Raw genomic sequence first — 141741 nt, 5'->3', positions numbered from 1 at the left:
TTAACAAGGAAACAATAAACGCTTTGACAACAAGCAGCCATCTTGACGAATGGGAGACGTCTGCCACCACTTTTCCTCAGGATTAGTCTTATCTGCCTCAGACGACATGTGCACAACACCCCCCACCCCCGCCCCCCCAAACATCTGCCTGAACATACAGCACACACATGTAGAGTCAGAGGAAAGTCTGTTCACACACAGCCTCGGCCCGGCCCCCAGTCAGGGGCCCGAGGAAGCTCTGGCTCCGAGTGCTAACTGGATCCAGCTGTTGGAAATACCAGGACAACACTCACACACAGTCAGAGTCTATTACTGAGGGGAGCATAAAATCACCGTGTGAGTACAGGGGAAAGTTATTAGGCTCTCTGCTGTTTACGACACACAGCTCGTATTCAACACAAAGGCCTGAGGATTCAACCACAGCAGCTCCAACGCTAGGAACCCAACGCTTGGGTTCTAATGTGAAACGGGTGGAACTATTAGCCTAGCTTAGCACATACCCTGAAAACTGGAGAAACTATTAGCCTAGCTTAGCATATACCCTGAAAACTGGAGAAACTATTAGCCTAGCTTAGCCCAAATGCTAGAAACTGGACAAACAGTTAACCTAGCTTAGCATATACCCTGAAAACTGATGAAACTGTTAGCCTAGTTTGCACAAAGGCTGATTTAAGAGTCACTGAGACAGATGGACACGCTGAGACTAAACACAGACACACATGTAAATCAACAAACCACGCAAATAAAGCAAGCATTCACCAGAAACCTCACCACACGTGTTCTGCAACCAGAAAACTAAAGAAACACACAATAAAGAAATAAAAACCACATTTGATCATTGGCAGATAACAAACTTTCTGGAAACAGGCCAAACAACAAAAAACAAAACATTCTCTGTTTGGTTCATGTGTTTTTTAGGAACTTAAAACCAGTTAAAAGAATCAGGAAGGTGTTTCCATCTAACAAACTTCTCATAGCTGAACAGGACAGGTTGACGAGGGGGGAGGGACGGACGGACGGACGGGGGGAGTAAGCAGAGAGGTTGTCTGTACGTGTTGCCTCCTGCTTCCTGCCTGCATACATCAGTACAATAAACAGCCTGTGTTATGGTTCAGGTAGCGTCCAGCTAACGATAGCTTGTTTACCCTGACTTCAGACTGGCAGGAACATTTCCTCATCCTCTCATAAACAAACCCGAGGTCAGCTGTGTGAAGACAAACGAGAGGGAGGACCAGAGCAGGACTGTACTTAAAATAAGTCAACGCAGACAAGTTGAGAGACGGTTCTTAACTTGTCAGAGTTTAGATCAGGTTCAGTTCACGTTAGCTTGTTTAGGCTAAAGTAACAGCTAATGTTAGCTGTTAGTTGTTTAAGTCCTACTTGTTCAATCTCACCTTCCTCACCGTTTTAATAGCAGCTGAATAATAGAAAGACGTAACCATGGCAACGGTCCAACGCTTCCATTCAGACGTAGCTAATGACAACAATGAGCCCCTGACAGGACGGAGGGCGCTACAACGCTGAGGAATGCAGGTGTTTGTTTGACTGGTGTGTGTGTGTGCGTGTGTGTGTGTGTGTGTGGGGGGGGGGGGGGGGGGGGGTTAATCCGCCACAGGAAAGACTCTCAAAACAAACCAGAGGAGGACAAGAAACCACAAACCTGAGCCCCAACTCATCACCGATGACGCCGAGGCGTCTGAGTGGATCCTGAGAAAACGTCTGAAGTGATGAAATTCATTAAACAGAAACCTGACACCTGCAGTGAAACGACCTGTAGCTCTAAACCACAACAGAATAAACTAGAGGCAGCGCAAACAGCGATGCTAATGGAGATGCTAACAGCTAGCATGTGTCTCTGCTCATATAGAGCTCTGGACTAAACCAGGTAGATCTCCATCAGCGCTCTCTCTGAGGACGTCGTCAGTTCTGATGGCTGGTTGCAGCTGTTTGTTAGATATTTAGACATCCTGGAGTTTACTGGACAATATGAACGTCCTCAGTTATTTACATAAAATTCTCACACAGAATGAAATAAATCCTGACACGACAATCAGACAACATTAGCTCCTGTCTGAGGTCACCACCTCTCCTGTAAAGACTCTTAATCTCGTCGCTCTGCCAGATAAGAGCATGAAACCATCAGCCGGTATCCCTGTAATCCCAGCTGAGCTTCCACAAAGCTGCAGGCTCTGGGAAGTTGGGCAACACGCTGCCAATCCTGCTGCGCAACTCGCCGCCGAAGCTGCTAATCTGCAGCGACCAGAGTGATTCCTGCTGCAGGTGGGCGGGCGGGACGGGCGGGCGGGACAGGCGGGCGGGCGGACTGTGTCCAGGCCTGTCTCACCCTGAACTCATCACAACAGACTGCTGGCAGAGGATCGTATGTAAGAGCACAAAGAACAACTTGCAGGCAGGTCGTGGTATCTAGGTCTGGATTTGCAAAACAATATCCACGCTGCCGCTTCCCAGGACGAGGCGGGGTTTCAGTTCCCTGGAGAACGACTCAACCTGCAGGATGTCAGCAGCCAAACTCTGCACAAAGCTTCAGGGCATCTGAAAATATCTCAGTAAATACGTCACCAGGCTGACCTCTGAGCTCCGGTTAGATCCACAAGATCAATTTATAATCCCTTCCACGTATAAAGTGGTGAAAATGGCAAAAATCTGACTCCCTACGCCCAGGAAGAAAGTTGTTCATTTTGTTTGACTCACAGCTGAAGAGATTCAGACACTGGTTCCCAAGCTGGGGGTCAGGACCCCAGAATGAGTCCCAAGATGGCTGCGGTGATAAGGAAGCAGAGGAAACAAACATATTCTAGCTCATTTAGTCTCTGATAATTCATTATTAGTAGGGCTGGGTTTAAAGAGAGAGACTTTCTGGTTCAAATCAATCTTAACGTGAAGGATCTGATGTCGATTCATAAAACATTCTGATTGATTTTTTAAATGCATCCTCTGGTTAGAAATCAGAAGCTCCACCTCTGAGAGCAGCGTCAGGATTGTTTCTAAGTCTGAATGAATCAGTAGCAACACCGAGGCCTGATCATTCCTCCGGTGACCGTGTTTGTGTGTCGGCCATCTTACCGTCCGGGCGCTCTGTGTGAGCGCTCCGTTGGCGAGGTAGGGGCTGCAGAGGTTCCCCAGGTCGGGGATCATGAAGAACGGGTACCCGACGTAAGGCGACGGCTGGAACAGACCTCCATCCTGCTGCTTCCTCAGCGCTGAGAAACAAGATGGACGTCAGAAACACTGGAGCAGCTTTCAGACCTGCAGCTGTTACTGAACCAGAACCGGACCAAGGAACACGGAACACGAAATAAACTATTTAAATGGAGCAAGAACGTCTCCATCGCCCCCTGGTGGCCGGCTGCAGGACGACTCAGACATCCCATAGCATCCTTGCTGGCATGATTGGACTTGAGCCAAGATGGCGGCAGCAGGGGAAGGTCGGAGGGTGTGTGGTGCAGGAGGCGGGACTTTGAAACCACGTCTCAACTGGGGCAGCATTATATTAACTACCTAAACTTTATTTGACGTATACTTTAGTGTTTTAGTTTGGCCCAAGCCGTGTCCATTTTAGTGGGCGGGGCTTGTATGACCTATACTGCAGCCAGCCACCAGGGGGGGCTCCTCAAGCTTCGGCTTCACTTTAGAGGAGCTGTCGTGGCGTCTAGTTTTCTACCGTCCATCCCCTCAACGTGCACACGCTGTGTTCTTATGAATGTTAAAATGGTAGCGCCCAGATCTGATCCTGGATGTCGCTCAGAAGCTACAGGTTTGACGACTGACACAACGACTGAAAACTGGTCGTAGAGCCGGGTGGCGTAGCGGACTTTTCGTCCGTACCGATGGAAAATCTTCACATTAACGTCTTAAAAAGCAGCAGCAGCAGCAGCTTCACATATTCCACGTCTGGAAAAAAAGACTGATTTAACACATCATGCAGAGCAGCTTGTAAAAACAGCGGTAGGATGTGTTGTAGCCTGCAGCTCTGCAGGGGACTCAGGTCTGAGTAAATAACTTTAACAACAGCAGCAGCAGCTCGGGTTCTGGGAAAATCAGGGTCTGCAATAAGTTTAAGGCCTTTATAAAAATACACCCTGAACAGTTTAATACGGTCTGCTCAATCAAAGCAAGATGTCTCTGTGACTCTACGCTCCAACAAACGTTTCTGCAGTCGATCAGCGCCGGCCGATCTCAGAATACATCACGTTCTGATGTGTCCACGTTTTAAAACAGTTTAAGCCTTAACTATTCATTTCAAAAGTCATTTTCAGGTTAATCAATAATAAAATATGTGTAATTTACAGTTCTGATCAGTGAGTTATTATCATGAATCATGACAGTAAATAACAGTTGTGTCGTCAAATGTCTTGTTTTGTTCGAGCAAATGTTAAAATACCTCAAAACATTTAATTAACAGCAGAAAACCTCCTTAAACCGCGTTCACATCAGTCAATAACAACTATTTAAGTCTGAATGATCACTGACTGTAAATAACAGTGATTTGAAAATGAAACTAAATCTATTTTACTGCATGAGAAGTCAAAGACATGGACACGAGACAACGTGATGCCTTCACGTGTCTGGTTTTCAGTCATTAAAATCAATAACTAAAGTCTGACCAGGACTGTAAATGATAATAAATTAGTTTTAAATTAGTTTTTAGTGTAAGAGAAGTCAGAAAAAGTTTAAAACATGAAGACTACATAAAGTGATGCCTTCAAGGGTCTTGTTTTGACCAAATGTCCAAATCTCAGTTTGACTAATAGATTAGAGACAAGAACTAAAGTCTGATTGATCAGGACTTTAGATAATAATAAATAAAAGCTCTTTTATAAATGCTTTGTCTTAACAACTGTTTTTAAATTATATTTGTAATGTTTGTAAAGTCCAACTAAAGTCAGAAACTCGCCCACAGCAGAAAGTGATGCCTTCAGGTGTCTTGTTTTGTTTAGAACAAACGTCCAGATCCCAGTTCGGTTAATCGACCACTGACAATAACAACTTAAAAGCTTTGTGTTCGTACCTTCCTCAAACAGCTGGTTGTGTCTGGCCCTGCTCTCCACATCTGGACGGGCTCTGGGTCTCCGGTCCGCCTGCACAACAACAACAACGACAACAAACGGCGGCGTCAACACAAACCGAGGAGGACGCGGAACTTAACGGAGGGAGCCTCCGCCGCGGCCCCCGGGTCCCGGAGCTCACCTCCGAGTCCGAGCTGCTCTCCGACTCGTTGACCAGGGAGGACTTGACGTCGTCCAGGTCCCGCTCGGCGGACACGTTCCTCTTGCCCTCCTCCTGCTCCCCCTCGTCTTTGAAGGCGATCAGCTCGTCGTTGGCCCCCAGGTCGTCCCCGTCCCCCCGGTTCAGCTGCGGCATGTCTGGACGTTAGCTGCAACGGCTAACGTTCAGAGTTTAAAGCTAACTTACAGTTTGGTGGAAAAAACACCAGAAAAACCTTGAATAAACTATTTAGCTAGTGTTAAACGCGCGTTGAACTCCTCGCAGTCGGAGTTAACACTAATCTGAGAGACTTTTTTTGTCTTTTAACTCGTTAAATAAACAAGAAAAACCTTTAGAGAAAAAAACTAGCTAACAAGCTAGCAGGCTAGCTAGCTATCTGCGGCGTTCACGGACGCGGACGTTTCAGTTTGGCGTCGAATTCCTGAGGTGTGGAAGAGTCCGATTCCACCGAGAAAACCGTTGAGTAACGGCGGCGGGGCGACAAGAAGCTCCAAGAAACGGCTTTAGAAAAACATGACAAGTAAAAATGTGTCATAAAAACCCGCTTTGTGCCTCTGGCATGATTTAAAACAACCCGAGAGAGAAGTCCGGCTGAAAAAAGTTCACGTCCCCTTCTGTGCAGTTACTCCAGCGGAAAAAGTAGAGGCCCTTTTTGATTTAATCCGTGCATCGTTAGTCCACTTTGAAACGTGCATACTTCCCCACAAACGGTTCTTTTATCTCTTCTTTTTTTGAAGTGGTCGTTTCCGCATATCGCAGGCGCGTTATTTAGCTTTTTGTGGAGGCTGGCGCTGCGGAGGCGTGGGAACCCGACGGGCTGGATGGTGCTCCTGAAGTGGAGTGGAAGGAAAAGGCAGCGGGGCTGTGGGAGCTCGGGGAGCGGGATGGGGGGGCCGGGGCTGGGGCTGGGGCAGGGGGGCGGAGGGGGGCTGATCCGAGCCGGGATCAGCTCAGCGGAGCAGCGGGGCGGCGTGCAGCCAGCTGAACTGATCCTGGATCAGGAACAACAGGTTGATCCGATTTGTTTGCAGCCAGAGAGAGAGGAGGAGTTGTTAGAGTTTAAAGGAGCAGTTAGACACTTTACTGACCTCATGACCCAGAACCACTACAGGGTTCAGGTCTAGAACCAGAAATAAAGAGGAACTGAACGTAGGAGAGACTTTACAGCTTCCTTCTTTCCTTCCTCCTCTTCTTTCCTTATTTCCTTTCTTCCTTTCTTCCCTCCTTCTCTCCCATCTATCTTCCCAATTTCCTTCCTTCCTTCTTCCCTTCCTCTCACCCTTCTTTCCTTCCACCCTTCCTTACTTCCTTCCTTCCTTTCTTACTACGTCCCTTCATTCCTTCAGGTCCTGGCTGGGGACACATGTGGAGACACATTTAACACCAGGTGTGAACACACCTGAGTCCTGTTTTTAAAACTTCCCAGCATGCATTGTGAGACGTTTCAAACTCTCCAGTTTATGACGTAAATCTGCTTAAATTAAGTTTTTCTCTCCATAAAAACAAAACAGATCAAATAAGAAGCGAGCTTTAACTTAGCAGTGCACAGTTTTAAAGTTTCCTTCCTTCCTGAATAAATGAATGAATAAATGAATGAATAAATGAATGAATGAATGAATAAATGAATGAATGAATGAATGAATGAATGATGGATTCAAAGTTCACTCAACTCACATTTTCATGGCGGAAAAAAAAAAAGCCCCAAAACAAACCAGATCTGATTATACTCGTTATCAAACCGTAATCTCATTAACAAATGTAATCTGTAGGAGGCCGATGTGAACAAAGAGAGCGCACACCGAGCCTGAAAAAAGAGAACGGCAACAAAAAGACGCAGAGGGAGGCTTACAGCTGCAGCTTGGGTTAGAAAAGCTGGCTCCTGCATTATCAATTCATTATCTGCTTAGTTTAAATAAAACTGATTATAAGGATCATAGTCACAGACTTTGGACCCACAGAGGCCCCTTAAAGAACCCGAATGCTTCTAATAACGTTGTTCCGTACGCTACAGGTGCTGCAGGAGTCTTCATAGCTCTTTACCTCCAGAGTTTGTACCAGAAACACAACGTCGTCTTCCTCAGAGGCCCCTGAACAGATTTATCTGCCCATGCACGACCTGAGGAGGAAGATAAACGAGCCGGTGTTGACTTCATGTTTTGTTTTCAGCCGAGGAAGTGTTCAGATTTGATAAAGCCCAGATCCCAGAGGCTGTAATCTGATTAGCTCTTAACTCTTATCAGAATCAGAGCCTGGTAACATCTGGATCTCATTCTGGGGCGTGTTTCAACCCACACAGAGAAAATAAATACCTCTGCATCAACGGGACAGTCCTCCCACCAGTCAGAGACATTTAAGATAACTCAGATGACACGTACGACCACTCTCCTGTCCTTCACCACATTAAGCCACGCCCCCCAGCAGATCCTTGCAGGAGCAGAATCAGTTCCCAACGGAGAGACTCCACAACAAGCTGGGGACACATGAGGACCCCCAGACTATTTATTTTTGTAAAACAATTTTGTAAAAATAATTAATCCCTGCAGGAGGTCACATGACAGAAAATCAGTGAGTGATGATCTTAAATATTGAACTTTACTGTAAACTACTGTAAAGGTTAATTTCAGAATAAAAAAGGATCATTTCTGACATTTTATAGACTAAATAAATTAATGCAACAGTTGGTTGCTGCCTTGAAGACAAATGTTCTGCAGGAGCTAGCTCTTTTAGATTTTAAAACGTCAGAATTTATCCTTCTTTTATTCTTAAATGAACCATCAAACTGTTAAGATCTGGACTTAACTGAAGTTTTACACCTAAATCCAGCATCAAGATTAGTTTTCTGTCTAATCTCATCATCAGTAATGTCCCGTGATCCCCTGCAGGGATTGAACCATCATGTTTTGACAACCCCTGTTCTACAAAACCGTGTTAAAAATAACCAAAATATATATAATGAAAGATTCTCTCCAGACAGATGTTTAATGCTCGTTACCGCTCATTTAAATCTGCAGATTTGATTTAGAATATTTTAGGCCAGAAAATCCAAATTTAATTACACGCCTCCTGACGTCTGACCCGAGCGGCGCTGACGTGGTGAGAGGGGCGTGTCCCGTCTGAGCACAAAGAAACACATAAACATAGTCATTACTTCTCCCACTCGCAACTCAATTGTGGTCCCCTGCAGAGAGCAGCCTGGTGGTAATTAGGATCAATTGCCCCGCGAGCCTCCCTCTGTGTCTCTCTGCTGGCGTCCTCTGGTTTTTCAGGCTTGTTCTGTGCTCTCTTTGTTCAGACCGGCCTCCTACAGATCACATTTGTTAATGAGATTACAGTTTGATAACGTGTGAACACAGGTATGGTTTGTGTTTGTGTTTTTTCTACCATGGAAATGTGAGACTTTCAGTCCGTCTCTGGTTGAGCTTCGTTTTATGACACAGACTTTTACTACGAACTAGACTCAACTGTTCTTGATCTGACCTGCAGCTGTTAAGATGTTATTCATCACTCTTAAACTTCAACTAAAGACAAACAGCAAGTTTCCACCATAAACAGATGCTGGAACGTTTGTAGTGCATGCTGGGAAGTTTTGCTTATATTATTATCATTATTATTATTATTATAGAGCCTCAGTCAGGGGAACGTTTAGCAGAACGCTGAAAAACTGCAGGAAGTTTCCCCCAAAATATGTTTACAAGGGTCAGTGATGAGGATGACATTCATAATCCTCAAAGTGTCTTATAAAACTTATTTTATTAAACTGAGATTACTGAGATTATTTCCCACAGAATTATTCGGTCGTTTACACCTGAACCATGTTGGGATCGAACATTTTAAGGGATTCGTGAACAAAAGCAATATCGGTAAATATTCTCACTTCCACAGGTCAGACAAGATGAAACAAGATATGAACAAATGAGATGACATGAGAAAAAATGTGACAAGATAAGATGAGATGAGGCAAGATGAGGAGGTATGAGATGAGATGAGAAAAACGAGATGAGAAAAAAAGGTGAAAACATGAGATGAGACAAGACATGAGATGAGAAAAATATGAAAAGATGAGGTGAGATAAGAGATGAGATGAAGCAAGATGAGGAGGTATGAGATGAGATGAGATGAGGCAAGAAGTGATGACATGACATGAGACCGGAAGAGATGAGATGAGGTGAGAAAAAATGTGAATACATGAGATGAGATCAGGCAAGATGAGGAGGTATGAGATGAGATGAGAAAAATATGAAAAGATGAGATGAGATGAGATGAGATGAGATGAGATGAGAAAAAAAAGGTGAAAAGATGAGATGAGATGAAGCAAGATGAGGAGGTATGAGATGAGATGAGAAAAATCTCAAACAAAGGTAACTAGAGGAGTTTGGAGATGAATGATCTTGAGTTCGGCTGCATTTGTTTGTGCAACAAGAGGAATGATTTATTTTTCTTTTAAATGCTAATTGGGTTTACTTTGCTAAAGCTAACCGCACTCAGGACTCAAGGCGTCCATGTCTGACCACACACAGACGTTACATGGCTGTAACCTGTGGACCATGAGGAGTTGATATTCGTCCGTCCTCTCACATCGTCTTCAGGTTTCCTCCATTAAACACTCAGAGCTCTCACTGGGCTTCCTTGGAAACAAAAGAGGGATTTCCTCTGAACTGACAGACTCTGAAAGCTCCACACACACACACCCAGCTACATACACAAACCAGACGTACAGTAGGAGGTAGATGTGGTGGTTACGACTGAGCGGAGGTATGCCGCCCTCCCCATCTCTGAACCCCCAACTCTTCCCCTCGGGTCCTGCAGAGCTCAGAGGGAGAGGATCTTCACCGTCTGGATCTGGGCCAGAGACTGAGCCCTCTCTGTAATCCCCTCCTGCTGATGCACACAGCTGCACCGCTGCACAATGGCTGCTTCAGTGTCTCGCCAAAGTTTATGTTTTTTTTTTTCATGTTTCCCCTCCAGCAGACCGGTCACATCTCAATCTGCCTGACAGGGCTGCAGGGGCCCGTCAGGAATGTGACGGACTTCTTTTTTAGCTGCAGAGGCCGAGGAACCTGAAGTCACAAAATCAGCCGTGAACGCTGGCAGGTTTCAGGTCCGTAACCCCGTTTCCTGCTCGTAATGGTGGAAATGAAACTGGAGACCTGGGCGTGCTCCCGGCTCCAGATGTGCTGATTCTCTCCCTCACTCAGGTCTTTACTTTCTGCTGACAAGAGCACAAAGAGGATTTTAAGAAGGCGCCAAGGCTGCAAATGACCAGAATAACAACCAGACCTGCAGGACGATTAAAGTACGAACTAGGAGCTGAGAGAACTTCACTGTGTGGACAAAAGACTGTGACTCAAACACAAACATAGATAGATGGAAAAACTATTGATTGCACAAGGTGGAATATTGCAAAAACCATTTCACTGGAACTTGGTTCAGATCCTGGTGTCTGCCTTGAAACACATCCTGGTCTCTGGGGAAAGTTCAGTATCAGTTCCACCGTCTGCATCCAGTCCACTTGTTGGATCCACTAAGCTTAGTCTCATGCTGTAGCTGCAGTTTGTACTTCGTGTTTAACTCATACAGCATTTCAAATAAGACGTCACATGATGTCAGCAGACAGAGAGATCACGGCAGGAAACCACAGGACTAACTAGAAGAACTTTTATTAATGTTTTATACTTTTACATTTACTGCACGGTCTTTCTGAGTCTGGATTCATTCTTCATGTGAAGCCCAGTAACGGTCTGGTTCCCTCTGAGCGTGTCGTGAGTCATGCAGGCGTGTTGATGGACGTAACACATGTTTTCCTTTCACGCTTGTTACAGCTGGTCATGGCTGTGACCCGTGGCTGACCTTTATTGTCCTCTGCAGCCAGAACATGTGAGAATGAGTCTCACTGATTAACAGGGTGCTGCTGCTGCTGCTGGAACAGCTGGAAACATGTGCTCGCTGCACATTTTATTTAATAATCTTTATTTGGACCCAAAACGTCCAGGAACTTTAATGAGCTCTGGGAACATTTCACCAAAGATCTGAGCTAAACGTCACCGTTCAGTCTCAGTCATAATCAGACTGTCAGTAGTCCTTCACACACTTCATCTTAAGAACTGAGATGAGATGAGATGAGAAAAAGTGAGAAGGGATGACATGAGATAAGATGAGACAAGATGCAATGAGATGAGATACAATGAGAAGAGATGAGATGAGAAAAAGTGAGATGAGATGAGATTAGATGAGATGAGATGAGGCAAGATATAATGAGATGAGATGAGATAAGATGAGGCAAGATACAATGAGATGAGATGACATGAGATGAGATGAGAAGAGATGAGATGAAAAAAAGTGAGATGAGATGACATGAGATAAGATGAGACAAGATGCAATGAGATGAGATGAAGTGAGGTGAGATGAGATTAGATGAGATGCAAAAAATAGATGAGATTAGATGAGATGAGATGAGGCGAGATGCAATGAGATGAGATGACATGAGATGAGGTTAGATACAATGAGATGAGATGAGTGAGGTGAGATGCAAAAAAGTGAGATGAGATGAGATAAGATACAATGAGATGAGATGAGATACAAAAAATAGATGAGATGAGATGAGAAAAAGTGAGATGACAGAGGTGAGATGCAAAAATAGATGAGAAGAGAAGAGAGACGATGAAGTCTGAGCTTTGTTGACGTCCTGAAGGAATGTAACACGGTGAGTCACAGTTAGCGTCTGGTTTTAGCTCGACCTTTTGTTCTGTTGCAAACATGACGCAAGAAACCAAATGATTCTTTGTGGGCTATCAGCTGACCGGTTCTCCTGACCTCCGTGGCCGAAACTAAAGGTCTTGTGGTAAAAAAAAAAGAGTCTTTCATCCACAAGCTACAAGAAGACGCTGTGGTGGAGGAGTGCTGGTGAAGCTTCAGACAATGAACTGCTGCTGAAGACAAAGTCAAACAAACACATCTAAAACAGAAAGTTATACTTTCTAATCAAATCCAGGCAGACGTGTTGTCAGTTTTAGTTTTTGTCATGAGCTTCAAAGAAGAAGTTAGTCAGAAACCACCCAGAGCTTCACACACTGACATTTCTGTTGATCCACCTCCAGGTCTACGGTCCAGTCATGGTCAGGTTCTGAAGGTCATGTGTAATTTGAGAAGTTTCAGTTGGCATGAAAAAATACAGAAGCGAAAACAGAAGCTTTAAAAAGGTCAGAGACGTGGAATTTGAAGTTGGAGCAGTTATTTCATTGAGCTCAGGTTGAACAGCTGTTAGAGGTTGATCCAAGAACCAGGTTCATCTGGTCGAGAGAAGGGAGCAGATCTCCAGAGATGGAGACGAGATTTTAAAGCTGTTAGTCACGAGAATGTCCAAACACACTTTATTTTTATCTTTCTCTTGATTATCAGAATAATTGTTGCTACGGTCTCTCTGTTGCCGTGGGAACGTTCAAACATCCATAGCTGTTTGTCTCACTTCTAATTTCCACGTGTCTTAGTGACATTCTCGTTGATCTGCAGTGCCTCACGTATGATCATGACCTTTGTGACCGATGCACAGAACAGGAACATTTGACTTTTTTTTTTAAACCAGTCAATCTGTGTTTCAAGCATAGACTGTATATAAACATGGACACCACGTCTCCTCCTCCTCTCATTGGTCAAACTGACTCTATGTTCCCGGGGATATGGGCGGCGCCATCTTGTGAGTCTGGATCCAGAGTCTGATCAGTACGGTCTGAGGGCGGAGCCACGTGGAGCCGTGATATTGATGCCCCGCCCACACTTCCTCCAGACTCACTCATGTTTTAGTTTAATTAATACTACGCTCTGCTCTACCTCCACCTGCTACAAGGACATGATGGATTATACTCTGGACTAGTTTATTACAGAGAGGTTGGCATGGCAACTGGTAGTTGCCATTATGTCACATCCTGTTTCTATAGCGTCAAATAATGAATGAAATAATGAAACTTATCTTAAAGTTTGACACTTGAACATTCATCAACATTATATTAACTACCTGAAATGACAGAAACCATCCTTTGATATATATATTTGACGTGTATTTTAGTGTTTTAGTTTGGCCCAAGCCCCACCCACTAACATGGAGGGGGTGGAGCCTATGACCTGTACTGCAGCCAGCCACCAGGGGGAGCTCTACTTGAATAAGATTCGGTCATTATCTGTTTTTAATTTGTTTAGATGCTTGAAATGAGAAACTCTAACTCAGACAGAGTAGTTGTGTTTCTCTTAAACCTTTAAAATTGTGGTACATGATATTTATACATTTTATATTACCACATATTTAGTGCGTTTATATATATAATGTATAAAATGTATATCTTTGTGTATTTTATGGACACTTTAGTATGTTTTATATTCACTTTGTATTTATATGTACCCATCTTATTATATATACTCTCCCAGAAGTTGTGGGGGTCCAGAAAAAACATGGCCGCCGACCTGTATGAGCTGTGGGGGTGTGAGTGAATGAAATGCTCCAGCGCTGAGCTCATGGACAGCTGGAGACAGAGGAGGACGACAGCTGCTCTCTGAGTTTGTTTGACTTCACGGACTCTTCTACAGATTTCCAGGATTATAAATTCATAGAGAGAGAGAGAGAGAGACGACTGTCCTGGAAAACCCTGGACTATGACGAGGATGACCACAGATTGGGTCGGATTAGAGGAAGGCTCCTGGTCCTGATCAGCCTCAGGTGAGGAGGTGCAGGAGACTCTACCTGTCGTCTTTTACTTCATGAAATCAACTTTTTATTTCTGTAACTCTGTCGTCATGTCTTCACTTTACATTGCAGGACGGGGGGTGGAGGGGTGGGGGTGACTCTCTGCTGAGGATGGGGGGGTTGTTGATGAGGTTAATGATGGGGGAGGATGGACGGGGGAGCTTGTTGCCTCAGGGGGTAATTTACTGTTGCTCTTCAGTCCATCAATCACTCATTCATTTACTAACGGGATCGTCTGCCAGCACCGTGGGATTCAATTAATGGATGAATGGAGGAGAGTAACGAGGTGTTTGTTCAGCTTGGAGTTGATTTATTTATTTATTTATCAGGAACACGATGGAAACGTATCCTCACTACACTGATCCTCACCACAAACAAAACCTTCAACCTGACGCTCAGTCACTGGCTCCTCTGTTGGTGGAGAAATATCAAGAAGAAGTGAAGAAGAGGTGAAGAAGAGGTGAAGAAGAGGTGAGGGGTTCAGGACTCATCTTCTGTGACTCCTAGACCTCGATCACACCTTCATCAACATCCTGGTCTCACCTGGTCTCACCTGTCCATCTACCTGGTCTTAATATAAATGTGGAAGGAAGGAAGGAAGGACGGAAGGGAGGAAGGAAGGAAGGAAGGATGGAAATCTTTAAGTTCTAATTTATTTCAGAGACAGATGTCTTCTTCTGTCCTCAGAGCTTAAAGTCTTTATGTCTCTTGTATCAACGTCTCAACATGGACGCGTTAGAGAGGACACGTGGAGTCAGTCATCTGTTGACGGAGGTCAAAGGTCAGGCTGGCAGGTCCTCACATGTAGAACCTCATGTGACAAGAAAGAAAGAAAGAAAGAAAGGAAGGAAGGAAGGAAGGGAAGAAGGAAGGGAAGAAGGAAGGAAGGAAGGACGGTGTAGGACGACAGCTATGAGTTAATAATGAGTTGACACTGAAGGAGGTTCATGGTGACTTTATTTTCTCTTAGTTTACGTCTATGAGCTGATTCATCATAAAGTTTGTTCCTTCATCTCCCTCTAGTGGTCAACACTCACACACACATGCTCTGTGATCAGTTAAAGGAGAAAATGATTCTTTAAGTTTGTAAAATGTCAAATGTCAATCAAAGCTGACTCCGTTTCTACAGAACAAAACTGACGACATCAAACCTTAAACATTTTAGTTTTGTTCTAACGTGAGAAAAAGAGAAATGATTCATTAATGAACAGGTTCCAACAACGTTAGCGTCCTGTGAGAGCTGGGTCCCCACAACTTAACAAAAACAACAACATGAATGGTTTTAGTTTAAAAAGCATGAAAATATCATGTATGTGTGTTTGTTCATATTTAGTTGTTAGTTGTTAAGAACTTAAGTAAAAAACTAGTAAAATGAAACAAGACAGTGTGTAAGCAATGTACAGAATCAGCATATGAACAAATGTACAAGAAATAGAGACTGAAGTAAATGAATGTTATATACACAGGAAGGATTAATAAGCTGCAATAGCGTCTATTAACATGAATAACATGGAGTTATCTGTTACAGACAGGTGAGTTGTTGTACAGCTGATACGAATGACATTATTATTATTATTATTATCATTATTATTAATAATTCTATCCAGGTTTTAACCTTCACAAAGTTGTACGACCCAAACAAACCGTCCCATAACCCCGTTAGTATTCTGCAAGACTTTGGTCCCCACATCTTAATAAAAACAGAAACACACACACTAACTTCATTTCTATCTTTGAGAGGACCATCACTGTAGATAAAGCATCACTAACCCTGACCTGACTGCATCCTTCACCCTGAGACCAAGTCTGAACAGACGTCCCCTCAGCGTTGGTGTCCTGCAGGAGTCTGGCTCCCACTGCTGGAGGACACCATCGTCTGGAGCCTCCTCTTGAATCTCTGAGAACATGAACAGGTAGAAACGTGTCTCCTGACTCACGTTCATTTGTCTCCTGTTGGTGTGAATGAAGGAGTGGAAGTGAGAGGGCAGTGTCTTCTGGAGGAATGTGGCCCGTCAGGTCTGGGTTCTCTAACCCGACCGGTTGAGCTGATGGGAGAGGAGCCGGATCTGCTCTGGAAAGCACAATAAATCCGTCCTCGCCTCTGAAACTCTGCAGCTTTCCCTCTGCATCGTGGAGGACGATGGCCGTCAACCTGAGTAAGAACGGTGCCGCGCTGCTGGACGCCTACAAACAGGTGGTGGACGGCAAGTCGGACACGAACTGGTGAGACAACGAGATTCACGGGACAACTTCCTGTGTTGAGCAGAGTCTGATCGGCTGTTGGTGTGGTTTCAGGGCGCTGTTTACGTACGAGGGAAACAGTAATGACATCCGCCTGGCACAAACTGGAGGTAAGACTTCTTCTTCTTCTCTGGCTTCACCTGAACAGAGACCTCACGGCATGTAGGCAACGTAAAGTGTGTCTCTGCAGGAATCCATTCAGCCAATCAGATTCAAGTTAACGTCAAATAAAATTCAAAAGAAATAAAAAGCATCCAGTGACAGGACTAGATAGTGGTTCCATGACTGAGGCTCCTTGAACAAGCACCTGATGGTTAATGAATGGGGCTGGGTTTAACCTGAGGACCGCTGGTTGTTAATGTCAGAGGTCATAATTAGTCAAATAAAAATCAAAGCACTACTTACCAACCACATCTACCCTGACACAGACGCCCTGAGATCAAACTAAACCAGAGTTTTATCCAGAATGATGAAGGTTGTGTGATCAGATGTTAGACGTCCACACGTCTCTGATCCACTCACAGAAAAAACAAACAGCGTCAGTAAAGGTGGAGCTGAGTGAAACACTGACAGGTAGGAGGTCAATGGATCCCTGGGGTCATCAGCTTGTTGTATTTTTAACAAACATACACTTTTTATTATTAACAGGAACCTGAAAGAGTAAAATCAGCTGTTGGAAGGTGTAGAGGTGTTACAGGTAGAATACTGACTGTGACATGTGGAGGAGAGGAATCAGGAAGTAGCAGAGATAACGTCAGTAAATGACAGTAAAAGCAGAGTTTATTTATCCTGGAGTCACGGTAGACACAGACAGGTGGTTTCTGAGTCACATGACGTCTCCAGGTAAGTGAACGCATCACAGTCCACTCAACACGTCTGAGTTTAGCTTTGAAGAGACAAAGATATGTGTGTGTGTGTGTGTGTAGATCGCAGGTGTCAAACATACGGCCTGCGGGCCAAAACCGGCCCACCAGAGGGTCTAATCTGGCCCATGGGATGAACTGTTATATTACCTGGTGTCACACAGATTTAGTCAGAGTAAAACTGAGACCTAGAACTAAACAGAAATCAAACTTCTGTTTCTTAAGAAATGTCCGTTTGTTCGTTACATGAACACGTGTAGATGGTGGACTAGAGGAGATGGTGGAGGAGCTGAGCAGTGGGAAGGTGATGTACGCCTTCTGTCGAGTCCAGGACCCCAACTCTGGTCTGCCCAAATATGTCCTCGTTAACTGGGTGAGACACATGAACACATGTCCCACTATGTCCTCACTCTGCTGGTCTCTGTTTGGACATGATCTCACCTGTGTCCCTCTACCTGGTGTTAATTAAAATGTTTGGTTCCTCTGAGGATGGAAGAAGATCCAGGGTTCAGATCTAATCTGAGATCTGTCTCTGACATAAAGAAGAACTGGACATGGGAGAGACTTCCTTCCTTCCTTCCTTCCTTCCTTCCTTCCTTCTTTCTTTCCTTCCTTCCTTCCTTCCTTCCTTCCTTCCTTCCTTCCTTCCTTCTTTCTTTCCTTCCTTCCTTCTCTAAATAACTACCATCATAAATCAATCAGATCTTAACATGTGAGAGTCTTTCCATCTTGTTCCAACATCTGGATCATGTCTCCAAGTCAACAAGCAGCTGTTGATGGTTCTGATCCAGTGGTAGGTAGAGATCCATTAGAGACAGCAGCTGCTACAATATTCTACTGACCACATGATGGCGCTGCTGATTTACAGACACACAAACTGAGATCAGATCTCAAGTGCTGGCTGGGGACGCATGTGGAGACACATTTAGATTAAGACCAGGTAGATGGACAGGAGCTTTAAACCTGTTGAGACCTCGTTTTAGGGTAAAGGTGTGTGTGTGCTTGCAGACAGGTGAAGGTGTGAAGGACTCCCGTAAAGGAATGTGTGCCAACCACGTGAGCGCCATAGCTAATTTCCTGAAGGTGAGTCTTGAGTTTCTGTTATTCTGAAAATAAAACAGCTGATGTCTTCTCTCCTCAGCTGAGTCTCTGTTTGTTCTCAGGGAGCACATGTGACCATAAACGCCCGAGCGGAGGACGACGTGGAGCCAGAGACCATCCTGGAGAAAGTGGCCAAAGCGTCCGGAGCCAACTTTAACTTCCACAAACAAACAGAATACAGAGACGCCCCCAGAGGACCCGTGGTGAGAGGACGTCCCGTCATCCTGTTTATATTCTGACATTTAAAACAACTAGACTGAGAAAATATAACCTCCAGATTTCTGTAACACACACAGAGAGGTGATGTGGGACATAATTTAACACCTGTACCATCGATAACTTAGATGTTTCATAGCTTTTATCAAAAGAATTGAGTTTTATAGAGCTGAACTTGTATCATGTCCTCACAAGGCTAAGTGTAGAAAATCAGCTCATTAGACACATTCAGCCAGTATCAGGTGAAGAAGATCTGCAGACCTGAAAGCGACTGTTCACACGTTCACACGTTCATACGTTCACTCTGAGTGATCTGATCACGAGTGTCCATCTTAAAGAACAGATGAGGACGCACCCAGAGACGTCCTAGCTCATCATGTTCAAAAGTTTGTATAATATCCCCATGCACACAGCAAAGATCACTGTTCTTGGTTCTGAAACAACAATAGATGATTAGATGATTTGTTGTTTAGAGAAAGCAAAAAGGGTTAAATGTTCTACAGATTATTTAAAATAGACTGATCTACCGCCTAAAAACTAAGGGACTGTTCAGACCTGCTGCTGTTCTTGGTTCTGAAACAACAGTAGGAGGTGATTTGTTGCTTAGAGACAGCTGCTTTTTCACGGTACAGATCTCAAAGATAAACTGTGATCAGATCCCAGCTGGAGGCTCGGGTCACATGGTCTGAACGAGGCCTAACATCTGTTTAACATGACGTCCTGTCCCTCTGCTCGTCCACCAGGGCTCTGTGTACCAGAAAACCAACGCCGTGGAGGAAATACAACAAACCAAGAAGGACGACTTCTGGGCCAAAGCTCAGGTTTCTCCTCGTGTTTATCTCACCTTCACTTCACTGTGAGATCCAGGTCAAGGCTAAAACAAAGGCAGCTGGACTCGTTTGGTAAACGTGGAGTAAACGACCAGATACTACACCTGTAATTAGAGGAACTGAATGAACGTTTCTCTAGAAACTGAGATTTACAACACATCCATCTCTAGAAACTTTCACATCTGTTCACACCTTCAGTTCAGAGTTTCTGGTCATTAATGGTTCGTTAGGGAACAGGGTCCAGGTCCAGATGAGTACCAGGTCATTATCAGACTCTGATCATGTGACTTCCAGGTGATTAAAAACCTAAATTCCCCACCAGACATTTACACCTGAACACCTGACGTCCAGCTGCCTTAGTTTCAGCTTCGTCCTCGGTTTTTATCAACATGCAAAAAACCAACTCTCTTCCTCAGAGAGACGAAGAAGTGCGTCGCAGGGAGGACGTCAAACAGGCCGAGCTGGAGAGACAGAAGGTGGAGAGGGAGAAGAGGGAGATGGAGGAGAGGCAGGCGAAGGAGAGGGAGAGGAAAGCCAAGGAGAGAGCTCAGCAGATCGAACAGGAGAAGTGAGTCTGAAAACAGAAAGAGGAGGTGAAGACGGTGAAGAAGGAAAGAAAGAAACTCATCCTCATGTGTTCATGGCAGGATTCTCCAGAAGAAGAGAGAGGAGGAGGAGGAGAGAGAGAGGGAGCAGCAGAGACTGGTGAGAGATTCTGGTTTATTTCAGCTTTAATAAGAGTCTGTTTATCACATAGACTGTATATAAATATGGAGTTTGGATCCAGAGTCTGATCAGTACGGTCTGAGGGCAGGGCCACATGGAGCCGTGATATTGATGCCCCGCCCACAGGTGGCATGGCAACTGGTGGTCACCATTATGTCACATCCTGTTTCTATAGATAAAAAATAAATAAAAACTAAAACATTCATCAACATTATATTAACTACCTAAAATGACAGAAACCATCCATAAAAATTTGTATTTGACGTGTATTTTAGTGTTTTAGTTTGGCCCAAGTCCCGCCCACTAACATGGAGGGGGTGGAGCTTATGACCTATACTGTAGCCAGACACCAGGGGGAGCTCTAAATGATTTGGCTTCACTGTAGAGGAGCTGTTCAGCCGTCCATCTTTATACTATCTATATGTTAGACACAAAATGAAATGACTCGAGCTCCCTGCAGCTTTAAAACAGATCTTTACATCCTTTGTTTGGTCGACTCTGACCCGAGGACTCAGTCAGGATCGTCCTGTTTCAGACTGATAATGTGTTTCGTTTCAGAAGCAGCAGGAAACCCCCAACAAGATGACAGGAATCAACTCTGCTGCATCCGTGCAGAAAGCTAACGTGAGTCTGATACATTAGAATAAAGGCTTATTTAATATTTTAATTTAAATCACATCTTGTTCATATATTGATTTAACTTCCTGACGTATGGAATAGAAATTCAGTCAGACACAATTTATTTTATTTTAGAACAAAACAAACGCTCATGTTGTGTGGATTATGTCGATGGAGCAGAGGTCTCAGACACTCATGAATCAATCTTACTATATTTGAGGGTTTATTCCGGGTATTTGTCTAAAAACAACATTACCCAGAAGCCTCAGCTGCCTTTCCTTTAGTGTCAAATCCAAATTTAGGTTAAAAATAATTTAAACTCTACACTATAAAAGTATTTTTTCACACATGCGGCTAAATAAACTCAGGGATTGGATGCCCCTAAACCAAAAGGCATCATGGGAGTTGTAGTCCGCTCTTGGTTTCTTCAACTTTGAGCTTTTTTATTTATCAGAGTTATTTATTACAAACTGAGATTGTGGAGTTTAACTGAAGAAGCTACACAGTTGCATCATGGGAAATGTAGGCCTGCCTTGAGTCTGTTTTAATTGACACACTTTAAACTGGTGTCTTTCTCTGACAGGAGGCCAAGTCACTGATTTCCCAGAGATCATTTAACCCCAGAGACATCTTCAAGCAGAAGGAGCAGAGCTTTGAGGTCGACGACCATCCGTCTCCCGCTGCTTCGAGGCCTGGTAAACAACACAGCAATGAACACGGCAACAAAGACAGCAATAAACACAGCAACAAAGACAACAACAAACACGGGAGGAGGTGAACCTTCATGTTTGTGTTCTCTCCTCCAGGGAAGCTGCAGAGTCCGTTTCTGTCTCAGAAATCGATGGAGAGAGAATCTCCGCCTCAGCCTCATTACCCACAGTCCTCTGCTCCGGCCATGCGCCCCCTGTCTCCGGTCTCACCTGTCGCACCAGTGATACATGACTCGGTCGCTGATGACTTCACCCATGATGACTTCACCCAGACCCCCCGAGAGCCTGCAGCAGACTCACCCGTCCAGGCTGCAGGTCAGACGTCGTATATATGAGGATTCACATGCAAAAAAGAAATGATGTCTGTGTCCGTCCGTCCTCCAGGGGGCGCTGCAGGGAGGGGACGATTATTAATGTTAAGAAAAAGAGATTATTTGAAAGTATTTTTGTATCTGATTGCTATATTATTTATTATTTGACTTGTTTTATCTTCTCTGATGTCTCTCGTTCAGATGCCGCTTACACAGAGGAAGAGGAGTGGTCAGATGAGTTTGAGGAAGATGAAGCTCCTCAGGGTATGAACCACAACAACACACTGAGAACCTTTCTTATTAGTACATTTAACTGCAGTCCTTTTACTCTGGGTGGAGGGTTTTCACAGTGTTGCATTGGTAGTTTACATCCAGGAACTAATCCAGCGTCAATAATTAATCCACAGAGGAAACTCAAGAGGCTCAGGAGGATCTGTACGAGGCACCACAGGCAGACGAGACCAACGAGGACCTGTATGAAAACGTTCACGAGTACACGTCTACAGTGAGTCCTCTTTACAGCTATATTTATAAAAACAACATACTGAACGCCTCCTTCAACATCTTTCATTTCTTACATTTGTCACATTTTATTTAAACGTTAACATTTTTTGATTTGTTTGTGAATATCAGGATGAAGATCATGGACAGGGAATCTGTGCCAGAGCTCTGTACGACTACCAAGCTGGTAGGTACACCTGTATGTGAGAGCTGTAGAGATGACAGGAACCATTGTTTGAATAATTAGTTTAATTAAATAAGAAAAAGGTAAACGAGCATATATAGCAGCTGTATCATATTTGATCCAGAATGATTTTACTCTAACATAATGTATAAAGGATGAAGTATTGAAATATCAGTAACAACATAAATGATATTCTTAACGTAACCTTTTCAAAATTAGCAAAAAAATAGAACGTTCATGAGGGCGGCCATTTTGGAAACGGCTGCCAAAAGCTAGTGACTGCAGAGTCTGTATAAATCCACCAGGGGGCAGATGAGCAGGATCAGATTGTTTGAGGTTTTTAAGTGTTGATGATGTTATATTTTACTCTCATACCTGTCGTCATCATCTCGGCTCCACAGCGGACGACTCCGAGATCACCTTTGACCCCGACGACATCATAACCCAGATAGAGAAGCTGGATGACGGTTGGTGGAGAGGTTACGGGCCTGACGGACACTACGGCATGTTCCCCGCCAATTATGTGGAGCTGCTTTAGACTTGTTCATTGTCACATCGAACTGAAATTATTACTCCTGCATTTATGTCATGATTTAATTTGTCACATTACTTGTTTGTCTCTGTTTACGATCACTGAACTGAGAGGCTGTTGGATGATCAATCAACAATAAACACTGCTGTTCTCTAAGACTGTCTGGGTGTTGACGGTGACATTGTACGGTGGATGATGTGGTGTGTTACCCACCTGAAGACTGGAGGGATCGCTGGGTGGATGCAGACACAGGCCAGCTGCTAGCTGCACGCTCCTGCTCACTGACTGATCCTGACGCTGCATCAAGACATGCTGCGTTCATGTGCTGTGGGGAAGTTCAGGATGGATGCTGCTGAAACACTGTCAGTATAGACAAAGATTAAGACGTTAAGACTTTGGTTTGAACAAAGTTGTGATTACATTCAAACGAGAACTGAGATAAAAGATGAAGATTTATTTTATTTTCATTTCATGTCAATCCTCAGACTGTTTGTCTTTGTTCACTGACTCTTTTTACAATGTCGATTATTTCTGTATTTTATTTCAAATATTTGATTTGGTCTCAAAAATAGACTCTTAACTTTAATACCACCTTAATATATTAATACCACCTTAAAACTGTAGACATTTAATATGACCTTGAACCTTTAAAGACCTGCAGGGCTCAGATAGGCTGATATTAGCAGAGTGGAACTGATCATCTTGTTCAAACTGAACTGACTTTATTTGTAGAAAGAGATGAAGAGATTCCAAAGTGGATGAGGAAACAGCACCGTCTGGTGGCCTCTAGAGGAACTGCAGCTCATCAACATCTCTATCAGAGTCCATTCAGAGAATCACTGGGAAGCTTCCAGGAGATAGACGGATCCACTGAGGAGCTGCTTCTCCCAGTAAATACACAGATCCAGTGGGTAGTTCAGGGGTTTACCAGATAAATCAGTTAATGGGTACTTCAGGGACCTCTTAACGTTTCTAGGAAATACACACATCCTGACCAACTGTCTGCTGGGAGAGCTGTTTGAGGATAGCAGTCTGTGGTGAGTTCACTGACTGAGATAAAGGTAGGATATACCAGTGTCTGTGGTGAGTTCACTGACTGTGATAAAGGTAGGATATACCTGTGTCTGTGGTGAGTTCACTGACTGTGATAAAGGTAGGATATACCTGTGTCTGTGGTGCGTTCACTGACTAAAAAAACGGTGGTACAGCAGCATTCTACTTCCTGTTCTTGGAGCAGATGATGCTGAAGCTGGTTTCTGTCTTTCTTTGTAGAAACTGATCAATGAATGTGACAGAGACATAAAGGACAGAAAGACATTCACCGACCACACTGAGACCTGGTGGCAGAGACGGTCCTGGCTACATTCACGTCCTACTCCATGTTCATGTGTTTTGCTTGTGCAGAAAGACTGACGTCTATTCAGCTGTGAATGATGAGGAGTTGGACCGTTTAATAAGTGACGTCCACAGAAGACGTCCAGACACCGGCTACAAGCTAATGCCTGGTCATCTGAATGGAAGAGGTGCGCGTGTTCCAAGTGAGTATCATATGGGCATTATTTCAGTTTATTGTTAATGTATTTATTATTTAAATCTGAATTCTAAAGGAGTTAGCCTAGCTCAGTGTCACATCATGTTCCTGGATGTGTCCATTTGCATCAGTCATTTTATTTGCAGTTTTCTTGAAGCCACTAGCATCAAAATATCCTCTTCTAAAGTTTGGTGAAGAAACAAAGAAGGAACACTTTGTCAGAAAATGAAGTGAACTCTGGTTATTGTTGAGGCTGTGCTGATTCTGCAGTGTAGTACTTCTACACACTTCACTCTATTGTCTTTTATTATGACACCACTGTTTCCTCCCAGTATGTGACTCCTGAAGTATTTGTTTCCAGTACTGGTCCAGTAGATTGAACAGGTGTTTCTAATGAAGTTGCCAGTGAGTGGATGGTTATTTCTTTTCTTGTCCTCCCCTCAGTCTCAAGACTGCAAGAGTCTTTATGCAGAGTGAGTCTCCATGAGACGTCTAAGGCTGCGTGGATTCAGGCCACGGCAGTATTCTGTTCCTGGCCCAAACTCTTTATGGCGTATAGATGGAAACCATGAGCTCATCAGGTCAGAGACAGACAATAAACACAGCATCTTTCTACAGACGTCATTACAATTGTTGTAGAATCACATTGTGCTGTTGTTGTGTGTTGACAGTTGCCTGACAGGTGGAGACTGGTTGTCCATGGTGGGATGGATGGATTCAGTGGTTTAGTGGTCTACCTGACTGTGGCTGGCAACAACAGAGCTAGTACGGTCTGACAGAGCTGTATCACTGCTGCTGAGCAGTATGGGCTGCCATCAAGGCTCCGGTCAGATAAAGGGGGAGAGGATTCATGATCAGGAGCAGAGCTACTGACAGGACTTCACACATCACAGGCAGAAGCGTCCACAATCAGCGCTGAAGAAATGTTACAGCAACGACGCTCACACAACAAACGTACCAGCTGAATGTACTTCTTTAGCACATGTCACACATCAATGAACACCTGTCAGTTGTGTCCTAAACACAGAACAGAGAGGATGTGGAGAGATGTTTCTGAACATGCCCTGGACCTCTTCTATCAGATCTTCACTTCATTGGAAGATCAGGGAACACTGAATCCAGACAATCAAGTCCATCTTTCAGCACTGCACCGGATCTTCCTTCCACAAATCCAGCAAAGCCTCAACTCTTTCAGAGACGCTTGGAACGTTCATGGTCTTAGAACCGAAAGGAACCAGTCACCACAGCAACTCTGGAGAAGATCCAGAGAGCAAGGCCCTATGGAGGATCCTACTGAGGTTAAGATCCATTTAACACTGTTTTCAACTGTTTGTTTCCCCAAAGGAATTCTGGGAGAAAATAATGTGCTCCTTTAAATGAAGCATAGGTTCTAGTCCCTTCAAAGTCTCCTGAGCTTTCAAAGATCAACCTCTGAGCTGTAGTTTCTACGCTGCATCATATGCATAACTGGACTATTTTATAAAAGTGAATAGGCAACATATAGTAGAAGATTCATGAAGACTATGGGATGGACTGGAACGGACCTCCCAGACTTCATGGAGGCACTGTGTCAGTCCCCGAGGTTCAGCTGAGCCGCCAGCTCTCACATGAGGACGTTGCCATTTTGCCAGCTCCAGGAGTTTCTGTGCAGGTTTGATCAAGAATCATAGCAGACTGGTGTCCAAGCCATGCTTTGATTAAGCATCTTAGAACAAGCAAGCAGAACCTGAAAAAGTCTGCTTTCCTTAAAAAGAAGAACAAGAAGCTGTTTGACTTTGAAGCTCTACAATAAACACTGTTATGAGCTCAGAAATGGAGTTCATGCACAGCTCAACTACGTCCTGAACTTTAACACACTCCTTTTCTTCCTGTCTCATGATTGGCCACAGAATGAACAGCATGAATGTCATTGTGTTGACACAGAAAGCTGAAGATGCAGAACTGTTTGGTTTCAGTTAATGGAAAAAGAAATCAATTGTAAACTACTGCACAGTATGTTAAATGTTTCCAAAGACACTGAACTTGTGTCAGTTGACCTCAGCTACTGAACGGTGCATTCAATGACATCTGTCTGAGAAACAAGTTCAACAAGCCCAGATCCAGGCTGTGCACTAGAGACAAGTGCTTCCTCAAAGTCCATGTAGGCTTTGAAATGAGCTGGCAGCTTTAGTGTTTCAAAGCATGTGGAGGACGTAGGAAGGGTTCCACCAGAAACCTCCACTCAGTTCAGGAGGAAGCTCCTCCCAGCCAAGCCAGAATGTCAGCAGCTGGGCCAGTGTGCCTGATGAAGCTACAAGTCACAACATTTAGTTCACTTTAGTTGATCAGATCTATCCAGGAGACATAGAAGCATTTGTAAAGAGAGCAACACATCAGCCAAATAAGGTGTTGATACCTGTTTCAATGAACATCCTTAGAAAGCCAGTGATGCAGCACGTGGACTCTATGTCAAAGTCTTCATCATCACTGTCCTCAACTGGTCATGTGACTTTTTCATGGAACATCTTAAAGAACACGTCAATGTAATGATTTTAAAAAAGGAGAAAGAATATTCAGATCACATTCTTGGTAAATGGACAAATAATCAGCGTAGTCATTGAGAATCCATGAAATAAAGCCACAAATATAACGACATTACTGACTGACCTGTGGGGTGAACTGCATTTCAGCCATTTTGGGCCAAATAAGTGGGACGACATGTGGCCTAGATGTCAGCAGGGGCCACACCATCACATCTTTCAGTCCCTTTCTCAACTGTCTCATTTGGCGCATGGTCCTCCCAATGACCTAAGAGACAGACCAGACCCATATTACAAACCAGATCCTCAACCCCAGTTATACAAAAGTTGGCACAGCAGGAGAAATGTTGAGAAAGTACAACAAAGTGCTTTATAAAATCCATTCAAACTCTAGTAGAGAATATATCAACCCTTAAGACATGGATCCATTTTAGAATAATGTATGCTGCTGTTCACATGTGTCTTTTCCTGGGACGTCCCTTCATTTTACAACAAATCACATTTTACAGAGATGACAAGTTAAAGAGAAGAGTCTGCTTCAGACATAACTGATGGATGAACGGGGAAATTCCTCTTTCTAAATGTCACCAGTTGGAAGTTGCAGTGGATAATTGTCTCACCTTTTTAAAGCATATTATCAAAAGGCAAATGAACCAAACCAAATGTGTGTTGTTGATCTGCTCTCAGTGTACTGTAGTGGGATTCTTTAGAAGATTTTTTTCCTACTGTGTCAACATTTGTGAAACTGGGCTTTTGTTAAATGTGCCACTGTTCTATCAACACTAGCAGGAGTGAGAACTATTGGAGAACTTCAACTGTATATGCATTAAACACTGGTCTGAAGAACCTGAACATGACTATGGGCAAAGACTAAATATCATTTTGAATGTTCTCCATCTCTGTCAGTGTTGACATAACAAGCCAGGCTTCATAACATTTCTATAATTTCATCAATTACAGCAATGAATTGTGTCACTTAACGAGCAGGAACTCAGTGCATGGAGGAGAAGTTGGTTATGTAGCCATCTCTGGTTTGTTTTGGTGACTGCTGGGAGATCCCAAGACATGCAAAGATCTGAAACTGTGTCCTTCTCTTCTGGTGGAAGCTCTTCATGTTCAAGCTAAAATCAAGACCAGCAAAGTTAGTACATTTGCCCAAACAATACTTTAGCAAGGGAAAGTTTTTTTATGTTCCATAGCAGTTTGATGATCCTCTTGATGTGCAGATCAGGACAGTCTTCTGGAACAACCGTTGCCGTTTCAGGGTCCCCATTGACCAGTACATGTATTACAGCAGGACTTGATCCTGTGACACGGGGGCCGTCGTGCAGAAAGCTGTGGGCCAACATCCTCCCTGCAACCTGGAAGAGGTGGCTTTCAATAAGCACCTGTGATGCTGCTGGGACAAGATGGTCAGGTTGACCCTCAAATAGCAGAGTTCAGCCCATTCCTCCTGTAAAGCACCAAGAGAGCAGGGGATAAAGTCACAACAATGAAATACATTTAAAACTCACATCATATTAACCTTCAAAATGGTCAAAGACTGACCAAGATCCAGACTGAATCCAGACTGGAGTCTGGATATTACAGTTGTCATAAAGTACCGCATCACCCCCTCTCCAACTGCAACATCACCTGAAATAAAATACTGATAAGAACAGTGGAACAATGGCAGCTGACTAACACAGATAGCTGGATTAGGTAACATTTAACAAGCAAGGGGAAAATAAATATTAATATCAAGTCAATATTCTATCGGCTGTAATTGTAGAATATCATCCTTAATATTGACTATTCCAGATAACAGGAGAACATTGTGCATTTCATTTGTGGACATTCTATATTCTTTTGGATCCCATTCTTTACTGACACATTAATATGTATATTACTTACCAACAAGGGTCCAATGAAGTGGACATGTCCATTCTTGCTGCTGCTGCTTCTAGAAGAAGACAAGTTCCCGTTCTCTGTCCTCTTCAGAGTCCCTTCCATCCATCTTCATCCTCAGTGGTTTCCCAGATGCATGCTCCCTCAGCAGACTCTCTCTGAAACCTTTGGCTGCTTGAGCTGGGTCTTTAAGAACCTTCCATTCTAGACAACAACAATATAATAAAGTTGTGTGTTCCAGAGAGACGTGTTGTTGGCGTGTTACCTGCAGATATCCTCTCAGTCTACAGAAGAGGAGCAAAGTTCTGTCCATGTCACTGACAAACATGAGACCCAACATCTTCAGGATCTTTGACATGAAAACAGCCAAACAGCATTCTGAACAACAACTAAATGTTTTCCACAGTTAGAATATAGAACCCAGCTGCATGTTATTGTGTGTAATGATCTGATCTTATCTAATTATATCTTGCAGGTGTTATTGTTCTACTGACTGAGTTGATGTTCCACACCATCTTCTAGCAGCCCTATTGTGACAAACCATTGTGTGTTTGTTTGTGATCCAGCTCCTGGCTGTCAATCACTGCTGCTACTGGTGCTCTCTCAGCTGATCACTGGAACACTGTCACTAACTTGGGCTGTCTCTCTATCACCTTCTTGTTCTCTGTCTGATTCCTGCATGGGTGTCCTTCAAGTGAACACAACTGAAATGATGGTCATACTCCTTTATGTGTCTGCACAATGTCCCCAAAAGAACAATGAATCTGCTCCACTTGCATTTCTCTAGGAAGTCCATAGCCATCGCAGCTTAATGTGTGAAAAGGGAACTTCCTTGTGACAAGTGATGCAGGGGATGAGTGGAGCAGAGGCATGATGTGAGCAGTCTAAGGGTAAATCCTGCTGAAGTGGACGTATGTAGACTGTAGCCTGTCCAATCATCACTGATGGATCCTTCACATAGGCAGCAAGGCTATATCCAGCGCTGGGACATGGAAGCAACGCAACATTTCCACTGAGAGTAGATCCTACAATGTTTAGAAATTCAAAGCCTCCCCCTTCTTGGAGCTTCAGAAACACTTCATCAGTTTATCTGTTAGAACCATGAGATCGTTTTCATTCCCTGAATAAAAAGAAGAAAAGAACAAACAGAACTCACATTGACTCACCTGAAACTAAGAAGAGTCACAGTCTGAGTCACATATAAGGAGGAGGAGGAGGAGGAGAGGGAGGAGAGGGAGGAGGAGGAGAAGGAGGAGGAGGAGGGGGAGAGGGAGGAGGAGAGGGAGAGAGAGGAGGAGGACAGGGAGGAGGAGGAGGAGGAGAGGGAGAGAGAGGAGGAGGAGGGGGAGGAGGAGAGGGAGGAGGAGGAGGAGAGGGAGGAGGAGAGGGAGAGAGAGGAGGAGGAGTAGGAGGAGAGGGAGGAGGAGCAAGAGGAGGAGAGGGAGAAGTAGGAGGAGAGGGAGGAGGGGGAGGAGGAGGAGGAGGTGGAGGGGGTGGAGAGGGAGAAGGAGGAGGAGAGGAAGAGGAAGAGGAGGAGGAGGGGGAGGAGGAGGAGGAGGAGGAGGAGAGGGAGGAGGAGGAGGAGCAGGAGGAGGAGCAAGAGGAGGATGAGGAGGATGAGGATAGAAACAGGTGAAATGCTTGTGCATCTAGGGACGGTGATGACAGTAGTTGTACTAAATGCTTGTGAAACTGCTTCAGAGATTTTTATTAAAACCAGATCATTTCAGCTGAGTCAGGCTTTAGTCTGCTCCTCTTCTATGTATGTATACAGGGATGGAAATCAATGGATAGTGTGTGAATGTCTATGTGAGGATGCAAGTTCATCTAATGTTCTACTCATTTAATTCAATTCAGCATTAACCAATCAGCAGTGAGTCTAGAGGGAGAGTGGGCGGGGCATCAATAACATGGATCCACTCTCAGACAGAACTGATCTGACTCTGGATCAGAAGTCACCAGATGGCGCCGCATGTAGCCCTGGGACACTAGCATCAGTTTGACCAATGAGAGGAAGTGGAGACGTGTGCTCCATGTTTTCTACAGTCTATGGATTCAAGCCCTAACTGGGACTACTGCCACCGTCATAGTTCAGCCATGAACCGTGCATCAGCTGCAGTACAACCTCATCTTGTTTGGATCTACAGTGAAGCTGCTTCTTCATGCTGGAACTTGTCCTAGTGTTTCACGTCTTGTCCCAACAATCAAACTTCACTTCATCCCAAGCAGCTGGGCGGCGCCACAACATCATTAGAGGAGGATTTGGTTTGAATGGAAGGACGTCAGGAAACATTTAGTTATTTATTCTTTGTTCATTTACAAATCATTTACAGTTTAAAAAGAACAAGAGGCAAACATAACAATATAATGTGCAGAGCAGGAAGAGGCTTAGACCCAAGGGGGGTTACTGGAAGCTTCCAGCTTCATCATCTACGGTGGCCTGGAGGTGACAACCAACATTACAACATGTCAAACCCTTTTACAGCTGGAGACACATTTACATTTTAGAAAACATTTCTACATATCATAAAACACAATGACATCACCATAAGACATTTACAAGTCCTGAACCAGATTTACAAGCATCAACCATCAACCAGGAAGAGAATGGACCAACTCTGGGCTTGAACAGGAAGTGATGACGGGAGCAGCCAATAGGAGCTGCTGTTGTCGTTGTCATGGTGACACTTGTCCACTGCCATCATTGAGTCCATCAGCACCTGGTCTGCTGCAGCCTCTGCTGAGGACAAGACCAGACTCTCTGCAGAGAAGGTGATTGGCTGCAGTCTGACGTCTCTAGACCAGCTGGACGCTTCCAGGACTCTGAAGCAGCTAAGATTGTGTCTGATCCCTCTCACCCTGGACACAGACTATTTAACAGACGGCTGAGATCCATCCAGTCCAGGACCACTCACATGGTCAACAGTTGTATGAACAAACATACTTGACAATAAAGTCTTTTCTGATTCAGACACAGCTCATCCTCTCACCTCACACACCGTCCTGTTCACTGTTACCCCATCCACCTGTAGAGAGGAGGAGAAAGAAGAGAGGAGGTGATGACTCTGCTCATGGTTACTAAATGTAATGCTGGTTCTGTGATGTGCAGGCTTCAGTCAGACTGATCTCAGAGCTGTGATCAGTTGTTGATCAGATCTGATGAATGACCACCACTGTCTCTATACATCTTGGAAGGCTGTCAGCTGGAATCCAGCTTTATTTCCTGGACACATCAACACAACAACAACAGTCGTCTTCACATCAACTCAAACACATGATCACAACAAGCTTCTGGCTCATCTGATTGGCTGACTGTTGTCTCTCTCTCTGTCTTTCTGTCCAATCCTGAAGCCTGTCTCCATTCTCCTCTCACAGCTTCACTGAGAAGCTGCAGGTTTACAGGAAACACTGGATCTTTGATACTAACTGTGTTTAGGACAATAATGATGGAAGCAGCATGGACTGACTGGAACCCTCTACTCACTCCAGAGTCTCCAGTTTATAGTCTGGACTCTCCTTAAGATCAAGAAGCTGCTTCACATCTGAATGCTTCAGGTTGTTGTCACTCAGGTCCAGATGTTTCAGATGGGAGGGGTTGGACTTCAGAGCTGAGACCAGAGAATCACAGCTGATCTCTGACAAACTGCACCACCACAATCTGAATAAAGAATAAAAGATGTAGATTAAATGATGAATAATTCAATCAGATGTGTTCAGGTTTTAAATGTGCAGCTCAACATTACTGCAGCGTTTCCCAAACTGTTTTGGCTGTGCCCCCCCTTCTATGTCCCAACCAGGTTGACACCCCCCCAATCCCCCACACCTTTAAAAACACAACCATCTTTTTTATAGCCATATTAAAGGCAGCATGTTTAATCTGCTCAAATGACCAGAACACACATAGAACAAAATAATCAGCATCACAACAATGAGCTCTCACATTTGAATTAAAGTCAAACACTAACATTTTCAATAGAATGGAACAAATTTAGCACAAGCTTCCACTTTAAAGAGCAAAGAGGATGATGACAGGCTCAGGATCAGAGGCAGAAAGCAGATCAGTTGGAGGAAATGTTAGAAGATTTTCAGACGCCTTCAACTAAAATTGCAGCAACTTTAAATGAGCGTGGAGCTAACACAACCCGTCATCATAGCACAGCGCTTATGGAGATAAAATGACAACGCCAGTCATTTGAATGAAACTGTAATAAAGTTCCACACGAGCCACAACATCAATAACAAAGAGCATAGGCTCAGGAAGAGATAAAACAAGAGGATCCATGTGAGGATGTTAAAGAGCAGAGCAGGTGGCTCAGCTTGGTGTGCACCAGTAACGTACGCTGAGGTTGGTGGCTCAGATTTACTGGAGTGTGACTATCAGGACTAAGTTAGTCACTGAGAGGAGAAAGTGGAGCTCTGTCTGACACGCTGAGTCCAAGGAGGAAACATGAAACCATTACTGCTATTTAAGGGCCTTTATTTTGATCCTTCTGATAACACATACTTCTTGTTATATTATTATGCAGATGGACTTGCAGGACTAAACTATGATGAACAATAGCTTAAGAGGTCAACAGTAAAACCCCTCCCCTACCTCCCCCTCTCTCTGTATCAGACAGAACAGATTGACAGGTAGGTGCAGGTGATATTCATGAGGCAATCATTCAACCCCAGTCACACCCACTGCCCCTGGTGACCAGCAGGGCTTGAGCTTAGCATTGTCCCAAGTAGCACGTGTTCTCCTAAGTTGAAAAATCTAGTAGCACACAAATAATTTTAGGGGCACGATGAAAAGTTACCAAATAATGTGTTTGTCTTTAATAAAGTGATATGAGGTCAATGAGGAGGCATTTATAAGCAAAACTATTAAATTCATAGCTTTTTAAGTTTTACAAGTACTGCACAGACTGAAGCTGATCTGGCCTGTGTTATAACATAGAACATTCATACAACAGGCAGGTTCATAATGTGATTTACTGTGTTTCACTAAATTATCTCGTCTGAAGTTCACGTTGCCTGTGACATAAACAGACTTTCCAGCTGCTTCTGAGCTTTGCAGTACTTACATTAATTGGTTTTGGTAAAGGAGCCACGGGAATGTTTTCTGCCAGTCAGCATTAAACCTGTACTTTCACATTAACTGTCATATTAATTGTTGCTACAGTGTTAAAAGCTCTATCCAGCTTTGCTTTTATTTTTATAAGAACAATTGGTGCACTGCACCTTTAGAACAATAGTGCTGTCTCTTTCAGAAAGACGGTAGTCTTGATTGTTGATTGTTGTTGAAGTTGTGCGTGGCTGTGGATTTATGCCGCTGAACTGAGGGCATGTTGTAAATATAAAGTAAAATAAATAAAGATGAACGTTTGTCTTGCTGTTTGGTTTGGAGGTGCAACAGATGAATGTTTTAGACTAAAATATCAATGGCACGTGATCTACCCGCACTACCTTTGAGATCTACCGGTTGATGCGATCGACTCAATGAGCCCCCTGCCCAGGGCCGTAGCTAGGAATTCTGGGCCCCCTGAAAGAATATCTAATTTTTTTTTACAACTGTGTATTATGATGTTTTTCTTTGTTTTTCTGGTGATGCCTGGTGTATAATCACTCAACAATGAGTTAGAGTATTATTATCTAAATTGTCTTTTTGTTATTGTCAGCCATTATGGTTTATTTTATTTTATATCGCTGTGAAAACAACAACAAATCTTGTTGGAACATTTAACTTTGTATTTTCAAATGTCCCACCAATAGCGAACACATTTTTACAAGACCACACTTGAACACATCATGATAACGTTATTGACCTTCGCCTAATGCTCATAATTACTGAGTAGAACTTGAATGCGTCATAATACAATTCAGTGTAGCCTGGTAAGTGAGCGGGTGCTTGGTGCTGACTGGAGCACTGTCCGACAGTAATATGTGTGAAACACACAGTCCGCTGTAGATAGCCTCCACATTAGTAACGTTCAGTTATCTACACTAGGAATCGCTGCTCTACAATCAACTGGCCACTTCCCGCCTCTCACCCGATGATTGACAGCTAACGTAAGCTACAGCCCCGCCCCGTCAGCTACGCGTTACAGACAATGAATGAATGAATGAATGAACAAGAGACGCCCTCGGTAGTTTTACTGTCACCATTCTTATAAAATGTTGATGTCCTGGGCCCCTGCTCTGTTGCTCCTAGCCCTGGCCTCCCTCTCTAGTCTCTTCTAGTCTCCAGATCTGTGTTTTTTGTTCCATCATCTTCATCTTCCTCACTCCCTGCTGGAGTTCGCTCGCGCTCAAGTCGAACCCGCGGTGTGGACCAAACCATTTTTTAAGAAGGGGCCAAGAGGGTTATTGAAATTATTAAAATTAAAATATGGCGTGACTTTGTGTCTTTATTTTAGTTCGGATTCATTACTATGAATATAATTTAGTCGTAGAGGCTACTGGGGGCTGTGTGTGGCCCTGATGGGCTGTGGGCCCTTAGAACTGTCATCACCTTTCCCCCCTAAACGACGGCGCTGACCCTGCCATAGATTCTCCCTCTGCCTTTAACCGCCTTCCGCAGCACGTCACCAACCACGCTCACTACGTGTCAATCACGTATTATTATTTTTTCAGCTGAAGCTGCATTCAAGAGCACAACCGGCCTCAACCTCCAAACGTCAGCAACACATCATGAAACATTTATTGAACGGTAAACTTCGGTAGTCGCACACGTGCTACTAATTGCATTTCACAATTCGCACTGAACTATTTTTTACCAGCATTTGCGACGAGGTGCTCGCACTGTGGAGCCCTGGTGACAAGTGACAAACACATCCCTGCCTCTACATTTACAATCATGAAGCCAATGAAACAGCTTCAATTCTCCATCAGTTGGCTGCTTTCACACTAACTGGTTACGTTTCATATCTCAGTGAGGATTCTTTACACAGGTATAAGGTTCATATCTGGACAAAGGACCAATGTCAATCTATAGCAGTTAAGAGACAGAATGAGACAGAGAGAGCGTTGGCCGTCACAACTCCACAGTTCATTCATTCAACATGAGAGTAGCCAGTGAGAAAAATAAAGACAAATGGAAATATGGATTAGAATTGAAACTAAATCATCACCTTAATCAAATTATAATATTGAGCTGTTAAATCTTCTGATGATCTGATCCATTTTTAATTCAGACTGTTTAACAGAATATCTTCCATCATTTACCACTTCCTGTTTTGACTGAAGGTTTAGATTTACAATCTTCTATTTTTATCTTTCACACAAAGAATAGATCCCAATAAATGGACCTGGACAGTAGAGTTGACTCAGAGTAGAAGAAGAGCAACAGCATGAAGCAGTGGCTCACTAGCGCCCTCTTCCATGAGGCAGAAGTACTGGCTGCCTCATCTCCTTGTTTTTCAGTGCGGTTTAATGTCAGATCAACAAGACTAAATATGTTCCACTCATACATGAAATACATTAACTAGACTATGGAAGATTAGGACACATGATAAAAATGGACACAACCAATATATTGATGCCATACAGACAGTTAGCCACAGGCATATGACCATATATGGTCGCTCCCTGTATTCACATTAGAAATACTTAAATTCAGAGATTCTGACAATAAAAATGATTGAAATGACTGGAATCATACAGAAAATGTATTTATATCACAGACCAATGGATAAATAGTAGAAGTTATTTTATGCATTCATTCATTCATCTTCTGTTCCTGATTATTCCTGTTAAGGGTCGCGGGGTCTGCTGGAGTCTACCCCAGCTGTGCTAACATACAGACACACTGAAAGTGACGTTAGCCAAATAACAGCAGCATGTTTAACGGAATTAGCATTAGCATGCTAACTTAGGACACCACGAAAAAAATGTTCTGTCTGGATGATCTGTGGAGAACAAATGAGAACAAACCAGCTTTACGTGGGCCGGTCAAAGTCAGCCAAAGGGCCGTATACGGTCCACGGGTCGTGTCATGTCCAGGTCTGTTCTACACCATTACATGTTTCATCTGGTGCCCCCCCTAGAGGCAGCTCCCCTGCATTACTGTGTCCTAACAGCCTTTAAGCTTCATTGACTTTAACAACTAACAGTGGACATTTTCTACAGTTTCTGATACAAACACTCGTCTTGAACTAAAGGACATTTACAGATTTATGGAGGAAAGTTCTGGATGAACATGAATTAGATTCAGTTGGTGATTAAACATATCAGATCTACAACAGTAACAGACAGTGAACTTACTCTAGTTTCTCCAGTCTACAGTCTGGACTCTCCAGAAAACCACACAGCTGCTTCACATCTGAATCCTTCAGGTTGTTTCTACTCAGGTCCAGATGTTTCAGATGGGAGGGGTTGGACTTCAGAGCTGGTCCCAGAGAATCACAGCTGATCTCTGACAAACTGCATTCACTCAATCTGAATAAAGAATAAAAGATGTAGATTAAATGATGAATAATTCAATCAGATGTGTTCAGGTTTTAAATGTGCAGCTCAACATTACTGCAGCGTTTCCCAAACTGTTTTGGCTGTGCCCCCCCCTTCTATGTCCCAACCAGGTTGACACCCCCCCAATCCCCCACACCTTTAAAAACACAACCATCTTTTTTATAGCCATATTAAAGGCAGCATGTTTAATCTGCTCAAATGACCAGAACACACATAGAACAAAATAATCAGCATCACAACAATGAGCTCTCACATTTGAATTAAAGTCAAACACTAACATTTTCAATAGAATGGAACAAATTTAGCACAAGCTTCCACTTTAAAGAGCAAAGAGGATGATGACAGGCTCAGGATCAGAGGCAGAAAGCAGATCAGTTGGAGGAAATGTTAGAAGATTTTCAGACGCCTTCAACTAAAATTGCAGCAACTTTAAATGAGCGTGGAGCTAACACAACCCGTCATCATAGCACAGCGCTTATGGAGATAAAATGACAACGCCAGTCATTTGAATGAAACTGTAATAAAGTTCCACACGAGCCACAACATCAATAACAAAGAGCATAGGCTCAGGAAGAGATAAAACAAGAGGATCCATCTGAGGATGTTAAAGAGCAGAGCAGGTGGCTCAGCTTGGTGTGCACCAGTAACGTACGCTGAGGTTGGTGGCTCAGATTTACTGGAGTGTGACTATCAGGACTAAGTTAGTCACTGAGAGGAGAAAGTGGAGCTCTGTCTGACACGCTGAGTCCAAGGAGGAAACATGAAACCATTACTGCTATTTAAGGGCCTTTATTTTGATCCTTCTGATAACACATACTTCTTGTTATATTATTATGCAGATGGACTTGCAGGACTAAACTATGATGAACAATAGCTTAAGAGGTCAACAGTAAAATCCCTCCCCTACCTCCCCCTCTCTCTGTATCAGACAGAACAGATTGACAGGTAGGTGCAGGTGATATTCATGAGCCAATCATTCAACCCCAGTCACACCCACTGCCCCTGGTGACCAGCAGGGCTTGAGCTTAGCATTGTCCCAAGTAGCACGTGTTCTCCTAAGTTGAAAAATCTAGTAGCACACAAATCATTTTAGGGGCACGATGAAAAGTTACCAAATAATGTGTTTGTCTTTAATAAAGTGATATGAGGTCAACGAGGAGGCATTTATAAGCAAAACTATTAAATTCATAGCTTTTTAAGTTTTACAAGTACTGCACAGACTGAAGCTGATCTGGCCTGTGTTGTAACATAGAACATTCATACAACAGGCAGGTTCATAATGTGATTTACTGTGTTTCACTAAATTATCTCGTTTGAAGTTCACGTTGCCTGTGACATAAACGGACTTTCCAGCTGCTTCTGAGCTTTGCAGTTGTACTCGTACTCGTCGTCTTCCGCTTATCCGGGTCTGGGTCGCGGGGGCAGCAGCTTCAGCAGGGAAACCCAGACAGCCCTCTCCCCAGCCTCTTCAGCCAGCTCCTCCAGAGGAACCCCCAGGCGTTCCCAGGCCAGACGAGAGATATAATCCCTCCATCGTGTCCTGGGTCGGCCTCGAGGTCTCCTACCGGTGGGACATGCCCGAAACACCTCTCCCGGGAGGCGTCCGAGAGGCATCCTTACCAGATGCCCTAGCCACCTCAGCTGACTCCTCTCGACGTGGAGGCGGCTCTACTCTGAGCTCCTCCCGTATGTCCGAGCTCCTAACCCTATCTCTAAGGCTGAGCCCGGCCACCCTACGAAGGAAACTCATTTCGGCCGCCTGTATTCGCGATCTTGTTATTTCGGTCATTACCCAAAGTTCATGACCATAGGTGAGGATTGGAACGTAGATCGACCGGTAAATTGAGAGCTTTGCCTTTCGGCTTAGCTCTCTCTTCACCACGACCGACCGGTTAAGCATCCGCATCACTGCCGATGCTGCTCCAATCCGCCTGTCGATCTCTCGCTCCCTTTTACCCTCACTCGTGAACAAGACCCCGAGATACTTAAACTCCTCCACTTGAGGCAGGACCTCCTCCCCGACCCGGAGTGGGCAATCCACTCTTTTCCGACTGAGGACCATGGCCTCAGACTTGGAGGTGCTGATCTTCATCCCAGCCGCTTCACACTCGGCTGCGAACCGACCCAGCAGGAGCTGAAGGTCGGAGGAGCTTTGCAGTACTTACATTAATTGGTTTTGGTAAAGGAGCCACGGGAATGTTTTCTGCCAGTCAGCATTAAACCTGTACTTTCACATTAATTGTCATATTAATTGTTGCTACAGTGTTAAAAGCTCTATCCATCTTTGCTTTTATTTTTACAAGAACAATTGGTTCACTGCACCTTTAGAACAACAGCGCTGTCTCTTTCAGAAAGACGGTAGTCTTGATTGTTGATTGTTGTTGAAGTTGTGCGTGGCTGTGGATTTATGCCGCTGAACTGAGGGTATGTTGTAAATATAAAGTAAAATAAATAAAGATGAACGTTTGTCTTGCTGTTTGGTTTGGAGGTGCAACGGATGAATGTTTTAGACTAAAATATCAATGGCACGTGATCTACCCGCACTACCTTAGAGATCTACCGGTTGATGCGATCGACTCAATGAGCCCCCTGCCCAGGGCCGTAGCTAGGAATTCTGGGCCCCCTGAAAGAATATCTAATTTTTTTTTACAACTGTGTATTATGATGTTTTTCTTTGTTTTTCTGGTGATGCCTGGTGTATAATCACTCAACAATGAGTTAGAGTATTATTATCTAAATTGTCTTTTTGTTATTGTCAGCCATTATGGTGTATTTTATTTTATATCGCTGTGAAAACAACAACAAATCTTGTTGGAACATTTAACTTCTTTGTATTTTCAAATGTCCCACCAATAGCGAACACATTTTTACAAGACCACACTTGAACACATCATGATAACGTTATTGACCTTCGCCTAATGCTCATAATTACTGAGTAGAACTTGAATGCGTCATAATACAATTCAGTGTAGCCTGGTAAAGGTTAGATTATGCTTCCGCGTAGTGATCACGCAATGGCCACGCAATGGCCACGCAGTTGCTTGGACGCAGTCGTGAGACCGTGATGGTTCTGCGTGGGGTTTATGTGTCGAAATGCATGCCACACCGGTAGAGGGCGCTATGATTTTTTGTGACCGACCGACCGAGACTCTTGTGACTATCTCGCCTCGTTATTTACCTTCCGGCTTTTGCCGTAGTCACAGTGTACGATGGACACCGAGACAGAGAGACTGGCGTTGGAGCTCCAAATTATTCAAGCAGAGGAAGAAATACTTCTATTGCAAATTAGGGCACGACAAAGGAGACAATGATGTTTATGAGTGGAAACCGGAAAAGCGGTCTCCAGCGGATGTAGTTAGCGGACCAATCACAGCCAATGCCGCTGCGTTGCTGCTGCGTTGCTGCTGCGTTGCTGTTGCGTCGCCTCGACGCGTGTCGAGGATTTTTGGGAGGTGCGCGTCTGGCCCTTGCGTAGGACGCACGGGGGTCCGCAAGGACGTAATAGGTCCGTACGCACGGACGCGCTGTGTCAACGCGGAAGCATAATTTGGGCTTAAGTGAGCGGGTGCTTGGTGCTGACTGGAGCACTGTCCGACAGTAATATGTGTGAAACACACAGTCCGCTGTAGATAGCCTCCACATTAGTAACGTTCAGTTATCTACACTAGGAATCGCTGCTCTACAATCAACTGGCCACTTCCCGCCTCTCACCCGATGATTGACAGCTAACGTAAGCTACAGCCCCGCCCCGTCAGCTACGCGTTACAGACAATGAATGAATGAATGAATGAACAAGAGACGCCCTCGGTAGTTTTACTGTCACCATTCTTATAAAATGTTGATGTCCTGGGCCCCTGCTCTGTTGCTCCTAGCCCTGGCCTCCCTCTCTAGTCTTCTCTAGTCCAGATTTGTGTTTTTTGTTCCATCATCTTCATCTTCCTCACTCCCTGCTGGAGTTCGCTCGCGCTCATGTCGAACCCGCGGTGTGGACCAAACCATTTTTTAAGAAGGGGCCAAGAGGGTTATTGAAATTATTAAAATTAAAATATGGCGTGACTTTGTGTCTTTATTTTAGTTCGGATTCATTACTATGAATATAATTTAGTCGTAGAGGCTACTGGGGGCTGTGTGTGGCCCTGATGGGCTGTGGGCCCTTAGAACTGTCATCACCTTTCCCCCCTAAACGACGGCGCTGACCCTGCCATAGATTCTCCCTCTGCCTTTAACCGCCTTCCGCAGCACGTCACCAACCACGCTCACTACGTGTAAATCACCTATTATTATTTTTTCAGCTGAAGCTGCATTCAAGAGCACAACCGGCCTCAACCTCCAAACGTCAGCAACACATCATAAAACATTTATTGAACGGTAAACTTCGGTAGTCGCACACGTGCTACTAATTACATTTCACAATTGGCACTGAACTATTTTTTACCAGCATTTGCGACGAGGTGCTCGCACTGTGGAGCCCTGGTGACAAGTGACAAACACATCCCTGCCTCTACATTTACAATCATGAACCCAATGAAACAGCTTCAGTTCTCCATCAGTTGGCTGCTTTCACACTAACTGGTTACGTTTCATATCTCAGTGAGGATTCTTTACACAGGTATAAGGTTCATATCTGGACAAAGGACCAATGTCAATCTATAGCAGTGTTACAGGCACAGCCTGAGACAGCTGGGGGCCTTGGACGTAAGGACGTAACCTATGTTTATGTGAAAACAGGGAATTGTGGGAAGAAGGAAGTGCTAGAATGGTGTGTGCAAGAGGGCCATCACTACAGACAGTCGAAACAGTGTCAAGATAGGTTCAGGGCTACCGTATCCAAAATTGTTAAGGCCGCTGTTCATGTCATTCAAAATAAATTCGTTGTGACCGGCAGTCCACTGAGCCCTCCTTCTTCTTCAAGCGGTGCCCGGACATTGTTACCAGCTGATTTACGAGCCACAAAGCGGAACGCTAAGTAGAGGCCGGTGCGCTCCCAACTACGGTTCGGAGCCGACTAGATCGGATCATGTAACACTGGGGGCTCGTCCGGGATTCCCCTCTGAAGAAGTTTTCGGTGGGCAAAGAGAGAGAATGGCTGCGCGTAAAGATAACGCCGTGGCAAGCCGAAACGCCGGGACTAACCCATTTCTGATGGATATAACGGAGACTGTTGGAGCGAATATGGACTTTGTAAATCACACTGATGGAGGATACGCCGGTGAGCGGAATAGAACTAACCCGTTCCTGACCGACATGGAGCTTACGGCAGCCGCGAGTGGCATGACGGAGCATGCTCGGACACCGCGATGCAGGGGTGCATGCCCGCTCACCCCGCCACCCTCAGCATCCACCAACCCATTCATAGCGTCGGTTAAGCAACAAAAGGCAACAAGTGGTGAGTGCGGAAGTTTTCAACAAGACTGTGACTGCACTAGGAGCAGTGTGGGATGCGGGATGAGACGAAGCTTAACTCAAAATACGGTGCTGGACGTCGGTGGCCAATTAATTAACCCTTTCACCCCCGTGAACTGTGACTGTGGTATAACCACGAGCCCAACTGTCGTGGCCCATGCATTATTTCCCCAGTGGGCTGTGTCAATCTCCACCCCACGTATGTTTCAGTCTGTGGAAGATATAAAAGGAGTACAAGCTAAATGTAATGCCTTACTCTACAACACCCAGCAGCAATGGGGCGACTTGCGTGAACGTGACCAGTTTCGCATGTCAGCAACACACCATCCATCTCACATGCATTGTGAGGACTTTATGGACAGTAGTGATGATGAACATTATGGACAGAGAGAAAGAATACCCATACTGAAACCAGGCCATTTTGATGGTTCAGGCTCTTGGAAAGACTTTCTTTATCAGTTTGAAAACTGTGTCAGGGCTAACCGCTGGTCGGAGAAAACCAAGGCTGTTCAGCTTAGATGTAGCCTGACTGGTGCAGCTGGTGCCATTGTCCATAAAAACCCCAGATCTGCTCGATGGAGCTACCAGCGGATCATTGATGAAATGGAAGCTGCTTATGGACCATGCTCAGAGTATGCAGCAGCTATTGGCATTGAACTGAGGCAGAGAGTGAGGGCGCCAGGTGAAGCTCTTCACAGCCTGAGAGATGACATCTATGAAAAGGTCTCTATTGTGTATGCTGATCGTACAGAGCGGGAGCAGGATGCCATCAGCGTGGAGATTTTCATCAATGCCATAGCCGATGCTGATGTGGTGCAAAAGCTGTTGGAGGAGCAACCACGCACCCTGGCCAAAGCCTATGAAATAGCCCACAGATATGAGACAACTAGAAGAGCCGCTAGAGCAGTCACACAGCTTATGCAGCCAGGCCAGCGGACTTCAGCGGAACGAAGGGTCAGAGCAGCTACGGTACGTGAAAGTGCTCATGTGATGGTGTGTGGGGAGCCAGAGCAGGCAGCTGTGGTACCAGATAACCCATTAGAGAGGGCGCCACAACCCCGCCCACAGTGGCAGCCCAAGAAAAGCAAAAATGTGAAGATGGACTGGGAGAAAGTTGTTTGCCACAACTGCAGTGGTATTGGACATTTACAGAGAGCCTGCCCTTCCCCTCGTCGACCCAAGCAGCATACCCCAAATGCCAGTTTGACTCCAGTACAAGCTCCAGGTACAGTAGTCACCTGCACCACAGACCAAGAGGAGGAGATGAGTATCCCAATACTGATATATGGAGTGGAAATGTGTGCTCTGCTAGACTCTGGTGCTCGGAGAAATGTGCTGCCTCATCACCTTTTTGAATCCATACCCCCTGAATCCAGACCCCCAATACAGCCATCTATTGCACAGGTCTTGCAGGGCATCTGCCCTGGAGGTTTGACAGTCCTGGGCGAAATTAATCTACCTGTGCAGATTGGAAGAAAGATAAATAATGTGAACTTTATCATGGCCAACACTGCAGAGAGTACTGGGGCTATCCTGGGGCAGCCTTTCCTCCACCAGGCGCATGCCCAATTGGACTATGGCCGCAAAGAGGTAACTCTTTTCGGCGAAAAACTGCCACACTTCAATTCCAGCCATCACACTCGAGTTCACATTGTTAGAGTAGCCCGCACCACAGTGTTGGAGTCAGGATATGAGTATGTGGTGCCCGGTGCCGCCCGTCTCCGTGATGTTGCTGATGGAGACCTGATGCTAACCCCAACTAAAGGCTTCATTGAAAGGCACCATGTTCGACTTCCGGGGCGGCGCAGAGCAAGATGGCAGCATAGAGCAGAGCTCCCGAGTCGATTAGACAATATTTTCCCCCAAACTACGAAAATATCGAGAACACGAATTCCAAACTGATAAATAATGAGTGGGGGACGAGGACAGAGAAGTTTGAGGAAAAAAACAATGTCCAAAGACCAAGAAGAACACGAGTTTGAAGACGAGGCGGCAAGCGGGGAAAATGACGACTACATACAGGCCCACACGTTACTCGAGGGACTCGCTGATATTACGAGAGAGATACGCGACCTAAAAAGGGAGATGAAACAAGATCTCGCAACATTCAAAGACGAATTTAAAGAAGAGGTGAGGCGAGAGTTTGCCGGCTTTAAGGATGAAACTAACCGAAAATTGGCACAAAATGTCGCGGAAATACAAGAGCAGCGGAAGGACATCACTGAGGCACAGGAACGAGTGGCGGAGTTGGAGGAGTGGAACATCGAGGCGAAGGAAGCCATCCTCACTCTATTGAAACAGCAAACAAAACTTCAAGAAAAGTTGACCGAAGTGGAGGGACACGGAAGACGTTGTAATTTGAGGATTTACAATGTGGCTGAACGGGACAATGAGTCTGTGACAGAACTGGTGGAGGGACTACTCCGCCGAGAACTCGCGTTACCGGTGGGAACCGAACTCCATATTCAACGCGCGCACAGAAGTCTCGGTAAGAAACCGCCACCGGGAGCATCCCCGAGGTCTATTGTGGTCAATTTTCTTAAATATGAGACTAAAGAGAGCATTCTTGCTAAAGCCTGGAAAGAGAAAATAATAGTCGAGGGGAGGCAGATATTTTTCGACCACGACTACCCCACCGAGGTGTTGAAGAAACGTAAATCCTACTCCGAAATTAAAAAGACTCTGAAAGACAAAAAGATACGCTTCCAGACACCTCTGAGTAGGATAAGGATTCACTGGTCAGACGGGCCCAAGATCTACAACAACGCTGAAGACGCAGCGCGGGACATGCGGGAAAGGGGTCTGGAGATGGGTGAGCAGCATGTCAACGAACCCTCACTGGAGGAACGCCTCCAGAGAGCTTCACCATGGCAACGCATCGGAGAGAGGCAGGTGATAAACCAAGGGCCCGGTGCAACTGAGGATGCCGGTCATGACGCGGCGAACCGAGCGAGAACAAAGCTGCAAGAATTTAGAAGATGAGGAGACAATGAAGACGGAGAATGAGAGAGGGGGGAGGTAACCCAGACCAGTTAAATGCCTCCTGTTTTTAAGTTAAAGACTTCACGTTGGCTGGGTAAGCAAATAGAGCCAGAAAAATTGTAGGCTATAGATAATAAGTGCCCCATCTTCCTTTGTTTTTTCTATTTTTTGTTTTGTTTGGTTGTTTGTTTTGATGGGCAAACTGGAGGTTTTTTTTATTTTTGTTAGGCTACAACAGGAAGGGTACCACTAAGGAAGACTTGAATTGAGTCATTTTAGGGTCACCCCCTCCCCCCTACAAATGAGACTTCTCTAATGTTTATGTTTACATGTGAATCGACGGAGAGAGCTATTAAGTTAGTGACTGTTGGACTTATCTAGTAGTATGGGAAGGCCTATCTTAGGTACACCCCAGGCCACTAGGGGGGGCCTTCTGTTCAGAAAAAGTTACCCCCCATTCCCACCAACAGGGAGACAGGGCCCATGGGGAGTGAGGTCCTTTTTTGCTGGGGAGTTCAGTTTTTGTGTTCGTTCATACTTTGTTCATGAGAAAACGTTCGTTGACAACTTTACAGTGGAGGGACGAGGGACTATTTCAAGGGATATAAACAATGCAACATAATGATATAATGGTGGTGTCACTGAATATTAACGGCTTAAACAATATAAAAAAAAGAAATAAAACTTTATCTAAATTTAGGAGAGAGAAAATGCAGGTTATCTTTCTTCAAGAAACTCACCTATCACAGGAGGAACATGTAAAGTTTAAAAAGTTGGGCTACAGGAACTCATTCTCCAGTTCCTTTGGGCATAATCACAAGAGGGGCGTGATGATACTGATCTCTAACACAGTAAACTTTGAACTGATCAAAGAAATCAGTGACAAGAAAGGAAGATATATCATGATAAAGGGTAAATTAGAAAACCAATTGGTGACACTGCTCAATGTGTATGCTCCTCCAGAAAGTGGAAAAGCATTTTATGAAAAAGTTTTTGATCTTATAAATTTGGAAACAGATGGGACATTAGTGTGTGGTGGGGATTTTAATGTGGTACTGAATTATGGGTTAGACACTACAAGTATGAGGAGAAACAAAAAACAAATTAACAGGTACATGAATACAATGATGCCAGAAATGGATATACAGGATGTATGGCGAGAACTTCATCCACTTGACCGGGATTATACCCACTATTCAGCGCCACATGCCATGTACTCCAGAATTGATTATTTCTTAATGAGTAAAGGAGATATACACAAAGTGAGGGAATGTAAAATAGGAGTGGCCGATGTGTCAGATCACAGTGCAATTTATTTAAAAATTCATTTGAATGACAGGAGGAAAAATACAGTATGGAGACTCAACGAAGGCATACTGAATAATGAGAGATTAGTTAAAGAAATAAAAGGGGAAATAATTAGATACCGGGAGGAAAATGACAATGGGGAAGTTGATCCGGCAATCTTATGGGATGCCCTGAAGGCAGTGATTAGGGGGAGGCTGATTTCTCACACAGCATTTTTAAAGAAGGTCAGACTAGAAACATATCAGAAACAAATTGAAAAATTAAAGGAACTGGAACAGCGACACAAGCAATCAAAAGATTCAGACATACTGAATCAGATTAAAGAAGTTAGGAAAAAAATAGATGATATATTGTTGGAAGAGGTGGAAAGGAAAGCAAGGTTTACAAAACAGACTTACTATGAGGGAGGATCTAAAGCCACTAAAGTCATGGCTAGACGCATTAGGAAACAACAAGCAATAACTAATATACATAAAATAAGGGACGTTGCGACTAATAAAATTCTGTATGAACCAGAAGAAATAGAAAAGGTATTTGAGAAATATTACTATAACTTATATTCACAACCCACTTCTGTAGGTGAAGAACATCCGACAGAGATTCTAGACAACTTGGATTTGCCAACAATAGGCACAAAACAGAATGCAATATTGACTTCAGAGATTACAGTAGAAGAGATTAAAGAGGCAATTAGTCGGGCAAAATCAGGAAAGTCACCAGGAGCTGATGGAATGGGAGCTTCCTTCTATAAAACATTCAAGGAAGAGTTAGTCCCACTACTCCAGGACTCATTTAATTATAGTCTCAGATCAGGCAAGATCCCTCCCTCATGGAAGGAAGCCATTATTTCCATTATTCCAAAGGTAGGTAAAGACAAAGAATATTGCTGTAACTACAGACCCATATCGCTTTTAAATGTGGATTATAAACTTTACACCTCAATTATAGCTAAAAGATTGGAGACATTTATGCAGGATTTGATTGACGAGGACCAGACTGGTTTTGTTAAAGAAAGACAAACACAAGATAACATAAGAAGGAGTTTACATGTTATAGAAAATATACAGAGCAAGGGGGAAAGTGCAGTTTTGGTAAGCATAGATGCCGAAAAGGCTTTCGATAGTGTGAGTTGGGTATTTCTATACAAGGTATTGGAAAAATTTGGTTTTAATAAGGATTCTGTGAATTGCATTAAGTCGTTATATCAGGAACCTATGGCAAGGATTAGAATAAATGGTAGTTTGACAAAAAGTTTCACTCTGGAAAGGGGGACAAGACAGGGGTGCAGCCTCTCTCCGAGTCTATTCGCGTTATTTATTGAACCGCTAGCCCAAATGATCAGGCAGGAGGAAGAAATTAAAGGGGTGAAAATAGGAAGGGAGGAACATAAGATAGGATTATTTGCGGATGACATATTGATTTTTTTAAAGCAACCCAACGAAAGTTTCCCAAAACTCATTAGGCTACTGGAGAATTATGGGAAATATTCGGGTTACAAGATCAATGTTACAAAAACACAGATCTTGTCAATAAACTACTCCCCGGCCCAAGAGATAAAGGATACATATAAACTCAATTGGAATGCCAAATCAATAAAGTACTTGGGAGTAAACGTTACAAAAGGAATAGACAAGCTATATGATGCAAATTACACTAAAATAAATCAAGAAATTCGGAGGGACTTGGAGAGATGGTCTGCTATTTTTTTTGACTTCAGCTCAAGGATAGAAATAATTAAGATAAATGTCTTACCGAGACTCTTATACTTATTTCAGTCTCTGCCAGTAAAGATTCCACCGAAGCAGTTTACTGAATGGGACAGGTGGATATCAAGGTTTATATGGGGAGGAAAGAAACCTAGGACCAGGTACAAAACTCTGCAGCTCCCCAAAGATAAGGGAGGACTGGCTCTGCCAAACCTCGAGGAGTACTTCTATGCCGCACAAATCAGACCCTTGATATGTTGGTGTAACAATGAGTATTTTTCAAGATGGAAAAGTATAGAAATAGAGCAGGCGGGCGTTGAAGTACGAAACTTGATAGCATATAAAGGCCTACTGGGAAAAATAGGTAACCAATTGAATGTAATAACCAAAAATACAATTGAAATATGGAATACCGTTGTTGAAAGGTATAAACTAGAGAAAGAGGTAAAGAATTTGAGCTGGTTTGCATTTGACGATAGGTTTATGCCTGGGATAAACGACAAAGGGTTTAAACAATGGGCAGAAAAAGGGATCACAGCAATATGTACAATGGTTGAACGGGGTAAGCTGCAGAGTTTTGAGAAGTTGAGGGATAGATTTGGATTAGATGAACATGAACAATATCGCTACCTGCAAATAAAGGATTATTATGAGAAAGAGATAAAAACTGACACTGATAATGAGGTTGTTGAGGTATTTCGGAGAGCTTATGAAGGTAAAAAATGCAGAGTGATCTCAGTCCTTTATAAAAGTTTGATGTCACGTAGAAAGTCTTCCTCCCTTTATATCAAAGAAAAATGGGAAAAGGAATTAAAAGAACAAATAACAGAGGAAGAGTGGTTTAATATTTGTAAAACACAGTGCACGTCCACTAGCTCCAGGATCTGGAGAGAATTCAACTGGAAGAATATGGTCAGATTTTTTATAACACCCAAGATTAAAAAAGGGGCGGTGTCTATTCCGCAGCCATGCTGGAGAGCGTGTGGCCACATGGATGCTGACCATACACATATATTCTGGTCCTGCCAAAAGTTAAAAGGATACTGGGACAAAATATGGAGGGGTTTAAGAAAAATAATAGGATATGAGATACCAAAAATATGTAAGATACTCTACTTGGGGAATCTAACACAAGATACAATACAAAAGGAGGATGAGTATCTGGTTAAAGTATTGTTGTCAGCCAGTAAAAAAACAATTACCAGAATGTGGTACAAAGTAGACCCCCCGACGGAGGAGCAGTGGATATGCACTGTGAAAGAGATTTTTGTAATGGAGAGAATCACACATAAACTGAGACTACAAGAGACACAATTTGAGGATAAATGTAAAAAATGGACTGATTACAGAAGACGAGAAGAGGACACCATCATTGCCATTGAACAATAAGGACTTTGATATAAGAATGAATGTTTAACTATATATGTATGATGTGCCCTGATACTGTAATTGTTGAAAGAAAATTGGAATAAAAAAATAAGTTACAAAAAAAGAAAGGCACCATGTTCTAGTGGCCCGAGCAGTTGTGCAGGCATGGCGATCTACCACCATTCCCATCAGAGTCTTCAACCCTGGTGCTACACCTGTCACCCTGAAAAGAGGGGCTGTAGCCGGGGTTCTGCAACCAGTGAGAGTGTTGGAGAAGGTGGAACCCCAGCCGCCAGGAGCCCCTGCAATGCTTGTACCTATTAACCCTGTCTCTGCTTCTGTGCCTAATCATCTGCTGACCCTATATGCTGAGAGCTGCGCCAACCTCACGGAGCAGGATCGTGCCGGGCTGGCCCATCTGCTACAGTCCTATGGTGATGTTTTCTCCACGGGGTCCTCTGATCTAGGACGCACTAATCTTGTGCAGCATGACATCTTGACAACCCCGGGTTCCCCTGTGAAACAGCCACCACGCAGAATGTCCAGAGAGAAACAGGTGGCAGCAGACCAGCAAGTGCAGCAGAGTCTGGAAGCAGGGCTAGCTCAACCTAGCAATAGCAGCTGGGCTGCACCCATTGTGATGGTGAAGAAGAAAGATGGGAACCCACGACTATGCGTGGATTACAGACCTTTGAATGAACGGACCATTAAAGACGCTTATCCTCTGCCCCGCATCCAGGACACTCTGGACACACTGTCCACCGCCAAGTATTTCAGCACACTGGATTTAACATCAGGGTATTGGCAGGTGGAAATGACACCAAGAGCCCGCAAGGCTGCTGCTTTCTGCACACGTAAGGGATTGTTTGAATGGAATGTGATGCCCTTTGGACTTTGTAATGCCCCGGCCACATTTCAGAGACTTATGGACCGTGTGCTGGCTGGGTTACAGTGGGAGACATGCTTGGTGTATCTCGATGATATCATAGTCCTGGGGCGGGATGGCGCTGAAATGTTGGAACGGTTGGGCCAAGTTTTCACCAGACTTCGGCAAGCCAACCTCAAGTTAAAACCCTCCAAGTGCTGCCTGTTTCGGGAGCAAGTGGCTTACCTGGGGCATATCGTCTCCTCTGAAGGCATTGCTACCGACCCCCAGAAGATCCAGAAGGTGATAGAGTGGCCAACACCCCAAAACATCTCAGAGGTACGGCAGTTCGTTGGTTTGGCTTCGTACTACAGACGTTTTGTGGAGGATTTTGCCACAGTTGCTAGGCCACTTCATGAACTCACCAAAAAGTATGCACGCTTTGACTGGACGGACGAATGCCAGGAGGCATTTGAGGAACTAAAAAGACGACTGACATCTGCACCTGTTCTAGGCTATCCCCTTGACAGCGGCGAAATGTTCCTTGACACTGATGCTAGCGATTGGGGGATCGGAGCAGTCCTCTCCCAAGTACAAGGAGGGGAGGAGAGGGTCCTAGCCTATGGGAGCAGGCGGCTGTCAGCCACAGAGCAAAACTATTGCACCACCAGACGTGAGCTCCTAGCAATGGTGGAGTTCACTGCCCACTTTAGACAATATCTGCTAGGGAGACCATTCACCATCCGGACTGACCACAGCAGCCTGCGCTGGTTGACCAGGTTAAGGGAGCCAGAGGGCCAGCTAGCTCGATGGCTTGAGAAACTGGCAGAATACGACTTCCAGGTGCTCCATCCTCCAGGTAAACAGCATCAAAATGCAGACGCACTCTCGAGGAGGCCTTGCCGCTCATTGTGTCCCTGCACAGTTCCAGAGCCTAGTCTCAGTGACCAGCGTCAGCATAAGATGGTGCAGTGCAACCTGTCTGACAATACAACTGAAATGACACAGCACATTCCAGTGGGGGTAGATGGGGCCGATCGTCCTGGTGGGGGTTGCCTTACACTTAAGCCAGAGTCACCGCCAGTGGGGGTAGTGAGCTCTACCTGTGACAATGGCTGCGAACGTGCTATTTCTCATCCGAATGTATACCGAGTGAGTGAGCAGCCCAACACCAACCTTTTCTGTGGGTGGACCCAAGAACAGCTGGTTGACGCACAAATAACTGATACAGACATTGCACCGGTAAGGAAGTGGATGGAGGAGGGAAGAGGTCGGCCACCCTGGGCCGACATTGCACACTGCAGCCCTGCCACTAAAGCCTACTGAGCACAGTGGAAAAGACTTTACCAAAAAGATGGAGCTCTGGTAAGAAAGTTTTACTGCTCAGAAGGGAAAGAGTTCCATCCTCAGATTCTGTTGCCCAGGGTGTACCGCAATTCTGTAATGGAGCAGATGCACGACGGTCCAGTGGGTGGACATTTCGGGGTAGAAAGGACCTTTGCGCGACTTCAAACCAGATACTATTGGTACAACATGAAAGACGATGTCACTCTGTGGTGCCGCACCTGCACCAGCTGTGCTGCCAAGGCCCGACCTAAGAAAACACCTCGAGCTGCCATGGGCACTGTGCGAGTTGGTGCCCCTATGGAGAGGATTGCGGTCGATCTAATGGGACCATTAAATGAGACAGAGAGGTACAACCGCTACATCCTGGTAGTACAAGACTATTTTAGCAAGTGGGTGGAGGCTTATCCAGTACCAGACCAGCAAGCATCGACAGTGGCTGGAAAGCTTGCCTCTGAGTGGGTATGCAGGTATGGGGCTCCACACAGCCTACATAGCGACCAAGGCACCAACTTTGAATCAGCAGTTTTCCAAGGAATGTGTGAAATGCTAGGAATAGAAAAGACAAGAACCACTCCATTTCACCCGCAGTCTGATGGACAAGTGGAGCGTTTTAATGCCACCCTACAGAAAATCTTGGCTTCTACTGCAGAGCGATGCCACTGGGACTGGGACTTGATGATCCCATATGCAGTTATGGCATATCGGGCAACCAAACACAGCTCCACAGGTCTGACACCAAACATGATGCTCTTTGGACGAGAAATAACAGAGCCAATTGACCTGGTCGCCGGTTTGCCACCTGGTGCTGACAATGTAGACACCATTCCACACTATGTTCTACAGCTCAGGGAGCGGCTGGAGCTTTCCCACCAGCTGGCTAGAGAAGCCCTGGGAAAGTCCATTGAACGCGCCAAAAGACAATATGATAAAAATATTCGCCAAGCTCAATATCATGTTGGAGACGCAGTGTGGTACCTTGTTAAAGGCACTAAAAGAGTGAAAAACAAAGTACAGAAATTCCTGCCTTCCTACGAGGGCCCATACTTTATTGTGGGTCAACTGGACGACTTGATCTACAGGATTAAAAAGGGCCCGAGGTCAAAGGCCAAAGTAGTGCATCATGACAAGCTCAAGCCATACTATTCTCGCACCCAGCTGGACAACGCCTGGGTCTTCCAAGATGCGGATGCCTGGAAACCGGTGGAGGTGCTTCCTTCCCCACCAGATCTTGACCCTACAACCTTGGATATCGGTCCCCTCAACCTGTGGGACACACCTTCAGCTGCTGAGGATACTGCCACATTGGAGGCTTCCGGGAGCCCCCACCTTCACTCCTCATCACCAGCTATGGCCAGTAACCAGCCACTGGACAGCCTTGCTCAGTCTCAGATGGATAGGATTGGGGAGCTGGGCCATTTGAACCCCCTTCGGAGGTCCCGGAGGGTCCGCAGATCACCGGACCTGTTTGGTGACTGGGTCAGTCACTAGACACAAGGGAACAAGACTTTTAACCTGAGCCAGGGTGTAGGCGGATCGCTGCCCTGCTCAGAGGAAAAAAAGAAAAAAGAAAAAGAGTTCCAGAATTGTAACCTGACAAATTGTAACAGGATGTTAATGTTCTGAGATAAAAATGGTTGTGTGTTAAAAGGGCCCGTTTGAGTTGGGAAGTTGCCAGTGAGTAACCTAGACACTAATAAGCTGTTTACCACCTTGTGATGAGGAATAATGCAAGTAGCTTAACATTGGTTAGTCTATGCAATGCCCTGATCTTGCTGTTTAAAACATGGATATAACGAGTTAAGTTATTTATGGTTTACAGTGTTACACCCCTTAGGTATGGATGCCATGTTATGTTGTGGACTCTTATGTTGCATTTATGTCAGAAGGTATGCAGTGTGCTTTCATGAACATTTTATTTGCCTTTCCATCAATGGGAAACCCATTCAAGAACTGTGGGAATTTTGGACTCTTCCGGAAGGAATGTTTCAGCATAACAATGTTCTTATATGTCCTTCTTGAATGATGTAACTGTAGTAGTGCTGGAGTGATGTTAAGGGTTTAATCATCATCCAGAGTGGGGGTAGTGTTACAGGCACAGCCTGAGACAGCTGGGGGCCTTGGACGTAAGGACGTAACCTATGTTTATGTGAAAACAGGGAATTGTGGGAAGAAGGAAGTGCTAGAATGGTGTGTGCAAGAGGGCCATCACTACAGACAGTCGAAACAGTGTCAAGATAGGTTCAGGGCTACCGTATCCAAAATTGTTAAGGCCGCTGTTCATGTCATTCAAAATAAATTCGTTGTGACCGGCAGTCCACTGAGCCCTCCTTCTTCTTCAAGCGGTGCCCGGACATTGTTACCAGCTGATTTACGAGCCACAAAGCGGAACGCTAAGTAGAGGCCGGTGCGCTCCCAACTACGGTTCGGAGCCGACTAGATCGGATCAGGTAACAGCAGTTAAGAGACAGAATGAGACAGAGAGAGCGTTGGCCGTCACAACTCCACAGTTCATTCATTCAACATGAGAGTAGCCAGAGAGAAAAATAAAGACAAATGGAAATATGGATTAGAATTGAAACTAAATCATCACCTTAATCAGATTATAATATTGAGTTGTTAAATCTTCTGATGATCTGATCCATTTTTAATTCAGACTGTTTAACAGAATATCTTCCATCATTTACCACTTCCTGTTTTGACTGAAGGTTTAGATTTACAATCTTCTATTTTTATCTTTCACACAAAGAATAGATCCCAATAAATGGACCTGGACAGTAGAGTTGACTCAGAGTAGAAGAAGAGCAACAGCATGAAACAGTGGCTCACTAGCGCCCTCTTCCATGAGGCAGAAGTACTGGCTGCCTCATCTCCTTGTTTTTCAGTGCGGTTTAATGTCAGATCAACAAGACTAAATATGTTCCACTCATACATGAAATACATTAACTAGACTATGGAAGATTAGGACACATGATAAAAATGGACACAACCAATATATTGATGCCATACAGACAGTTAGCCACAGGCAGATTGCGCAATCCGAGGCTCGGCTTCCTGCTGCCTCAACTGGTGTCTCTCCCTATATGACCATATATGGTCGCTCCCTGTATTCACATTAGAAATACTTAAATCCAGAGATTCTGACAATAAAAATGATTGAAATGACTGGAATCATACAGAAAATGTATTTATATCACAGACCAATGGATAAATAGTAGAAGTTATTTTATTCATTCATTCATTCATCTTCTGTACCTGATTATTCCTGTTAAGGGTCGCGGGGTCTGCTGGAGTCTACCCCAGCTGTGCTAACATACAGACACACTGAAAGTCACCATTACATTCATGTGGGGCCCCCCCTAGAGGCAGCTCCCCTGCATTACTGTGTCCTAACAGCCTTTAAGCTTCATTGACTTTAACAACTAACCAGAGGTGTCAAAAGTATTCACATTCTGTACTTAAGTAAAAGTACGGATACTTGTGTAAAAAAATACTCTGGTAAAAGTAAAAGTACTGATTCAACTCCTTTACTCAAGTAAAAGTAAGAAAGTACAGACTCTGAAATGTACTTAAGTAAAAAGTAAAAATGGTTTTGCCATTAATGAAACAATTCATCCGTTAATTTTGCAAAATGAAAAAGTTCTAGCAGAATAATCTAGACTGAATTGACCAGATGTCCTGCATGAACATCTGAATCATTTTTAATAATAAATTGAGGGTTATTGGGTTGTTGTTTTTAGCTAGCTAGTGTTAGCTAACTATCAAAAGGTGTGTTTCCATAGCATTGCTAATGTTGTAAACTAGCTTCCAAAAAATCCTCAAAAAGCTAATGATAGCAACAGAAACCACACCATACATGAATTTGTTTGTTTCACATTAGACCAGTAGTTCTCAAATAGTGGGGTCAGGTGGACTTTCAGTATTACTGTCTTTATTGATGCTTGAACGATAAACACGCCTCCAGTCACTGGGTGGCAGCAGAGTTCAAACTAACCAACAGGCTGCCTGTTCAAAACAGTAGAAGAAGAACACAGGAAGCGCATCGTCGACTTTCCTTCTCTAGTCCAATGCTCTAGTCATGTCCGATCATGTCACGTCTTTTACGTGGAGGTTAAAAAAGTAACGAGCTTGTTTTTCAAATGTAAGAAGTAGAAAGTAGAGATATTTGTGTAGAAATGTAGGGAGTAAAAGTAAAAAGTCATCAGAAAAAGAAATAGTCAAGTAAAGTACAGATACCTGAAAAATCTACTTAAGTGCAGTAACGAAGTATTTGTACTTCGTTACTTGACACCTCTGCAACTAACAGTGGACATTTTCTACAGTTTCTGATACAAACACTCGTCTTGAACTAAAGAACATTTACAGATTTATGGAGGAAAGTTCTGGATGAAAATGAATTAGATTCAGTTAGTGATTAAACATATCAGATCTACAACAGTAACAGACAGTGAACTTACTGTAGTGTCTCCAGTCTACAGTCTGGACTCTCCAGAAAACCACACAGCTGCTTCACTCCTGAATCCTTCAGGTTGTTGTAACTCAGGTCCAGATGTTTCAGATGGGAGGGGTTGGACTTCAGAGCTGAGACCAGAGAATCACAGCTGATCTCTGACAAACTGCAGCCCCTCAATCTGAATAAAGAATAAAAGATGTAGATTAAATGATGAATAATTCAATCAGATGTGTTCAGGTTTTAAATGTGCAGCTCAACATTACTGCAGCGTTTCCCAAACTTTTTTGGCTGTGCCCCCCCTTCTATGTCCCAACCAGGTTGACACCCCCCCAATCCCCCACACCTTTAAAAACACAACCATCTTTTTTATAGCCATATTAAAGGCAGCATGTTTAATCTGCTCAAATGACCAGAACACACATAGAACAAAATAATCAGCATCACAACAATGAGCTCTCACATTTGAATTAAAGTCAAACACTAACATTTTCAATAGAATGGAACAAATTTAGCACAAGCTTCCACTTTAAAGAGCAAAGAGGATGATGACAGGCTCAGGATCAGAGGCAGAAAGCAGATCAGTTGGAGGAAATGTTAGAAGATTTTCAGACGCCTTCAACTAAAATTGCAGCAACTTTAAATGAGCGTGGAGCTAACACAACCCGTCATCATAGCACAGCGGTTATGGAGATAAAATGACAACGCCAGTCATTTGAATGAAACTGTAATAAAGTTCCACACGAGCCACAACATCAATAACAAAGAGCATAGGCTCAGGAAGAGATAAAACAAGAGGATCCATGTGAGGATGTTAAAGAGCAGAGCAGGTGGCTCAGCTTGGTGTGCACCAGTAACGTACGCTGAGGTTGGTGGCTCAGATTTACTGGAGTGTGACTATCAGGACTAAGTTAGTCACTGAGAGGAGAAAGTGGAGCTCTGTCTGACACGCTGAGTCCACTTTACCGTTACTTTACCGTTAGACTCCGCATTCTCGCTATATTTAGCTCTTGCCCTTTTTATTTTTCATAATGCTGGACTATTGTATTTTGCCCAATTTTTCACAGTAAACAACAAAAAGAAACGAAGGAATCTGTGGAGTTTTTTTTGTCGTTTAAGTGGATAACGAGGGAGGAGAGCGTCAAGCTCATGGCTTCGGTGTTTAGGAATTTACAGCGGCCAAGGGGAGGGCACTATGAAACGCATGTCCATGAGCAGTGATTGACACTCTGTTAGATACACCCTTGGACTTGATCGGTGCATCTGAATGTGGAGCGGTGGATGTCTTGCAAATCGCGCTACAGGCTCTAGGTGGGGCCAGAGGAGCCGAATGTTTTTAAATGACCTGCTTCATGCAATTATACTTGAACACAGGGTCAGTTTCAGCAAATATGACAGAAAGTTAGTTTTATAAGACTTTCCTACTGCACCTTTAAGCTTCATTGACTTTAACAACTAACAGTGGACATTTTCTACAGTTTCTGATACAAACACTCGTCTTGAACTAAAGGACATTTACAGATTTATGGAGGAAAGTTCTGGATGAAAATGAATTAGATTCAGTTGGTGATTAAACATATCAGATCTACAACAGTAACAGACAGTGAACTTACTCTAGTGTCTCCAGTCTACAGTCTGGACTCTCCAGAAAACCACACAGCTGCTTCACTCCTGAATCCTTCAGGTTGTTGGTACTCAGGTCCAGATGTTTCAGATGGGAGGGGTTGGACTTCAGAGCTGAGACCAGAGAATCACAGCTGATCTTTGACAACATGCAGCCCCTCAATCTGAATAAAGAATAAAAGATGTAGATTAAATGATGAATAATTCAATCAGATGTGTTCAGGTTTTAAATGTGCAGCTCAACATTACTGCAGCGTTTCCCAAACTGTTTTGGCTGTGCCCCCCCTTCTATGTCCCAACCAGGTTGACACCCCCCCAATCCCCCACACCTTTAAAAACACAACCATCTTTTTTATAGCCATATTAAAGGCAGCATGTTTAATCTGCTCAAATGACCAGAACACACATAGAACAAAATAATCAGCATCACAACAATGAGCTCTCACATTTGAATTAAAGTCAAACACTAACATTTTCAATAGAATGGAACAAATTTAGCACAAGCTTCCACTTTAAAGAGCAAAGAGGATGATGACAGGCTCAGGATCAGAGGCAGAAAGCAGATCAGTTGGAGGAAATGTTAGAAGATTTTCAGACGCCTTCAACTAAAATTGCAGCAACTTTAAATGAGCGTGGAGCTAACACAACCCGTCATCATAGCACAGCGCTTATGGAGATAAAATGACAACGCCAGTCATTTGAATGAAACTGTAATAAAGTTCCACACGAGCCACAACATCAATAACAAAGAGCATAGGCTCAGGAAGAGATAAAACAAGAGGATCCATCTGAGGATGTTAAAGAGCAGAGCAGGTGGCTCAGCTTGGTGTGCACCAGTAACGTACGCTGAGGTTGGTGGCTCAGATTTACTGGAGTGTGACTATCAGGACTAAGTTAGTCACTGAGAGGAGAAAGTGGAGCTCTGTCTGACACGCTGAGTCCAAGGAGGAAACATGAAACCATTACTGCTATTTAAGGGCCTTTATTTTGATCCTTCTGATAACACATACTTCTTGTTATATTATTATGCAGATGGACTTGCAGGACTAAACTATGATGAACAATAGCTTCAGAGGTCAACAGTAAAACCCCTCCCCTACCTCCCCCTCTCTCTGTATCAGACAGAACAGATTGACAGGTAGGTGCAGGTGATATTCATGAGCCAATCATTCAACCCCAGTCACACCCACTGCCCCTGGTGACCAGCAGGGCTTGAGCTTAGCATTGTCCCAAGTAGCACGTGTTCTCCTAAGTTGAAAAATCTAGTAGCACACAAATCATTTTAGGGGCACGATGAAAAGTTACCAAATAATGTGTTTGTCTTTAATAAAGTGACATGAGGTCAACGAGGAGGCATTTATAAGCAAAACTATTAAATTCATATCTTTTTAAGTTTTACAAGTACTGCACAGACTGAAGCTGATCTGGCCTGTGTTATAACATAGAACATTCATACAACAGGCAGGTTCATAATGTGATTTACTGTGTTTCACTAAATTATTTCGTCTGAAGTTCACGTTGCCTGTGACATAAACAGACTTTCCAGCTGCTTCTGAGCTTTGCAGTATTTACATTAATTGGTTTTGGTAAAGGAGCCACGGGAATGTTTTCTGCCAGTCAGCATTAAACCTGTACTTTCACATTAATTGTCATATTAATTGTTGCTACAGTGTTAAAAGCTCTATCCAGCTTTGCTTTTATTTTTATAAGAACAATTGGTGCACTGCACCTTTAGAACAACAGCGCTGTCTCTTTCAGAAAGACGGTAGTCTTGATTGTTGATTGTTGTTGAAGTTGTGCGTGGCTGTGGATTTATGCCGCTGAACTGAGGGTATGTTGTAAATATAAAGTAAAATAAATAAAGATGAACGTTTGTCTTGCTGTTTGGTTTGGAGGTGCAACAGATGAATGTTTTAGACTAAAATATCAATGGCACGTGATCTACCCGCACTACCTTTGAGATCTACCGGTTGATGCGATCGACTCAATGAGCCCCCTGCCCAGGGCCGTAGCTAGGAATTCTGGGCCCCCTGAAACAATATCTAATTTTTTTTTTACAACTGTGTATTATGATGTTTTTCTTTGTTTTTCTGGTGATGCCTGGTGTATAATCACTCAACAATGAGTTAGAGTATTATTATCTAAATTGTCTTTTTGTTATTGTCAGCCATTATGGTTTATTTTATTTTATATCGCTGTGAAAACAACAACAAATCTTGTTGGAACATTTAACTTCTTTGTATTTTCAAATGTCCCACCAATAGCGAACACATTTTTACAAGACCACACTTGAACACATCATGATAACGTTACTGACCTTCGCCTAATGCTCATAATTACTGAGTAGAACTTGAATGCGTCATAATACAGTTCAGTGTAGCCTGGTAAGTGAGCGGGTGCTTGGTGCTGACTGGAGCACTGTCCGACAGTAATATGTGTGAAACACACAGTCCGCTGTAGATAGCCTCCACATTAGTAACGTTCAGTTATCTACACTAGGAATCGCTGCTCTACAATCAACTGGCCACTTCCCGCCTCTCACCCGATGATTGACAGCTAACGTAAGCTACAGCCCCGCCCCGTCAGCTACGCGTTACAGACATTAGGCGCGTTCGACTTGATGCAGATCTGTCTGAGTCTGACTTGACGTGATGCATGCTGGGTTGTCATGCTCATAGATCTCGAATATGATTGGTTAAAATGAACTTGTTCTACCTAGCATGCATCACGTCAAGTCAGACTCAGACAGATCTGCATCAAGTCGAACGCGCCTATTGACTGTATATACTATGGACAAACCCTTCGTGACGTCACCCATTGGTTTCTGAATTCAAAAATGAAGCCTCTAGTGGGCGGAGACTTCGGTCGCCATGTTGGATTTTCTTTACTCCGCCCACACTCGGATACTCCAAATATGGACATGGGTGTCGTGCTGGGCCGGACCTAAGGCAGCCTGGACGCTGAAACCCGCCCACTCAACTCTCCGCTACCGTGTTAGCTCAGGCTACCGAGCTAGGCTAATCGCTATCCGCGGTGCTAGCAGCCGGCTAACAGGCAAAGCGGCCAACTCCCCCTTTTTCCTCACCCGTCCTCGCAGCACCCCACCTCACCTTGCTAGAGGTAAGTTCACCAGAAGATATATAACACTCGAAATAATCAGTTATGTCTTAATTTTAGTTATACACAACAAAATAAATAAAGGTAGTAACTTGGTTAAATTACAGCTGTAGGTTTTGTCGATTGCTGCAGAACTTTGTCAAGTTGTCATAAAACATTTACTTAAAACACCAACGAACCTGAATCAAATGACTTCACCGTTAAACTTTTAAGTTATATTTTTTATTAAATAATTAATATTTCGAACAACTTTAGTGGATTATGTTCCTTGAATATGTTTACTATCGTTAATAAACATTGTTGGTGCTGGCTGCTGTTTAAAGCTGCTGCTGTCTGGTTTAAAGCTCTTACCATAAATGACATTATGATCTGTAAAAGACAGGCACATTTATATTTATTACAAGATGATTCTCTTTCAGTAACTAGTTAATATACGTACTGGTATTCATCTTTTTACCCTTCAAATGTGACATAATTTTGTTAACTTATACTTTTTTCCCTTCCACAGATACAGTGATGATAACTGGTGACGGCGTGGGGCCTAGAGAGCTGTGACCACCATGGAAACAACCTCAGTCTGCAGGACGTCCTCATCTGTTGGTTTGTCTGGGTGGACTACAGTGGAAAGGCCTTATTCCCTTTTTTCCTTTTTTTTTTTTTCTATAGCAAATATTTTTAAATATTACATTAAAATCCTGTTTGTATTTGCACTCCTTTTGTCTTTCATGCTTACTGTAGATCTTTCACAAACGTCACTGTTAATCTGAAAGTTAAAAATAACAGGCAATGGTGTTCAACACATGAGATAGAATACAGAATGATAGTTTATGTAGAAAGGTAACAAACAAAAACTGTGCTAAAATGACCACAATATTAACACTGAAAACTGATGAATGTCAGCAAGTCCAACATTTGCTGTTAATTTAAATTATATTTAGTCTTTTCTATTTTAATAACAAAAATATTACTGTTATACAAGCAGTGGTTTAACAAGTTAGGATCAAGTCATGCATTCAGGGAAACATCAATATTATAGACAACACATTTCCAAGTTGTTTAGTATGCTTTAATATGTTAACAGATGTAACAGTAATTACAGATTCATATGTCTTGTGAAATAAGAAAGGTTTTCATTATTGTTGTTAGTGTTGTTTGTTCCAGATTTATCTCTCCCAGAGTGTCCTACAGAAGAAAAAGGTAACTGGTTAATAACAGTGGCAGAAAGAAATACCATGGTCTGTCTGGTGCAGGCCAGGAACACTGGACAAACATATAAGTAACTAAAAAGCACGAGGAGATAAAGATAAAAAAAATATAAATATGACAGATCCAAGACTGGAGAACCTGTGTATGACATCTGTAGCAACAAAGGCCTGTTCAGGTGTCATTAATCATTTTAGGTTATACAAATCATACTGTAATTGCACACAGGTCACCACTTCTTAATGATTTTAAGCTATTCGTTATATTGCCAAAATCAAGTTCAAAATTAACATTACATGCATGTTAGCTAATTTATGAGGTGAACTGTTTTTACCAACCTCATACAGAGGCATTAGGTTTAAAGGTATCATCAACACTTCTATATTATGTATTGATTTCTATACAAGTCGGTTTAATAACCGTAACAACCAACAATGTGCTCCCGTTAACATCGCAGCTAATGAAATACCTGAAGGCTAATTCATTAGCTGGCTAACGAGCTAGCTAACAAGCTGAGCTAACGCGCTTGTTTTGTTAAGCGCAAACACCAATGCTTGCTAATTAGTGCGAACTTATTTAGAATAAAACCAGTGTTTCACTCACCGAAAAAACTGAAGAGCAGATTTCTTTGAAGGTCTGTTAGAACAATTCACCGAACAACAAGCCATTGTTTATTCGGTATTTGTGTGTACTATTTTCCAAAACTGACTACAAGCACGGCCGGATAGCGGAGAGACCAAAGCTAGCAGCTAGCAGCTAGCAGCTACCGCCAAGGGACCGCGCCCATACGTCACCTGTCACTCAAGGCGGGAACGCCCTTAATAATGCAGAATTTTAAACCTTAATAAAAAATAAACGAACACGTTAGAAAAAATTTCACCCCCCGTACAGTTGTCATGAATAGTAAAATAAGGCATTGAGACTAAAACCGTTTTTTGTACCAGGCTGTAAACATGTTTAATATTGCTGTAAAGTTGGGCATTTTAACATGGCGGTCAATGGGGATTTGCTCCCTTTTGGAGCCTCAAGCGGTCACTCGATGAACTGCAGTTTTTTGCACTTCCGCATTGGCTTCAATTTTCAGACCCGGAGGTTGCCGCCTGGTTACAGACAATGAATAAATGAATGAATGAATGAACAAGAGGCGCCCTCGGTAGTTTTACTGTCACCATTCTTATAAAATGTTGATGTCCTGGGCCCCTGCTCTGTTGCTCCTAGCCCTGGCCTCCCTCTCTAGTCTTTTCTAGTCTCCAGATCTGTGTTTTTTGTTCCATCATCTTCATCTTCCTCACTCCCTGCTGGAGTTCGCTCGCGCTCAATTCGAACCCGCGGTGTGGACCAAACCATTTTTTAAGAAGGGGCCAAGAGGGTTATTGAAATTATTAAAATTAAAATATGGCGTGACTTTGTGTCTTTATTTTAGTTCGGATTCATTACTATGAATATAATTTAGTCGTAGAGGCTACTGGGGGCTGTGTGTGGCCCTGATGGGCTGTGGGCCCTTAGAACTGTCATCACCTTTCCCCCCTAAACGACGGCGCTGACCCTGCCATAGATTCTCCCTCTGCCTTTAACCGCCTTCCGCAGCACGTCACCAACCACGCTCACTAGCTGTAAATCACCTATTATTATTTTTTCAGCTGAAGCTGCATTCAAGAGCACAACCAACCACAACCTCCAAACGTCAGCAACACATCATGAAACATTTATTGAACGGTAAACTTCGGTAGTCGCACACGTGCTACTAATTGCATTTCACAATTCGCACTGAACTATTTTTTACCAGCATTTGCGACGAGGTGCTCGCACTGTGGAGCCCTGGTGACAAGTGACAAACACATCCCTGCCTCTACATTTACAATCATGAAGCCAATGAAACAGCTTCAATTCTCCATCAGTTGGCTGCTTTCACACTAACTGGTTACGTTTCATATCTCAGTGAGGATTCTTTACACAGGTATAAGGTTCATATCTGGACAAAGGACCAATGTCAATCTATAGCAGTTAAGAGACAGAATGAGACAGAGAGAGCGTTGGCCGTCACAACTCCACAGTTCATTCATTCAACATGAGAGTAGCCAGTGAGAAAAATAAAGACAAATGGAAATATGGATTAGAATTGAAACTAAATCATCACCTTAATCAGATTATAATATTGAGTTGTTAAATCTTCTGATGATCTGATCCATTTTTAATTCAGACTGTTTAACAGAATATCTTCCATCATTTACCACTTCCTGTTTTGACTGAAGGTTTAGATTTACAATCTTCTATTTTTATCTTTCACACAAAGAATAGATCCCAATAAATGGACCTGGACAGTAGAGTTGACTCAGAGTAGAAGAAGAGCAACAGCATGAAGCAGTGGCTCACTAGCGCCCTCTTCCATGAGGCAGAAGTACTGGCTGCCTCATCTCCTTGTTTTTCAGTGCGGTTTAATGTCACATCAACAAGACTAAATATGTTCCACTCATACATGAAATACATTAACTAGACTATGGAAGATTAGGACACATGATAAAAATGGACACAACCAATATATTGATGCCATACACACAGTTAGCCACAGGCAGATTGCGCAATCCGAGGCTCGGCTTCCTGCTGCCTCAACTGGTGTCTCTCCCTATATGACCATATATGGTCGCTCCCTGTATTCACATTAGAAATACTTAAATCCAGAGATTCTGACAATAAAAATGATTGAAATGACTGGAATCATACAGAAAATGTATTTATATCACAGACCAATGGATAAATAGTAGAAGTTATTTTATTCATTCATTCATTCATCTTCTGTTCCTGATTATTCCTGTTAAGGGTCGCGGGGTCTGCTGGAGTCTACCCCAGCTGTGCTAACATACAGACACACTGAAAGTGACGTTAGCCAAATAACAGCAGCATGTTTAACACGGTATTAGCATTAGCATGCTAACTTAGAACACCACGAAAAAAATGTTCCGTCTGGATGATCTGTGGAGAACAAATGAGAACAAACCAGCTTTACGTGGGCCGGTCAAAGTCAGCCAAAGGGCCGTATACGGTCCACGGGTTGTGTAATGTCCAGGTCTGTTCTACACCATTACATGTTTCATCTGGTGCCCCCCCTAGAGGCAGCTCCCCTTCATTACTGTGTCCTAACAGCCTTTAAAGGTGCAGTAGGCAGGATTGCGAAGATCCAGGACTTAGCCAAAAAATTTGAACATCGACAACTTCTCAGTCCCTCCCCACTTTCCGCTAAAGCCCAAAACGGTCTCCCAAGCCCCTCCCCCCACAAGGGAGAGCTGTGCACGATAGAGCGCGTGCATATTGGCCCTGGAATACTGTGCACGAGCAGAGAACCGAGAGAGAGCGAGTAAACAAACTAGCATGGAACACACCAACGTAGTTTTTATAATACCCTTCGTTATTGCTAAATAATTTGACCTAAAGTACAACGATACAGTCGTTATACTTTAGGTCAAAATATTTAGCAATAGTCAACTTTAGGACAAAACCAAGGTTAGGATGTTTCTGAAAGTAGCCTACATCGGTGATGTTTGCTATCAGTAACAGTTAGAAGCATTCATTGTGGCGTTTTATTCCACAGTTTAGATTTATCATGTTTGCTATGTGGTAGATATATGACCGCTACCTGTTGATGTGGTTAGACGTTTGAGAGTGAAGCTGAGGCACAGGCCTCAGACGAGGATTACATCCCGGCTCCTTCTACACGACCGCGGCTATAGGAGCCTAAATGCTATTGTTGTTTATTAGTGTTTGAATAATAATTTAAGTTGATATGTGGAAAAAGGTTGTGATAAAAATTATGATAAAAAAGAGGTTTTTACATTATTTACAAGTGAAAGGTTCATATTAATAAGTTAATATTTCATTTATTTCACTTAAAAATGTGTGGATGTTCTTAGGTTTAAAAATCGTGCATGTAAGTGTCACGGGGCAGAAGTGTGGGTTTTAGTATGATTTGAATATTTTGTTTTATTGAATTTTAACCTTTGCATGCTTTTACTTGTGTTGTTTTTAACCATTTTATTTATTATGTTTTTAATGCATGCGTGTGTTTTTAACTAACTACTGCCCGTGAACACACCACCATTTGCACCTGGGAGGCTCCGCCCTCTCCCCGTACCACGGAACCAATCGGTAGCGGGGGAGAGTGGCGGAGGGGTATATAGAAAGGTACGACCCGGAAAAGAAAAAAGGCACAATGGGAGAAAGACGCCAGAGGTCCGGCGATAAGATGTAAGAACACAAGGAGAACGTGATGGATGGATGGATGGATGGACGGACTGACTGACGGACTGGGAACTGAGAGGACACGAGTCACCACCATGGGAGAGGAACGCCAGAGGGACGTCGTGGCGGCGTGAGGGGAGGAGAATGAAGAGGAGGCCGTGATCGAGCCGAGAACGAGGCGAAGGCAGCGGGTGTCCCAGCAGCGGGTGTGCCGGCCGAACGTATGAAGAGACCGCGGAGCGTTACTACATGAAGTTCTCGCAGCGGCAGGGCAGTGCGCCCTGCCTGGCGGGTAAGTTTCGCCCTATGGGCCGTCAGTAACGCTCTCGTGTGTGGTTGTGCGGCGGCACCTGTACCCGTGCGATGTGTGGACACCCGTACTGGCCATGTTGTTTCTTATCTTCCAGGTGTCAGCCGGGCAGCCCACTGCTAAGGGCCAGAAGAGGCGCCTGCGGCACCTGGAGCGGTGGAAGGCCTCCGTCATCTCCCCTCTGAGCCGCCTCGTCCCCGGTCTGGCGGCCATGATTGACTCTCTTTTTATTTTGTTTTAGTAGTGGACAGTTTTTAATGTTTATTTGTATTCTTTTAACTTTTGGTTTTAAAACCTTTTTAAGGTTTTAACGTTTTGTTCTTTTATTGTTTTTTATTTATTTTAAGTTCTTTTAATAAACCTTTTGTTTTTAGTACACCGGCTCTCGTTGGTTTGCCGTCCTCTCTCTCCTCTGGTCGCTGTCAGCGTGCTCTCCCCCGATAAATCACCAGTACCTGTGCTTCCCCCCTTTCCCTTCAATAACAATAATAACCTTCTCTTCATCTCATCATATCCACTTCTCATCTCCCCCTCTTTCCCCTCGTGACATAAGCTTTAATGGGGAGTATACGTGTGTGCGTGGTTGACGTAAAGCAGTTAGTCAGGTGCAGTCATCATGGAGTGGAGCCACACAGTTTTTTGACCTCTTCTCTTCTCTTCCCTTCTTTTTGCTCTTTACCGTTAGACTCCGCATTCTCGCTATATTTAGCTCTTGCCCTTTTTATTTTTCATAATGCTGGACTATTGTATTTTGCCCAATTTTTCACAGTAAACAACAAAAAGAAACGAAGGAATCTGTGGAGTTTTTTTTGTCGTTTAAGTGGATAACGAGGGAGGAGAGCGTCAAGCTCATGGCTTCGGTGTTTAGGAATTTACAGCGGCCAAGGGGAGGGCACTATGAAACGCGTGTCCATGAGCAGTGATTGACACTCTGTTAGATACACCCTTGGACTTGATCGGTGCATCTGGATGTGGAGCGGTGGATGTCTTGCAAATCGCGCTACAGGCTCTAGGTGGGGCCAGAGGAGCCGAATGTTTTTAAATGACCTGCTTCATGCAATTATACTTGAACACAGGGTCAGTTTCAGCAAATATGACAGAAAGTTAGTTTTATAAGACTTTCCTACTGCACCTTTAAGCTTCATTGACTTTAACAACTAACAGTGGACATTTTCTACAGTTTCTGATACAAACACTCGTCTTGAACTAAAGGACATTTACAGATTTATGGAGGAAAGTTCTGGATGAACATGAATTAGATTCAGTTGGTGATTAAACATATCAGATCTACAACAGTAACAGACAGTGAACTTACTCTAGTTTCTCCAGTCTACAGTCTGGACTCTCCAGAAAACCACACAGCTGCTTCACTCCTGAATCCTTCAGGTTGTTTCTACTCAGGTCCAGATGTTTCAGATGGGAGGGGTTGGACTTCAGAGCTGGTCCCAGAGAATAGCAGCTGATCTTTGACAAACTGCAGCTCCTCAATCTGAATAAAGAATAAAAGATGTAGATTAAATGATGAATAATTCAATCAGATGTGTTCAGGTTTTAAATGTGCAGCTCAACATTACTGCAGCGTTTCCCAAACTGTTTTGGCTGTGCCCCCCCTTCTATGTCCCAACCAGGTTGACACCCCCCCAATCCCCCACACCTTTAAAAACACAACCATCTTTTTTATAGCCATATTAAAGGCAGCATGTTTAATCTGCTCAAATGACCAGAACACACGTAGAACAAAATAATCAGCATCACAACAATGAGCTCTCACATTTGAATTAAAGTCAAACACTAACATTTTCAATAGAATGGAACATTATATTATAACCATTCTTATAAAATGTTGATGTCCTGGGCCCCTGCTCTGTTGCTCCTAGCCCTGGCCTCCCTCTCTAGTCTTTTCTAGTCTCCAGATCTGTGTTTTTTGTTCCATCATCTTCATCTTCCTCACTCCCTGCTGGAGTTCGCTCGCGCTCAATTCGAACCCGCGGTGTGGACCAAACCATTTTTTAAGAAGGGGCCAAGAGGGTTATTGAAATTATTAAAATTAAAATATGGCGTGACTTTGTGTCTTTATTTTAGTTCGGATTCATTACTATGAATATAATTTAGTCGTAGAGGCTACTGGGGGCTGTGTGTGGCCCTGATGGGCTGTGGGCCCTTAGAACTGTCATCACCTTTCCCCCCTAAACGACGGCGCTGACCCTGCCATAGATTCTCCCTCTGCCTTTAACCGCCTTCCGCAGCACGTCACCAACCACGCTCACTAGCTGTAAATCACCTATTATTATTTTTTCAGCTGAAGCTGCATTCAAGAGCACAACCAACCACAACCTCCAAACGTCAGCAACACATCATGAAACATTTATTGAACGGTAAACTTCGGTAGTCGCACACGTGCTACTAATTGCATTTCACAATTCGCACTGAACTATTTTTTAGCAGCATTTGCGACGAGGTGCTCGCACTGTGGAGCCCTGGTGACAAGTGACAAACACATCCCTGCCTCTACATTTACAATCATGAACCCAATGAAACAGCTTCAATTCTCCATCAGTTGGCTGCTTTCACACTAACTGGTTACGTTTCATATCTCAGTGAGGATTCTTTACACAGGTATAAGGTTCATATCTGGACAAAGGACCAATGTCAATCTATAGCAGTTAAGAGACAGAATGAGACAGAGAGAGCGTTGGCCGTCACAACTCCACAGTTCATTCATTCAACATGAGAGTAGCCAGTGAGAAAAAATAAAGACAAATGGAAATATGGATTAGAATTGAAACTAAATCATCACCTTAATCAGATTATAATATTGAGTTGTTAAATCTTCTGATGATCTGATCCATTTTTAATTCAGACTGTTTAACAGAATATCTTCCATCATTTACCACTTCCTGTTTTGACTGAAGGTTTAGATTTACAATCTTCTATTTTTATCTTTCACACAAAGAATAGATCCCAATAAATGGACCTGGACAGTAGAGTTGACTCAGAGTAGAAGAAGAGCAACAGCATGAAGCAGTGGCTCACTAGCGCCCTCTTCCATGAGGCAGAAGTACTGGCTGCCTCATCTCCTTGTTTTTCAGTGCGGTTTAATGTCAGATCAACAAGACTAAATATGTTCCACTCATACATGAAATACATTAACTAGACTATGGAAGATTAGGACACATGATAAAAATGGACACAACCAATATATTGATGCCATACACACAGTTAGCCACAGGCAGATTGCGCAATCCAAGGCTCTGCTTCCTGCTGCCTCAACTGGTGTCTCTCCCTATATGACCATATATGGTCGCTCCCTGTATTCACATTAGAAATACTGACATTCAGAGATTCTGACAATAAAAATGATTGAAATGACTGGAATCATACAGAAAATGTATTTATATCACAGACCAATGGATAAATAGTAGAAGTTATTTTATTCATTCATTCATTCATCTTCTGTTCCTGATTATTCCTGTTAAGGGTCGCGGGGTCTGCTGGAGTCTACCCCAGCTGTGCTAACATACAGACACACTGAAAGTGACGTTAGCCAAATAACAGCAGCATGTTTAACACGGTATTAGCATTAGCATGCTAACTTAGAACACCACGAAAAAAATGTTCTGTCTGGATGATCTGTGGAGAACAAATGAGAACAAACCAGCTTTACGTGGGCCGGTCAGAGTCAGCCAAAGGGCCGTATACGGTCCACGGGTCGTGTAATGTCCAGGTCTGTTCTACACCATTACATGTTTCATCTGGTGCCCCCCCTAGAGGCAGCTCCCCTGCATTACTGTGTCCTAACAGCCTTTAAGCTTCATTGACTTTAACAACTAACAGTGGACATTTTCTACAGTTTCTGATACAAACACTCGTCTTGAACTAAAGGACATTTACAGATTTATGGAGGAAAGTTCTGGATGAACATGAATTAGATTCAGTTGGTGATTAAACATATCAGATCTACAACAGTAACAGACAGTGAACTTACTCTAGTGTCTCCAGTCTACAGTCTGGACTCTCCAGAAAACCACACAGCTGCTTCACTCCTGAATCCTCCAGGTCGTCGTTGTAACTCAGGTCCAGATGTTTCAGATGGGAGGGGTTGGACTTCAGAGCTGGTCCCAGAGAATCACAGCTGATCTCTGACAAACTGCAGGTCCTCAATCTGAATAAAGAATAAAAGATGTAGATTAAATGATGAATAATTCAATCAGATGTGTTCAGGTTTTAAATGTGCAGCTCAACATTACTGCAGCGTTTCCCAAACTGTTTTGGCTGTGCCCCCCCTTCTATGTCCCAACCAGGTTGACACCCCCCCAATCCCCCACACCTTTAAAAACACAACCATCTTTTTTATAGCCATATTAAAGGCAGCATGTTTAATCTGCTCAAATGACCAGAACACACATAGAACAAAATAATCAGCATCACAACAATGAGCTCTCACATTTGAATTAAAGTCAAACACTAACATTTTCAATAGAATGGAACAAATTTAGCACAAGCTTCCACTTTAAAGAGCAAAGAGGATGATGACAGGCTCAGGATCAGAGGCAGAAAGCAGATCAGTTGGAGGAAATGTTAGAAGATTTTCAGACGCCTTCAACTAAAATTGCAGCAACTTTAAATGAGCGTGGAGCTAACACAACCCGTCATCATAGCACAGCGCTTATGGAGATAAAATGACAACGCCAGTCATTTGAATGAAACTGTAATAAAGTTCCACACGAGCCACAACATCAATAACAAAGAGCATAGGCTCAGGAAGAGATAAAACAAGAGGATCCATGTGAGGATGTTAAAGAGCAGAGCAGGTGGCTCAGCTTGGTGTGCACCAGTAACGTACGCTGAGGTTGGTGGCTCAGATTTACTGTAGTGTGACTATCAGGACTAAGTTAGTCACTGAGAGGAGAAAGTGGAGCTCTGTCTGACACGCTGAGTCCAAGGAGGAAACATGAAACCATTACTGCTATTTAAGGGCCTTTATTTTGATCCTTCTGATAACACATACTTCTTGTTATATTATTATGCAGATGGACTTGCAGGACTAAACTATGATGAACAATAGCTTCAGAGGTCAACAGTAAAACCCCTCCCCTACCTCCCCCTCTCTCTGTATCAGACAGAACAGATTGACAGGTAGGTGCAGGTGATATTCATGAGCCAATCATTCAACCCCAGTCACACCCACTGCCCCTGGTGACCAGCAGGGCTTGAGCTTAGCATTGTCCCAAGTAGCACGTGTTCTCCTAAGTTGAAAAATCTAGTAGCACACAAATCATTTTAGGGGCACGATGAAAAGTTACCAAATAATGTGTTTGTCTTTAATAAAGTGATATGAGGTCAACGAGGAGGCATTTATAAGCAAAACTATTAAATTCATAGCTTTTTAAGTTTTACAAGTACTGCACAGACTGAAGCTTATCTGGCCTGTGTTATAACATAGAACATTCATACAACAGGCAGGTTCATAATGTGATTTACTGTGTTTCACTAAATTATCTCGTCTGAAGTTCACGTTGCCTGTGACATAAACGGACTTTCCAGCTGCTTCTGAGCTTTGCAGTACTTACATTAATTGGTTTTGGTAAAGGAGCCACGGGAATGTTTTCTGCCAGTCAGCATTAAACCTGTACTTTCACATTAATTGTCATATTAATTGTTGCTACAGTGTTAAAAGCTCTATCCATCTTTGCTTTTATTTTTATAAGAACAATTGGTGCAGTGCACCTTTAGAACAATAGCGCTGTCTCTTTCAGAAAGACGGTAGTCTTGATTGTTGATTGTTGTTGAAGTTGTGCGTGGCTGTGGATTTATGCCGCTGAACTGAGGGTATTGTGATGGTTGTGTTTCAGTGGTTTCCTGTGTTCACGTTTTGAGTTTCGTTTGTTTCTTGTCTTCCTGTTTCCTGTTTTATTTTGTTAAGTTTTTGATTTCCTGTGCTCTTACGCCCTGTGTTTCTGTGATTGTGTAATTGGTTCCACCTTGTGTCTCTTGATTTCTGTCACCTGTGTCTCGTCACCCCTTGGTTCCTTGTGTATGCATATATAGCCCTGGCTTCCCCTTTGTTCCTGTCGCGTCATTCCCTATGGTTTGCTACCCTGTGTGTCTCCATGTTTTTTTTACCCCTCTGCGTATCTTCAGTGTTCCTAGTGTTTTTTTGTGTCTAGTCTCCAGTTACCTTTTGTCTTTTGAAAGTTTGGATTTTTGTTTGCCGGAGATCCTGCCTTTTTCTGCAGCGCTTTTTGTTTCCTTTTTATTTTATTAAACACCAGTTTTTGCCTACTCCTGCCTCGCCGCTTTTTGTCCTGCGTTTGGGTCCTACCACCTCCTCTCCCCGGACTAACCGTAACAGAATGACGCGACCGCAGATGGACCCAGCAGACTATACTCCTTTCAATGAGGAGGATAAGAGGCGAGTACTTAATTATTATTATCAACAAAAGCTGGAGTACAAACCATGGCTCATCCCCGAGTTTTTGCCCTTGTTTTCGGGCACACGTTTGGCCATGAGGGCCCCAACAGGGAGGTCAGGCCCTCGTGGTCGCCATGGAGGCAGGCCTGCAGGCCGGCAGCCTCTGCTGCAACAGTCTGCTAGCCATGCAGTGGTGGTTCCCCGGCCTGCCAAGCTTCAGCGATCTTCTCCAGCTCTCAGGTCGGCCTCCCCTGTGTCTCCTGCACCAGCCCCAAGGGTCGGTCCAAGCCTTGCTCCGGCTCCCATACCGGCCTCGAGGGTCGGCCCATGCCCCGTTCCTGCCCCTGTACCGGCTCCGAGGATCCGCTCATGTCCTGCTCCAGCGCTGCTTCCTGTCCCTGTACCGGCTCCGAAGATCCGCTCATGTCCTGCTCCAGCGCTGCTTCCTGTCCCTGTCCCGGCTCTCAGGTCGGCCTCCCCTGCGTCTCCTGCCCCGGCTCTCATGTCGGCCTCCCCTGCGTCTCCTGCCCCGGCTCTCATGTCGGCCTCGCCTGCGTCTCCTGCCCCGGCTCTCATGTCGGCCTCGCCTGCGTCTCCTGCCCCGGCTCTCATGTCGGCCTCGCCTGCGTCTCCTGCCCCGGCTCTCAGGTCGGCCTCGCCTGCGTCTCCTGCCCCGGCTCTCAGGTCGGCCTCGCCTGCGTCTCCTGCTCCGGCTCCCAGGTCGGCCTCCCCTGTGTCTCCTGTCCCGGCTCCCAGGTCGGACTCCGCTGTGTCTCCTGTCCCGGCTCTCAGGTCGGCCTCGCCAGTGTCTCCTGTCCCGGCTCTCAGGTCGGCCTCGCCAGTGTCTCCTGTCCCGGCTCACAGGTCGGCCTCGCCAGTGTCTCCTGTCCCGGCTCTCAGGTCGGCCTCCCCTGTGTCTCCTGTCCCGGCTCTCAGGTCGGCCTCGCCAGTGTCTCCTGTCCCGGCTCTCAGGTCGGCCTCGCCAGTGTCTCCTGTCCCGGCTCTCAGGTCGGCCTCCGCTGCAGTTCCTGCTCCGGCTCTCATGTCGGCCTCCGCTGCAGTTCCTGCTCCGGCTCCCAGGTCGGACTCCGCTGCAGTTCCTGCTCCGGCTCCCAGGTCGGACTCTCCTGTGTCTCCTGTTCCGGCTCCCAGGTCGGACTCTCCTGTGTCTCCTGTTCCGGCTCCCAGGTCGGTCTCTCCTGTGTCTCCTGTTCCGGCTCCCAGGTCGGCCTCCTCTGTGTGTCCTGTTCCGGCTCCCACGTCGGCCTCCGCTCTGTCTTCAGCTCCGGCTCCCGTCCCGGCTCCGAGGGTCGCTTCAGCTCCGGCTCCCGTCCCGGCTCCGAGGGTCGCTTCAGCTCCGGCTCCCGTCCCGGCTCCGAGGGTCGCTTCAGCTCCGGCTCCCGTCCCGGCTCCGAGGGTCGCCTCTTCCCTGGTTCCCGTCCCGGCTCCGAGGGTCGCCTCTTCCCTGGTTCCCGTCCCGGCTCCGAGGGTTGCCTCATCTCTGGTTCTCGAGGTGACTCGGACCCCGGCTTCTGCTCCCGTTCCCGAGGTGGCTCGGACCCCGGCTTCTGCTCCCGTTCCCGAGGTGGCTCGGACCCCGGCTTCTGCTCCCGTTCCCGAGGTGGCTCGGACCCCGGCTTCTGCTCCCGTTCCCGAGGTGGCTCGGACCACGGTTCCTGCTCGCGTTCCCGAGGTGGATCCTGGACCGGCTCCTGCCCCCGTTCCCGAGGTGGTCCCTGGACCGGCTCCTGCTTCTGTTCCTGTGCTGGATCCTGATTCCGTTCCTGTGCTGGATCCTGATTCCGTTCCTGTGCTGGATCCTGATCCCGTTCCTGTGCTGGATCCTGTTCCCGTTCCTGTTCCCGTTCCTGTTCCCGTTCCTGTGCTGGATCCTGTTCCCGTTCCTGTTCCCGTTCCTGTGCTGGATCCGGTTCCTGCTCCTGTTCCCGTGCCTGTGCTGGATCCTGTTCCTGCTCCTGTTCCCCAGGCGGGACGGAATCCTGCTCCTGTTCCTGTGCCCGAGGTGGATCCAACTACGGCTCCTGCTCCCGAGGTTGGTTGGACTCCGGCTTCTGTTCCTGCTCCTGTTGCCGAGGTGGGTCCGCCGGTCTCTGCCGTGTCTGCCCGGCCTCCCGGTCGGCCCCCTGAACTCTCTGCCGTGTCTGCCCGGCCTCCCGGTCGGCCCCCAGAACTCTCTGTCCTGTCGTCTCGGCCTCCCGGTCGGCCCCCAGAACTCTCTGTCCTGTCGTCTCGGCCTCCCGGTCGGCCCCCAGAACTCTCTGTCCTGTCGTATCGGCCTCCCGGCCGCCCCCCAGAATTCTCTGTCCTGTCGTCCCGGCCTCCCGGCCGCCCCCCAGAACTCTCAGTCCTGTCGTCCCGGCCTCCCGGCAGCCCCCCAGAACTCTCAGCCCTGTCGGCTTGGCCTCTCTGGTTCCCGCCTTCCGCGCCCCCTCCACCCTCCCTGTTGAGTTTGGACTGTTTCAGGATTTTGTTTTGTTTTTTGTTGGGACGTCTGGAATCCGTCCCTTGAGGAGGGGGTACTGTGATGGTTGTGTTTCTGTGGTTTCCTGTGTTCACGTTTTGAGTTTCGTTTGTTTCTTGTCTTCCTGTTTCCTGTTTTATTTTGTTAAGTTTTTGATTTCCTGTGCTCTTACGCCCTGTGTTTCTGTGATTGTGTAATTGGTTCCACCTTGTGTCTCTTGATTTCTGTCACCTGTGTCTCGTCACCCCTTGGTTCCTTGTGTATGCATATATAGCCCTGGCTTCCCCTTTGTTCCTGTCGCGTCATTCCCTATGGTTTGCTACCCTGTGTGTCTCCATGTTTTTTTACCCCTCTGCGTATCTTCAGTGTTCCTAGTGTTTTTTTGTGTCTAGTCTCCAGTTACCTTTTGTCTTTTGAAAGTTTGGATTTTGTTTGTTGGATGTTCCTGCTGTTCCAGCAGCGCCTTTTGTTACTTTTATTTTATTAAACCAGTTTTGCCTACTCGTGCCTCGCCGTTTTTGTCCTGCGTTTGGGTCCTATCACCTCCCCCCTTGGACAAAACCGTAACAGGTATGTTGTAAATATAAAGTAAAATAAATGAAGATGAATGTTTGTCTTGCTGTTTGGTTTGGAGGTGCAACAGATGAATGTTTTAGACTAAAATATCAATGGCACGTGATCTACCCGCACTACCTTCGAGATCTACCGGTTGATCGTGATCGACTCAATGAGCCCCCTGCCCAGGGCTGTAGCTAGGAATTCTGGGACCCCTGAAAGAATATCTAATTTTTTTTTTTACAACTGTGTATTATGATGTTTTTCTTTGTTTTTCTGGTGATGCCTGGTGTATAATCACTCAACAATGAGTTAGAGTATTATCTAAATCGTCTTTTTGTTATTGTCAGCCATTATGGTGTATTTTATTTTATATCTCTGTGAAAACAACAACAAATCTTGTTGGAACATTTAACTTCTTTGTATTTTCAAATGTCCCACCAATAGCGAACACATTTTTACAAGACCACACTTGAACACATCATGATAACGTTATTGACCTTCACCTAATGCTCATAATTACTGAGTAGAACTTGAATGCGTCATAATACAGTTCAGTGTAGCCTGGTAAGTGAGCGGGTGCTTGGTGCTGACTGGAGCACTGTCCGACAGTAATATGTGTGAAACACACAGTCCGCTGTAGATAGCCTCCACATTAGTAACGTTCAGTTATCTACACTAGGAATCGCTGCTCTACAATCAACTGGCCACTTCCCGCCTCTCACCCGATGATTGACAGCTAACGTAAGCTACAGCCCCGCCCCGTCAGCTACGCGTTACAGACAATGAATGAATGAACAAGAGGCGCCCTCGGTAGTTTTACTCTCACCATTCTTATAAAATGTTGATGTCCTGGGCCCCTGCTCTGTTGCTCCTAGCCCTGGCCTCCCTCTCTAGTATTTTCTAGTCTCCAGATTTGTGTTTTGTTCCATCATCTTCATCTCCCTCTGTAGCGGTCCCCGGTCAATCAATGGTTTTACTTTACAGATATTGATGAGACATCGGTAGATTTTAGCTCATTTAATACCGTTCCATTCAACATCCACCAACACTGTAAGAGCTGTTCATTGAACAAAAATATATAAAAATCAATATAACTACATATATCACAGACACAATCACAATCACTACAACATCAGAATATTAAATAAAAGATACCTTGTTGCCATTTTGACAGGGCGCTCAAAAATATTTACATCAATTTATAAAGTACACTCCTTTCTTCCCTTTTTGTGTACTCTTATCCGTCCACCTTTCTCCGTCACCTCCGTAGCCATGACAACATACATGAACATTCGAAACAACACAGAACTATGAATATGTATTGCAAATAAAACCATATATTACTTCCAAGTCTTTTACACTCCCACCAAATTATAAGTGTTTTATATAATATGCAAAACATAAAACACTATTAATTTTTACGTGCAATTACTTCATATAAAATAAATAGTAAATACATTAATGCAACAGATTAGTTTTGTTTTGTTTTTTGCTCACTTAAGAGGCCTCTACTAGTAGAACTAATTTATGAGCTGGACGTTCTACCAAGGATACTTTGTTCAAGCATTGGCCTCTTCTGTTCAGTTGTCTATCTCCTAAACATATCTTGACCTTTCTTACAAGACCATCATCATCTCTCACTGTCTCTGAGACTCGGCCGAGTCTCCAGTCTGATCTTGGAAGCTGTTCCTCTGTATCCATTACAATGTCACCCACTTGAAGATTCCTCCTGGGCGCATGCCATCTTTGTCTGAGCATGATGTTGTGTAGATATTCCTTTTTCCACCTGCTCCAAAACTGTTCTGCTAAATATTGTACTTGTCTCCATCTTTTTCGGCCATATAAGTCTTCTCTGATGAACTTGCCTGGGGGAGGAGGTGTAGTGACAGCTTTCATGTTAATTAGATGGTGTGGAGTGAGTGGTTCTAAACTGTTTGGATCATTCAGGTTATCCGTTGTAAGAGGACGGCTGTTTACAATAGCAGAAGCCTCATATAATAGAGTTCTTAAGGAGGCATCATTGAGTCTTCCAGGTGAGAGAGAGAGTGTGGAGTTGAGCACATTTTTTACAGTTCTGATCTGTCGTTCCCACACTCCACCTGCGTGACTTGCATGAGGTGTATTGAACACAAAATCACACTGCTGTTCTGCAAGGAAGGTTGCCAGTCTTTCAACGTCCAGTTCTTGTAGAGCTGCTCTCAGTTCATTTTTGGCTCCTACAAAATTAGTGCCTTGATCACATTTAATTTGTCTCACTGAGCCTCGCAGTGCCACAAAGCAACGTAGACCGTTGATGAAAGCATCAGTTGACAAATCATCTATCATTTCGACATGGATAGCACGAGAGCTGAAACATGTAAAGAGTAAGCCATATCTTTTTTGCTCTTTTCGACATTGTTTAGTCAGGAGAGGGCCAAAACAGTCCATCCCGCAGTATGTGAATGGGGGAGAGGATTCCATCCGTTCTGTTGGGAGATCACTCATTTTTTGCCCTACTGCATGTCCTCTTAGTCTCCGACATGTTACACACTGACGAATGTAGGATGCGACTGCTTGACTTAAACCCGGGATCCAATAGCCACTGGCCCGGATTTCATTGATGGTAAAGCCTTTGCCCTGGTGTTTAACCTTTTCATGGCAGTGTGCAATTATCAGTTTTGTGGCATGATGCTGCCTGGGGATGACTGTTGGGTGCTTTACTGAGCTAGGAAGGGATGAGCAGCGCAGTCTTCCTCCCACCTTGAGCACAGCATCTCTGTCCAGGAAGAGATGAAGGGGATGTAACTTGTTATTCCTTGGTAATAGATTTCCATTTTTTAATGTCTTTATTTCTTCCGTGTATGCTTGTTTTTGTATGTCTTTGATGATCACAAGTTCTGCGTTCTGTCGTTCACTGACTGTAGAGTGAGTGTTTGATTTGTCTTTCAGGAGTCGGCGTTTGAGACGAGCCACAGCACTGACAGCCTTAGACCAGGATGAGAATTTCACGAGGCGGTCAGACAGACTCACTTTTGCAGTAGTCTTTGTTAAGAATGTTTGAACCCTTTTTACTTCTGGGTCTCCTATTGGAAGATCCAGAATCACCTTGGCTGGAGGATATATTTCCTTTTCCCACAGGAACTTGGGACCTGTGAGCCACTCAGATGACAGTAGTTCCTCCACTGTTGTCCCTCTGGACGCATGGGCTGCAGGATTTTCTTTGGTGGAAATGTACAACCACTGCTGGGGTGCTGTACTGTTGCGTATCTTTTGCACCCTATTTGCGACAAAGGTGTGGAACCGTCTTGCTTCATTATGTATGTACCCAAGAGTAACCTTTGAGTCTGTCCAAAAGAATTCATCTATAGTGTCCTGAGTTAGCTCTTCTTTAAGCATGTTACTCACTGTGACTGAGACCGTTGCTGCTGTGAGCTCTAACCTTGGAATAGTGGAGACTTTTGTGGGGGAGACGCGGGCTTTTCCCATGATGAAGGCACAGTGAACATCTCCATCCCCATTTACAAGTCTCAGATAAGAACATTGGGCCTCATTCACCAATATCTTCTTAAGAATCTTCTTAGATTCTCTCTTAAGCTGTTCGTAAGAAGATTCTTAAGAAAACTCTACGTTGCATTCATCAACGTGTTCTTAAGCCGCAGAATTGTTCGCAGCTGTGTTCTTAAATTGATGAATGCCATTTCCTCGTAAGTTGAGAGCGCGTGCCAGGTGAGTCTAATTAACATAGGATTAGCATATGTAACCGCCCATCAATGCCCATAAAAGGGACTGCAGGGCCGTGAGTTGACACAGATGTCGAACAGAGGAAACTACAATAAAAATGCCTAAAGCAAAACGGAACGGAACAAACTCGGTCCCGTGCCTCTCCACGCCTGATCACAGAAGCGGTGTTGAACAATCAACAAAGGACAGCGGACACTCTAGATAAAATTGCCTCAACGCTAACAACCATATCCAACACACTATAAGAAATGAATGAAAATTTAAAGAAATAAAGAATTAAAGAATTTAAAGAATTAAGTGAATCCGACTGGTGGATTCAAGCTGTAATTAATGTGACTTTATTTACAAACGGGCAATTAATTGCTCCCGAACTTGAATAGCGCGCCTGCAGTCTGGTCCCATCAATGCGTCAGGACGCACATCTTCACGGTGTGGTGGCTCAGGGGGGAGAGGCACACCACGCTTCATGGCGATGTTGTGTGTTTTAAAATAAAAAATGCTCTGTAAATTAACCAAAAAATAAAATGAATAAATTAATAAATAAATATGACAGAAATATCACTGTAGTATCGTATTTTAATGAACTGCACAAAAGAAGACAACACAACCATGCCAACATGTCGGCACTGAAATGTGCGTAAGAGTACTCCTGAGTGTTTAGGATTTGTTCTTACCTAAGAACAAAGGCAAGATAAGAAAACATTCATGAATGCCACAATCTTCGTAAAAACTTCGTAAGTAGGACTTAAGAACAAATTTGTTCTTAAGAACGGTTCGTGAATGAGGCCCATTGTCCATACCCAGTGGTGCTTGCATCTGAGAAATGATGCAGTTCTCTTTTCTCCACCTTTCCAAAGTCAGTAGGCACATAACATCTGGCTATCTGTACTTTCTCCAGATTGATGAGATCCCTTTTCCAGCGCTCCCACCGTGGTTTCAGACCTTCAGGCAGTGGATCGTCCCAGCTGGTACCCTGACGGCACATTTCTTGCAGGATCCTTTTGCCACTGAGGAGATAGGGAGCAACAAATCCCAGAGGATCATATACAGATGCGATGGTGGATAATATTCCACGGCGTGTAGGTGGCTGGTCTTTCAGTGTGATGTTGAAAGTGAAGCAGTCTCTTTCTACATTCCAGTGAATGCCTAGTGCTCTCTCTATTTGCATCTCACTGAAAGCAAGGTCCTTTGTTTTAATGTCAGTTGCATGCTCTGATGTTGGTATACTGTTTAGAACAGAGTCACTGTTTGATACAAACTTGTGTAGCCGGAGCCCACCATTTGCGCATATTTCTCGTGCCTCTTGTGCCAGCTGAATTCCTTCTTTCACTGTCTCTACACTTGTAACTCCATCATCCACATAAAAGTCTCTGGCAATGAACTGTGAAGCTAGAGGAAATGCAAGGTTGTGCTCTTTGGCCAGATGTTTTAATCCATAGTTTGCACATCCTGGTGAAGACACTGCACCAAAGAGATGTACAGTCATTCTATACTCTTGTGGTTGTGTGCTTAAGTCTCCATTTTTCCACCATAGGAAGCGGAAGTAGTTGCGATCAGTCTCTTGAACTTTGAACTGATGGAACATTTTTTCTATGTCACACATTAAAGCTATCTGATGCTGTCGAAAGCGTATGAGGATGCCTGTTAGATTGTTTATCATGTCTGGACCGGAAAGTAGGTGCTCATTCAGACTGGTTCCCTTGTGTTTGGCTGAGCAGTCAAATACAACTCGCAGCTTTTCTGGTTTCTTTGGGTGATAAATACCATGGTGTGGTATATACCATTTGTTGCCATTAAATCCATCATCTTTAGCTTCCTCAGCGTCACCTCTTTTGATTATGTCACTCATGTACTTAACATAATCTTCCTTGTATCTCTCATCCTTAGACAATCGCCTCTTGAGGTGGTTAAGACGAATCTCTGCAAGCTGTCTGTTGTTGGGCATGTATGGTCTTTCCTTAAAAGGCAACGGCATTTCATAATGTCCTTGTTCATCCCTTCTTATGCCTTCCTTAAGTTTGTCCAAGAAGATGAGATCCTCTTGAGACACTGTTTTCTCATTTTCCTTGCTTTCTCTGAAGTCTCTCTCTAATGCTCGAATTGCATCCATAGGAGTTACTGGGGGGATCTCTTTTACAGCCACACGGTGACAGAGACCGTTCATCATGTCTGTTTCATGGTGAGGTGTTTCACTGCCAACTATGCTCCACCCTAACTCTGTTTGCACTGCATAAGGCTCATCATCTTTGCCTAGTATTACTTGTATAGGTGCTAGTGCCTTTGGACAGTTATAACCTATCAAGAGTCCAATTTCACAACTGAGGAGTGGAGGAACTTCATCGATGATTGGTGATAGGTGACTCCAGCGTTTGGCAGTTTCACAGGTTGGTATGTGTTCTCGGTTCACAGGAATATGGTCCTTTGTGTATGCAGGAGGGAGGAGAATGTGTTTTTCAGAATTGTAACCTCTAACACGGAGACCAGATATTCTCACTGTTTGTAACTGCATTTTCTCCCATCATGGTGGTGAGTTTTAGTTTTACTGGACATCCATTTACTTGTCATTCACAACTCACTTCCTGATCAATGAATGCGGTGTCACTTTGAGTGTCCAACAAGGCATAGACAAGCCTTTCTCTGTATGGGTTAACAGTAGTTGACACCCATACTGGAACAATCATTGAGGTACTAGCTGATTGTCCCTCTCTGGCGACATTGAGTGATACAGCAGTTGTTGTCTCTGATGTGCTAATTTGCGTGGTGTCTGATGTATTCACTTGCCTTTCTCTTGTTATGTTTTTTAAGAAATTGTCATCATGAAGGCAGGTTGGGTGTTTTTTCGAGCAAGTGTCACATTTTAGGCAACGACGACACTCTTTTGCACTGTGGCCTTGTTTTAAACAGCCATAACAAAGTCTGTTCTCCTTGACATATGCTCTTTTTTCTTCCAGTGACTTTTCCATGAGGACAGGGCATTTATGGAGCTGATGTGTGCCTTTACATAATATGCATTGAGGCCCCATGTTTTCTCTCAATGATGTTCTGTCACTGTGCACAGCTGTTTCAGTACTGAATACACTTGCTTTATTTCTCCTAGTATCTTTCAGGTTATCTTTGTTACTGGATAACTCTGAAGAGCGAAGAGCATGGATGGAGGTGACTGGGTTGCAGGCAATTTCTGCTTCTAGCAACAGAAAATCAGCAAAATCCTTGAAACTTGGAAAGTCTTTGCCATCTAACTGGGCCTTTGTAACTTGACGGTTCCATCTAGAAGCTGCCCAGTCAGGCAATTTTTGGGTCAGTTTTTGGTTTTGCTCACAGTCATTTAATATTTCCAGGCCCTTTACATGGGGAATGGCTAGCTGACATGCATTAATGAAGTCTGCAAAACTCCTTAGTCCTTCAGCATCCTTAGTCTGTATCTTTGGCCAATTTGATAATTTCTCTCTAAATGCTCTTTGGACAACAAAAGCCTGGCCGTATCTCTGATTTAGTTTTTTCCACGCATCTTGATAAGCTTGCTCATCATTTCTAAAAAAGGTTCCTTCTAAGCATTTACGAGCTGGACCACTGACATACTTTTTTAAATAATACAGTTTATCACAGGCAGAAATGCCCCTTTGGTCTATTAGTGATATGAAAGAGGCTTTCCACTCAATAAAATGTATTGGTTCACCATGAAACACTGTAGGCTCAGGTATTGGAAGTCTGTTAAGTGTGATACTGTCCTGAACAGCTTGTGCTAGTTGAGCAGCATCAGGGGGCGCTGACAGCACTGTAGGTGAGTATGGCGCAGGGGGCTGGGGGGCTGAAAGTGGGTACATCTGCTCCCCTTTAAATGATTGTGCATCACTTAACTGTACCATTTCTCTGTTGTAGGATTCTAGTCTGGCCCGTGCTGCCTCCACATCTCTTTCAGCTTTTAGACGTTCCAGCTCAGACCTTTGAATTTCAAGTTCTTTCTGGTGTTGTTCTTCCAAAGCCTTGATCCTTTCCTTTTGTTTGCCTTCCTCTTGTACGATCCTATACTCAGCCTCCTTTGCTGCAAGGTCTGCAGCTGCCTCAGCTCGTCTCAAAGCGATGCATGAAGATGAGGAATGATGAGTGATTCCTGATGGTGCAGCAGTGGAACCATAGATGGAGATTGCATAATCACGATCTAGCAGCTCACGCAGACGATTTCTTTCAATTTCAGCATTAAAATCTCCATTAACGCCTGTTAGTCTTTCATATATGACTTTGGTAATGTCATGAGTTACTGCTTCACATGCATCAATTTTCCTCCTCAAATCGGCTGATGGTGCGATGTGAGTTCTTATTTCAGTGTAAAGTCTCAAAATGTCATCTCTTTCCTTTTCTAAAATGTCCACAAGTGATGACATGAGTGCATCACTTATATCTGATTTAAGTTTCTCTCTTGTTTCACGTGCTTGCATTTTCCACTGTTCATATAGGCTTATGAGTTTCTTTTCCTTTTTACTTAGTTCTTCTTTTTGATAAGCAAGCATTTTTTCTGTTGGGACTTTGGGACGCACAGAGCGGCGAGGATCCTCTGTGGCGTTCTGGACGTTACACTGTAGCGCAGCCAACGTCTTCTCTTTACACTGTATCGTTTGCCGGATATCCTGCCTCAAAATTTCACTCGCATTTTGAAGCAGTCCTTTATAGTCCTGAATTTCCTTTTGAAGAGTAACAATCTGTCCATTAATGTCCATAAGGCTCTCGGATGAAGCTTGAGTGTCTTCCATACTTCTTTAAAGTTTGTGAGATCAACTTTTGCTACTTGCTGTGTCCGTTATCCGTTGAGCCGTTGCTAAGACGCTGTGCAGCATGGCAACGGGGCCAAGCGTTGATATCCTCGGCGGTGATATCCTCCCGTAACAGCGGCCGGCAGCGGCGATTTCCTTCCTCAGCGGTGGCAAGCAGCAGCGTCAAACTCTTGCTCATCAAGCTCTTACTGTAGCGGTCCCCGGTCAATCAATGGTTTTACTTTACAGATATTGATGAGACGTCGGTAGATTTTAGCTCAGTTAATACCGTTCCATTCAACATCCACCAACACCGTAAGAGCTGTTCATTGAACAAAAATATATAAAAATCAATATAACTACATAAATCACAGACACAATCACTACAACATCAGAAGATTAAATAAAAGATACCTTGTTGCCATTTTGACAGGGCGCTCAAAATATTTACATCAATTTATAAAGTACATTCCTTTCTTCCCTTTTTTGTGTACTCTTATCCGTCCACCTTTCTCCGTCACCTCCGTAGCCATGACAACATACACGAACATTCGAAACAACACAGAACTATGATTATGTATTGCAAATAAAACCATATATTGCTTCCAAGTCTTTTACACCCTCACTCCCTGCTGGAGTTCGCTCACGCTCAAGTCGAACCCGCGGTGTGGACCAAACCATTTTTTAAGAAGGGGCCAAAGGGGTTACTGAAATTATTAAAATTAAAATATTGCGTGACTTTGTGGCTTTATTTTAGTTCTGATTCATTACTATGAATATAATTTAGTCGTAGAGGCTACTGGGGGCTGTGTGTGGCCCTGATGGGCTGTGGGCCCTTAGAACTGTCATCACCTTTCCCCCCTATACGACGGCGCTGACCCTGCCATAGATTCTCCCTCTGCCTTTAACCGCCTTCCGCAGCACGTCACCAACCACGCTCACTACCTGTAAATAGGCGCGTTCGACTTCATGCAGATCTGTGCAGATCTGACTTGACGTGATGCATGCTGGGTAGAACAAGTTCATTTTAACCAATCATATTCGAGATCTATGAGCAGAACAACCCAGCATGCATCACGTCAAGTCAGATCTGCACAGATCTGCATGAAGTCGAACGCGCCTATTAGGCGCCTGTCTGAGTCTGACTTGCTTACGTCAGCGTGATCTTACGCCGACTGTAGGGGTGGAGCATAAAACGGCTGCAGACAAGTCGGACACGGTCAACTTCGTGTAAACAATGGCGGATCTCGCGGCGTTTGCATTCGTTGTTGCCAACGAAATAGAAGCTTTGGAGTTACCAGAATTTATACCCGTGTTACAACAAGCATGCTGTATGCAAAGGATTGTGAATAGCAGCTACTGAATAAGGATTAAGTAGCATAGTGCTTTGGTCTCCAATCTTGGCGAAAATGAACTGCTGATTAGGCTACTTATTTGAATATTTACTTTTACACCCAAAGTCATAGTTTAGCACCTGTAACTCAACCATGAAACGAATTCACAGAAAGATATTGAGATGGAGATTAAATGCCATTTGTTTTCATTTTTGGACAGACAGGTGTGAAGAAGAACCCCAAAAATCTATTTACCCACTAAACCAATTTAGGATGATAGTGAAGAAGCAGTACTACGATATAAGTAAGGTATAATGGACGACACGCCATTCGGTTCTACAAATTTAATGCACGCGTTCTAGATGATAAAACGACCCGACGCGAAACCTTAGAATTTAACCAGCGTGATTCAGTCTCGAACCCGCGAAACAGCAGTACCTCGGATCGGGAGGCGAGCGTGCAATAGCCCAGGCTAATCAACCTCGTGATGCGTTTATTTTCTGATAGTCTAATGGAGTGAAGTCCATTATCACGCTTATTCTACTGTTACCAACATGTTAAAAATGCATTTTTACTGTTTAATCGAAGAAATGAACTCTGCATTGAACTGCAGTCAGATGTACAACGTTTTCAGTAGGCCAGCCTACCATTGTTGCAGAAATCGCATATAAGAAGGTATCCCTTCCATTTCTGTTCATTTTCGCATATTCCATAAGGATAAGGAAGCGAGAAACGTCAAAATCGTCATGAGGAGATTCCTCCCAAACTGCCCAATCACGTCTTTGACCTGACGTCATGAGGGCGGGTTTCCGGTCGTGCAGTTCGTTGGAGAGCAACTGCAAGATCTGTCTGCAGGCGAAGACTCCCGCGATATTTTAAGGTCATGTGACATGGTGACGTAGTGGTAAGTCCCTCCCCGTCTGACACAAGTCGGACAGAATTTCTAACCAGCATGCATTGCGTCCATCCCAACATGCATTGCGTTCATCCCAGAATGCATCACGTCAAGTCAGACTCAGACAGATCTGCATCAAGTCGAACGCGCCTACTGACTGTATATACTATGGACAAACCCTTCGTGACGTCACCCATTGGTTTCTGAATTCAAAAATGAAGCCTGTAGTGGGCGGAGACTTCGGTCGCCATGTTGGTTTTGCTTTACTCCGCCCACACTCGGATACTCCAAATATGGGCATGGGCGTCGTGTTGGGGCGGACCTAAGGCAGCCTGGCCGCTGAAACCCGCCCACTCAACTCTCCGCTACCGTGTTAGCTCAGGCTATCGAGCTAGGCTAATCGCTATCCGCGGTGCTAGCAGCCGGCTAACACGGCAAAGCGGCCATCTCCCCCTTTTGCCTCACCCGTCCTCCCAGCACCCCAGCTCACCTTGCTCGAGGTAAGTTCACCAGAAGATATATAACACTCGAAATAATCAGTTATGTCTTAATTTTAGTTATACTCTACAAAATAAATAAAGGTAGTAACTTGGTTAAATTACAGCTGTAGATTTTGTCGAGTGCTGCAGAACTTTGTCAAGTTGTCATAAAACATTTACTCAAAACACCAACGAACCTGAATCAAATGACTTCACCGTTAAACGTTTAAGTTATATTTTTATTAAATAATTAATATTTCGAACAACTTTAGTGGATTATGTTCCTTGAATATGTTTACTATAAACATTGTTGGTGCTGGCTGCTGTTTAAAGCTGCTGCTGTCTGGTTTAAAGCTCTTACCATAAATGACATGATCTGAAAAAGACAGGCACATTTATATTTATTATAAGATGATTCTCTTTCAGTAACTAGTTAATATACGTACTGGTATTCATTTTTTTACCCTTCAAATGTGACATCATAATTTTGTTAACTTATACTTTTTTCCCTTCCACACAGTGTGGATAATTGGTGACTGCGTGGGGCCTAGAGAGCTGTGACCACCATGGAAACAACCTCAGTCTGCAGGATGTCCTCATCTGTTGGTTTGTCTGGGTGGACTGCAGTGGAAAGGCCTTATTCCCTTTTTTCCTTTTTTTTTTTTTTCTATAGCAAATATTTTTAAATATTACATTAAAATCCTGTTTGTATTTGCACTCCTTTTGTCTTTCATGCTTACTGTAGATCTTTCACAAACGTCACTGTTAATCTGAAAGTTAAAAAATAACAGGCAATGATGTTCAACACATGAGATAGAATACAGAATTATAGTTTATGTAGAAAGGTAACAAACAAAAACTGTGCTAAAATGACCACAATATTAACACTGAAAACTGATGAATGTCAGCAAGTCCAACATTTGATGTTAATTTAAATTATATTTAGTCTTTTCTATTTTAATAACAAAAATATTACTGTTATACAAGCAGTGGTTTAACAAGTTAGGATCAAATGCATTCAGGGAAACATCAATATTATAGACAACACGTTTCCAAGTTGTTTAGTGTTCTTTAATATGTTAACAGATGTAACAGTAATTACAAATACTTGTGTCCTGTGAAATAAGTAACGTTTTCAACCTCTTTATTATTATTGTTGTTAGTGTAGTTTGTTCCAGATTTATCTCTCCCAAAGTGTCCTATAGAAGAAAAAGGTAACTGGTTAATAACAGTGGCAGAAAGAAATACCATGGTATGTCTGGTGCAGGCCAGGAACACTGGACAAACATATAAGAAACTAAAAAGCACGAGGAGATAAAGATAAAAAAATATAAATATGACAGATCCAACACTGGAGAACCTGTGTATGACATCTGTAGCAACAAAGGCCTGTTCAGGTGTCTTAGACTTAGACTTCTTTAATGTCCATAAAAACTTACATAAAATGGAAAATTGTCTTTGACAGTGGCATAAAAGCATACAAGCAACACACACACATCACAGACAGCACTATGCACAATAAATAATTGTGCATAGTGCTGTCTGTCATTAATCATTTTAAGTTATACAAATCTTATTGTAATTGCACACAGGTCGCCACTTCTTAATGATTTTAAGCTATTCGTTATATTGCCAAAAGCAAGTTCAAGATTAACATTACAAGTATGTTAGCTAATTTATGAGGTGAACTATTTTTACCAACCTCATACAGAGGCATTAGGTTTAAAAGTATCATCATCGTAAAGTCCAACACTTCTATATTATGTATTGATTTCTATACAAGTCGGTTTAATAACCGTAACAACCAACAATGTGCTCCCGTTAACATCGCAGCTAATGAAATACCTGAAGGCTAATTCATTAGCTGGCTAACTAGCTAGCTAACAAGCTGAGCTAACGCGCTTGTTTTGTTAAGCGCAAACACCAATGGTTGCTAATTAGTGCGAACATATTTAGATTAAAACCAGAGTTTCACTCACCGAAAAAACTGAAGAGCAGATTTCTTTGAAGGTCTGTTAGAACAATTAACCGAACAACAAGCCATTGTTTATTCGGTATTTGTGTGTACAATTTTCCAAAACTGACTAAAAGCACGGCTGGATGGTCGTGACACTAATTAGCTAACTGGAGACTAGCGGAGAGACCAAAGCTAGCAGCTACCGCCAAGGGACCGCGCCCATACGTCACCTGTCACTCAAGGCGGGAACGCCCTTAATTATGCAGAATTTTAAACCTTAATAAAAAATAAACAAACACGTTAGAAAAAAATTCACCCCCCGTACAGTTGTCATGAATAGTGAAGTAAGGCATTGAGACTAAAACCGTTTTTTGTACCAGGCTGTAAACATGTTTAATATTGCTGTAAAGTTGGGCATTTTAACATGGGGGTCAATGGGGATCTGCTCCCTTTTGGAGCCAGCCTCAAGCGGTCACTCGATGAACTGCAGTTTTTTGCACTTCCGCATTGGCTTCAATTTTCAGACCCGGAGGTTGCCGCCTGACTCAGACAGATCTGCATCAAGTCGAACGCGCCTATTATTTTTTCAGCTGAGGCTGCATTCAAGAGCACAACCGGCCTCAACCTCCAAACGTCAGCAACACATCATGAAACATTTATTGAACGGTAAACTTCGGTAGTCGCACACGTGCTACTAATTGCATTTCACAATTCGCACTGAACTATTTTTTACCATCATTTGCGACGAGGTGCTCGCACTGTGGAGCCCTGGTGACAAGTGACAAACACATCCCTGCCTCTACATTTACAATCATGAAGCCAATGAAACAGCTTCAATTCTCCATCAGTTGGCTGCTTTCACACTAACTGGTTACGTTTCACATCTCAGTGAGGATTCTTTACACAGGTATAAGGTTCATATCTGGACAAAGGACCAATGTCAATCTATAGCAGTTAAGAGACAGAATGAGACAGAGAGAGCGTTGGCCGTCACAACTCCACAGTTCATTCATTCAACATGAGAGTAGCCAGTGAGAAAAAATAAAGACGAATGGAAATATGGATTAGAATTGAAACTAAATCATCACCTTAATCAGATTATAATATTGAGTTGTTAAATCTTCTGATGATCTGATCCATTTTTAATTCAGACTGTTTAACAGAATATCTTCCATCATTTACCACTTCCTGTTTTGACTGAAGGTTTAGATTTACAATCTTCTATTTTTATCTTTCACACAAAGAATAGATCCCAATAAATGGACCTGGACAGTAGAGTTGACTCAGAGTAGAAGAAGAGCAACAGCATGAAGCAGTGGCTCACTAGCGCCCTCTTCCATGAGGCAGAAGTACTGGCTGCCTCATCTCCTTGTTTTTCAGTGCGGTTTAATGTCAGATCAACAAGACTAAATATGTTCCACTCATACATGAAATACATTAACTAGACTATGGAAGATTAGGACACATGATAAAAATGGACACAACCAATATATTGATGCCATACACACAGTTAGCCACAGGCAGATTGCGCAATCCGAGGCTCGGCTTCCTGCTGCCTCAACTGGTGTCTCTCCCTATATGACCATATATGGTCGCTCCCTGTATTCACATTAGAAATACTTAAATTCAGAGATTCTGACAATAAAAATGATTGAAATGACTGGAATCATACAGAAAATGTATTTATATCACAGACCAATGGATAAATAGTAGAAGTTATTTTATTCATTCATTCATTCATCTTCTGTACCTGATTATTCCTGTTAAGGGTCGCGGGGTCTGCTGGAGTCTACCCCAGCTGTGCTAACATACAGACACACTGAAAGTGACGTTAGCCAAATAACAGCAGCATGTTTAACACGGTATTAGCATTAGCATGCTAACTTAGGACACCACAAAAAAAAGTTCTGTCGGGGGGCGCAGCTGAGCAGCGACATGTGAAGACGTGTTCTTGCGAGCTCTGCTTAGATTGAACATTTATTTAATTTTCCCACTCTCCTTTTCGTACTTCCCGGTGCGAACCTGTCTCAAAAGTGCTGCCATCATGGCTGCCATAAAGCAAACGGAGCAGAATGTGCTAGCCAAGATCGACTCGTCTGTGATGGCAGCTGCAGGTGAACTACACAAGAAAATAGACAACTTAGCGAGTGATTTAAGGACAGAAATCCTGAATGTGCGCGCAGAGTTTGCAAAGGTTATTGAAGAAATACAGAAAGAAAGCGCCACATTCTCCACCCGCATTGGTGATCTCGAGGAGGAAGCTAATGGCCAGGCTAACCGTGTTGTAGCACTTGAAGCTAAAGTTGATACGCTATCTCAGTGGTTCCCAACCTTTTTTGGGTTGTGACCCCATTTTGACATCACTAATTTCTGGCGACCCCAGAGACATTTTTTCATAGAATTAGTTGTTGATCATGTTTGTTACTAGCCAGATTACTGCACAAAGTGACATTTTATTTTCCCTGATCACATGTACAGTTAGGCGAGCTTGTCTTTACAAGGCTGAAAATTAATACTGAACAAACAATCTCTCAAACAATGAATTATGAGAAAAGAGCTACTGAGCTTAAACTGGCCAAAGTGAAGATTTGGACGATGGAAAATATTACAGTGCTTCCTTGTCAGTTTGTCATGTCTTCTGTGTATTATTATTGTCTCAACTCACCACATTTAATAAAATAATCTTAATGGGATGGCTGAGCCTGCACACCTCGCTGCAGCATTTCAAAGTCAGGTGCTGTAGACAGAGCGCATCTCAAATCTGACGTAACATCCAGTCGGGAACGGTACTTTGATTTCATACACGCATTCCGTTATCCGGTAATTACCGGCCAAAGTCCGGTAACTGCTGATGTCCGGTATTTTTAACCCCGCCGGTCAAAATGTCCCTCCAAGCAAATTTTTAATTTTATTTAAATACGCAATTTTATTGGTCATTTTGGCAAAGAAATTTCAAGTAAGGACGAGTCGGCTCCTGCTACAGCTCCAAGTTAATTAGGATTCCATCAAGCCCGCAAGGAGACGCTGCCGCTGTAATGACAACGCTATGTGGTTATGGAGGCTTGAACAGCCAGTGAAGTTCTCATCGGAGATTTCAGCGAAATCTACCCGGAGTGGACTAAACTAGACAGTCTGCGTGATCCCCGTCTCCAGTGTGCCAGCAGAGAGAGGTTTCTGCAGAACCGAATCAAAACAGCGCTGCAGCAGAAATTCAGCTGCTGCACACTTAGCGAAAATGCGTAAAAAGTTAATAAAAACGTCACTTTCAATAAAACGATTATAAACTGACATGCTTTAAAACCATCCTTATATAGCCTGCATATCATTGAGCATTTTAAGCTCAATAAATTCAGATAATGACCGGAATTTCAAACATTTGTCCGGTAAATTGAAAACCTGCCTGTCACGTTGTCCGGTGCTATTTGTTTCTAACGGATACACTGAACTAGTCTAGATCCAGCTTCACACAGATATGTGTTTGCAAAAGGAACCGTTTTACAGCACACAGTGAGATCTCTGGTTAATTATCTCTTGCTCCAAACCAGAATTCTTCCAGAATGTAATCGCTGATGCGCTTTCGCCTGTGCAGTCACGTGATCGCAGCCGTCAATCAAGATGCGCCAGGTCGGATGTTTTCATATGCTTGATTTTATTTTAACTCGATTTATATTCATGAAAAGTAAAAGAATACAGTTGTTTAAGATTGTGTGTGTGGTGTTTTTAATTATAATTTTAAAAAGAATAATAATTAGTTGAAAAATATTTTTATCAGTAATTTTTTTTATCAGTTACTAGACATTTCAGGCGACCCCATTTGAATTCCAGGCGACCCCACGTGGGGTCGCGACCCCAAGGTTGAAAAACACTGCGCTATCTACTCAAGTCGCCCGGTTGGCAGATAAGACCGCAGGTCCCATCACCCACAATGGGAAGCGTTTTTACATCTACCCAGATTACTCGGCCGCCGTCAGAAAAAAGAGAGCAGCCTTTACCGAGGTGAGAGGATTGCTTCGCCGGTGTACGGGCATGAAATATGGTCTCCTGTATCCAGCTACATTGAAGATCACGGCCCCAGCTGGCGAGCAGATGTCTTTCGAAGACCCGATCAAGACAAAGCACTACATCGAGACCAATCTGCGCCCACGGGAGACGGAGGGAGAGTGACAGTTAATTCACGGGCCATAACAGGTATCATACGCTGCGTGTTAGCATTGCGATAGTCTGCACAGGCTGTGCTTTGACTGGTAAACGTCGCCACGCTACAGTTGGATGCATTTTATGTTTGGACAATGTATAGCTTACTACAATATGTTGAGGGTTTATGTGGACATCATGTGGCCTGGAGAATATTTTATTTAAGAATATCTTTAGTATCCTTATTGGTTTTCTCTTTTCTCTGCCACGTCAGTGTGGTTAACGTTGAGTCTCAACTTGACACTATAACCCTAATAGTTCTTTTACTTTGTTTTCTAATGTATTCTGTTTAATTAATCCCCTTATTACCACCAGTGTCATTAATTTTATTTGATTTTACTCTTTTCTTGTGGGATTATCTTCCAACTGTGAGTGTTTGGAACCGTACCTGCCTGTAAGCAGATAGGTGCCGGTATGCATGCAGCAATAATACTGTTTAGACAAGGGTCCTATTGCATTTTGTTCTGCCTTTGCTGAGTTCATGTAAGAGTTTAAGTTAGTGTAAACGTGTTATATGCCTAGGAGAGAGAGGAGAGTTTTCAGGGCAGTCTCAGGTTTAAGGAAGACCAGCCCAGGGGTCCAGGATGGTAAGAGGTTTATCTATGTTTATCTGTTTGTTTTTGTCAGTTTTGTTTTGGGTTTATTTGTGGTTTATGATTTGACTCAAACAGCCATTGCAGTACTGAGATATAGCCAACGTGTAGGACAGGTTTATTATCGATTGTGGCACTATGATTCTGGATAATGTAAATAATCAACAAGAAGCGGTTTCATTCATTACCTGGAACGTCAAAGGGCTGAATAATTTGGTTAAAAGGAGCAAAGTATTTAGTCATTTGAAATCATTCAAACCTGATGTAATGTTTCTACAGGAGACACATTTAAATATTAACTCCCAAAAAAGACTAAGTTGTAAGTGGATTGGACAAATATATCATTCACGTTTTAACTATAAAGCCAGGGGAACAGCAATTCTAATTAGGAAGGAGGTTCCATTTGAACACTCTGAAGTAATATCAGATCCTAATGGCAGATATATTGTTGTAGTGGGCAAGCTATTTAATACACCATTAATATTGGCTAATATCTATGGACCTAACTGGGACAATGCACAATTTTTTCTTAATTTTTTTTCGACTCTCCCAGACCTTAACTCCTACAAACTAATTCTAGGTGGAGACTTTAATTGTGTCCTTCATCCCCAGTTGGACAGGTCAAGCGTAAGGTCGAACAACACTCTCTCGTCAGCTGCAGTAGCTATAAATTCCCTCCTTCGTTCTTACGGCTTATCAGACCCTTGGCGTATAAAAAATCCAACTACGAAGCAATTTTCCTTTTTCTCCCCTGTTCATCATAGTTACTCCAGGATTGATTACTTTATTGTTGATAACCAGCTACTACCCTTAATTTCCAGCACCAAATATCACAGTATAGTGTTATCAGATCACAGCCCAGTGCAGATGGGTCTAGTTTTTCCAGGCAATGTAGCGCCCCAACGAACGTGGCGGCTAGACCCCCAATTACTTTTATGTAAACACTTTAGAATATTTCTCAACAATCAGATTGACTTCTTTTTGGAAATTAATGACACTCAGGATGTGTCAAGGGGAGTTTTGTGGGAGTCTATGAAAGCCTATATTAGGGGCCAAGTTATTTCGTATGTGGCACATAGAGATAAGGAGCGTTCTAATCAACTTAAAGAACTGGCTGACAAAATTGCAGATATTGACAAGCGCTATGCTCTTTCACCTACGCCAGATCTTTTTAAGGAGAAACTACTGTTGCAAACTGAATTTAACACGCTTATGACATGGAAAGCCGAAAAAAATATTTTTAAATCCAGACAGGTATACTATGAGCATGGAGATAAAGCGGGGAGGCTCCTTGCACTTCAGCTCAAACAGCAGTCAGCTGAACAGATGATTTCAGGAATTGAAATAGGTGCTGACTCGATATCCCGCAACCCCCGTGTCATTAATGACCAGTTTAAACTATTCTATTCTACCCTATATCAATCAGAGGTGGGTAGTAACTCACTTGAGATTTACTCGTTTCTTGATTCGCTGGATCTCCCCAAGCTTTCTCCAGATGCTCAGTCATCTTTAGAACAGCCATTGTCGCTTGAGGAGATAGCGAGTGCCATCAAGTTGTCTCAGACGGGAAGGGCGCCAGGTCCGGACGGTTTCCCCATGGAGTTTTACAAGGAATTCTCTTCAAAACTCACACCCATCCTAAAATCAGTCTATGATGAATCTTTGGCTACTGGAAATCTGCCGCAGACGCTTACCCAGGCCACGATTTCAGTCTTACTAAAGAAAGATAAGGATCCTGTACAGTGTAGTTCATACAGGCCAATAAGCCTTCTGTGCTGTGACTATAAGATTTTAACCAAAACTCTTGCACAACGGTTAGACCCTATTATTTCCACTATTATTAATGAGGACCAAACAGGTTTCATTCCTGGACGGCAATAATTTTTTAATGTGAGAAGACTATTTAATGTGATATTTTCCCCCCATTCAACAATACATCCGGAAGTTATTCTGAGCCTTGACGCTGAAAAGGCGTTTGATAGAATCGAATGGACCTATCTTTTCGCAGTTTTAGAAAAATTCGGCATGGGGCCTACTTTTTGTAGGTGGATCAAAGTCCTATATTCAACACCTATGGCTGCAGTCAGGACAAATGGTCTGATTTCGGAATATTTTCCGCTCTACAGAGGAACGAGGCAGGGTTGCTGCCTGTCGCCCTTCCTGTTTGACATTGTGATCGAACCACTGGCAATTGCTATCAGATCTGATGGAAGGATTAAGAGTATATCCAGGGGTGAAATAAACCATAAAACTTTGCTTTATGCTGATGATCTCCTTTTGCAGATATCAGACCCAATTGAGAGTATGCCCTACATCCTCCACTGGCTACAAGAGTTTAGTAACATATCGGGGTATAGAGTTAATTTGTCAAAATCTTTATTGTTTCCATTAAATAATCTGGCGAAGCAGATCACTTATGAAAATTTGCCTTTTAAAATTGAAAATGACAAATTTACATATCTGGGAATAGAAATAGCTCAATTAAGGCTATTTTCCAGTATAACTTCAGGTCTATCTTAGATCGTACCAAAACTGATCTGGATAGGTGGTCAAAAATTCCATTCTCACTGGCAGGACGGATAAATGCAGTGAAGATGACTGTAATGCCCAGGTTTCTTTATTTATTCCAAATGATTCCCATTTTTCTGCCCAAATCCTATTTTGCTCAGCTGGATCGCTTTATCTCTTTGTTCATATGGAACAAAAAACCTGCACGTATAAGGAAAGCAAGCCTGGAGAGAGCTAAATCTGATGGTGGTTTGGGTTTACCTAATTTCTTATTTTACTATTGGGCAGCTAATATTGTCAAGCTGACATATTGGATAACCATGTTTGCAGATAAGGAGGGTCCAGTCTGGACTGATATGGAACTGAGAGCTACACTCCCAGTTTCTCCGATCTCGATCTTAACTGCCCCTCTCCCACTAAATATCAAAGCACCTGAGCTGAACTCAAATTTGGTGGTTCAAAATTCGATTAAGATCTGGGGTCAATTCAGGAAACATTTTAATTTGACAAATACATGTAGCTTCTCTCCAATAATGTTTAATCATCTTTTTGCACCATCTCAAATAGATCATTCATTTGCAGCTTGGCACAGAAGTGGCTTGGTCTTCTTTCGTGATCTCTTCACTGAGGATGGCTTTGTTTCATTTAAATCATTTACCTAAGTCTCACTACTTCAGATACCTTCAGGCTCGGAGTTTTGCCTCTAAATTTTTCTCAGGGTACCCATCTCCACCCTCTAAAGACCTACTGTATTTAGTTCTTAATGTGAGTCAACCCACTAAAAGAGCAATATCAAAGATCTATGCATTAATTCTTGATAGCTGCCCTCATACATGGGACAAAATCAAGGCAGCATGGGAAGGAGAGGTCGGAGAAATGATACCAGAAGACACCTGGAAAAATACCATACAGCGTATACACACATCTTCTCTCTGTATTAGACATGGCTTGATTCAATTTAAGGTTGTCCACAGGTTGCATTATTCTAATGACAGACTGTCTAAATTATACCCTAATGTTGCACCAAACTGTCCTAGATGTCTTTATTCTCCTGTCTCTTTGGGGCACATGTTTTGGTCATGTCCATCTTTGTATGGTTTTTGGTCATCAGTTTTTCAGTCACTGTCAGCTATATCTGGCGAAATACTGCGGCCTGACCCTTTGATAGCTATCTTCGGTGTAGCTCGTGATGAGCTGAAGCTCTCCCACCTCCATAAAAATGCAATAGCCTTTGCCTCGTTGCATGCCTGCCGTCTGATACTGCTGAACTGGAAGGCGAAGAACCCTCCTTCCTATGTCCATTGGATTAGAGAGGTGATGTTGGGATTAGCTCTGGAAAAAATTAGGTATACAGTGCATGGCTTGGAGGGTAAATATGACAGGACCTGGTCACAGTTCATAACTCATATCAAGAGTCTGCCTTTTGCCTGACTCATTGTTTTTTATTTGTTGGTAATTTATTTTCTCGCTCTTTTCTCTGACTGCCGTCCCTAGTCTCCTCAATGCCCGTATTCTGACTGTTGGGATTTATTTATTTTTTTTACTTCTCTCATGTGCCAGAGGTCCGGATATTGGTGCTATAATGATCGACACAGATTGGTTTGAGTTTTTTTTTTTCTCTTTTTTTTTCTTTCTTTTTTTGTCTGTTTTTTTTGTATTGTGTATACCTGTTGTCTTATTTGTGGGGATGCCACCTGGATGGGGGTGGGGGGTTGGGTTCACAACTTTTGTAAGAAATGCTGAACTTATGTCAATGTTTTGTTGAAAATTATAAATAAAGTTGTAAAAAAAAAAAATGTTCTGTCTGGATGATCTGTGGAGAACAAATGAGAACAAACCAGCTTTACGTGGGCCGGTCAAAGTCAGCCAAAGGGCCGTATACGGTCCACGGGTCGTGTTATGTCCAGGTCTGTTCTACACCATTACATGTTTCATCTGGTGCCCCCCCTAGAGGCAGCTCCCCTGCATTACTGTGTCCTAACAGCCTTTAAGCTTCATTGACTTTAACAACTAACAGTGGACATTTTCTACAGTTTCTGATACAAACACTCATCTTGAACTAAAGGACATTTACAGATTTATGGAGAAAAGTTCTGGATGAAAATGAATTAGATTCAGTTGGTGATTAAACATATCAGATCTACAACAGTAACAGACAGTGAACTTACTCTAGTGTCTCCAGTCTACAGTCTGGACTCTCCAGAAAACCACACAGCTGCTTCACTCCTGAATCCTTCAGGTTGTTGTTGCCACTCAGGTCCAGATGTTTCAGATGGGAGGGGTTGGACTTCAGAGCTGGTCCCAGAGAATCACAGCTGATCTCTGACAACATGCAGCCCCACAATCTGAATAAAGAATAAAAGATGTAGATTAAATGATGAATAATTCAATCAGATGTGTTCAGGTTTTAAATGTGCAGCTCAACATTACTGCAGCGTTTCCCAAACTTTTTTGGCTGTGCCCCCCCTTCTATGTCCCAACCAGGTTGACACCCCCCCAATCCCCCACACCTTTAAAAACACAACCATCTTTTTTATAGCCATATTAAAGGCAGCATGTTTAATCTGCTCAAATGACCAGAACACACATAGAACAAAATAATCAGCATCACAACAATGAGCTCTCACATTTGAATTAAAGTCAAACACTAACATTTTCAATAGAATGGAACAAATTTAGCACAAGCTTCCACTTTAAAGAGCAAAGAGGATGATGACAGGCTCAGGATCAGAGGCAGAAAGCAGATCAGTTGGAGGAAATGTTAGAAGATTTTCAGACGCCTTCAACTAAAATTGCAGCAACTTTAAATGAGCGTGGAGCTAACACAACCCGTCATCATAGCACAGCGCTTATGGAGATAAAATGACAACGCCAGTCATTTGAATGAAACTGTAATAAAGTTCCACACGAGCCACAACATAAATAACAAAGAGCATAGGCTCAGGAAGAGATAAAACAAGAGGATCCATGTGAGGATGTTAAAGAGCAGAGCAGGTGGCTCAGCTTGGTGTGCACCAGTAACGTACGCTGAGGTTGGTGGCTCAGCTTGGTGTGCACCAGTAACGTACGCTGAGGTTGGTGGCTCAGCTTGGTGTGCATACACAGTAGTGGTGGGTGGTTGAAGAGAAAAATCCAGAAAGAAGTTCAATGAAGGGAGAGATTTACTTTATAATTGTATTGTAGTTTCTGAACACTCTGTCTGAAAAAGAATTTCTTTTCATTTGTTCTCAAGTGATAATTTTGTTTCTGAACAAAAACTTTTATTGTGATAATAAAGTATTTTCTACTTACTTTTCATTTTTCATTAACTTTGTACTAGATTTTAACTGATTAATAATCCAAAAGGCAAATCACAAAAACACTTAAAGGTCATGAAAATTCATTCATATTTAGATTGATTCAGATTGATGATGCATCCACCTTCATTATTAAAAAGTATCGGTATCAGTGATACTGGCCCTGTATTTACTTGGTATCAGATCGATACCAAATCTAGTGGTATCACACACCACTAATATACAGTGTGTAGAAGAAGATAACTTCTACTACACCATTACATGTTTCATCTGGTGCCCCCCCTAGAGGCAGCTCCCCTGCATTACTGTGTCCTAACAGCCTTTAAGCTTCATTGACTTTAACAACTAACAGTGGACATTTTCTACAGTTTCTGATACAAACACTCGTCTTGAACTAAAGGACATTTACAGATTTATGGAGAAAAGTTCTGGATGAACATGAATTAGATTCAGTTGGTGATTAAACATATCAGATCTACAACAGTAACAGACAGTGAACTTACTCTAGTTTCTCCAGTCTACAGTCTGGACTCTCCAGAAAACCACACAGCTGCTTCACTCCTGAATCCTTCAGGTTGTTGTCACTCAGGTCCAGATGTTTCAGATGGGAGGGGTTGGACTTCAGAGCTGAGACCAGAGAATCACAGCTGATCTCTGACAACCAGCATCTCTCCAATCTGAATAAAGAATAAAAATGATCTCCAATGAAATGTATGATGTGTTTCATCCTGACTCAGAGCAGCAGCCTTCTATCAGTCTGACTCAACAACATCAGTAACAGTCTGTGACTGTGTATTTAGTTTTTATGATCAGTGGAGAAGAGAATGGACGGTTGCACCAAAGCAGCATATTTACCAGGACTTGTTGTTTTAAGATTGGAGGCCAGTTATAGTTTGGGGAGTTTCAGTGATGTGTGAAATGTTCTGAGTAATAGTTGATGATGTATGATCGTAATAAATAAGACTGAGTCAATGTTCTTCATCCATCCATCTTCTATACCCGTTTTAATCCTGTTAAGGGTCACGGGGGTCTGCTGGAGCCTATCCCAGCTGTCATCGGGCGAGAGGCAGGGGTACACCCTGGACAGGACGCCAGTCCATCGCAGGGCCAACACAGAGACAGACAACCATTCACACTCACATGCACACCTACGGCCAATTTAGAATCACCAATTAACCTAATGAGCATGTCTTTGGAAAGTGGGAGGAAGCCGGAGTACCCGGAGAGAACCCACGCAGACACAGGGAGAACATGCAAACTCCACACAGAAAGGCCAGCCGGCCCATGGATTCGAACCGGTGACCTTCTTGCTGTGAGGCATCAGTGCTAACCACCTCGCCACTGTGCCGCCTCAATGTTCTTCAACTGTTTAGAAAAACAGAACATTTGAGGAAAAGAAACTTCTTCAGATTTGTGCTGATTGAAATACTGAACATTTATCAACTAAAGAACATTTGAAACATCAGTCAATGACTTGAACTGAATAAATAAAGAAAACCTACAACAGCTCCAGTCAGTGAACTGACCTCAGAGTCTCCAGTCTACAGTTTGGACTCTCCAGTCCAGCAGACAGATGCTTCACTCCTGAATCCTCCAGGTCATTATCACTCATGTCCAGCTCTGTCAGATAGGAAGGGTTGGACTTCAGAGCTGAGGCCACAACTTCATAGTGAGTCTCTGAGAGTTCACATTCAGTAAATCTGTGATTAGAAAACATATATCTGTTATAAAATCAGATCATTTACATTCTAGATCCAGATTTAATGAGGATGAAACAGAGTGAAGGGATCATCTGATGAACATCTGATTGATTCTGTTAATGATCAGGACTCACCGAGCCTTTCTGCAGTTCCTCACAGCTGGGATCAGTCTCCGTCGTCCCTCCCCTGATGTGTTGTACTTCTTCAGGTTCAACTCATCCAGAACCTCCTCTGACATCTGCAGCATGTAGGCCAGAGCTGAGCAGTGGATCTCAGAGAGTTCCTCTGATCTGTTCTCTGACTTCAGGAACTCTTGGATCTCCTGATGAACTGAGAGGTCGTTCATCTCCATCAGACAGTGGAAGATGTTGATGATTCTGTCAGGAGACATATTATAAGTGTTCATCTCCTTCAGCTTGTTGATGGTTCTCTGGATGATTTCTGGACTGTTCTCTGTCTGACCCAGCAGACCTCCTAAGAGTCTCTGGTTGGACTCCAGAGAGAGGCCATGAAGGAAGCGAACAAACAGGTCCAGGTGACCATTTTTACTGAGCAGGGATTTCTCCATGACTCCATACAGGAAGTCATCCAGAAACATAGAGACCCGGTGGTCTTTCCCCAGGAAGTCCTCCAGCACCTCTGTCTTCTTGTTGGTGTAACAGTTGAACATGTAGACTGCAGCCAGAAACTCCTGAACACTCAGATGAACAAAGCAGTAGACTGATTTCTGGAAGATCACACTCTCTCTTTTGAAGATCTCTGTACAAACTCCTGAGTACACTGAGGCCTCTGTCACATCAAGACCACAGAGCTCCAGGTCTTCTTGGTAGAACATGATGTTTCCTTTCTCCAGATGTTCAAACGCCAGCCTCCCCAGCTTCAGAAGAACTTCCCTGTCAGCCTCCATCAGCTCCTGTGGACTCGTCTCATGTCCCTCATGGTACTTGTTCTTCTTCCTCTTTGTCTGAACCATCACAAAGTGTGAGTACATGTCAGTCAGGGTCTTGGGCAGCTCTCCTCTCTGCTCTGTAGTCAACATGTGCTCCAGAACTGTAGCAGTGATCCAGCAGAAGACTGGGACTCCACACAGGATGTGGAGGCTCCTGGATGTCTTGATGTGGGAGATGATTCTGCTGGACAGCTCTTCATCACTGAACCTCCTCCTGAAGTACTCCTCCTTCTGGGCGTCAGTGAAGCCTCGTACTTCTGTTACTCTGTCAACACATGTAGGAGGGATCTGATTGGCTGCTGCAGGTCGGGAAGTGATCCAGACCAGAGCCGAGGGAAGCAGTTTCCCCTTGATGAGGTTTGTCAGCAGCACGTTGACTGATGCCTTCTGTGTGACATCAGACACAACCTCACTGTTGTTGAAGTCCAATGAAAGTCTGCTTTCATCCAGGCCGTCAAAGATGAACAAAAGTTTACAGACAGCCAGCTCCTCTGCTGTGACCTTCTGTAATGTTGGATGGAAAACATGGAGCAGCCTGAGAAGACTGTACTGCTCATCTTTGATCAAGTTCAGCTCCCTGAACGAAAGCACAATCACCACACTGACATCTTGGTTTTCCAAACCCTCTGCCCAGTCCAGAGTGAACTTCTGCACTGAGAAGGTTTTTCCAACACCAGCGACGCCGTTGGTCAGAACCACTCTGATGTGTCTCTGGTGGTCAGGTAAGGCTTTAAAGATGTCGTGGCACTTGATTGGAGTGTCATGGAGGGCCTTCATCTTGGAAGCTGTCTCAAGCTGCTTCACCTCATGTTGGGTATTAACCTCTTCACTCTGTCCCTCTGTGATGTAGAGCTCAGTGTAGATCCTGTTGAGGAGGGTTCCACTTCCTGTTACATCACTTCCTTCAGTCACACGTTCACATCTCCTCCTCAGACTGATCTTATGTTCATCTAAAACCTCCTGCAGACCAACATCAGCTGGAAAGAAGAACAAACGAGAGACAGAAAGAAAACAGTCATCTCTGTTTGAAGCCACAAAGAACAGAAAACTGACTAAATGTTTTATAAAGAGTTTTTTCTTCTCATAATAACTCATTTTTAGAGGAAACATTAGAAATGCTCTTTGTTCTATCAGCCTCTGAGGGGGCGTGTCAGTGTTTGATTGACAGCAGAGGCAGCTCGTCTGCAGCTCTTCATCTAACAGCTCACTGTGGTTGTTCCTTCCTCTCTGTAATATTTAAGACTGATCCACTAATAAAATGATGAGCAATATGTTCATCTCTTGTTTTTAACTGCACTAACAACTAAATACTGCTAATCAGGTGACAAACATTTCCTCTGGCTGTTTCACAATAAAAGCCTCTTAGTGGCTGGTCACAACAGGAACAGATTAATTTATATCAGCAGTAATTAACAAAGCTCAGTTATGAGTAAAATAAGGCTGCTATGTGAAGTGCAGGGAAAGAAAAGAGAATAAATAAAACTGTAGGAAACTAAGAAATGATTTTATCAAGAGTCCATCAGCAGACAGATGTACAGTCTTACTTGTTCTGGATCTTGGTCCACACTGGGGACAGGAGGAGTCTCCTGATGAAGCAGACTGGTCCCAGTATGAGGTGATGCACTGTCTGCAGAACCAGTGTCCACAGCTGCTAGAGACTGGATCCTTCAGGACGTCCTGACACAAAGCACAGCAGGACAGCTGCTCCTCCACAGAAACAGGACTCCTCTTCCTCTCTCTGTCAACACATTTCTTCATCACTAAAATCATTTGCAGACTGTCAACATTTGACATCACTGTCCAGAAGCTCAGACGCTCACAGAGAACAGGAAAAGTTTGAATTGACTTCCTTTGATTTCAACTCTCCTGCTTTCATCAACACCAATCAACTGCTTTTCCTATCTGGCTGTCTTATTAAACACTGAGTCATCTACCTGCCGTTTGCTGTTAATACAAACTCAACACTTCCTGCAGAGACTTCACAGTAAAAGCCTTCCATCAAAGAGAGCTGATTATGTCCTTCACTGTTTTATCTTGAGTTAGTTCAGTCTGAACTGAGCTTAGAAGAGTCTAAGAAGTGTTACTGATAGTGAACTGGACTGATAGGGAGTATTGATCAGATAAAGATCACATTCTAACTATACTGGCTAGTTGCTACACACTGACTATGGGAGGAGGAGAAAACTGCAGTTCAATCCATCCACTAGTAGCCCAGCTGAACATCTTTACACACTTCAACATTAGGACAAATATATCTGAATATTGATGAGTGGACATTCTGAAATGGAGGTTCTCAGGTGTTGTAGTACACAAATACCATCAGTACTTCCTGGTTCTAAAACCCAGACTAGGATCTTACCTACCTGCACTAAAACATCTGCATCATGACTAGAAATCTTTCAGCAGAACATTTCTGCTTCATCCTAAAATCATCATCTTCCATCAGGTCAGTTTACAGTAGAAACAATCTCTTACTTTGTGTCTGAGGGTCCAGGTTCTTCACTGAAGAATGGAGGATCATTTCTGGACCAGTCACTCTTCATAGACAGACAGCTGGATACTGGAGACTCTGGTCTCTGTCTGTGGTACTGACCTCTGCAGAAACAAATATGTTTTATTCTCATCAATCACTGATAAACTCTGAGATAAAGTCATTTCAGTAGCAATAAACACACAAACTACAGCTGCTGCAGATAATGAGATGGTTTCATGTTTGTAACAGTCCTCTGAGATTAGATTACAGCTTTTCTAGGTGACTGACAGCTGTCAGAGAAGCTGAGAGGAAGACAGGACTCATTATTTATGTTGGAGTCACAAAAACCTTTTCAGAGTATTTTAGTAAAAATGAATCAACCATCAAAGACAGAAAATAAACTGGAACTGACAGAAGTAATTAAAACGAGTCATGAACAAGTTAGTAGTAGTTCTCTTACTTTGTGTCTGAGGGTCCAGGTTCTCCTCTGAAGACTGGAGGTTGATCTCTGGACCAGTCACTCTTCATAGACAGACAGCTGACTCTGTCCTCCTCTTCCTCCATCTTCTGGACTTCAGTCAGTCTGAGAGGTAAACCAGAAACACTCAGTGAGTTTACATGTTACATGTTTTTCAATAGGTTCAGTGAAAGCACTCCACTCCCCACCGTTACTGTAGCCTGCCCTCCCCCCAACGTATCTTCACCCACAGACATCAGCAGCCCCTCCTCCTCTCCTCCCCCCCAGCTGCCACAGCCATCCCCCCACCTAGCCCTCCCACTCGCACCTTTCTTGCACAGAATCCCCCGACTCTCCCCTCCTCTTCCATGGGAGCTGGACAGCCCCCCAACCCCCTCACCCTCCTCTCAACCCCCCCCTTGCTTCACAGCTGATCAAGTGAGGGGTGAACTGAGGAAGCTCCGTCCCCGGAAGGCAGCAGGACCCGACATGGTGTGTCCACGGCTTCTGAAGACCTGCGCTGCTGAACTCGGGGAGCCGCTACAACGCATCTTCAACCTGAGCCTGCAACTCGGGAGAGTGCCCACCCTCTGGAAGACTTCATGCATCGTTCCTGTCCCCAAGAGGAACCGGCCCAGCGAGCTGAATGACTTCAGACCGGTGGCACTCACATCACATCTGATGAAGACGATGGAGCGGCTCTTCCTCCAGCTCCTCAGACCTCAGGTGCAGCACGCTGAGGACCCTCTACAGTTTGCCTACTGGGCAGAGGTTGGTGTAGAGGATGCCATCCTCTACCTCTTACACAGAGCCCACTCGCATCTGGACAAGGGAAAAGGCACTGTCAGGATTACCTTCCTGGACTTTTCGAGTGCCTTCAACACGATCCAGCCCCTTGTACTCCAGGAAAAACTCTCCAGAATGCGAGTGGACCCCTGCCTGGTTGCTTGGATTTCCAGCTACCTCACCGATAGACCACAGTACGTCAGGCTGAAGGACATCACGTCTGACACTGTGGTCAGCAGCACTGGAGCTCCACAGGGGACTGTACTTTCCCCTATCCTCTTCACCCTGTACACCGCGGACTTCTGCTACATCTCAGACACGTGTCACGTCCAGAAGTTTGCAGATGACACGGCCATTGTGGGGTGTATCAGTGGCGACGAAGAGGAGGAGTACAGGAGCCTGGTGAGGGATTTTGTTGTCTGGAGCCACACAAACAATCTACAGCTCAACACCTCAAAGACTAAGGAACTGGTCATTGACTTTGGGAGGGACAGACCCAACCCCAGACCAGTTCTGATAGGAGCAGAGGAGGTGGAGGTCGTGCAGACCTACAAATATCTTGGGCTGTGGCTGGACAACAAACTGGACTGGACGAGCAACACGGGGCAGCTGTACAAGAAGACCCAGAGCAGGATGTACTTCTTGAGGAGGTTAAGATCCTTCAACATCTGCAAGAAGCTCCTGGGGATCTTCTACCAGTCTGTGGTCGCCAGCGTCCTGTCCTACGCTGTGGTGTGCTGGGGTGGGAGCACCTCCAAGGCAGACCTCTCCAGGTTGGAGAAACTAATCAGGCGGGCTGGCTCTGTGGTTGGCACGAGGCTGGACCCTCTGGCTACTGTAGCAGAGAGCAGGACACTTAAAAAACTAACAAGTATCCTGGACAATGCCAGTCACCCTCTGCACACGACCATCAGTAGCCAGAGAAGCACCTTCAGCGAGAGGCTGCTCCTCCCAAGGTGCAGGACAAATAGACTGAGGAACTCTTTTGTCCCCCGTGCCATCAGACTGTACAACCACCACTCACTTGGGGGGAGGAGGACAAAAAGGAAAGGGCCTGAATGACTTTTTTAACTAATCTGCAATAGTAGAGTAAAGTGCAATAACAGTGTATGTACAGTCATGTACAGTCACAATATTTATTTCTCTATTTATGCAACAACCATGCATGTACAGTCAATATTTATTTTTGTATTACTATTTTTATTATTCTTCACTGGGTGTATTGGTATTCTGGGCTTTTTATACTGTCTCCTACATGTATGTCTGAAAGTGCTGGTTGCGATGGAGATGTCAATTTCCCTGCGGGAACCTCCCAAAGGGATCAATAAAGTCGTCTATCTATCTATCTATCTATCAACTTCAGTTACAGTACTCCAGGTTGATCAGAGACTGATGGGAACTGTAGTTTTATTAAAGTTAAAATAAATACTTGTTTATGTTAAAATATGGTCAGAAAACCACAGGAACGTGTTTAAGCTTTAAAAAGTAAAAATGAACTCTGACAGACTTTTAGAACAGAGTTAGCTTAAAAAGCTGCGTCAGTAGCCGTTAGCTTAGCATAAAAATACTCGATAATTTAGCTTCAAACTGAAGGAAGAGAAGAGTAAAATGATTCTATAATGTATATTAATCATTCAGTTCAGTGAAACTTTAACAAAGCAACAGAAAAGTCCAACAAACTAAAGAAGGAAAACCGTTAGCATTAGCATTAGCATCAACGGTCCCTCTGCAGTCTTCAAAGTGACAGTTGATGCTAATGCTACATTTGTCTGCTAACAACGCAGTTAGCTAACTTATTTAAAAGATGAACTCAAAACACTTAGAAACAGGAGAAATCATTAAAGTCATTCACCTCTAACACAATAATTTTATTTAACACAAACACAGAGAATTATCGTTTCTGTTCCATCTTCCGTTACTGTCATTAACGGTTATCACATCCGGATACGTTCCTTTCAAAATAAACTTCACAGGAAATGATAAATACACTTCACAGGAAATACAAAATAAAAGCAGTAGAAGGAAATACACGGAAGAACACAAACACGTTTAGTACCGAAACAAACCATTAATGGTCATATATAATATAATATAATATAATATAATATAATATAATATAATATCAGAGTCAGTCTGACTGAGAACAGGAAGTAAAACACAAACTACACAGTTTAATAAAAGCAGCAGAACTACAACTGATTAATCACTAGTTTGTTTCAATGGTTGAATCAAACTGTTAAATTCTGACTCTTCTTCCCTCTACAGTCCACATGAAGAAGAAGAAGAAGAAGAAGAATATTAACACTCACTGCGCTTCAACCTTCAGTTTTCCTCCTTCTACTCTGAATCAAAATGGAGTCCGAACAAACTGACTGAACACTAGGCGCGTTCGACTTGATGCAGATCTGTCTGAGTCTGACTTGACGTGATGCATCCTGGGATGGACGCAATGCATGCTGGGATGGACGCAATGCATGCTGGTTAGAAATCCTGTCCGACTTGTGTCAGACGGGGAGGGACTTACCACTACGTCACCATGTCACATGACCTTAAAATATCGCGGGAGTCTTCGCCTGCAGACAGATCTTTTTTTTTTTTTTTTTTTTTTAACCTTTTATTTAGTCTTTTCTTATTATTACAATACGTCTGAAAAAATAAAGAATGACATCCTCAAATTGTACAATATAAATCTTGTAGTACTATACCTCAGAGTCACACCTCCAGCAGACCAACTATAGAGGTGAAAAGACATACCATTCACATGGCAAGGGAGAACAAACTAGAAAGACAGCACACAAAAAAAAAAAACCAGAAATAAACTAAAACAAAATAAATAACATAAAACAAACCAAATAACAGGGACTCAGCTCAACTGAAGTATTAATATCAGTTTATGCAGTTTTTTAGCCTGGGCATTCTCTACCTTTATAAGACAGCTTTGGAGCAGCAAGAGTTCATTTTTAAGTGCAGACCATGTGGGGGAGGACTTAGCAAATCGACATTTATGTATATAATATTTTGTTGCTATAATTAGATTATTAACCAAATATTCATCCTTTTTATTTTTGAGGATTACACCCATCTGGATGTTTAGATATGAAAAGAAATCTATGTTTATAGATCTGGAGGACAACAGGTCGTGAAGAGATTTCCATAAATTCTGAACCAATTGACATTCATAAAACAGGTGTTCTGTTGTTTCAGCATTAAAATTACAGAAATGGCAATTGTCTACCTCAAAATTGAATCTTTTCTTTACAAATTCGTTAGAGGGATATATATTATTTATTGTTTTAAAATGTACTTCCTTAAGTTTAGGGGGAATTGGATATTTTAAGAATTTTGTTCTAATTGAAAATATTTCAGATTTGTTATAACCAAGAAAGAAGGGAGTGCTTCTTGTTCTACCCGGGCACAAAATATTAACAAGAGTTTGCTTAAGGAATCTATTATTACATTTTGTATCTACCAGGTCCACATAATCAATTTTAATTTTGTGTAATCTTGGTGATGCGATATTCAAAAAATTATTCTGTATTGTTTGAATAAGGGCCTTTGGAATGTTCTGTGTTACTTTGTTGTAATCTACAATTGAGCAGTTAATATTATATTTAGAATTAAATTCCTCCAATTCAAGAATATTACCATTTTCATCCAATATATGAACAACTGACCATATTTGTTTTTCCCACCAGTCTTTCAGAAACATAGATTTCCTTCTACACAATATAACTCTGTTGTTCCATAATGGAACATTGTGGGGACTGAAGTTATGTTTGAATATCAGTTTCCACTGTAACAGAACCTGCTGATGAAAGGATGAGAGTTTTATAGGCAATTTAGATATTTCAAAGTCGCATGCTAATAAGAATTCAATACCTCCCACTTTATCAAAGATATATGTTGGTAAGGAGAACCATAACTCTTCGCCGTTCCTCAAAAACGATTGGAGCCATTTAATTTTCAATATCCCATTCATAATTTCAAAGTCGATTGCCTTTATGCCACCTTCCTCATAATTTTTCAACAGATCTCCTTTTCTAATGTAGTGATGTTTATTTTTCCAAATAAAATTAAAATTGATTCTATTAATTTCTTTGATTAGCTTTGGAGAAACAGCAAGAGAGTAGGATGGATAGATTAGTCTAGAAATAGATTCAATCTTGGTTAACATCGTTCTTCCAAATAATGTTAAATCTCTTTGTAGCCAAATGTTTAATGTTTTTCCGCATTTATCAATATTGTCTTGGATATTCTTTTTTTCACTAATATCTGATGATTTGGTAATCCAAATACCTAGATATCTAACATCATTTCTGATTGGTATATTATATAGTGAGGATTCAGAGCAGTTATGAATGGTCATCAGTTCACATTTACTCAGATTCAGATATAGGCCTGATGCTTGTGAAAACCGCTCTATTACTTTTATAGCCACTGGTATTTGGTCCTTATTTTGTAAAAAGAGTGTTGTATCGTCAGCAAGCTGACTTATGAGTAACTTGTGGTTGTTTATATCTAAACCTTTAATATTCGAATTTTTTACCGCAATTGCTAGTAATTCAGTCACTGCAATGAATAAAAGAGGAGAAATGCTACAGCCCTGTCTTATTCCTCGTTCAACCTTAAATCTAGGACATGTACCTTCTGAGAGGGAAACACAGCTATTAATATCTGTATGTAACATAGTGATCATATCAAGAAACCTATTCCCAAAGCCAAAGTATCTCAGTGTGTTAACAATAAATAAGTGTTCCACTGAATCAAATGCTTTATGGAAATCCAAAAATAAGATAAAACCATCTTCCTTAATTAAATAATTATAGTCAATAAGATCCAGAACCAGGCGGATGTTATTATGGATGGACCTTCCTTTAAGAAAACCAGATTGTGTTGAGCTGATTAATTTAGATATACCCGTCTTAAGTCTTGCTGCCAAAACTGTTGTTAGAATCTTGTAGTCTGTATTCAACAGTGTAATAGGTCTTAAGTTGCTTAATATTTTCTTATCTTTTCCAGGTTTTGGAATCAATTTTATTATTCCTTGTTTCATAGTTTCCATTAGTTCTTTTTGATTAATACATTCAATTATAGCCTGAAACAATAGGAGTTTTAAATCTTCCCAAAAGTATTTATAGAAGTTAGTTGTTATACCGTCTGGTCCTGGCGAACGATCGGATGCCATTTTTTTTATAGCACAGTCAAATTCTCCAATTCTTAGCTCCTCATCACAAACTTCTTTAAAGTTTTCATCAATAACAGGAATCAAGTTATTAATTTTATCAAAAAAAGATGAGGCATCTTGTTCTGAGTAGGAAGATCTATAAAGGTTCCTATAAAAACTGAAAACTTCTTTTTCAATGCGTTTGGGTTCTGTACATTCCTCTCCATCAACTGTTAGACTACAAATCGAATTATATTCTTGTCTGCGTTTTTCTAATTTGCAGAAGTATGCAGTATTCTTTTCTCCTTCTTCAATCCACCGGGCTCTGGATCTAATAAATGCACCTTTAGCTTTATCTATATACATTCCATCCAATTTGGATTGCAAATGATTTATTTTTCCTTTGTCCTCTTCACTCCAATCTGATTTACTATAAAGTGTCATGAGTTCTTTAACCACTGTTGCTTCTTGAGCTCTCTTTTCTTTATTTACTTTTTTACCAAATGTTATTGAATACTTTCTAATACTAAATTTTAGAAATTCCCATTTTAGTATAGACGTGTCTAGTGTATTGTCATTTTTAATATCAAAAATAATTTTTTTAATGGAATGACAAAACTCTGAGTTTTTTAGCAACTGGGAGTTGAATTTCCAATAATCTTTTGGTTTGTTATTTCTATTACTGTTTCTAAGTTTCAGGTTAATAATGCAATGATCACTTAAAGGACAGTTAGCAATTTCTGTTTCTGTGACATGATCTGATATTGAGTTTGATATCAGCCAATAATCAATTCGCGATTTGTTTTGACCGTTAGGTTTATGCCAGGTAAACTGTTTCACCCCACTATGTAAAATTCTCCAGATGTCTATCAATTTGTTATTATTAGCAAAAGCTTCTAAAATTGGGTTTCTATGTTCACTCAATAACCTGGAAGGCCATCTATCCATCCACTCATCAGGAGTTAAATTGAAATCACCTCCAACAATAATATGATCTGTAGGGAAGTTTGCATTTAGTTCTATGATAACTTCGGATATCTGATGTAACAGATTTCTATTTTTGTGATTGTTGTTATAACCATATATGTTAATCAGAATAATAAGAATAGTGTCAATTTCCAAAACACAGGCTACCCAGTGTCCCTCCTTATCTGCTTTTTCACTCAGAATCTTACCAGGGCATCTGTTGAAACATATGGCAACTCCAGCCGACCGATTTGTCCCATGACTGAATAGAATTTTATCTCCCCATTGTTGTGACCAAAACTTAACATCAGATATATCAGAGTGAGTCTCTTGAAGAAAGGTGCAGTGTGCTTGTTGCCCTTTGCAAAACAAAAAGACAGCTTTTCGCTTAACTGAGTCTTTAAGTCCCCTTGTATTAAAGGAAATAAAAGAAGTGTCAGTCTTTAACTGAAATACAGAACACATGAACAAATGAACTTTTTCTGAAAAAAAGTTTAGGGAGGTGGAATAAAAACCTTGAGGTAGAAGTCCCATCACCCGAACTGATCCACTATATATTCATTTCGAGCTCTAATTTCAGCCCATAACTTAAGTCTCCTCCATAATACGCTTGCCTTCGATGAATCCAAACGGGCCCCTGAAGCCTGCAGCCTTGCCTTCCTTTCTAGCCTGGTCGATTTTTGGCCAGAGAGCCTGTCTGGAACGCCAGTCCTCTTGAGTCAGATCTTCAGCAAAGCGAATCCCCTCTTCTTTGCAGATTGGAGAAGTTTTTGTTCGCTTCCAGATGTCATCTCTCACTACTCGTCTCACAAATAAGATGATTATTTGCCGTGGCCGGTTATCCATCATTTTCCCCACTCTGTGGACAACGTCGACATCTTCATCCATCTTTACCGCCAGGTCCGGTGCAATCCTGCTGAGAAGCTCCACCACCTCCGCTCTTATGTTTTCATTGGCTATTTCTTTTTTCCCTTTGATGCGCAGGCACCACCGTCTTTTGTATCTGTCATTGTTCAATACACGACCCCTCATGTCTTCATTTTCCTTGGTCAGTGTCTCCACTTTCTTTTCCAGGTGTTTTATTTTCGTTTTACACTCTTTTAGCTCTTCTGCGTTGAACTGCACCGATTTAGCAATAGAAGCTAGCATGGAGCTATGCTGTTGCAACTGCGTGCTAAATTCTTCCATACGGTCGTCTACACGTTGACCGAGAGCGTTAATAGCATTCAGTATGGTCTCGGTGTTTGTTTCTTCTTGAGACATACCTTTCGTTTTCTTCTCCAGGTGTGTTTTTTCGGGAGTTTCCGTTGGGGTTGTCAGCCCTCGTTTGTTCTTGCTAACGTTAGCCATAGCTGCATAGTCGTGTTCACTCGTCTTCCCACAGCTTTCAAATGGGAGACTTTTCTGCGCCGGGGGCTTCCCGCTGTTGTATTTCTTCATTTTCGTACTGAGTACTGGACAAAAGGCACTTAATAGTGGTTTGGTTTTCTTCTAATTGACTATAACATCGGGACTTCTCGAGGAGCTCAGTGAGATGCGACTGCACGGACCGCCATCTTGTCACCGCCTCCCCTGCAGACAGATCTTGCAGTTGCTCTCCAACGAACTGCACGACCGGAAACCCGCCCTCATGACGTCAGGTCAAAGACGTGATTGGGCAGTTTGGGAGGAATCTCCTCATGACGATTTTGACGTTTATCGCTTCGTTATGTTGGAATATGCGAAAATGAACAGAAATGGAAGGGATACCTTCTTATATGTGATTTCTGCAACAACGGTAGGCTGGCCTACTGAAAACGTTGTACATCTGACTGCAGTTCAATGCAGAGTTCATTTCTTCCATTAAACAGTAAAAAGGCATTTTTAACATGTTGGTAACAGTAGAATAAGAGAGATAATGGACTTCACTCCATTAGACTATCCGAAAATTAAATTAGCCTGGGCTATTGGCTCAACTGTCAGCGCGCTCGCCTCCCGATCCGAGGTGCTGCTGGTTCGCGGGTTCGAGACTGAATCGCGCTGGTTAAATTCTAAGGTTTCGCGTCTGGTCGTTTTACCATCTAGAACGCGTGCATTAAATTTGTAGAACCGAATGGCGTGTCGTCCATTATACCTTACTTATATCGTAGTACTGCTTCTTCAGTATCATCCTAAATTAGTTTAGTGGGTTAATAGATTTTTGGGGTTCTTCTTCACACCTGTCTGTCCAAAAATGAAAACAAATGGCATTTAATCTCCATCTCAATATCTTTCTGTGAATTCGTTTCATGGTTGAGTTACAGGTGCTAAACGACTCTGGGTGTAAAAGTAAATATTCAAATAAGTAGCCTAATCAGCAGTTCATTTTCGCCAAGATTGGAGACCAAAGCACTATGCTACTTAATCCTTATTCAGTAGATTTGCTGCTATTCGTCATTGAAGTGTCACTGAATTTTTGAAACAATTCTGCAATCAATCAGATTTGGGACACATTGCATGTATTGATGAACTGGAAAAACTGCTCACAATAAACGCACAATACTTTAATGAGTTTGTGTTGTATGTGTATGTCACATGAGAATATATAGCAAATACTGGAAAGAGCCTATAACTGGTAGATCAACTGTCATGAAGGACAGGATTGAATATCAAAGAAGCCTCATGGGCTACAGGTTGTCAGATAATCCCTCCCTGAAGGCCTGCCTTGGATCATTGTTTACAACAAAAAGTTTTGTTGACAATGCTGTTAATATCTGATTGGTTGTCTCACAAATGACTGTAAAAAAAAAAAAAACTAATATGCTTCACAGATTATGCCCACTAGGTGTACATTTCTGCATGTAATGACGTAGTGGCTATGTTTTGAGAGTGTAATGCAAAATAAAAAGATAAAATAAAAAAAATTAACCACGTGAGCTATCGAACCCGGGTCTCTGAATTGGCAGGCACTGACGTTACCGCGACTCCACACGCAGCTCCATGCAAAAATGAACATGACAGTGTTACAAGAGGCACAGTTACAATCACAGAAATTACATAGGCCTATAACATAACATCACAAATAAAGCAGCATGTAAACCGTTTTTATCATCTTCGTTCTTCAAGGTTTTCTTGTTGTTGTAACACGGGTATAAATTCCGGTAACTCCAAAGCTTCTATTTCGTCGGCAACAACGAATGCAAACACCGCGAGATCCGCCATTGTTTACACGAAGTTGACCGTGTCCGACTTGTCTGCAGCCGTTTTATGCTCCACCCCTACAGTCGGCGTAAGATCACGCTGACGTAAGCAAGTCAGACTCAGACAGGCGCAGACAAGTCGAACGCGCCTACTGATTCTTGATCACCTGGTCAGGTGTGCTACACCTCTCTACTTTTACTGGAAGTCACGTGTGGTTAATCTTCACGACTTAAAGTAGTTTACAACAAAGTCATTTAAAGTTTCATTTCTTAAAAGACAAAAGGTTAGAATTAATGACGAATATAAATGTTATATAATAATGCTTTTTTATAGACTTTTTTATAGCCTTATAATTTTAATCTCAATTTAAAACCAATGAAAATGTGTTAGGATTGTAAATTATTTAAACTACAACATACAAATAATTTAATTTAACTTTTTTATTTTATTGTATTTTATTGTATTTTATTGTATTTTATTGTATTTTATTTTATTTTATTTTATTTTATTCCGTCGAACCCAATTGACGCATTAGAGGAGCTTCAACGTCATAAACCTGCGACCAGCGCGTAAACGGCAAAGGAGGAAAGATGGCTGCAAGGTTACTGCTACGCTCCGGTTTTAGAGCCGCGACAGCCTGCCGGGCTGCCAGGGTCCCCGCTCTGACCCGCACCATGGCGGCGGGAGGTGAGTACGAAACCGACCCCGAGACTCAACGTCCGGAATACGGGTTAAATAACCGCTAAAAGAGGGTTTATCTGGGGCAAGGACAGACACCGCCACTGACCGTGGGACGCTTCCTGTGTTCTGTTACAATATCGTTCTGAGCAGTGCAGATCAGACCAGACTTCATTTAAAAATATAGTGATTTATTTAAAATTCAAAATTGTATAGCTGGTAAAATAAAAACGAATGAGTCAGTACGATTAGGTTAAGAATCTGTTTAATTCGGCTTACTTCACTCCCCCACCAACCTGAGCTATGTGGCTTTAATACGATAAATAGGTAATCTAGCAGCAGTAGCTCTAGCTAGTAGCGTCCTGTATTTCTACAGTAAAAACAATTGTCATGTGTAAAATAAGGTCATTTTTCATGTAAAAGTTGATTAAACAACCAAAATATTTCAGTCTGAGAAGAGAAGACTTCCTGCTTTTATTTGCTGAATATCATTATAATATTACATTTATTTTTCATACATGAAACAATAAGTTGGGCTAAATATAGAAGTTGTGTAATTTAGAGCTGGTGTGTTGCTCCCTAACGAGGTTGGTGTGTTTGCAGGGATCCCCACCGATGAGGAGCAGGCCACCGGACTGGAGAAGATCATCATGAAGGCTGCAAAGGAGGGATCGGTATGACGACTAAAAATTATATTTGAAAAGAATAATCTAAAGTGTTGGAAGAGCTGAGGTTAACTAAGAGAGAGAATAACACAACAAGACTGTAAAAGAATTCTAACATTAATTAAACAATTAAAACAAATCTCTTATTTCAGACTGACGTCAACTTTTAAGAGAACTATTACACGTATTTTTGTTGAAGGACAGATATTGGATGGATGTAATCTATGTATCTATCTAAAAATCACTGCTGAATCTGATCTCTGACCTCATCCTCCTCTTCCTCCAGGATCCCTACAACATGATGAAGCCAAAGAGCTACGCCGGCTCCAAAGCTGACCCCCACCTGGTTCCCTCCATCTCAAACAAGAGGATCGTGGGATGTGTCTGTAAGTTAACTGTTGAATGGAGTAAATATTATTTAACTTCCTACGCCTTCTTAGATGGAATTTGGTGAAATTTTTTTTTCTGTTACACAGAAATGGGCATTTATCTTGTGTTGAGTCTTTAGCAGCTTCAGGGTTCACCTTGACCTCATAATGGTTCTGTAGAGTAACCTCTGCTGGAGATAAATATAGCGGTGCTGATGAAGAAGCATTTCTTGGCTTGTTGCCACAGTGAACGGGTGGTGCAGCTCCTGAGGGACAGTGTTTTCTTTGGTTCACGTTCTGACTGGTTGTCATGGTTTCCTGTCTGCAGGTGAAGAAGACAACACAGCTGTGGTCTGGTTCTGGCTTCATGAGGGCGAGGCCCAGCGCTGCCCGTCCTGTGGGTCCCACTACAAGCTGGTGGCCCACGAGCTCCCCCACTAACTTACAGCAGACCTCCGTCATCATAGACGTCACAGCGGTGTGTCTGCGCTGTGTCGGCTTCTCTTTGAATTATTCCTCTTAGCTTCAGGTCAAGATGAGGACGAGTCAGACGCAGATGTTTTCACTCCTCAGTCTCCAGGAGGAGGATTTCCTGGTGTGACTCTCTGTCTGATTGGTCCTCGTCTTGTTCTGTTTCAGTACTTGACCTACCTGCTAACCTCATCAGTCTTCGCTTTACATGTTACACATGTGGTTCGGGACACAATACTTTCTTTTACAAACATTTCCATTCAGTTTACATTGACACATGTACTGTACAATGTTACACTCGGTCCACTTAACTCCTCTTATTGAACCAATAAACTTATATAAATGTCTATGGACATCTTTGACTCTTTTTCTTCTTGGTGGGTTGATAAAAGTGCACTAATTAATATTTTAATGGATTATTCTGTCAGATACAGAACTGATTTAATTTAAATCCACCTGCAACATGATGAGAGATGGATCTGAATGAGAAGAGGCTGCTGGTGTTTGCAGTAATTACAGAATAGTTAAAGAGTGACTTAAGTGATTAAGAGTTAAGAGTGATTAAGTGACTTAAGCAGAAGAACTAAAATATTTTATCAGAATGAGCTTAAGAAAATCTGTAGATAATAACTAGTAGTAAATAAATATATCTGGACTATGGTTTTATTTTAGCTTGGGCTAGCTATGACTATTTTAGCAGTTAGCGTTCACCGTTCAGATTTTCTCTGTTTGATGCATTTATTTAAGTGAAATAAAACACAAATATTATATCAAAATGTTTTATATCTAGATTATAACTATAAATAAATAAGTAACTGGACCTAGTTTTAGTTTAGCTAAGGATAGCTCTGACTATCTCAGCAGCTAACTTTCACCAGTCGTTTAGCCGTTTAGCTCATTTGTTTTCTCTGCCATTAGCTTTCACTGTTTAATAATAACCAACAGAAAAGCAACAGAAACAGTTTTAGCCAAAGCTAACCACGGCTATCTCAGCAGCTAGCCTTCCTAGTTAGCTTCTTATATGTTCATGTTATCAAGTCATTTGTTGAGCTTGTCCTCTGGTCTTATTCAGTTACAAAGACTTAAATTTATTTAATTTAAATTGACATTTTCACCTGAACAGTCATCCTAAAAAAACGTGTCGCTCTTAAACTATATTTTTAAGTACGGCAGTATGTGAAAGAATGAACTGTTGTGGACGTTATTAGCATCTAAGCTAATAAACGTCAGTGCACCAGATGGCGCCATTGTGATAAATTTGAGTGCGAAGAGGAAGCGAAGCTCACACGTCATCAGTGAGCGACCGCTGTGTGGTGACAGACAGCTAAGGAGTAAAATGGCTGCAAGGTTACTGCTGCGTTCAACTATTAGAGCCGCGACAACATGCCGGGCTGCCCCGGTACCTGCTCTGACCCGGACCATGGCGGCTGGAGGTGAGGACACAACTGTCCCCGACACATAACGTCTTTAATACGGGTTAGATATGTCCTAAAGGAGGGGTTGTGTGGCAAGGACAGAACGCTACTGACCGTGTTTACGTCCAGGCCAGACTTCATTCAAAACATTTAGTCTTCGCTAGTTTCATTTAATAACTAGTAAAACATGAAACACACATGGCTTAATAGAATTAGAAGCAAACTATATTCAATTCGGCATATGTTAAATAACATAGAAGCCGAAACTTCTGGCAGTTTCGGACCCCTGCATGCTAACTAGCTATTAGCATTAGCAGCATTAGCAATGCTAGCCGTGTAAGGGCAGGTTTGGTAAGTTTAAGTGTTATCTGAAGTCAGCAGTCCCAATAAAAACGTTTATTTAAACTTACAGTTGTATTAAATGGATCTGTACAAAATACGGAACAGTTTTTATTAAAGCTAAAGGTGGTGTTAGTTAACTAGTGTGATCTAAACAGAACAGTTAGCTGCTAGTCTCAGCTTTGTCCTGATCAAGTTATTTATTACTCGACTAGTTGTTTTACATTAAACAACTTTTAGCTACTAATGGATAAAGAACAAATATCAAATGATTGCTTTACTTGCATTTGTTGTTATTTAAGTTTAATGACTCTAAAATTAAATGATTAACAGAATGAACTGACAGCTGTTCCTATAGTTGATTAATAAACATAGTTATTTTTAACAGAAAAGCCTTAAAATGTTTCTTGTTAAAGGAGGATTTATCTTTTCATAAGTCTGTAACTCAGTAAAGTGATTATGATTTTAGAAAGCTTAAAAAAACCTCAACTTCTTTGCGTTAACTATATATTTTAAAGCAGAAATGATGCTGCTTTCATTTTAAACTGACATAAAAAAGAGGTTTTGAGCCGTGACCTTCAGTGTAGCAGTATTTATTATGACCATCTACTTAAAGCTGCTCCTCTCAGTCATCTGCTGATCTGTTGTGTTTGCAGGGATCCCCACTGATGAGGAGCAGGCCACAGGGCTGGAGAAGATCATCATGAAGGCAGCGAAGGAGGGATCGGTACGTTCATCTATCAGCACCACATTAACCTGTTTGACTGACACCTGACATTTATCTACTGGCTTTAATTCACTGATTCACAGTTTGGCCTGAAAAAAGCTGAAAGAAAAGTATTAAAAACATGTGATTTCTTTATTTGACCAATAATAATAATAATAAAAAAGATAAAGACATAACAATTCAAGTTTACATGTTAAACTCATTTCTTGTGCCGTTCTCCAAAGATCAGTCGTTTCAGATTCATGGAGCTGCATCAGATTATCACACAGAGCTGAGAATTAAATAGAAAAACTCTGAAGCTAAACACAGATTAGATGCTGTATCTGTGTAATTAAATGTTGAACGACAGAAAAGAGAGAAGAGGTCTGAGTAGATGGTGAAGAAGGAGGAAGAAGGAGGGAGTGTTAGGTCTGTGTTACTGAGACGTGTCGGTACATGGAATAAAACAGCATCCCCTCACCTGTCAGCCATCTCTTCACCTGTACTTTCAACTTAACTTTGTAGTCAGATACTTGATCAATTTGGGGTCTAGTGAATTTGGAGGCCAGGTCAATCATTGCTATGGGGTGGGGGTGCCTGGTCTGGTCTAGGTGGGGGTCCTGGTCTGGTCTAGGTGGGGTGGGGGTGCCTGGTCTGGTCTAGGTGGGTGCTACATGTCTAAGTAACATCCACACCAATGAATGCCAGGTCCAGAAGTTTCCCAGCAGAACACTGAACTGTCACAAGATGGTTTAAATGTTATTCACTTCTCCTGTCAGTGGTCATAATGTTGTGGCTGATCGGTGTTTTTTTAATTAATCTTAAACCTTTTTATTTGATCCCAGAGGAAACCAGGACGATACCAGTTCTGGTTTCTGTGAGCCCTGTTTTACATAAAGCTCCTGACATGAGACAGACTCTGACCAGAGCTCGTCCATTCACTCATTCATCTGACTGACGGTAAATGTTCAGGTCGTGAGCTGACACAACGTTTAAAGTGCTTCAACTCATTTAATGATAAAGATCACGACCTGTTGGATCAATACGTCCACTCTCCTGCCGGGGTCCCAGGAACCCTGGACCCGTCCGGTGGAGACACTGTCCTGGTTTTAGATGAGGAGTCTTTCCGGAGATAAGACGCAGGTCCCTGGACGGCGTTATCTGTAGCCGGCAGGCGTTTTAGGAACTAACTGTTATCTCAGACAGGAGACGTTTAACTTCCTGTCACAGTAATGAACTTCACTTCAGCTGTCGGTGGTTTGTTAATCCTGCTGAGAGGACGCCATCGTCCATGTGGATCTAATTAGCATATTAAGTAGTAATTTAGAAATAAAATGGAACAGCTCTGATGTGGAGTTAAGGCCGTGTTGATTAATGAAACAACGCTTTAAACTCTGTTCACTACTGGAATATGTCTTCTATAAATCCAGTGTTGGATCAAACTGCATCAAACTATACTTTTATATTTAATCAGTTTAATCTGTCAGCTATTCTCTAATCTCTTGGTGAAATGCTAAACATTTAACTTGAATTCAAACATGATTGTGACGTCTGTGAATTAAGATTTGAGCTTTTACCAAATGAGTTCAGATTTATTGGGGAGGATGGAGCGTAGGCCCCGCCCACACTCAGCCAGACCTCATTAATATTCATGAGCATTAATCACTGTAAACTGTAGTACTGAGGTTTAAAAGTTAAACTAAGTGAGCTGTGGTCTCCTCCAGGATCCCTACAACATGATGAAGCCAAAGAGCTACGCCGGCTCCAAAGCTGACCCCCACCTGGTTCCCTCCATCTCAAACAAGAGGATCGTGGGATGTGTCTGTAAGTCACTAACGCTTTTAAACCTTTAAACGCTTTTGATGAGGGACAGTGTTTTCTTTGGTTCACGTTCTGACTGGTTGTCATGGTTTCCTGTCTGCAGGTGAAGAAGACAACACAGCTGTGGTCTGGTTCTGGCTTCATGAGGGCGAGGCCCAGCGCTGCCCGTCCTGTGGGTCCCACTACAAGCTGGTGGCCCACGAGCTCCCCCACTAACTTACAGCAGACCTCCGTCATCATAGACGTCACAGCGATGTGTCTGCGCTGTGTCGGCTTCTCTTTGAATTATTCCTCTTAGCTTCAGGTCAAGATGAGGACGAGTCACACGCAGATGTTTTCACTCCTCAGTCTCCAGGAGGAGGATTTCCTGGTGTGACTCTCTGTCTGATTGGTCCTCGTCTTGTTCTGTCTCAGTACTTGACCTACCTGCTAACCTCATCAGTCTTTGCTTTACATGTTACACATGTGGTTCGGGACACAATACTTTCTTTTACAAACATTTCCATTCAGTTTACATTGACACATGTACTGTACAATGTTACACTCGGTCCACTTAACTCCTCTTATTGAACCAATAAACCTCCTGAACTCATTCTGACTCTGAGTTCTTTGTTCAACACATGTTCTGGAGCAGACTTTTAACACATTCATAGTCTATCCCAGGTCTAGAGGGGGGGTCCACCCTGGACAGGTCTCCAGTCTATCCCAGCTGTCATTGGTCTAGAGGGGGGTCCACCCTGGACAGGTCTCCAGTCTATCACAGGTTAAATGTAATAAACAGTGATATTCATGTGTCTGCCAGCAGAGAGCGCCGGCCGCTAACACCTCTCACTTCTCAACAGTGTTAAAGTCTCTGCAGCAAAACAGAGACACAAAAAAACAGTTGGCTTACCTGCACAATATTATGTGGTTCACAAAACAGCCCTGACCCGTTTAGGTATGGGACAAGTTGGACTCGGAAGTCCATTCATTCTGTAATTAGTTGCCAACCTGGACTGAAATATTTATAGAGAAAACACTGCCTGGATCTAACTAATAAACAGGTATTCACCTCCTATTGGATAATTACTGCATGGGTGATTATCTTTCAGCTGACAACAAGTTATTTAACCCCAACTGATGCAATGAGTAGCTTCTCATTTCTTCAATAACCATGTCTAAAGACACATCCTGTGGTCGTCTGTTTGAGAAGGGTCAAATCATTGGCATGCATCAAGCAGAGAAAACATCTAAGGAGATTGTAGAAACTACTAAAACTGGGTTAAGAACTGTCCAAGGCATTATTAAAAACTGGAAGGATAGTGGAGAAGCATCAGGGTAAGAAGAGAGGCAGATGAAGTGATGCACCCATCATGCCTAGTGTCTACTGTACAAGCCTGTGGGGGCAGTGCTATGATCTGGGGTTGCTGCAGTTGCTCAGGTCTAGGTTCAGCAACATTATGAGGTCAGCTGACTACCTGAATATACTGAATGACCAGGTTATTCCATCAATGGATCATATTCCAAGATGACAATGTCAGGATTCATGGGGCTCAGATTGTGAAAGAGTGGTTCAGGGAGCATGAGACATCATGTTCACACATGGACTGACCACCACAGAGTCCAGACCCAGTCCCATTTCTGTATTATTTTAACATATTTATCTACATATAAACAGAATTTATCTTGTTTCCATATTCTATACCCTCACATACTTTATATATTGTTATACATCCTTATAGTTTCATATCATTATATTATTTTTTAGCCTTTTACTCTAATGGTGCTGCTGCATATTTCCCACAGGATAAATAAAACCCTCCCTCCGTCCGTGTTTCAGAGCAGTAGAGGGATGATGTGGTCCCAGGCGGCCGCAGGATAAACTGCGAGTAAATGTCAGTAGAAGAAGAACAGAGGAAAAGATGACGGGACGTTTGATGATCTGTGGTGACAAGGAACTAAAAATAGCCTCATGTCAGTCAAACCTTCCTGGTTTTATATGAATGGAGACGAATCTTCCTTCATGTTTTATTTATTCTAATCAATCAATAGATTCTGATAAATACAATAAAGCATGTATCTACATCAGCATCTATATTCTTGAGGCCTGTATTTGTGTATTAGCGTCTAAAAGGCCCAGCTGTTAATCAGCTGATGACATGCTTCCTGTGCAGGGACTCAGAGCTTCATTAGAAGAGAAACTCACCCACTCATGAGTGGGAGTGAGTCGACAGTTCAAACGTGTAGAGTTGACCCGTGTGGGTGAAGCTGATCACTGCACAACAACACGATGGAAAGATGATTAGCTCCACAACAAAAACAGCTTCAGAATGAGACAAAGATAAAATCACATCCAGATCTGTTAGCAACGTTAGCATGGTCGCTAAGATGGTGCTGGTCGGCTACAAAGCTGTAAAACGTTTATATCTGCTGTAAAGTTTCTGACATTGATTGAAGATTTTCATGGAGGAGAGTTTATCTGGAGTCTCTCTGTTAGGAACTGATTCTGCTCTAGCAAAGATCTACTGGACCAATCAGATCAATCTGGGGGCGTGGCCTAATGTGGTGATATACAGAAGAGTAACAGTAGTCGTGGAGCTAAATTAGCCTGTTTATGCCAAATAAGGGGATAACATTATCTTGTTAAGGCTAATGTTAGATTGTTTGTGCTAACACAACTACACACATTAGCATTGTTACTTTTTTAGGCTAATGCAACGGCTAATGCTATCCTGTTTTAGCATCAGTAGCTGCTTATGAATGCTCAGGCATAGTGGAGGAAAGTTTATCTGGAGTCTCTCTGATGGGAACTGATTCTGCTCCAGCAGAGATCTGACGGGCCAATCAGATTGTTTGGGGGCGGGGCTTAAAGTGCTCATCTGATTAGTTTAAATGTCTCTGATTGGTTGGAGTACTATCCAGGTGATGCAGATGTCTTTTTTAAGATGAGTCTCATTTAAAGGCTGCAGTTGTGAGACGACAGTGACACCAACAGGTCAAACAGTGAACTACAACGCTGCCCTTCATTTTCAACCAGTGTAATTTTATCTAAGACTGACGATAAAAAACGTTAGAAACAAGAAACGTTTTATTAGTTCTGACATGTGGACATTTGGTTTGTCGTCGTGTGTGACGATAAAATCCTCCTGATGTCAGAGACGTGATTGAGAGGTGACGGGTCAGAGAAGAATCTGAAGCTTCATCACGTCTGTCACCTCTGACTGACAGCGACGTGGACGTGGAGCTGCTGCAGGAGGAGGCTTGAAAGAGGAGGCGGAGCTGGAGCGGCTCATTAGGTCAAACGAATGGGACGCCGTGTCAGATTCATGAGTCAAGGGTCACTAATGAGAAGCTGCAGAGCTGAAATGGTTCCTGGATGACGTTGTTAGTGTGTGGGAGACGTTGGACGTAGTTCATCCTGCAACAAACAACATATAGATTCATCCAATAAACACTGAAGACATGAAGTTTAATGAAAAATAAGTTTTAGATGTTTAATAATTGACATTTGCCACCTCCACCCTGAGCCCTGGTCCTTAAAGAGACAGAACGATCATAAAGTGTCAAAACAAACAACAACAACATGAGGATGTGACTCCCACGTCGACATGTTCTACTGTATTTATTCTCTCTGGGTTTGACATCTATCTTTGAAGCTTTATGTGAACTGTCAAAGTGTCAGTTTGTCAGGTTGAAGTTTGTGCAGCTTCTCCGTAAACTCTGCTCCAGATCCAGTTCTTTATAAACTGAACTCAGTCTGGCTACAAAATCCTACTGATTCCACTACAGGAGGCAACGTACACACAACTCAACCTCTGGACATTTTATTTATCCTGGACATCATCACATTCTACCATTGAGATCATTATACAATCCAGAAGAAGACTGAGATTTCCTCCATGTTGTTCACACATGTAACTCCCCAGGGATACCAGTCACCAAGACATGCTACATAGCAATGCTAAGCTAACTGTCACTACAACATGGCTGTGTTGTATTTATTATCTGTAGTACCACCATTAGACCACTAGATGGAGGTAAAGACCATGAATGAGACACAGGGTTCAGATTCTATCAGTCCAGTCACCGTGTGGTGGATAGTTGATGTAGAATCATGTGGATAGACTCTAAAGGTCAGAAGATAATAAAACTAGATCAGTTACATTTATTGTCAGTTGTTTTAGGATTTGATGAAATATTGAGACAGAAGAAGAAACTCTGTGAAATTCAAAGTTTGTTTGTGTGTTTTCTCTGTTAGCTGAGGCTAGCTGGTCAGCTTCAGCTATGTGATGCTTTCTAATGACACCCAGCATGTTAGAGTGGAGCAGAGAGGATTGTGGGTAATGTTATGCTCTGTTTTGACTGTCCCTCATATTTATGATGCTCTTATTTTTTAACTAGAATATGCAAATTAGTAAAAAAAAATAAACACATTTTGAATAAAGTACACATAGAAAGTTGTTTTCTAGATTTAAAGTCTGATCTTTAAAGACATTGGTCAAAACCCCTCGAACCAAAGAGTCATTACCTTCAGAGAGACATCACTCTGGTAGTTTTTCTGTTCTTTTTGTCCAGACCAGGGGCCACCTTGACCCCTTGGGTCCCTGAGCCGATACTAAGGAGGCAGGGTTCCTCCTCTATGACCGTACCATGAGAAGGAATCAAACAACGATGTTAAATAATAAAAACTGTCCAAGGCGTTGTGTGACGAGGCCCAGCCTGTGCTTTCATAAACAGATGATGTGACACTCAGGGAGGTTGAAGAGGAGGCGTTGGGGGGGAGGACGTGGGTAATTGAGCATCGCGGCTCTTTTTGGTCGTCATGGAAACCCCGTCTCTCAGGGGATTATGGCGTTCCAGAAAGCTCTGAAGTTCCAGCAGCTCGTTGCACAGTGTCACAACGTTATTAGAGATGCAGCAGGTCCTGCAGCTCCTGCCTTCAGACGGAGGAGACGGCAGGAAACGCCAAGATACAGACGCTCTACAGACGCTCCTCTGGGAGGTCGGTTATAAAGCTTTAGTGTTTTTAGACAAAGAGAAGATGAACCAACGGCTGAAGGTGGAGTTCATGAAGCTTCAAAACGAACTCAACATCAGAGTCATGTCTGTTCATTAGTGATGATAGTGATGAGTCTGAGAACCAAACTAAACAAGAAACTGATACGTCCTTCCTTCCTTCCTTCCTTCCTTCCTTCCTTCCTTCCTTCTTTCCTTCCTTCCTTCCACCCTTCCTTCTTTCTGTGGAGACACATTGTCCTGAAGTAAAGGGAGGACGTTCAGGGACGTTGAAGCAGTGAAAGGTCAGGACAAGAGTCTCTGAGGCTGGACAGGACGGTGATGAAACATTCATGAGCTGAATCCAGACACAAATTAAATCTTTGACCGGTTCTCACCCCCGTCTCTCGTCTTCCTTCACGCCTGTCTCTACCTCTCGTCTCCTAAATGGACTCAGAGTTATCCTGCCCTCGGGCCAAGTTACCGTTTGGAGATCAACCGTCCAACCGTCCAACCGTCCACGGGACCAGTCAGACAGAATGTCTTCTGGGTCAAACTCAGAGCAGCGTGAGTTTGATGGATGTCTGACAGCAGCGTGGCGTCCTCTGTCTCTGCTGTCAGACACAACGTTTGATTAACTCTATAGACTGAACAGACACAGATGAGATGGAAATGGTCAGAAACTGATCAAATGTAAACTCCACTGCATGGACACATACACGCCAGTTCATTAGGTACACTGGTGGAAGGACAAGACGACACAAAACAACCACTGAGAGACAATAAGAGACAATAAATGTCCAGGCTAGGGCTGGTATACTAGAATGCATTCACTAGCGTACCTAATGAAGTGGACAGGGAGTCACGGTGCAGTTATTAATAAACTGTTTTCATGGATTTTTAATCATTCAAAGTTGTTGTTTTTTTTTCGTGGACTCGTCACTAAACAATCTTTTACTTTTACCTGATTTCTTGTCTGAATGAACTTTTACTTCGTTCTGAACATCACCTGTTGGTTAAAGTCTTAACTCTGAGAAACTAGAATTAAAAGACAGGACGAGGTGATTAAATAGAAGAATGAGTCTTTAGTTATTTATTGGACATTTTACAGGTTTATAAAATCAACTTCTCTGATAATAACTCCACCTAAATCTGTCTTTATGTCTTTTCTTCTTCTTCTTTGCTGTAAGTAGAGCATGGAGGAGGAGGAGGAGGTGGAGGAGGAGGAGGAGGAGGAGGAGGAGGTGGAGGTGGAGGAGGAGGAGGAGGAGGAGGTGGAGGAGGTGGTGGAGGAGGAGGTGTCTGTGGTCAGAGGTAATTAATTACTCTGTCCTGGGTGAAACAACACATCAGCTGTTTGTGTATTACTTCTTTCCTTCCTTCCCTCTGTCTCCTGTAGACCAGGACAGATGAAGACGGATGTCTCTGCTGAAGGGACACCAACTGTAGGACGCCTCTGTCCTCTAATGGGACCAACATGACAGGGGCTCCTGGATTGAGATGAATGACACTGTGTGTTTGTTGTGTCTGTCTGAAGGATTTAGATTCAAACTACTGGAAGTGTTTTAAAGCAGCTTTTTATTTCATTTTATTTTCTGATAGAACCAGGACGAGCTGGAGACGAGGACAGTCTGAAGACACAGAGACAGAACTGGACATTAAGTTCACTGCTGGACTCTCTGAGGAGGATGGAGGTGGGAGGTGGAGGTCCTCGTAAGCCTCAGACAGAAAGACTCTGTAGAGAGTCCAGAGACATGGGACCATGTTTAGTTTGTCTCCGTCCTCTCTGAGCGTTTGCTCCGCCCTCATTAGCTCCACCTGTTCCACTCCTTAGTTTCCACCTCGTCCACGTGTTTGTCCTCCAGCGGTGTCCTCCAGCGGTGTCTCCTTGTTCCTCGTGTTCTAGCTTCGAGGATGGAGATCAGTTTCCATGTTTTACTTCTGTTCTGACTCTGGTTCAGTTTTCTGCAGTGTCTTCTGTCCCGTCCTCATGTGTGTCCTCCTCTTCACACTTTCTTCTTTTGTTCTCATGCACCGATGAAATAAATCTAGAAAGCTGCAGCATTAACGATTAATTAAAGACTGAACATGTGAAGGATGTGGAAACGTGTGTCATGTCTTAGGAAAGCTGAAAGGAAAAGAAGAAGAAGCATTTTATTATCTGACTGGATCTCGTTTCTAGTTGGTTATTTCTCGGTTGTTTGTCTTTTGGTTTCTTGTCAGATTAAACCTGGACGTGGATGAATACGTTGAAGTGAATCCTGACTCTTTATCTGTGAACCTCTGCTGACGATCCAGACTGAGTTCAGAGGATTGATTCTGTTCAGAGTCGTAGCTGATGATAAGAGGAAGCAGCTGGACGTCTCTTGTGTCTCTCAGCTCCTGCTTTAGTGTTTAGTTTTTCATGCTCGCTGCATCTCACCTCTGACAGACTCCACATAAATGTGAACTGCATGCGGCGCCCACAGAGCCTCCATGTTTAATTTGGTGGGAGCTGAGGAGAGGAGCCCCCGGCTCGCACCACGTCGTGCTTCAAGGATTTCCTGAACGTTTCCATCTGCTGAGAGCGAGGCCGTGCTGTGGTTCCACATGGATGCTTGTAATATCACAGATCCTCCCAGTGTTCTCCAGCAGGAACCAGCCCGTCCTCCAGCTTATTTACTGATACAGAAGGACTCTGCAGCGGTTATTAAACTGAGCCGATGGGAGCCGCCTCAGGACGACGTGACTCCAAACTTTGACATGTTTAAGGTGAGACTTGAGTCGTGTAGTGAGAATATTTAATGACGTGTGAAGTATAAAGTCATTATAATAAAATAAATATTAGAAACATAAAGTGACCTTTTAACAACTAAAGAAGAGACACAGTCTGATAACACTGATCACTGGAGGAGCAGGTTAGCTGACAGTCACTAGGTCGCCATGGAAACAGCCTCCCAACTTTGATGGTCCGCGTGGGGGGAGGGGGGGGGGGGGGGGCTCAGCTCAGCAGCTAACAAGGATTAGGATGTTCCTCTGTAGAACCAGTTAACAAGGAACAAAGAGGGAGGAGGGAAGGAAGGAACAAGATGTGTCTGATGTGACGGATGGAAGTCGCTTCCTCCCTCCCTTCCTTCCTTCCTCCCTCCTTCCTTCCTTCCTTCCTCCCTCCCTCCTCCCTCCTTCCCTCCCTCCCTCAGTCTGCTCTGGTTCAGGAGGTTTTTATTCAGCCATCCTCATCATCAGACTCTGATCTTATCTGAGACTCTTCACTTTCTCTCTGACATTATCAAACGTGGCCTTTCTGTTTCTGATTCAGATTTTTTATTTTTTCATTTCTTCATTTCTTTGTATTTGTCCATTTTCCCATCAGAGGAGGTGCTGGAGGAGGTGTTGGAGGAAGTCGGTGTGAGTCGTTCATCAGCGTGGAGGAGACCCCAACACTCAGAGCTCTTCACCGGGACACCGACACCTGCTGCTGATTGGACGTGACATTTCCTGTAATAGTGATGACATTCAGTCTGTGTCTGGGAGCGAGGAGCTGGAGGAGGAGGAGGAGGAGGAGGAGGAGGAGGAGGAAGAGGCAGAGGAAGAGGAGGAGGAAGAGGAAGAGGAGGAAGAGGAAGGGGAGGAGGAGGAAGGGAAGGAAGGATAGAAGGAAGGAACAACAGGAGGAAAGAAGGACAAAAAGAAGGAAGCAAGGAAGGAAGGAAGGAAAGAAAGCAGCTAAACATCTTTTAATGTGTCGTTGTCATGGTAACCAAGGAGACGAGAGAGGATGTGAAGGAGGATGAGCTGGTACCAGTGATGACTTTCTACTTCCTGTTTACGATAAGTTTCCTCTCGTTGTGTTTCTGATGAAACTGATTCAGACAAAGAGAAGATCTACGTTAAATAGAAGAAGAGAAGAAAAAGAAGAAGATGGAGTTTATCTCCAACCCTGAACGGATTCAGTAGAAGAAGAAGAAGAGCAGGATGTCTCCATGACAGGGGAGAAGAAATTCAGTTTGAGTTAAGGCTTAATAAATCTGAGTCAGGGAATTAAGTTTTAAAAGTTTCGTGACCTGAACAGAATGTCAGGTGAAGAGAAACTGAGAACCTCCTCCTTAGTTTGTAGAACCCAGCGGGTGGTTCTCCGTGGGTTTGAGTCCTGTCATCTTTAACGAAGACTCGTCAGACCTCCTCCACCCATCAGCGCTCATCATCTGTGGAACAAACTGAACTGTTCTGAATAATAATGAGGCTTTGGAGAGAACACCCTGCAGCTCTAGTCACTCACTGCTTTGTTTTCTTGTGGCCAGAAGACGGAGAGACGGAGAGGAGACGTCTGTCCCTCCATCTGTCCTCCACAGAACAAAGACCACATCCACTTTATCCACCAGAAACCAGAGACGTGGGACTGTTGACTTTATTCACCTGCAGACGGTTTTAACTACGCTTTAAAGGATTGCTCTGGTTCATCACAGCCGCTGCCTTTGTTTTAATTCACAGGTGTCAAAAATACGGCCCGGGGGCCAAAAGCAGTCCGCCACTGGATCTTAGCTGGCCCACAACATGAATCTGGAAAGTACAAAAATGACTTGGAGGACTGCAGAACACAACACTGAGAGCCAGGACTACATGATGTTAATTTGACTTTAGCTCAGACAGAGATTCTCCCAGATGGAGATCATTAAATGAATCTAAAACAGCTCTGATCAGCTGGTTCTGGTTCTGGTTGTTCCTCAGCATTTTAATTTTCTTTAACACGTGTAAATGTCTGTGTTCAGTTTGTTTATGTGAATTAAACGTGAAAAGACTCAAACAAAGGCAGATTTATTGACTGAACATGTGACGTATTCTCTGTCATTAGTCTAATTATTCCTGAATAACCGCGGCGCCCCGTTGAATGGGAAGCAGCTGAGAAGTGGATCTCTGATGGATGAAGATGTTGTTAACCTTTGTTGTGATGCATTCATGTAACCAGAGATTAGTCGTCTCCAGGTCCTCGGGGTCACGCTGGGGGGCCGCTGGGGGGCCGCTGGGGGACCGCTGGGGGGACTGAGTTAAAGGCTGTTGGTCTCTAAAGTCCATTAAAAGCATCATTTATAAGAAACTTCCATTAGAGGATAACAGGGAGTTTAAATCAATCCATCGTCTTCCTGTAGGTCAAAGAGAGAAGACACAAAGGGCTGCAAGATGACCAGAGACACAAAGACACAACACTGAGGACACGTGATGACAACAAACCAGCCACAAAGAGACGCAGCAACAAACGAATGAAAGGAAACAAAGAGGAGGAAGAAAATACGTAGAAATAATCCAAACTACGAGGTGAAAGACGACCTGACGTCACAAAAAGATGCAAATATAACTAATATATACAACTATATGTCCACACACGGGGTTGAGAGGTTAACGAGACACAGCTGAGACCAATGAGGAGGAGGAGCACACAAGGAGAAACCAATCAACCAATCAGAGGAGAGGAAAACACAGACAGGAAGTGAAGATGGACAAGAAACGCCAAGGAAGACGCTGTCAAGATAAAAACTGAAGGAAAACCAAACAGGGTGACAGAAAATAGAACAACTAAAGCTTGATAATACGTTCTCTGGTTTATTAGTAAACCTGTGGAGCGTCCTCGGAGTGACATGTCTCTGAGCTGATGGAGGTAAAGAGCATCCATCCCTTCAGGTCGGTCTTTAAACAGTCGTCGTCCTCCTGGAATAAAAGCTCCAGGAACCTTCTCCAGGTCCCAGGACGCTGAGCTGCTGCTCCAATGAGTCGATGTAAAGAGCAGCACTGAGGACGAGATGTCACTCATCTGAGCTGAGCCACAAAGGACGGTTTAAATGGTGCATCGGTTTAAGATGAAGTCCTGAGAGGGACGAAGAACTGGACCAGGGATCAGGTTAACTATGAGGAGGAAGAGACCAGGGACCAGGGACCAGGGACCAGAGACCAGGGACCAGGGACCAGGGACCAGGGATCAGGTTAACTATGAGGAGGAAGAGACCAGAGACCAGGGACCAGGGACCAGGGACCAGAGACCAGGGACCAGGGACCAGGGACCAGGGATCAGGTTAACTATGAGGAGGAAGAGACCAGAGACCAGGGACCAGGGACCAGAGACCAGGGACCAGGGACCAGGGACCAGGAACCAGGGACCATGGACCAGACACCAGAGACCCAGAGACCAGGGACCAGGGACCAGAGACCAGAGACCAGAGACCAGAGACCAGGGACCAGAGACCAGGGACCAGGGACCAGAGACCAGGAATGTTGATGAAAAGATAAAAACCTCTGGAGACGTGAAGTGGGTGGGACCAAGCTGAACTGATCTGGACCAATGGGAGTCACATGTCCAGTTGATTGACATGTGAGTTCTCCAAATACCGTCCACCATCTTGGTTCCTACCACTAGACCCTCCATGATGACAGAAGACTGGAGCGTCAGGTGAACCCAGATACACCAGAGTCTGGATTGTTGGATGGATGGATGATGATGATGATGATGATGATGATGATGAATGTTGAATGGATGGATGGGTCTTTATCTCCGTGACTGCAGATACCATTGTTGTCATGTCAACACAGTCATGTTGTTGTGTGTCTCTAATTGTCTCTTATTGTCTCTTATTGTCTCTTGTTGTCTCTTATTGTCTCTTATTGTCTCTTTTTGTCTCTTATTGTCTCTTATTGTCTCTTGTTGTCTCTTTTTGGTTTTTTTTAACACCTACCTTTATTTTATCTGGAGGTGTCTTTAATAGTGAATCATTTGTGACGTTGCTGTGATGGTGATTATTTTGTCTTTTGTCCCTTTGTTCGTCAACGAGTCCCATTAATAGACGAACACAACACATGTCCATGTTGATGCTCTCGTCCCGTTTCACACCGAGCTGATAAAATAACAGAAACACATCACGTTTTAAAACAGGCTGCGGCGCCGTCAATGGGACGAGCAGAGAAAGTGGAGGTAATTTCAGCTGTAATCATTACAGATGCTCTCCAGACTGGATTATAGATTAGACCGGGACAGAGATATTAAAACCACCCCAGCTCCCCTCCAGACATGAAGCGACGGCGCTCAAATCAGCGACTAAAGTGAGCGTGATCGATCGTGTTTGGCTGCAGCATCGAGCCAGAGGCGAACAGACCCGTGAGCCTGAACTACTACGAGCCCTGCAATCAGTACAATCAGCTGGACCGCTGCCTCCAGCTCACAACAGGACGGTAATGGTCCTGGTCCGGGGCTGCAGGCCGGACCACCAGTGAGCTACAACCATCCTGCTCCTCAAGGCACACGAGAGCCTTTTAACCGAGGCCTAATTCATCCTTTCAGTCTCCAGAGAATCATAAACCAGCTAATATTGTCCCAGAGCCCATCGGGGTCCAGACCGAATGCAAGCTAGGACGCTTCTGCAGCATTTAATTAAAAACTAAACCCCTTTTATTTGCTACCGCAGCGTGGCTGTGATGACTCATTACATTTATTTAAAGTCTCGGTGGACGTCTGAAAACATCCCAGAATAAAAGACAGTCCTCGTCTGTTTAGTCCGACGGGGACTGAAGGAAATAACGTCTCTGATCAGATGAGACAAAGGCTGCTGGTGGCTTCAGTCACATCGTCTCTGGACATCTCAGGTACCAGAGAGACAAGGACTAGAGGGAGGAGGAGGAGGAGGAGGAGGAGGAGGAGGAGGGGGGGACAGCGTGGACGTGAATAAAGAGACTGAGGGCAAATTAATTTAACCCCTCTTGTTCTGGGGTCATTGTGCTAAATCGGTTTTAAAGGGCACAGATGAGACGACCCCCCCCCCCCCGAGTCTCGCTTCACATCTGAGACTAAACCTTTTCAGTTTCCAGACCAGAAGCTCTGACAATTAAGTTTGATTCTGCAGGTGGTAAAAACCTGCCTCACATATTATATACATACACACATATATATACGACAGGTAGAAAGAATAACTGACTGATAAGGGACAAAAAGCTCTACAGGTGAGAGTGTCCAAGGACAGGTGAAATGCAAAAGGTAAAAGCTAAATAAATTAAAAAGTCAGGAAATAAACCACACCTGGACAGAGGGTCTAACGAGACACAAGTGAAACCAGGAGAAACCAAACGACCAGAGGTGGTTCTGTCAGGTCCAGCAAAGTCTGCTCAGCCGGACTAAACTTTATTCCCAATAGTTTATTCTTTTCATGTCATGTCTTGTCTGTCTCTCAGCTGCAGTGTAGCTTAGCATTAGAGCTTTTATCCAATCATATTTCATCATCATGTTGCTGGGCCTTCACAATTAAAACTGAAACACATTGTAATGACACTGTTCCTTTAACCAGTCACATTGACGGCCTACGGTAGCCGCTCCGTTTAAGCTAAGCTAGCGGTTCATGTTCATCTGCTGCTAGCTGCTCAACGTTAACGTTCTGATAGCTGTTAGTTGAAGCCACCATGGAGGAAGGAGGAGAGGCTATCCATTTGGTTCCAGATCTTCTTAGAAAGACATTTTCACGGCGGACTTTGAAGGAAAAGCTGGATATTGTGAGGAAAGGCCGCCCAACCCTGGAGCTAGCTAGCCTGACCCAGCCGGGGAAACGTTCAGGTCAGCAACTATGAGCGCTACCCTTGGTTGACAGGCTCTGAGGAGAACTCTAAATAGTTTCTAAAGTTCTGGTGAGTAAAATGAATTATATTTACATCTGTTATGTATATTTTTGACATTTTATTGGGTCGACATTGATGCTTCTGCTGGATTTGACGTATGTGGAGCTGGTGGCTGAGTTTCTTTCTTTAGTAATGACACACTCCCATTCATGCAACGTTCTGTTTTATTGTGTATCTGTATGATGTTGATTGTTTCTACAGCAGTGGTGTCATAACTATCGTATTAAAAGGAGGGGAAACACACAAAAAAATAATAAAATACCAAGAAAACAGCAGAGGAACCAAAGACACATTGGGAGTTTGGTTAAAGAGCAAATTCATGTCAGAACAAATTAACCCGTTTAAAACGCCTGAAGAAGAATTTTTAAAAGTGAGACTGAACCCTGAGAAGTCGATTTATTTTAATGTTAAAGGCTGCAGTGTAAAATAAAATAATAACTGGAGTTACTACTATCTGAACCAGAGTCCTTCTGTTCTCTAATATCAACCTTCATCTTCCATCGTCTCCGACTCGTATTGCTTTTCCCTCGACTCTGCCTCGCCGTCCCTCGCCGTCCATCTCAGAGATTTTGAAACTCATTACCACAGTAAATTGCTCTGAGTCGCCGTCCCCTCTTGATTCATGTCGCTGCGAGTCGATTCGAGCTCCTCTCATCTCATTCGTGAGGCCGATCGGAGCGTCGAGGAAAAGACGGAGCTCTTCCCCAGACGGCCTTGGAAAATCACCAGATACCTCCCGGACCATGTAGAGACCGAGACGTGAACGCCACGAACATATGTGGACTCAGAATGCTGCAGTTTAATGAGAAAGACCTGCTTCTTATTCAGGTTTAATGAGTAGATACACAGCAGAGCTTCACTTCAACTGAGAGGGGAAAGGAAAGGAAGAAAGGAAAATAGATAAAGAGACTGAAAACCAAAAGAAATATGAAATGAGCCACAAGGAAATGAAAGGTACAAGGAAAGAAAGCATGGGAAGAAACTGAAGAAGACTGAGGGCAAGGTTTGAAATGAAAGGAAATAAAGAAATATGAAGAAATGAGAGGAAATGAAAAGAAGGAAATGAAATGAAGAATAATAAGGAAGAGGAAGAGTAAATAAATACATGAAGAAAGAGAGAGGAAATGAAACTAAGCATGGGAAAGAAAATAACAAGAAAAGAAATGAGATGAAAAATGTACGAAAGCAGGAAATAAGGGACGTCCTGATCGCATCAGGCTTCAGCCTCTGGTAGCTATTTATTTTGGGTCTGACATAAACAAAAACCACATCCCTGTAGCCTCAAAACTTCTTCTTCTTCTGTTTTAATGGCAGTTGCCTAGCGTCAAAGCTAGTCGGAACTAGTTAGTTCTTCTTCTTCTGTTTTAATGATGGTTGGCTAGCAACAAAGCTAATCAGAGCTAATTAGTTCTTCTTCTTCCGTTTTATTGGCGGTTGGCTAGCAACAAAGCTAATCAGAGCTAATTAGTTCTTCTTCTTCCGTTTTATTGGCGGTTGGCTAGCAACAAAGCTAATCAGAGCTAGTTAGATCTTCTTCTGTTTTATTGGCAGTTGGCTAGCAACAAAGCTAATCAGAGCTAGTTAGATTTTCTTCTTCTGTTTTATTGGCGGTTGGCTAGGCTAGCAACAAAGCTAATCAGAGCTAGTTAGATCTTCTTCTGTTTTAATGGCAGTTGGCTAGCAACAAAGCTAATCAGAGCTAATAAGTTCTTCTTCTTCTTCTGTTTGAATGGTGTTTGACAAGCGTCGAAGCTAATCAGAGCTAGTTAGTTCTTCTTCTGTTTTATGGCAGTTGGCTAGTGTCAAAGCTAATCAGAGCTAGTTAGTTCTTCTTCTTCTGTTTTAATGGCGGTTGGCTAGCGTCAACTCTGTCTCTGTTGCCCGGATACGTAGGACTCGTAAGCTGAGAGCAGACAGACGTCTCCTGTGAATTTCAAAGATGACAAAAAGTTAAAGGGCAGCTCATCTCAGCAGCTCAGACAGCTGCTCGACCGACCCGAAAGACTTCCACACTAATTAGAGTCTGACGCCGGATGTGAGATTCTCTGAGGTCAGACCTGCACAAGAGGCTGGAGACGGTGGAGATGGATGAGAAGCAGAGGTGACATATAATTATAATATACAGACCGAAGTAAAGAAGATTCCTCCAGCATATTTAAAGTTTAACATTTGAGAACTTGTTGCTACTTGATTTAAAAGTCAAACCAGGCTAGTTAGCTTTAGCATGAGACCACCACCATCCACCATGAGTGAGCAGCACTTCATGTCTCCAAAGGTTTTCAGTTTCATTTACCTTCAAGGTCTCTAGTCGACACAGCGCTTGTTGGTTTGGGTATTTTTTTGGTATTTAATCTTTAATTAAATATCAGAAACGAAAACTAGAAAAACTACTGTCTGTGTACTGTCAGTCTTCATGTTGTTTCTCCTGAGGTGATTTCTTGTCCGTGAATGAAGCAGGAAGTGGTCTCCATGGTGACAACTGGTCCAGGTCTCTCTGGTCCAGGAAGTAGTCTCCATGGTGACCACTGGTCCAGGTCTCTCTGGTCCAGGAAGTAGTGTCATCATCGTGTTCTGTTTTTCTATGAATCAACTAATCACTGGTTTCTACTTTATTTCTCTTTCTGTATATTTAAGGTCCAAAGACAAATTTACTGGTTCTTGCTTTTTAAACTAAAAATCAAATAAACTGTTATAAATGTATTTGTTTTATTTTAGAGTCTAAAACCAAACCTGAAATACCAGAAAGTACACAAGTATTCAACTTTAGTTTTTTTTTTATATGCAGATATTATTCAGCATCTACGCTGCCTAAATAAACAGACAAGGGTTGAATGGTGAGTCGACCCCTCCATCCACCCTGACCTCCTCTCCTCTTGTTAACAGCATGGCGGCGATCAGAGGCCACTGTTACTCATACACGTGGTTTGGCTGAAATGACAGATGCAGTCTCACACATCTAGAGGTCACTTAAAAATAAATCAGGACGGGTTGTAAGAAGCTACAGGGGCCCTCTTTAACGGTGGTCTGTGAACGCCACGTGAGAGCCTACAATGCGTCAGTTCTCACCGACTTTGACCTTGTGTGACCTTCAGTGTCTCCAGAAACAGTCGTCCGTCGGCCGCTCAGCTCCTCAGGAACATTTCTCAAGTTTAGCCCCTGGTTCTGGAAGTCCAGTTTCTTCCCTCTGAGGGTTTATCATCGTGTGACTCACGCTCAGACGTTAAACTCTCCAGGATGAATCATCAGAGCAAAAGAAAATGTAAAATCCTTTTAAAGAACGCTACAGGATGTGGACACGTAAGTCTGAATAAAGCCACGGCGTCTTCAAGGTCAAGTCTACAAGGACGTACCATCAATGACGGCTGACTGTGTCTCACATCAAGTTGCACTTGAATGCACCACAAAGACTACAGCCAATGACCAGCTGGTACCTACGCTCTACACCTGAGAGGAAATAACTCCAGCAGGTGGCAGTAGACTGGATTCATCATTCAAAAGAGTAAACAGCTGCTGTTAGCGGCAGGATAGGAAGAACTTTTAAGCGTTGTACGGCGCTGGCATCTCCTGACTCATGTTGATTTACATTTCTACTTATTCTCAATCATCATGTTGTTGTGGAAATATTTCTGGTTCTGATCAGCCAATCAGAGAAAAGCTTCAGACAGCGGTCGACTAGAGCCAACGGAAGTAAATCAGAAGTAAAGAGTGAACTAAAGGAGACTGATCATTATCATCAGTATCACTGAGAGAAAACCTGTTGGAGGTCCAGGGGACTCTCAGACTTAGGTCTTTATACAACCTGGTTACGGCCCTGCAGCCCTCACACACATAAACTAGACCCCCCCCCCCCCCCCCCGTGCAGAGCGCGGTGAACACAGTCAGTCACAACCTCCGTCTCCGGACGCAGAAGCAACACCAGCGACGCCCGGACCGGTGAGTTCAGCTCGGCTTCCTCTCTCCAGACCTCCGCGGTGTTTCTTCTTCTTCTTCTTCTCTCCCTGAAGGATTGTCAGCCTGTTTACAGGAGGCTCCAGATGTTAGGGCTGTTTACCGAGGCAGGCATGCGGCGGAGGGACGCTGTCAGGCGGGTTAAGATGCGCACAGAGCGCGTTTGGATCAGAGCTGCTCAGCGCAGGAACTTCTGCAGAATCACAGATTGTTTAGTTGAGCTGATTGATGCACTGCTGAGAGGAGAGGATTGAACTGGTTCATTACTGCTAATTACTGGATTTATTGTGATTATGGAGAAGGAGCTGACAGCTGGAAAGCTCCCTGACGCACTGAGGCTTTCACTGAATTCTGAAGTAGTTTTTAAATCATTTGACTGGTTTTATACTGAGGCACAGATAAAAGGAATTTATTTTGACTTAAAATAAAACCTTGAAACATAATCCATAAATAAAAATCAATTAGTTAACACATTAGACAGTTCCAGTGTATGCAACTTAATCTTTTTTTCATGGTTTTCTGTTGATATTAATAGATGTAACACAGCTGTGCAAAATAAATAGCTCTGAACTGGAGTAAATGTTAGAACTAGACGTATAAACATCCAAGTTTAGACTCATGAAACTAATATTTTAACTTTTGAATAATAGAAATGTTGAATATGTTCATTATTTAGATGCCAACGTAATATTCTGTAGATTTGTGAGACGCCCTGAGATCCACAAACTCATGTTGCATTAGATGGAAAATGCTTCTCTGAGCTCATGAATGTGCTGGAGACAAAAACAGCTTCATCGTCAGCATTCAGAGCTGGAAAGATTTGTAAACCAAAGAGATGATCGATCACCAGAAACGTCGCCAGCAGCAAGTGTTTCATCAATATTTGGTCATTTCAGCAAAATGTTCCCGAAGATTAGTTTGTATTCAGGCGAGAGAGAGAGAGAGGGAGAGAGAGAGAGAGAGAGAGAGAGAGAGAGAGAGAGAGAGAGAGAGAGAGAGAGAGCTCCAGCATCACAGGGATTATGATTTCTATGATAAGGAATGGTCTGCAGAGGGAGACTGCTGGGGTGGATGGATGGGACAACAAAACACACTGGAGGATCTTATGTCAGCTTCTTGTTTGTTGTCATGCAAACCATAATTTATAGAGACATTTTATTTATTGTTGATACAGTCTTTTGTTGATTTATGACAAAGAATTTTGGAGGAAGAAGTATTTTTGTTTAACGGCCTTGTTTGAAGCGTGAGCTGTGTTTTCTCCAACGTGACGTTTCCAAAAAGTTTCATCAATAAGAATTAATACAAGTACTGTTTGATGCATCAACAGAAGAAACACTTGCTTTGTGTCAGTCCCTCAAGATTATTAGTCTGGTTATGATGGTTTGTTCCAGTTTATGTCAGTTAATCTGGCTCAGGTGGTTTGTTCCAGTCTGGTTCAGTTTGTCTGGTTCTGATTGTTTGATCAAGTCTGGTTTAGTTTGGTCCAGGTGGTTTGTTCCATTCTGGTTTAGATTGGTTCTGATGGTTTGTTCCAGTTTGTGCCAGTTAATCTGGCTCAGGTGGTTTGTTCCAGTCTGGTTCAGTTTGTCTGGTTCTGATTGTTTGATCAAGTCTGGTTTACTTTGGTCCAGTTGGTTTGTTCCATTCTGGTTTAGACTGGTTCTGAAAGTTTGTTCCAGATTGTTTCAGTTAGTCTGGTTTAGTTGGTTTGTTCAGTTAGTCGGGTTCTGATTGTTTGGTTGAGTCTGGTTTAGTTTGGTCCAGGTGGTTTGTTTCATTTTTTGTCAGTTAGT

The 141741-nt window shown here is 43.3% G+C and overlaps 5 protein-coding genes across 6 annotated transcripts in view; 3 read left to right on the top strand and 2 right to left on the bottom strand.

The window, feature by feature from the left end:
- Nucleotides 1–6127, bottom strand: part of LOC311507441 (transcription factor 7-like 1-B) — a 12857-nt gene extending 6730 nt beyond the window's left edge. The window contains exons 1-3 of the mRNA XM_084571771.1: nt 5209–6127; nt 5030–5099; nt 3085–3221 (exon numbers count right to left, since the gene is read on the bottom strand). Of these exons, the coding sequence (XP_084427897.1) occupies nt 3085–3221; nt 5030–5099; nt 5209–5382 (381 nt within the window). The 5' untranslated portion in view covers nt 5383–6127. The remainder of the gene's footprint in view (nt 1–3084; nt 3222–5029; nt 5100–5208) is intronic.
- A 9674-nt stretch (nt 6128–15801) lies between these two features.
- LOC311507442 (drebrin-like protein B) lies at nt 15802–22964 on the top strand. Its single transcript, XM_084571772.1, has 15 exons — nt 15802–16201; nt 16274–16329; nt 17343–17455; nt 18091–18165; nt 18246–18386; nt 19143–19220; nt 19646–19797; nt 19877–19934; nt 20514–20579; nt 21157–21268; nt 21380–21598; nt 21796–21858; nt 22002–22099; nt 22228–22282; nt 22681–22964. The coding sequence occupies exons 1-15, from the start codon at nt 16119–16121 to the stop codon at nt 22815–22817; spliced, it is 1506 nt and encodes a 501-aa protein (XP_084427898.1). The 5' UTR covers nt 15802–16118; the 3' UTR covers nt 22818–22964.
- An 8071-nt stretch (nt 22965–31035) lies between these two features.
- LOC311507439 (NACHT, LRR and PYD domains-containing protein 12-like) lies at nt 31036–114346 on the bottom strand. 2 transcript variants are annotated; one of them, XM_084571769.1, is made up of 15 exons: nt 108959–114346; nt 105867–105989; nt 105409–105528; nt 104478–104671; nt 102119–103910; nt 101811–101984; nt 100788–100961; nt 99157–99333; nt 71094–71270; nt 68424–68597; nt 58236–58409; nt 56630–56803; nt 36993–37166; nt 32233–32406; nt 31036–31971 (listed from the first exon to the last, which is right to left on the bottom strand). In XM_084571769.1, the coding sequence occupies exons 2-15, from the start codon at nt 105968–105970 to the stop codon at nt 31965–31967; spliced, it is 3789 nt and encodes a 1262-aa protein (XP_084427895.1). In that variant the 5' UTR covers nt 105971–105989; nt 108959–114346; the 3' UTR covers nt 31036–31964. The 2 variants fall into 2 exon arrangements, with proteins under 2 accessions (XP_084427895.1, XP_084427894.1); XM_084571768.1 differs by having other exon boundaries at nt 31036–31774.
- Nucleotides 114347–116508: 2162 nt separating this feature from the next.
- On the top strand, nt 116509–118467 carry LOC311507404 (cytochrome c oxidase subunit 5B, mitochondrial-like). The gene is made up of 4 exons (XM_084571721.1): nt 116509–116625; nt 117220–117290; nt 117568–117667; nt 117978–118467. The coding sequence occupies exons 1-4, from the start codon at nt 116529–116531 to the stop codon at nt 118088–118090; spliced, it is 381 nt and encodes a 126-aa protein (XP_084427847.1). The 5' UTR covers nt 116509–116528; the 3' UTR covers nt 118091–118467.
- Nucleotides 118468–119394: 927 nt separating this feature from the next.
- LOC311507311 (cytochrome c oxidase subunit 5B, mitochondrial-like) lies at nt 119395–122987 on the top strand. The gene is made up of 4 exons (XM_084571608.1): nt 119395–119553; nt 120531–120601; nt 122305–122404; nt 122505–122987. Exons 1-4 carry the CDS (start codon nt 119457–119459, stop codon nt 122615–122617), a joined length of 381 nt encoding a protein of 126 aa, XP_084427734.1. The 5' UTR covers nt 119395–119456; the 3' UTR covers nt 122618–122987.
- Nucleotides 122988–141741: the final 18754 nt, after the last annotated feature.

The sequence above is a fragment of the Chelon labrosus genome, assembly GCF_963514085.1.
Source record: "Chelon labrosus genome assembly, chromosome: 22".
NCBI classification, from domain to species: Eukaryota; Metazoa; Chordata; class Actinopteri; order Mugiliformes; family Mugilidae; genus Chelon; species Chelon labrosus.
This window is presented reverse-complemented; position numbering and strand designations above follow the sequence as displayed.

Excerpts from the sequence above, each read along its gene's own strand:
- LOC311507442 (XM_084571772.1), top strand. The coding sequence starts at position 16,119 with ATGGCCGTCAACCTGAGTAAGAACGGTGCCGCGCTGCTGGACGCCTAC. Across the intron at positions 17,456-18,090 it reads AATATGTCCTCGTTAACTGG|ACAGGTGAAGGTGTGAAGGA; the intron begins GTGAGACACATG and ends GTGTGCTTGCAG. Across the intron at positions 22,100-22,227 it reads TTCACGAGTACACGTCTACA|GATGAAGATCATGGACAGGG; the intron begins GTGAGTCCTCTT and ends TGTGAATATCAG.
- LOC311507439 (XM_084571768.1), bottom strand. The coding sequence starts at position 105,970 with ATGGAGGAAGAGGAGGACAGAGTCAGCTGTCTGTCTATGAAGAGTGAC. Across the intron at positions 99,334-100,787 it reads TGTAGACTGGAGAAACTAGA|ATTGTGGGGCTGCATGTTGT; the intron begins GTAAGTTCACTG and ends TTCTTTATTCAG. Across the intron at positions 56,804-58,235 it reads TGTAGACTGGAGACACTAGA|ATTGAGGGGCTGCAGTTTGT; the intron begins GTAAGTTCACTG and ends TTCTTTATTCAG.
- LOC311507404 (XM_084571721.1), top strand. The coding sequence starts at position 116,529 with ATGGCTGCAAGGTTACTGCTACGCTCCGGTTTTAGAGCCGCGACAGCC. Across the intron at positions 116,626-117,219 it reads CCGCACCATGGCGGCGGGAG|GGATCCCCACCGATGAGGAG; the intron begins GTGAGTACGAAA and ends GTGTGTTTGCAG. Across the intron at positions 117,291-117,567 it reads AGGCTGCAAAGGAGGGATCG|GATCCCTACAACATGATGAA; the intron begins GTATGACGACTA and ends CTCTTCCTCCAG.
- LOC311507311 (XM_084571608.1), top strand. The coding sequence starts at position 119,457 with ATGGCTGCAAGGTTACTGCTGCGTTCAACTATTAGAGCCGCGACAACA. Across the intron at positions 119,554-120,530 it reads CCGGACCATGGCGGCTGGAG|GGATCCCCACTGATGAGGAG; the intron begins GTGAGGACACAA and ends TTGTGTTTGCAG. Across the intron at positions 122,405-122,504 it reads GAGGATCGTGGGATGTGTCT|GTGAAGAAGACAACACAGCT; the intron begins GTAAGTCACTAA and ends TCCTGTCTGCAG.